This window comes from Ptychodera flava, chromosome 2, assembly GCF_041260155.1.
Source record: "Ptychodera flava strain L36383 chromosome 2, AS_Pfla_20210202, whole genome shotgun sequence".
Lineage (NCBI taxonomy): Eukaryota > Metazoa > Hemichordata > Enteropneusta > Ptychoderidae > Ptychodera > Ptychodera flava.
The window spans coordinates 1,811,056-1,932,951 of record NC_091929.1 but is presented as its reverse complement, the minus strand read 5'-3'; the positions used below and the strand labels follow the sequence as shown (position 1 = coordinate 1,932,951).

The following is a 121,896-nucleotide window of genomic DNA, read 5'->3' as shown; positions in this document are numbered from 1 at the left end:
TACTTTTAGTTAACCTGTAGAAACCTGTACACCAAATATTAAAGCTGTCAGACCTGCTGTTAAGGAGATCTTTGCCCAAAATATCAAAATTAGCCTCAAAAATACCCATATTTCATCATAATTTGAAGAAATCTGATGGAGGTCATCCTTGGGGACCTGTAGGAGTCAGACTGGCCATTTTGAAGCAGAAGCTTGGAATGTAAAAGGCGCCAAATGCCAGATAACAAAGCTAATAAAAACTGAAGATATACACATAGATTTTGGTTCACTGACTTGTGCCAATGTTACCATGGCTGTGTTTACTGTACATTAATGTTTTATACATTTATACATTTACACTTTTATCCATATTTCCAGCAAACATGTTGTAATCAATCAACTACTACCACTATGATGTCAACATAATCTCTGTCTCAATATGCTGTGATTAACACTGGAAAATGACAACATGGAAGAAATGTACTACCGAAGATATTGAAATAAGAGCATAAGATATGAATAGGAGTTTTGGGTATGTTAGACAATTATCTTGATGAATTTCGACTTATGAGTAACTTACAAGTAACTTGTGTGAATGTGTCAACAAGTGCATAACCTACCGACAACTTATGGCCTGTGTGTGCGGGATGTATGAGCCATACGCTGGCAAACATCGAAAAGTTTTGTGCATGCACAAAATTTTTGACAACCTCGCCGTACTGTGACATATACCAGCGTGCTTCAGTGTACTCTTAACTTATACAAAAATTACCCATAAAATATTCGACATATGTCCAGCGTATTTGCCAAATTATTTGTACATTGGCATACACTGGCTAAATCATCAAGGTATGACAGGGCCATTATAGTGAAATCAAGATATGTAGAATCATTAACATGAAAGTCACACAAATCACATGCATTAACCCTTTGCACCCTGGCCCCCTGGTACTCTATGACGTCATCGGACATTTCTGTCCGAGCCGGGTTCAAAGGGTTAACACTTTACCTTCATACACACATTTTTAAAAAGAAACAATAACTTTACCCCATTTGCAGAATATTTCAACATTTATTAAAAATAGTCATTATACAAATTTTCCCTAAATGTGCTAGCAGTATCTGCAAGGTATCACTCATTTCTAATTAATCATGAAATCACAATAACATAACACAAACTCAGACTGGTTACGTTCGGTTAACAAGTTATTGAGTTATGAGCTCCATGAAGTCCATCTATAGTTGGATGAGATGGATTGAGACATCTAAACAGACAAACTGACACACACACACACACACACACACACACACACACACACACAGACAAGGGGATGTTATTAGCCTGCTAGCGCTGGTATGCCTTCAACAAATGGTGGCCAAAACTTTCCAAAAATTCATAAAAGCTTCACAAAACTGCAAGGTTTCATCTTAGATTACTTCTTTATAAAATTGCATAAATATGTTTCATGTTTTGATTTAGATGATTATAAAATGTGTTTGATAGAATTAATGGCTTTGTCACACTGTTATGACTACAATGAGTTGAACTTTGTATATTACATTGCACCTTAATGACCTGTAAATTTAACTGTGCTTTTGTACAAATTGGTATCATTTGATCTGACCAGAAATTCTCATATCATTACAGAGAGTCAGCTACTAATATTTTCAATTATTGGTTAAGTTCAAAATGTCTCTATATCAAAGGTAAGCATATCAATACAGTGTTCTACAATCCCTAAAACCAGGGTCAAAGAAAATCAAGGGATGTGTGGTCTTGTTTAATTCTAGACTATTCATTTCCTACCATACATACACTTGCAGTTACTAGTACCTTTGATTTCTCTGTTTATGGCACAATTTCTGATCAAAAGTCAAAACTGGAGAGTTAAATACAGTAATTTGTCTAATAAATGATAAATCTAAATTAACATATGTAAATGCAAAGATTCAATCCACAGCATAATTATACATACATGCTCTTTTGAATTACAATAATAAATATCACAAAATACTTAATATTCATAAGAAGTACTGCTAACTCAGTGAAAGTGTACTGAAAAGTTGTGAAGAGTGTACTGCTTTGTGCATTGAAAATCTTCAACTGAGTATGAACATTAGGAATAAATAAATTAAGTCCACAGAAGTCAACACCAAAGCTTAACAAAACTTCAGTTGTTACTTCTGTATCTTTTGTTAAACAACTAACTGCTTGACATGTTTTTGATGTATACAGATGATTCCTTTGATTTCTGTTACTGTGTCAAGATTTATAGTCTTTTGGATTTCTACACAGTGATATCAGAACCAAAAGTTCAATATTGTGTCCAATGAAACACCTTGATATCTCACTAAACCTGTTCACCTCTAATTCCCCTTCAGCAGTTTCCGATTACTATTGATGACGATGGGTTTGAGTGAAACAATGGTGGTAAAAGGGTTAAAATAAAGGCAGTAAATCAAAATGTTGCAACATAAGCTTCACTATGACAGAGAGTTCCATCACTACATTCTACAATATCAGTGGCACTTCAAACCAATTCTATTTTAGCATAATTCATTTGATATAAATCACATCCATTTACACTAAAGTCTTTGAATATTAATTGACATAAAACATTAATTTAAGTCAGATTGGAACAAAACAATTTGGAGACCCTGTATGATATTGACAATTATCTAAATACAATAAACATTTCAAAAATGTATGGCTATTTGTCTATGGTAGGCACTTCAAATATCCTTGACATCTGTGATGGCTATAGTAATAAAAGTTAATTCTCTCTTACTAACTTTGATCATTCATAGTTAACAAAGTTACTGCACAGGTTCATGTATAAACATTACCATATTTTACTAATGCTGGGTACATCCACCATACTGGGACAAAATCATGCATATATCATGATATAAATCAGTTAGTTAAGTGTAAAAATTTTATGACAAACCCAGAATATTCTAAAGTTCTATATGGTAAACCTTAACAGACTAAGTTTTAATAAAAAAAAAGTTGTGAGAACAAAAAGCTGGACATGGCAAGTGAACAAGTAGAAACAATAATTTCAAGCTATACATGTTGACTTTTTGTATCAGATATATTTTGTATTCAGTAAAATATAACACTATTGAATTTCAGATACAAACGTTTACCAACATGACTGTGTTTATGATGAAGCTTGACTAGTACAAACAAATGGAATCATCAATATTGATGAGGAAAATATAAAACTGATGTTTCCTCATGTCAAAGAGAATGTGTATCAACAGGATAATATGTATTGTGAGAATTTCTAACTGTGATGTGTACTGGCACTGCTGTACTCTTAGCTCTCTAAATTTGAATGACAAATTCAAGTAAAGAAAGCAAGTTGTATTGACAAACATCCATTATGAAGTTTTGTGCATACACAGACCAGAGTCAAACTTCATACTGATACCGACATATCATGAAACCATATACACATCACAGTATTTCTAGTAACTTCTTTCTTGCCCTGTCAATTGTTATTCTATGTCCAACCCTGGTTACACCAAGTTCAATGTAGTCATCTTTGGTTAATGCTGACAAATGTGCTCCATTGATTTCATTTTCTTCAAATGTACTTTTGTAATCAGTCATATGAATGCTGTCCAGCCAATGTCCAACATCTTGCACTGTCCAATCATCTACAGCTTTCATTTGATAGTCTTGTCTCCCTTGTGTTCTCACATTGGAACCTGCATAAACAGATTAAAATACATGTAAGATATTAGTGGCTTTTGACTTACTTTCCTGGTACAGTATTCCAGGTACTCAGTGTATGGTTAGGCTCCCTATAAAGTACAACTTTAAGGGACAATATCAAACTGTTCAGAAAATTAAATTGATCCATTTATATTAAAAACCCCTCCCCCTCAATAAAGTTCAGTAGGCTGAAGTCTTGATGTCTGATAGACAGCATGTTGAAGTTTCTCAGTTATTGCAACAGTAATCACAATTGTCTAGTTTATTTCCAAATATTCCTCCTTTCTTGATATGAAGGAGTTTTGGGTTTGGTTTATCCTACACCAAATTGTCACAAGAAGATTTTCTTCTTTTGACCCGTATATCAATTACCATTTTCTGCATCTACAAGATTGCTTAGAACACAGCCTTTATTTGAAGTTCCAAGTCCCACGCTGAATATATGAAAAGTAACATTTATTCCTAGGCCTGTGACACATCAATATAATGAAATTACTGTATTGCTGTAATTAGCCACCAAAATTTGCATTTGTGCATTCTATTATTTGAACAAAACAGAACAAGGTAATCTGCGGGAACATACAAACCAAATTTGATTGCTATTGGAAAAGAGTTACAGAGATGAAGACTTTTGAAGAAAATTTACCAAAATATGAGAAAATTATGGTAAAAAATTAACATATGCAAAATACATTTATTTTAACAAAACTTAACGAGGCATCTTGAGAATCAAATTTGAAAGCTGTTAAGACCATTGGTATCAGAGATGATCTTTGACCAAACAAAGATAGGAAAATAAGCCCAAAAAATGTGCACATGCAAATTTCCAGTTATTTCAACCAATCAAGGTTTGGTAATCCAGAATGACTTGTACATGAAACATTTCAGTTTCCTGAATGGATTCAGAGAGTGAATGCACAGTTGATGACAGATTGCAATAGACAATCAACCTTTAATACAAGCTGCGTATCCTACACATCAGAAATAAAATGAGTGATACAATTCCTCACCTGACTTTAAAATTTGACGGTTTTGTCCATCATTGTGGCTACCAGCCTTGTGATTTGTTGTACTGTTTGAACTAGTTCCTGAGGAATCTGCATGCAATATGGCTGTAGGTACAGCAACAGTGTCCTTGATGCTTACACCAGTGTTCAAAGATTCTGTTGTATGTTCATCATCTTCTCTGATTGTAGTATGAATATCATAAGTCTCTGTTGATCTAGCGCTAAGACTAGATAATGTAGATAGAGTTGACACCGATGATACAGTGCTGACATTATCAAAACTACGTTCCCTTTTATGTCCAAAAATCAGAGCTTTATCATCATTATCATCAAATAACACTGGAGGAGGCAGAACAGTTCCAACATCTATTTCACTAGTAGCCATTGTCAAAGGTGTTGACGACTGTGCATTTACACTATTTTCACTCAGACTTCCATTTGTAAATTTCAGTGAACTTTTCAATGGTGGGCCTTTTTTCCCTGCTGATTCATATTTGTTTATTATGTCTTTAAAATTAGATCTTCCATCCGTGATATCAGTAGCGTTATTCAAAAGTTGTAGTTGATTTATTCTGCTTTTCTCTTCCTCTGTAAGATTAACATTTAAATGTGTGTCATCTGAATGCAGTGTCTTGTCAATGTCCATGTCGGCACAGAATTCTATTGGTGGTGGTGGCAGTGAATCCTCCATGATATTATCTACCAACCCTACATCAGTTTGATGTTCTGCTGGTGGTGGTGGTGGTACAAATAATGGTAAATCATTACTAGCTTCTGTGATGGCTTTGGTTTTCCTTCGACTTTCAAGATCAGCTGCTCTCTTTGCTATAACACTTTTCAGGTCATCATTTCCACTGAAAGATTTCTTGGCTTGTATATTACTCTTTAGTCTTGCATTCTGAGTTGCAGTTTTTCTTGTTAATTCTTCACCTGTCTTGCCTCTGTCAGTGCTGGTATTGGTATTAATGATAAACACCTTAGCTGTTTTCTCCTTGTTGCTATCTGTCACCACATCTCTTGACTTTGCTGTTACAGCAGACTCATACTTCTGTCTTGAAGTTAAACTTTCCTGAGTTGTCATGTTGATTGTATTTTTATCAGTCCTGGGTTTTAGATTACTTTGACTAGGTACTCCTTGACTTCTCTCTCTCTTATATTTTTCAATCTTTTTATCCATACTTTCACCATTTACTTGATTATTTTCAATTTCTACTCGTCTTTTCTCAATAGCAATACGCAATGCCATTGTTGGGTCAACACTTTCCACCAACTCTTCTTTACTTGCCTGTTTTAATGTCTTTTCTTTTGCAGCCAAAGCAATTTGTAAGACTGGGGACACCTCTTCTCTCTCTTTGTTAATGACACCCATTGAATTGGTTTCTTTCTTCTGGTCATTCTGATTCCATTTATCTACAGCTTGACTTTCTAATGAAGTGTTTGAAAAGGCATTGTCTTTGACAGGTTTGTCTCCACCGTTGTTAACAACGGTAACTGAAGACATTGGTATGACACAAGACTTTGGTCTTGATGAACTGACACTTTTATTTTCATTGACATGACCAATAAGGTCAGAATCCATGTAATCAGGCTGTGGCAGTATGTGAATGGACTGTCTTGCTGGCATTGGATTTGTGGATTTCTCTGTCCCACTTCTGTTACGTTGATGTTGTTTTAACTTACTACGGATACCTTTTTGGCTGACAGCTGGTGGTAACATGTTAAACTTTGCAGTATGGTCTGGTTTGAAACTTGATGGGAGTTTGTTGATCTCAGTCTGACTAGATGTTGAAGTATCTGATTGTTTTTGATAACTGTCACCGTAACTTGATTGCTGATTTGATTTTCTTGTCAAAGCCTTTCCATCGATATTTGTTGATGTGTCTGAATACTGAAACATTGGCTCAGATGATGATGATGAGGATGGTGACGATGAGTTGTTGGACTCACTCAATTGAGTAAATCTTCTGTAATTATTACTACTTTCTATCTCTGAATGTAAATTGGATGTAAAATGAACCAGCGATGGATGATTAAATTGAGGTCTTTGATAGTAACTGTCTGATTTCACTGAACCTGATGGTGAATTCACTTTCCTTGTGTATACATCTTGTGATGCAGTGGCCAAGTTTGGTGTTGATAATGAACTCTTCAAGTACTGTTGTGGGTGTCTTTGCAAGCAACCTTTTTTGACACCGCTGGGAATAAGAATCCTTGGTTTCTGTAGGTTGCTGGTACTGGTTCCAGTACTGTCATAACCCTCCACTCCTTGACGCACAAACATTTCATGAATTTCAGCTTGACTTAGTCTTTTAGATGTTGGTCTGGCTTTAATAGATGCTACAGAACCTTCAGAAGTACTGGCAATATCATTCACAGAACTGTGTCTCTTGATGGCATTATCAAGTTCCTCTGTTGAAAAATAAGAAAAACACTGTCAACAATGGTGAAATTTCTTCAGTGATACCTACACATTAACTATCATGCATATGTTTGGCAGTATCAAATGTTATACAGTTCACTTGTTCTCAATTTTACCAAGTTTGGTCCCCCAAAGTGTTTTTTAAATGTTTTTGTGACTGGATACACAGAAAAGTGAAAGGTTGATGAAGGACAATGGACAACCAATATACCTCATAAGCTCTGTGACTGGACTGTTTGTTTTTCACTTAAATGTTGCTTTGCCTCAAAGTACTTGAAAAGTGTTTTGAAATGTTTTAGTTGTTCAAAAATTCAAAAGAATTTAAAACAAAAGCATCATTCTATAAATCCTCAGAATTGTTGTGCCTAATATGGCTGTCAATGTCAACCCCTACCCTCCCCATCTCAGGGGCATAGTGGGGGATTTGGAAATTAGTCTTATGAAATTTGTCAAATGCCCCACCCCCTGGGGCAAGACAATCTGGAAAATCCCCACCTAAAACAAGGAAATCCCCTACCCCAATGGGTGGTGCACTATTAATTTTTGTGCTTCTCAGTGAAAGTGATTGGGGGGGATCAATATGAGGCAATTGCCCCATCCCCTCAGGCCTAGTTTCATGGCAAACACAGTCTAATCCCCCACATTTGTCTGGTATTACCCAAGGTGGGCTCCCTCAGAGATTACATTGACTGCTGCATAATAGTGTGGAACCATACACCTAACACTTATGCAATGGAACTTCATGTTACCAAATAAATGTTTCACTGACTTTTAACTAAATTCAACAGTAGCTCTATCTGTCTGTACAGATGTTGTTGGGTAAGCAAAAGACATGTAATACCTAAAGCAGCTATTTCATCTGGTCCAATAGAGGCAGTAGACAATCTAGTACCTGCAGATCTCAGGGGTGGAGCTGGAGCTAAAAGTAAACAAAATTTGGACACAGGATAAGATGACATGCTAGAAATGGACAGAGTTGGTGTGATGCAATGTAGACAATATAGGAAGACATGCTAGAAATGGACAGAGTTGGTGTGATGCAATGTAGACAATATAGGAAGACATGCTAGAAATGGACAGAGTTGGTGTGATGCAATGTAGACAATATAGGAAGACATGCTAGAAATGGACAGAGTTGGTGTGATGCAATGTAGACACTATAGGAAGGCATGCTAGAAATGGACAGAGTTGGTGTGATGCAATGTAGACAATATAGGAAGGCATGCTAGAAATGGACAGAGTTGGTGTAATGCAATGTAGACAATATAGGAAGACATGCTAGAAATGGACAGAGTTGGTGTAATGCAATGTAGACAATATAGGAAGACAAGCTAGAGATAGACAGAGTTGGTGAGATGCATTGTAGACAATATAGGAAGGCATGCTAGAAATGGACAGAGTTGGTGTGATGCAATGTAGACAATATAGAAAGACATGCTAGAAATGGACAGAGTTGGTGTAATGCAATGTAGACAATATAGAAAGACATGCTAGAAATGGACAGAGTTGGTGTGATGCAATGTAGACAATATAGGAAGACAAGCTAGAAATGGACAGAGTTGGTGTAATGCAATGTAGACAATATAGGAAGGCATGCTAGAAATGGACAGAGTTGGTGTGATGCAATGTAGACAATATAAAAAGACATGCTGGAAATGGACAGAGTTGGTGTGATGCAATGTAGACAATATAGGAAGACATGCTAGAAATGGACAGAGTTGGTGTGATGCAATGTAGACAATATAGGAAGACATGCTAGAAATGGACAGAGTTGGTGTGATGCAATGTAGACAATATAGGAAGACATGCTAGAAATGGACAGAGTTGGTGTGATGCAATGTAGACAATATAGGAAGACATGCTAGAAATGGACGGAGTTGGTGTGATGCAATGTAGACAATATAGGAAGACATGCTAGAAATGGACAGAGTTGGTGTGATGCAATGTAGACAATATAGGAAGACATGCTAGAAATGGACAGAGTTGGTGTGATGCAATGTAGACAATATAGGAAGACATGCTAGAAATGGACAGAGTTGGTGTGATGCAATGTAGACAATATAGGAAGACATGCTAGAAATGGACAGAGTTGGTGTGATGCAATGTAGACACTATAGGAAGACATGCTAGAAATGGACAGAGTTGGTGTGATGCAATGTAGACAATATAGGAAGACATGCTAGAAATGGACAGAGTTGGTGTGATGCATTGTAGACAATATAGGAAGGCATGCTAGAAATGGACAGAGTTGGTGTGATGCAATGTAGACAATATAGGAAGGCATGCTAGAAATGGACAGAGTTGGTGTGATGCAATGTAGACAATATAGGAAGACATGCTAGAAATGGACAGAGTTGGTGTGATGCATTGTAGACAATATAGGAAGGCATGCTAGAAATGGACAGAGTTGGTGTGATGCAATGTAGACAATATAGGAAGACATGCTAGAAATGGACGGAGTTGGTGTGATGCATTGTAGACAATATAGGAAGGCATGCTAGAAATGGACAGAGTTGGTGTGATGCAATGTAGACAATATAGGAAGACATGCTAGAAATGGACAGAGTTGGTGTGATGCAATGTAGACAATATAGGAAGACAAGCTAGAAATGGACGGAGTTGGTGTGATGCATATAGACAACTATAGGAAGGCATGCTAGAAATGGACAGAGTTGGTGTGATGCAATGTAGACAATATAGGAAGACATGCTAGAAATGGACAGAGTTGGTGTGATGCAATGTAGACAATATAGGAAGACATGCTAGAAATGGACAGAGTTGGTGTGATGCAATGTAGACAATATAGGAAGACATGCTAGAAATGGACAGAGTTGGTGTGATGCAATGTAGACAATATAGGAAGACAAGCTAGAAATGGACAGAGTTGGTGTGATGCAATGTAGACAATATAGGAAGGCATGCTAGAAATGGACAGAGTTGGTGTGATGCAATGTAGACACTATAGGAAGGCATGCTAGAAATGGACAGAGTTGGTGTGATGCAATGTAGACACTCTAGGAAGGATCCTATTAGTGTATCTTGTTGCATTTTGCAAGTTGAAACTATTCACTTACTATTATCATAATTGTTTGTTCAGTTTATCACCAGTGTTTGGAAAATGTGGTTGTCACACTTTGATAAGCATTTCTACATCACCTTTAATTTCAAACCATCTCATCAAAAAAGTACAGCTTATGGGTCTTTTAGATGTTGATGTAATTGAAATCACACATAAAAATGGATTGTATGAAAACATGGAACATCAGACGGCAAAAGTAGGAATAGAGATAATTTGTGTCTCACATTAACTCTTTTTTTCAGTTGATACACTTTTAGATTGCTAGGGAATAAATTTGAACTTAGTCTAAGATGAAAATATGATGGTTTCATTCGGGTTCCAACTCACAACCCACGGTACCCAATCACCTAGCGGAGAAAGGTACAGATAAAACCACTTGGCTAAATCCCCAATGTCAATAAAGATTGGTTCAATAACTGAGCTAAAATTGTTACAATTCTGACTGCACACTCTCTACTCGCTGTAGAGTTTGCAAAGCATTCACGTTCGCACACACACTATCATAGTGTATATATCATAGTGTATCAAAGTATAGTTCAAACAGAGTAGATTGGACGGAGAGGTTAAATGTTCACAACACAGAGGTACAAAGATCATCATAGTGTTAGATAGCATGGACTTTGCTTTAATAAAATCTTCTGATTAAAATGTTGTGACTTTGACCAAAGCATAATTCTAAACTACCTGTCCCTGTAGAATTATACTGTAGGTTTGACATCTCTTTGTCTGATGACATAAGAAATGTTTACAAAAGCTATTATAGTACATTTTGATTGAGATCCATTACAGGTAAACTCACCTCTAACAGTTTCTACAGAGTTGTTCCTTTCATTCCTGTTGAATGAAGTATAATGCTGTTCAGGAATCAAGGTTGCTACTTTCAATGTCAAGGTGTCACCAGATCTTCTCACCAAATCAACAACATCTTTATGTGTTGAACACTTCACATCTTCTCCATTAATCTAGTATTGCAAAATATACACAGGTTTCAATCCAATCTAACCATATTTACTTCATTCAGAATGCATTTCTTCACATAATTTTTGTCATAGCAATATTGGAAAGGTCAGCTTTTCATTTTCAAATACTGAATGCAGAGAATCAATGCACATTCTCTGCACACAGAACAAAAACACACACACACATAAGGACAGTTTGATGACTGATGCCATATACACTATATAATACTCACATGCTATAAATACATGTACATAGAGCATGTAGGAACTGATTAAATACATGTACATACAGCATGTAGGAACTCATTAAATACATGTACATAGAGCATGTAGGAACTGATTAAAACCAATGTTGGAAAAGTTTGCATTCAATTCATATATGACACTAGTGGCCTAGATTAAAAATGTTGCAATTATTCATGAGTTTTTAGTTTTGTTATTTTGACATGAATGAGCTTATTTTGATTCTGATACATAAGATACATGCATAGATACAGACAGATATCTTGTCACAACACAATAATAACAAAGATACCTCCAGAATGAAGTCACCAGCTTTCACACCTGCTTTGAATGCCACTCCATTCTCCTCAACAGAGTCTACATACTGTAATGCTGGAAAGTTGTCTGAAGGTTGAAAACTCAATTGACTATTAGAAGTCTTGGTCCCACGTAACACAAACCCATATCCCCTTTCCTTCTGTAACTTAAGAGTTCTGATGCAATGCTGGGTAGTTGGCTGGTTTCCTCGCTTTTCTTGATTTCCAATTTTTTCTTTGTCTAAAATTAAGCATTTAGAAAAGAAAAACAAATAAATTTGTTACTTTCCATGTTATGCTATGAACCTGCATCAGATTCCACCCAAGTTGTTTTCACAGAAAACTATTGAAATCATCTTGCTTTTTTGTACTGGGTATAAATGCACCATTTTATGTTTTCAAAGAGAAACAAGTTACCTAGAAGTCAATGAAGCTCTGATGTTATTTTTAACAGAACTGACCTTGAAAATTCTATGATTCCATATTAGTCAATAATTTATAGAACATGTCTCATATTGGCCATTTGAAAGTTCAAGTAGTTTACAGTGATATGTATCTATTTATTATTTCGTTATTTACCTTTTATTTATTTTTTATTCTTTTTATAATTAATTTTTTTATTCATTTATCTTTTACAAAATCACAGGTCAACAAGCATGCAGCAAATCAGGGACTTTGAAGAGCTAAGTAATACTACATAATTAAAGTTGTGAGAAAGACACAACAGACACAACCAAGAAAAAAAACAATTAAATCACAAAACATTTAAGAAACAAACTTTAAGTAAAATCAGTAGACACATTGTACAACAGTTGTGAATATATAAATAAGATTTACAGAAATGCTTTAAAGTTACTCTTCTGAGAAAATATGTCATCTCTTGACCAAAGTCAGAAAATTGGCCTTTAAAATTCTGTCACAACAATTATACAGATGGAATTAAACGCCTGTTTGTTTCCCTCTAAGTCATCCTAGTACGCATCTAACAGAATTTCTCTGAGATTTGATATGCTTTCAGTAATAACTCATACACAAATGGAGGAACAGACGTTATGCTGTTACCTAAATATGATGAGTATGGGTAATGTGGTATACAATCACTTGGTGACAAAAAGTTTGGCAACATGAACACATGACGGTCAGACCTATCTCACACAATATGTTCTAGAGATATTTTTTGACTTACTCACCGGTAATTTTCTTCTCCTCCATTTTTCTTTCTTTAACGCAGTAAGAAGGAAACCATCCAATCACATTATCAACTCTTCCTTCCAAGTAATTATGATCACTGATGCTAAGAACTACAAACAAATTACAAATCAAACTTTTGTTAAAATGCAAACACACAAAATAAATGCCATCAAAGACATACCGCACACATAATAACATTAATAACTGAAAGCAAACAAGTTTTAGTATGTCCTCTTTTCATTACAAAAACAGATTTGCAGATTTGTCTACAACATAGATGCTAGGTCAGGATTACTTCTACTTAAAAATATTCCGAAAGCTGGCAGTATAGTAACTTATTCCAACTGAAATTACTGGTAGAGCAATGTCTGTCTGTGGAAGGTGGCCCATGTGTAATGGGAGAAATGTTCCCAAAAGCATGCATCAATAACTCTGAAAACAAACTTCAGTATTACCCAGGACAACTATGTATCTGAATATCCAACTTTGCAAAAAAATAGTGACAACATCACTGTTCGCTCCCATATAGTTATCAAAACAAGTCAACAATTGTATGAAACATGGACATACATATACAGACAGACTGACATACACAGACTGGCACAGAGTGATGACATTGACCCCAAGTGTGCCTTGGCCCATGGAGAGTGATAAAGATATAACAAACAGCTGAATGTAATGATAAAATAGTTAAGTATAGGCCTATACAGGCACTGAGAGTGAATATGTTACAGCAATTTGATTAGTTTCTTTTCCTTTTCTACTTCTGTGATAATCTTTAAGACAATCAATCTGCAAGGCAGTTTATGTATTGACAAATATGTTATCTTTTACAAGCACACAGTACGGTAAACTGTTCTTGATTTTTCATTTACAATATTTGACATAGACTGAAATACATAACATGCAACCAATGTTTACACTTTGCCCACACACCAGATACATGGAGAAATTTCAACATACAATCATCAACTCAGAAACCCTACAGAAAAAGTAAACATTGTTTTCTTCCAGAACAGCTGGTGCATCCATATCTGGAACAACTTACAAACTTAACCAATTACACAAGGATGATGACACAAGAGATAAAGTTAAACTGTGGTGAACTTGACTATTCCTTTCAAATCCTTACCTAACTTGACATCTTAAACTAAAATACACTGCATGGTTAATTGTGCACAAAAATACATCGGGTGGACCATTTGATAAGGGATGGTGTCTGGAAGATCGATGAGGTACATTATCTTTTTTATCCAACCATTGTACATTCTTTTTTCCCCACTCTCCCACCTTTTCTTTTTGTCAAACCTTCTCTGGCTGAATTTTTATTGGCATTTGTTTGGAATTTTTTCAAATTCTGCCAGGAGTTTTTTACCGCATTTCAACACCAAATACAGGTTACCATATCAAATGCTTACTAAATCACCACATTATATACTCTTAGTTCCAGTAGGTATAAAATTACCAAAAAAAATCTTAAAAATACAAAATGAAAGATATCCCAGTAAAACTGAAAGTTTGCAAAGTTGCCCAAAAAATTCAAAATTCCGGATTTCAACTTAATTTCAATATAAATCTATTAACAAAAACCCTAAGAACCGGTGTACTAAATATCAAAGCAATCAGACTGGTAAATTTTGAGAAACAATTTTTTTGACCAAAAATGAGAAAAATTGCCCCCCAAAATACAACATTGCAGATTTCATCCTAATTTTAAATATATCTAATTAACATAAACCCTAGGAACCTGTACTCTAGATATCAAAGCTACCAGATCAGAAGTTTTAGGAGGAAAATTTTTTGACCAAAAAAGGCAAAAATTGCCCCAAAATGAAAAAAAATTGCCAGTTTCAACATACCTTCAATACATTATATTGAGATTAATCTTAGATACCTGTATACCAAATATCAAAGCTATCAAATCAGTACTTTTTGGATAAAAATTTTTTTTATCAAAAATTGGGAAAATTGCCCCAATATTACAAATATGACAATATCAATACAATTTGTACAAGCATGACTGAGGTCATCCTGAGGAACATGAATATTAAGTTTCATAGCAATCAGACGAGCGATTTCAGAGAACAGGATTTTTGACTAAAAACGGAAAAAATACCCTAAAAATACAAACATGCAAATTTCATCCAAATTTTTGCACACATAATTTAGAATACCTAAAGAAACCTGCATACCAAGTTTCAACCAAATCTGACCAATGCTTACTGAGTTTTAGCCATTTGCAGGATTTTTCCTTTTCCCCCCTCATTTGCATATTTTTGGCACTGACATGTTCATTTGAACAAATTCACATCTCCACCCCTAGGTGCACCTGTACACCAAATACTAAGACAGTAGGTGCTACGGTTTAGGAGTTTTTGATGTGGACGGACTTACAGACATACATACATACTTACATACATACACACAGACGCCATTTTGCCACCTTATACGAATACCTCCCATTTGCATATATACATATGCATATATGGGAGCGTAAAAAATGTGGCAATTATTTGGGGTTATTTCCAAAAAGCATATTCTTCATCGTCATTTAAAATATTCTGATATGTAAGCTTTTTAACATGTAATGTTTTTGAAATGCCTGAAAAAAGTAATCGACAATATTAAAATCATACAAGTAGGATGGTATGAAAATGTACTGGAATCCAACATGATAGAAGAATTGTGCCGGCATGCAAAGATCCAACCCAAATTTGAGAGCGATTGGGCTGGCGGTTTCAGAGAAGAACAATTTTTACTGAAAATGAGAAAAATCACCAAAAAATTCAGCAAAATACAAAATTAAGGATTCTTCAAAATATTCATAAAACTGTATAAGGTTCACCTGAGGTACTTGCACACAAATTTTCAATGCAATCAAAACAGCGGTTGTCCAGGTATAAATTCTTGACCGTTTTCACATTTTGTACGCTCATTTGCATAATTTTGGCAATGCAGACTTCATTTGAACAAAATCCCATCAATAGCCCAGGATGCATCCACACACCAAGTACCAAGCTGAAATGTGCAGCGGTTTGCATGTTTTTGATGTTGATGGACATACTCTACGTACATACATACTTACTTACTTACATACATACATACATACATACACCCATACATACAGACGCCATCGACTTCAGCTTATACGATAAACTCACATTGGTATAACCAAATGTGAGCTAAAAATGTTAGTGGTTGTGTGATTGTATCACACAAAAGAGTACACGCTCATCCTGTCTCCCAAGTAAGGTTTGATCAGGATATTAACAGCTGTTTGAAGGAACCGGTAACATACAGGTTTCAATAATACTCTGATGCACTGCAGATTATTTGAAAATAAGATCTACTTAACTGGCAAAGACACACCTAACAAGTCAACTCACCTTGTACATGGTCACCTTTGCGTAATGTCAATTCACCATATTCCTGTGCAGTATAATTTTGGATTGCTGTGTACATTCTAGGTGGTGTACAGTCATAAAGCTTTTCATGCCTCATTATATTATCAGCAGCACCATATTTACCTGGCAGTGGTATTCAAAGGAAAACAAAGACACCGTTGGTTAAATAACACGGTCAATAAAAATGGCATTCCCTTTAGATCTCTATCAGTTGATGTAGACATAACCTGTACATGTATCAAATACATTCAGTCCTACACACATCAATGCTTTCAACAGAATCTCTACATATATATATATATATATATATATATATATATATATATATTATATATATATATATATATATATATATATATATATATATATATATATATATATATATATATATATATATATATATATATATATATATATACACCTATACATATATATACCTGTACATACATATACCTGTACATATATATATACCTGTACATGCATATACCTGTACATATATATACCTGTACATACATATACCTGTATATATATACCTGTACATATATACCTGTACATACATATACCTGTACATATATATACCTGTAAATACATATACCTGTACATACCATATATATACCTGTACATATATATACCTATACATACATATACCTGTACATATATATACCTGTATATATATACCTGTACATACATATACCTGTACATACATATACCTGTACATACATATACCTTTACATATATATACCTGTAAATACATATACCTGTACATACCATATATATACCTGTACATACATATACCTGTACATACATATACCTGTACTTACATATACCTGTACATATATAATACCTTGTACATACATATATCTGTACATACACATATCTGTACATATATATACCTGTACTTACATATACCTGTACAGTATATATATCTGTACATACATATACCTGTACATATATATATATATATATATATATATATATATATATATATATATATATATATATATATATATTATATATATAATATATATATATATATATATATATATATATATATATATATATATACCTGTACATACATATACCTGTACATAACATAGACCCTCGAGAAAAACGGGACAGGCAACTGCTGTAGTTTCTTTGTGCAATCATAGGGTCTATGGTGCAATCTATCTTGGAATATATTAAGTTTATTTGCCAAGTGGTCCCCGACAACAATACTTTGTACTTTCATTTAACGATCAAACTGACGTTGTGAATATGTACACTTTGCTCTTGCATGGCATGTTCCCTAAAGAAACACCAAATTTCAGATAAGCTACACATGTCTACATCCGCAAAGTACTAGAGAAAACATTTTTAACACTGACTTTCACTGTCAGGCGAAACCTTGCGATAAATCGGGACTCAACAACGGTTGGTGGAGTCAGAAGCGGTAAGGTAGACATGCATTTACACAAAGCTAAACGCTGTCCTCGCAAATTTGGCCGTTCACAGTTTTCAAACAACAACATTTCAGTAGTTAACATACATACTTTACCGAATCATGGAGCACTCCTCGCACAGAAAATATTCCGACGGTTAAAAAACTGCAAAAACGAGGGAAAATTTGGAGATACACGGACGATTGCAGAATGTAAACAACAATGTCTGATGTCAACTGCTGTTAAGTCTGGAACTGCAGTGATATGTGTTTCGGATTTGTATTCGAAACTTTGTCACTTTACAGCAACATACTGACTCCCTGTAGACTTCTATTTGCATCGAATCTCGCTACTAATATGTAAAAAATACTTTAAAACCATTTGACGAATTCTTCTCAAAATATTTGTAACACTTTTCTTTCTAAAAATGGACTTGCGGGTAATCCGAAATAACTTGTAATCCGAAAACATTATTACCGTATACCCGCATGCAGTGTCTATGAACCGGACGTTGTGCAGTTGACCGGGTCCCGCTTCATTCCGTCCCGACCCATTAACAAATCTTAAGTATTCAAAGAAGGATCGTACTCTGCTAATCCGAAGTCCCTTTGATCTTTACCACAGTTGCCTGTCCCGTTTTTCTCGAGGGTCTATGTACATACATATACCTGTACATATATATACCTGTGAGTATGTAAGGGCAGCTCAAACCCCAAACTGAGACCACTAACTGGGACTCCCAGTTGGCTCTAAATGCACTCTAGGACTGGTCCCAGTTGGCCTCGGGGACCAGTCCAGTCAGCTTCCAGGACCAGTCCCAGTTGGCTTCCAGCTGGTTTCCAGCACCAGTCTCAGTTGGCTTCCAGGACCGGTCCCAGTCTGCTTGCAGGACTGATCCCAGTTTAACTCTTGGACTAGCCGCAGAGGTGAAGTTAGTTAACTCAAACCATAATAATGATGGGAAAGAGGTTTCCCACACCACTATAATATGCCTTTGTAGCAATAGTAAGCAATTTATTGTTCATGTTCCCGGTGCTGTTGTGAAAATTGTGTAAATTTGTGTGGAAAAGCTAACATCTCCCAGTTGGCTTCAAAATGCACTCTGGGAACCGGTCCCAGTTGGCCTCTAGGACCGGCTCCAGTTGGCTTTCAGGACCAGTCCCGGTACTCTGGAACTGGTCCTATGTGGCCTCCAAGATCAGTCCCAGTTCACTTCAGAGACATGTGTAATTTGTGAACAGGGACAGTTGGGTGGTCAGTGGTCCCAGTCGGGGATTTAAGCTGCCCTTACATACCTCATATACCTGTACATATATACCTGTACATACATATACCTGTACACATATATACCTGTACATACATATACCTGTACATATATATACCTATACATACATATACCTGTACATATATATACCTGTACATATATATACCTGTACATACATATACCTGTATATATATACCTGTATATATATACCTGTACATACATATACCTGTACATATATATATGTGTAAATACATATACCTGTACATATATATATCTGTAAATACATATACCTGTAGGACAATACATATATATACCCGTACATATTATGCCTGTACATACATATACCTGTAGGACAGTACATATATATACCTGTACATACATATACCTGTACATATATATATGTGTAAATACATATACCTGTACATATATATATCTGTACATACATATACCTGTACATACATACACACATACCTGTACATAAGCACTTACCAACAGAATGTACCATCTTACCAACATTCAACCTAACTAACATGAATATCTACAGATATACCTAGCACCTAACACGAACAAACAAACCATGAGAATTTTGTAAGAATTTCAAAATCAGCTCATATACTTGCTTTTCACATTTTCTTTATCAAGGTTATCTTGTCTGTTGATTGACGAAGTTAGAATACTGGTAGATCTGGGTAAAGTGAAGGCGCTAAATGCTGGAAGACTCCGTAAAGATCCTGTTGTTGCTGCATTTGGATTTGTACTGAGATGTTGTAGATGAGTTTCGCTCCATGTTCTGTATACTGGTAGATGGCTGGATAGGGATCTTCTTCGCATGCTGTACTTTGGCTCTTCTCTGAATGGCACTGAAAAGTATAAAGAGCACTGAGATGTTAATATCAACTGACATTTCATTTTAATGATATTAAACCTTTTTGCTGTGGTTTTACAATTTATCCCGACACCAAACTTGCTAATTACCAAGCAAGATCGCTGATGATATTGAGACTTTGATCGGTAATTACCAAAGCACTTTGGTACATTTAGTCCTTAAATTTATTATGTTTTGATATGCCCATAGACTTGGAGAAGTCTATCCCTGATACTCTTACACTTACATACCCATTAGGCAAACCTGCCGGTCACACCGTTATACGCTATGGTTTAGAATAGGTTTTAAACCAGAATAAAACAGGATCTAATGTGTAATTCACCTCAGACTTGATACTTGATCTGGCTGCATGAACACTCCATGGGGTTCACAATTTTGTATACAAAGTCACTTTAAGTACCATACTAGTGCCATAAACTAATTTTTGACAGGGTTTCACTTTCCACTGGACGGCATTTCTCAGTAAAACCAACAGATGTACATGTGTGCAGTACATCGGTGTATCCTACCCTAGTTAAACTCAACTACGGAGAAGTTAGGAGATGGGTCACACGTTTTCCAGTACACTTATGATCCTATGACCCTCCGTTGCTGTCACCAAAATAGAATAGTCCCACTCTGCACTTCCGCTATTGTTTATTTTCCATTGAAGTCCATGATGATGTAACCTGGTTTTCGTCCTTTAAAACCTTCAATGTCATTCGTTTGAAGCAATTATCCTTTCATCTGTGCAGAGTTTTTACCGGTTACTATTACAACTTTCACTGCTAGTTGATGAAGACCATTTGATACTGGTATGCTGAGTTACTTTTACATGCAGGCAATGCACATGCCAGTTCACACAGTTCACACACTTTGCTGTTGATCGGCAAAATACATGATGTCTTTGTTTCACGTTTACTTTTTATTTTAAGATATGACTCATGCGGAAATTCACCAAAATGTCATTGATCTGGGGATTGTGAAATCAATTTGATTTGAAATAGTGATATAAAATACTGTGTCAGTTTAGCTCGGAATCGTTGCAGAGTTTTGCTGCCTTCCTTTTTTAGCTCCATGGTACAATGTGATGAATGCCAGTTCAAGGAATTTGAGAGATTGTAAATCTTTTCTGCATTTTTTCTTCCTTAACAATTTCTTTGGGTGTAAGTCAATTTAGGTTAGTGATTGAACGTTGGCGTGCACTAATTGTGCTTTAAATCAGCATGAATTGAGCATTTATGGAAAAAGTATCAAGTGGGACTGTTCAATCATGATCAGTGAAGTTACAGGAATCTTTTTGGTGCAGTCAGCAGGTTTTCTGCATTGCAAGTTGTATTTGTCTAGTGCTATTTTTATCACTTTGTTCAGCAATTTTTTGTATGGGTACACTGTCGAAAACTGAGTGCAAACTCATGTCTCAAATTGGATATGCTATCACTGCATGCATGGTAGAGTTGACTTTTCAGATCCTCAGATTCAGATCCTCAGATCTCAGATTTCAGATCCTATAACTTCAGACGCAGATTCAGAATTATAATTTCACAACTTTCAAAGTTTGATGTAATATGCTAATAAATAAAACATAACTTAGATTTAAAAAAGCTTTAGAAATTATTTTATTTCTATCTTGAATCTTGAACTTAAAAACTTCAATCTCAGAATCAGAACGTCATCAGTCGAAGACAGGGTGCCCAATGATTCCACTTATTATGTGATCACATGTGTAGGCAATCAGTCAACGTTCAAATGCAAGGGGTCAGTGCCAATATACGCCATCTATAGTCAATACATAGAGATAAACACACCAGCAATCGAGCAATAAGCCACGATCATGTAAATGCTGGCTATCGACTGTCCACATTTATATCGTTCTTAATATTGATTGCCAGTGGCCCCTGGCTAAATCAGGAATTCAGGGGTTGGAAGAAGCAAGTTAGCTAATCTGTAATTGTAAACCCGTGTTCGTTGATACTTGCTGAGCGAAAACGTTTATGTAGACTTTTTTTTTGTTATCATACCTGCTTTGTACACACATTGTAAAAGGCTTGTAAATTCGAATCTGCGTCTTAAGTTATAGGATTTGAGATCTGAGGATCTGAATCTGAGGATCTGAAAAGTCAACTCTACCCTGCATGCATAGCTGTCTGCATCTGTGATTACACTTTGCCACCCATGGAGTTACTGCAGCCAGATCAAGATTAAGTCTGAGGTGAATTACCAAAGTGCTTTGGTAATTACCGATCACAGTCTCAATATCATCAGCGAACTTGATGGGTGATTAGCAAGTTTGGTCTACGGATAAATCGTAAAACCACAGTAAAGGCTTTCAAAATTCAAATTGATGAAAGCATTGTTGCTTTTAAACAACTTTTTCCAAACTATGCTTTGATGATCTTGTGACATCTGTTGCCATTATGGCATTATGAAGACACTGTCTCAGAGTGCTCTTTCAATCAAAGAACAGATTTCAGTTTGTGAGGATATGTCTAACTTTTGATGGAAAGTGTGCATATTACATCTAGACATATGACTAACATCACATTATTTTGAAATCATGAGTTACAATTCTAAACTACTTAATGGACTGACATTCATCTTCACAACAAAATAGGCATTGGAGGTGGGAGAGTGGGGAAAAAATAAAGAGTGGGAAAAAATGTACAAGGGATCTGGTAAAAAATAATGCTACCTCATCAATCTTCTAGCCCCTACCCCCTCCTGAATATCAAATGTTCCACCCCTTGGTTGACCATGTTTACATAAGACCAGCTGGCAGGAAATGTATTTACAACCTTGGGGATGTGTTAATTAATGCTGTGAGTGCTATTATTCCAATGTAAACAGCACTTTAATCAGTTACAGATAGTGAAATACCTTCCACTGTGGGGGGATTACGACATCTGGAATTATCCTGGATCCAAATTTCTCATCAGTTCTTCTGTGTCTTACATGCAAAAGTTGCAAAAATTGGTTTGCAATGAAAAAATTTACCTCAGCTTTGTTTTCTGGATCAAATTTTACTTCAAATTGATATTAAATATGACAAATTATGTTCACAGGATGGAGTAGGTCATTTAAGGTCACAAACTGAGAAAATTACCTAAAATATAAAAATTTGGGGGTTTCCAGGTATGTAAGGGTAGCTCAAACCCCTAACTGGGACCGCCAAGTGGGACTCCCAGTTGGCTCAAAATGCACTCTGGGACTGGTCCCAGTTGGCCTCCAGGACCAGTCCAAGTTGCCTTCCAGGACCGGTCCCAGTTGGCTTCCAGGACCAGTCCCAGTTAGCTTCCAGGACCGGTCCCAGTTAGCTTCCAGGACAAGTCCCAGTTGGCTTCAAAATTAACTCTGGGACCCGTCCCAGTTGGCCTCCAGGATCAGTCCCAGTTCACTTCAGGGACACGTCCAATTTGTGAACTGGGACCACTATGAAAAGACCCAGTTACTGGTACTTAATACTAACAATCTGTTAATGTTTTCATCTTTTTACTCTGCTATAATTATAGGTATACGCCACATTTAATAGATCCCAACTAAGGCCACAGTAATTTAATTCTTTGTTTTGCATCTGTGTGCACAACACATACTAGGTTTTTTCTACTGCCAAGGGTTTGAATAGGATTTTACCGAGTAGCTTTCCTGCCTACAATTCTTTGTTTACAAAATTTCACATTTAATAGTATAACTTATGATGATCACGATGAAAGGAAGATTCTGATGATTTTTGTAAAGACACTTAATGAAAATAATCAAGAAAATATAACGTGTGTTTTAACTTCCTTGTATGTGTTTTCCTTCCCGCTCATGTTTCAAAACATTTGAGTGGGCGCAAAACAAAGAATTTGATTACTTTGGCCTTACTGTAATGTACTCATTCTTAGCACTAGTACGTCCTGTGCTATGGTGTGTGTTGAAATCTTACTGCACGGATCACGTTGATAGAGAGACGATGAAAAAAGGAGATGAAAATAACTGTGCAATTTAAGATTAGCAACTCATCAAGGCGTTCAAATTTACATTAAAAACAGCAAACAAAACATTTATTTTTTACTGTGATAAATAGAATTGCAATTCATTTGAGTATATGAGTGATATCTTAATTTGGACCTAGTTATATTTCTGAACAGATAGACATAAATAGGAGAGGGGCAACCATTAGTGGTCTACAACAAAAGAAATGCATGTACTGGTACAGCAGAATCATTTCATTGTTATGCGAGGAAAAAATAGATGACAATACTCTGTTTATGTTACTTACTATCCTCTGGTAGCAATGAGAGACAGAAGAAAACAGTTAAATATATGATTAGTGTTGCACCTTTTCATTTACATTTTTGTGTAAAATATTACTGATGTTGATAAGTTATCGACAATGATATCATTCATTCAAGAATACTTTTTTATAAATCAACCATTAAGGTAGTATGCACCTCGAAAGTGAAAGACTTAAACTTTTGCTCTAACTTTCCTAAAGGAATCTTTCAATCATTCTCTTTCAAAATCAAGAATAAAAATAGGAGGTCAACGTGCAAGTTTTGGTACAAGAGAAACAAATTACCCAAGATTTACCGATATTACAAATTCAAAATGGCCGCCATCCCTGTGTTAAGTCTATGGAGAAAAATAAAAATTTTCAAATTTTAAAAAAACTATGCCGCTGAAGTTTTCTTTCACCAAGAGCTTTAAAATGAACCCCCACAAGTGGTAGGTCAGAAAAGAATTGTAAAAGTTTGAGAGTCCGAATGTCTGTCCCCGAGGTGCGTTCTACCTTAAAACAAACACTCTGGTGGCCGTTACAGCTCTGATGTTATTCCTACTGCAAATGATAATGAAAGAAACTGTTCCAACACATCAAATATAAAGACAAGTGGGATAGCATTTCTGATATCTTGTCAAAAATAATTTTAAACAGGAAATGTATGCCAAACATCAATAACAGATGTAAAAACTTAAATGAAGACACCATAAAGATTCAATAGACAAAATTGGTAACAAATAGTTTAGGACAATTTTATCAAATTGACAATATCAGTAAAGAATATATACAAATGATAAGAGATAAACTCCCACATTCATAATCAAGTTTCAGTATTATTTGAACTGAATGAAGTAATTTCTTGGAACTTACAATTATACTTTTTAATAAACAATTTCAGAGAAGAAAATATAGGCAGAAATGTTCAAAACTTTATACGTACAAATTTTAAGTTGATATTCAGAACAGTCAAGAAGGTCATTCCTAAGAAGTTACACACTAAATTTGAAAGCTGTCTACTGTCAGACAAGCCATTTCAGAGAAGATGTTTTGATTAAAAATGAGGAAATTAGCCCCAAAGAGTTGAATTTGCCAATTTCTTATCCAATTCTTAGCCATGTCACCCTGAGTGACTTGTAAGCCAAATGAAATAGTTAAAAGTTGTGACAGACATGGATTCCTCTAACAGAAATGCTACACAGTACTCAAATTGGCCATGGCCTAACTAATTCCAAATCTAACTATGGAAGTATAAGAGCAAAGAACGGACACCACCTGATAGTTCTAAAGCACTAGAATTAAGTAATTCAGTTCAAAACTTAATACAGGTGCCATCTTGTTTCTGATCTTACTCTCAAGTGGGTCAGTACAAACTTGATAAGGTTCCTAAACGCACTGACTGGAACTTCACTGACCAAAATATTCAACATCACCAGCTCTACCTTGTAACTTTTGCATCATTTTTCTTTATTTTTGAACTGTTCAGTTGTAATGCACATCACACAGACTGTTACCAAGAATTTCTCAGTAAATACCATAGACATGACAAATGTTATAAAAAAGCTGTATGGTGGTCATATTGGATTTTGCAGAGTTTCAATGAAAGAAGTTCATTATGGCATGACTTGCGACGGATACTCATGCAAAGATAGCTGGACCAACAGACAAAGGCAGATCTGGAAGTCTCCTGGCATTTGTTTGCTGAGACTAACATAGCATACTAGTATACTCAGTATAGATGTATAACACATATAAGTGAATATATCATGCAAATAAGATTTCAGCAAAAGCTAAAAACCTTTGCTGAAAGTTTTATCAAAGTAACAATGAATGTAAACTCTGAGAAATAAATCGCTACACAAACTGTTGGTATAACAGTAATGTGTAAAGTTTGGATTACTCACCGACATTTTGGTTCCTATGATTTCTAATCATTTCAGCCAATTCGAAATTACAGGCGACAATGGCAACCTTGGATTGCAAAACAAATAAAATACAAATTATGTGAGACCTACTCAAATACAAAAATAAATATTCTTAAAATAGACCCAGTGATTGGTTAATGTCTCTCATGAAAAGTATTCTGAATCCTTTACAAACTACATGAACAGGCTAAATAATGTTCAGCAAATACAAAGTGTACAATTGCTGGACAAAGCAATAAGCTATGTAATTGAGTTGGATCATGACAGCAGCTATACAGTACAGTGATTTTCTATTAAAAAAGATAGTGTCAATGACACTGTGCTCCCATTTTACAGAAATACTAAGTACTAGTATACACATGACATTGCATTCTTACAGGTTGATTACTAAGAAAATTCCATTGTAAGTCCAAATTAATCTTATACCCAGCAATATGAAATGCTCCATCTCATAATGACTTTTACATATCTGACAGAAAACAATCCTAGGATCAAGACTATCATGTTTTAAAGCAATGCAACAAACACGTTGGGAGAAAATGATTTTTTTTACAAAAAATGGGGAAAATTGCCCCAAAAATACAAATATGAAAATTTCACTACAATTTGAACGAATCTGACAAAGGCGACCCTGGGATCATACATACAAGTTTATAAGGCAATGGGATGAGCGCTTTCAGAAAATAAGATTTTTTGACCAAAAACGGGAAAATCGCCCCAAAAATACAACTTTCAACATTTCACCACAATTTGAAGAAATGTAATAAAGTCACTATAAAGAGCCTGCATACCAAGTTTCAACCAAATCTGGTCAGTGGTTACAGAGTTTTAGCAATTTGCAGGATTTTTCCTTTTTTCCCCCACATTTGCATATTTTTGACTTTGGCATATTCATTTGAACAAATTCACATCTCCACCCCTGGGTTCACCTGTCAACCAAATACTAAGATGGTAGGTGCTACAATTTAGGAGTTTTTAATGTGGATGGACATACATCCACACATACATACATACATACATACATACATACATACATACATACATACATACATACATACATACATACATACATACATACATACATACATACATACATACATGCATGCATACATACATACATACATATATACAGACAGACAGAAAGACAGACAGATAGACATGCATACATAAATACATTTATTTTTACAGCTTTTAACCTCCAACAGCCGCCTAACCTATCAATATCAGCTTGTTCAACTTGATACTACTGCTTATAATAATATAAACAAGAGTTAATTACATTCTAATTAAAGTAAACCTGCCTTGCGTATCAAGATTGTCTTAAAAAAAAACCAGCATATCTGTCAGGTTATAAAGAATCTTCAGCTGACCAACGGTCAATATTTGATGTGGCGACTGCGCGCGGATCGTGAGATATTGATAAAAACATGTCCTCAAAAAAGTTAAAATTTGAATTCCGGTGGCCCACCTAAATTCAGCTTCCGAAAATCGAACGTTTGGCACTGGTGCTATTGTCAACTAAGCTAGGGAGTATGAGCCTAGGCTGACGCGTTGGTGATCGATCATGCCCCGTGGGAGTAAGCCGAGTCTTACTGACTCGGCAAAAAAAGGAAAAGAAAGTTTGCTGATTCCACCAGAATTCGAATAGGTGACCAATATAGCCGCTGGGAAAACTATCGGGAGTGCCTCAGCATTCTCTGTCATAGAGAATTTGTTAAGCAGTTACTGGACAGGTGAGTTCTGTGTATCTACCAAATCACGGCATATGAGTTGAATTCGACCACCATTTTTCTATTTTTTAACAGCTCAGATTCTGACCATCATTTTTATCATATTTTTGTCAACATTCATACTTTTTATGGATTGATCGTATTTGTGGCACTCGACTTGGCCCAAGACCAAGAACTGAAACAATTGTGCAAATGTACATCTGTCCCTGTGTGTTGAGAAACTGTGATTCGACCGACCTTGTAATTTGAATATCTCCGCTGGTACATTTGCAAGATTTCCCGTACAACTTATATTTGGCATATAATTCATTGTTTCCCATTTGTATGTTAAAAATTTTACATTTTCACTGATATAAATTCATGTATACAGCCATCCCAAGAACGGGGATGCAGAACAAGTGACTGTGGCGCAGTGTGTTCGCTACTCAGGGGCCCGGGATGGGGATTTCAATGGGTGGACAGGCCGTGCTCGTATTTCTCCAAGATTACTATAACAATTAAGTAATGTTTTGACAATAGATTCCTATGACAGCAATGTTTTGACAATAGATTCCTATGACAGCAAAGCAATGTTTTGACAATAGATTCCTATGACAATTAAGTAATGTTTTGACAATAGATTCCTATGACAGCAAAGCAATGTTTTGACAATAGATTCCTATGACAATTAAGTAATGTTTTGACAATAGATTCCTATGACAGCAAAGCAATGTTTTGACAATAGATTCCTATGACAATTAAGTAATGTTTTGACAATAGATTCCTATAACAATTAAGTAATGTTTTGACAATAGATTCCTATGACAGCAAAGCAATGTTTTGACAATAGATTCCTATGACAGCAAAGCAATGTTTTGACAATAGACTCCTATGACAGCAAAGCAATGTTTTGACAATAGATTCCTATGACAGCAAAGCAATGTTTTGACAATAGACTCCTATGACAGCAAAGCAATGTTTTGACAATAGATTCCTATGACAGCAAAGCAATGTTTTGACAATAGATTCCTATGACAATTAAGTAATGTTTTGACAATAGATTCCTATAACAATTAAGTAATGTTTTGACAATAGATTCCTATGACAGCAAAGCAATGTTTTGACAATAGATTCCTATGACAGCAAAGCAATGTTTTGACAATAGATTCCTATGACAGCAAAGCAATGTTTTGACAATAGATTCCTATGACAGCAAAGCAATGTTTTGACAATAGACTCCTATGACAGCAAAGCAATGTTTTGACAATAGACTCCTATGACAGCAAAGCAATGTTTTGACAATAGACTCCTATGACAGCAAAGCAATGTTTTGACAATAGATTCCTATGACAGCAAAGCAATGTTTTGACAATAGATTCCTTTGACAATTAAGTAATGTTTTGACAATAGATTCCTATGACAGCAAAGCAATGTTTTGACAATAGATTCCTATGACAATTAAGTAATGTTTTGACAATAGATTCCTCTGACAATTAAGTAATGTTTTGACAATAGATTCCTATGACAGCAATGTTTTGACAATAGATTCCTATGACAATTAAGTAATGTTTTGACAATAGATTCCTATGACAGCAGAGCAATGTTTTGATCACTATGACACTAGAAGCAGCACTCACCTGAAACGGCAATTGATTTGCATAGTTCTTGATCTCCTTACTAGCACCACGGAATAACAGAACTCTAGCACAAGATTCTTGGTTGTAAAGAGCACATATATGTAAGGCTGTGTTACCAGCTGTATTCTGTACATTCATGTCAACTCCATAGTATAACAAATGTTCAAGATGTTGCACTTTACCATGGCGACAGGCCTAAGGAGAAATGCACACCATAGTTTATGACAACACATCCTTCTTATACAGATTTCAAAAAGTGGATAAGACAGCCACTATGTATGGTGTGATGTAACTGTAATTATGACTACGTTTTTTTATGTTCATGTTTATTTTCATGTTTAAAATGTGAAGAAGATTATTCCTTGTAACCCACTGAACATGATATGCTTATTTCTGTTGTCACTTGTCACCTGAATTTGAAACACAAAAGACAATCAACGCTTGCTAAGTCAAATGTTTTGATTTTTTAAAGATTGCCTCATTCTAATGTACACGAGTAAAAAATAACCCATATTTCAAACTTTTGAAATCCCCTAACAGTGAAGATAAGATAATGCTTTCATGAATTTGTTTTGAGGAACAGTATTTCAGTTATTGTCCAGGTATAAGACCTTGCCTGTTTTGTGGCTGAGCAGCCATATATCACAGCCTTCCCTATAATGTACCGGTATGGCAAGAATGTCAGTGGTGAAAAGTTATACCATTGACATGATCAGATTGAAGGAGCCAAAGGTCAAACAGCATGATATGTAATCATTTTAATGATGTCTCCTTCAAAGATGGTAGCTAGCAATTAAAGTTTAACACCTGGGACTTGCTGTAGTGTCTGCCAAAGTGTTTGATACCTGGGACTTGCTGTAGTGTCTGCCAAAGTGTTTGATACCTGGGACTTGCTGTAGTGTCTGCCAAAGTGTTTGATACCTGGGACTTGCTGTACTGTCTGCCAAAGTGTTTGATACCTGGGACTTGCTGTAGTGTCTGCCAAAGTGTTTGATATCTGGGACTTGCTGTACTGTCTGCCAAAGTGTTTGATACCTGGGACTTGCTGTAGTGTCTGCCAAAGTGTTTGATATCTGGGATTTGCTGTACTGTCTGCCAAAGTGTTTGATACCTGGGACTTGCTGTAGTGTCTGCCAAAGTGTTTGATATCTGGGACTTGCTGTACTGTCTGCCAAAGTGTTTGATATCTGGGATTTGCTGTAGTGTCTGCCAAAGTGTTGATATCTGGACTTTGTTGTAGTGTCTGCCAAAGTGTTTGATATCTGGGATTTGCTGTACTGTCTGCCAAAGTGTTTGATATCTGGGATTTGCTGTACTGTCTGCCAAAGTGTTTGATATCTGGGATTTGCTGTAGTGTCTGCCAAAGTGTTTGATATCTGGGATTTGCTGTAGTGTCTGCTAACATGTAGCTGCACACTACATCAAACCTGAAAACACTTTGAAACTGATACTCATTGCCTGTCTCATGACCTTTAAATTAAATGAACATTAATTGAGCTGAAATGTAATCTACACAACGGTTTGGGTTTGAATTAATAGGTGTTGTTGGCTTCAAGTCTTGTTGCTTCATTTCTTTGATTTTGCATGCCATGTGAACTTTTTCGTCAACATAACTTAGTAAATACCATACAAAGTTATTCCAATGGATATGAAACAGACAAGAAGTGCTTTGTATCGGCTCTTCAATAACATTGCTACTTACAGGTACACAGAAATGATTTCCTCTTGATGATAAAATAATCATACACTGGGCAAGTAAGAGTTGGCAGTTTTTACTCTTATAAATCAATGAATTATTTGCAAAGGTTGAAAACGGAAATTTTTAAATATTTGTCTCCATCTAACTTTTCTCTAGTCAACATTGTTGACAAGACCAGTTACTGTAAATATCTGTTTATTATTGATGAAATTACTGAGATAGTAATAGACAAGATAAATAAGAATGAAATCCAAGGACAGCATGCCTTATGATCGATTACAGTCATGTTACCATGATAGAACACTAGTTCTGCCAGCATACCTGATGAATTTCTCTCCAGCCTTGGTCATCAGCAATATTGATATCAGATCTTTCATGTAACAATATCTGAATACAGTCTGTACTACCAGTATTAGATACAGCATGGTATAGTGGTGTCAATCCTTTGCTGTCTTTGTAGTTTGGTGATGCACCAAGATCAAGAAAGGTCTGCAAAAAGACATATCTTTGCAATCAATAAACTGTATGTAAAAAAGACATACAGTAATTCTGATAATAACCAATAACTTCTATCAGTGTGTGGTAAACAATCACAAAAATTTGACTTTGTAATGCATCAGTAAAACCAGCAACTTGAAAACAAACTCTTGTACCGTTGCACATCATAAGTGGTATGTGATAACACATACTAGTATGGTCCTATTGCACATCATAAGTGGTATGTGAATGGGCATTGTATTGCTGCAATGCATAACACCAATGGACATTCACAGGTTGGTGACTGCCTTATTGCTGTGATAAAATGCAACACTGAAGTCAAAAGATGCAATAGGACTTGGCAATGGGTATTGCAGTGAAACTGAAATCATTGAAGCAATGGTAAACAATCAGGTAAAGGTATATGCTTGTAATGAGGTAAGATGAGTGATGTGACAGCAAACAAGCACTGTTTATCCCACTGAATTTGACTCAGTCTGTGGATAACTGAATGATGGTAGCCATATACTGTCACTGTGTAATGTGATTGAGTACAGAAATCAAGCGTAGTCGCAAGGTTTCGTGAAGACAAATTTGTCTTCACAAACCTTGCGACTACGCTCTAGCTGTCTGGTAATGATTGCCTAGGCTCGCAGATGCGTTACAGTAATGAGCACATGGCAGAACGAGACAAGGAACACCCGAAAGTGAGGCAAGGACAAGAACATATGGCGGCCAATGAATGAGTTGCATTCGGAACAGTAAATATTAATGAGACTTGAGGACATAAAGGCAGCCAATGAATGAACGCAGATGGGACATAGGGACATAAGACCTACCAATCAACGTGAGCGACGCTGGGGTTTAGGACACAAATTTATGTCCTAAATGATATACGTCTAATATGACACTGATACATGCATAGAACAAGTTACCAGTTAACAGTTTCCAAACAGTTCATTGTTAACATTTCCGAACAACTGTTGACTGGAGAAGTGCCATCTATGCATGTGCATATTCTAGCATGCAAAAATGGCAATGTCATCTGTGACCCAGATAATTGTTGATAGCTGAACTTCTCAAATTTTTTGCGATAAAGTAGGATGAGGTGTGTTAAAAGAGACATATTGAATGGCCATATTCCGGTAGCAGCATACATCTGTGTTTCCTCTGGCTTGAGAGCTGCCCAAAATAGTCAGTTTCTCTCGGCTTTGTGAAACTCACTGTTTTTGGGGTGACGCACAGGCTGTAGGGCAATAGATGTATGCTTTTACACTTGTGACTAGTCAATATGTGAACATTATCCATTTTTCAATTGCACTTTCCACTGTTTGCTACCTTTTCTGAACTCAAGTCTAGAAATAGTTTTATGAACAGTGATGTTACAGTACCTTTAAAACACTGAAATTTGCAGTTCTTGCTGCTTTATGGAGAGGTGTTAGACCATCTGCTGAACGAAAGTCTAGATGGGCACCACCGTTTACCAATGCTAAAACCACTCTTCCACCATTGTGAAGTACTGCAGCTGATGTCAGTGGTGTTTCTATAACACAACAAATAACAAGTTGGTCAGTGTACACATATGGACTGGCCATGTGGGCAACAGCATACGTCTGTACCCCGAGGGACTGTGAGTCACTCCCAAAAACGGACTGTTTCCTGAGGCCAAAGGCCGAGGGAACAGTCTGTTTTTGGGGGTGACTCACAGGCCCGAGGGGTTAAAGACGTATGGTGTTGCCCACATGGCCAGTCAATATGTGTTTTATAACACACCTCATCCGCAGTCATGCATAAAAACGTAAGCTTACAATACACAAAACTTGTCGCATGTAATATGTTGCACTGGTTCAGTAAGAAAAAGATTTTCCCAACATGATCGCAATACTTCTGCAAAACGTTCAATGCACCTTTGATTATACTTTTTATCCGTTTCGAGTCCTTGTTGAAAACCAGAGCATTCAGTTCTTCTTCAGAAAGTAGGATAAGCCTAGAAATTTCTCAACTATCGTTTCGATCGGCCGCACACGACATCCTTGTTTACATTCCGGTCTGCGCATGCGTCAATGTCGTTTTTGACGTCAGCGGGCATCATTTTTCGGAACTGATGCCTGGCAGGCAACAGTTCCAAAAAATACTGTCAACGACAGTGTGCTCACATTCGGTTTGAATTGGTCCATTCGAGAAATATTTAAACCTTTCACCCCCAGTTCCCTGTATACAGGTCCAACTTTACCATAGAAAACAATAGATTTGGGACAAACCATGGTGGTGAAATATTTAAACCAGGAAAAACAAGAATGACAAAAGCAAATAAGGTCTCCAACTTAGGTACTGGAGGTCATCTTTAGGAACATGCATATCAACTTCTATAGCAATGGGACAAGCAGATCCTAAATACACAAGCAAATATCAACAACAAAAAATAGACAGAGAAGGTTTGATAAAAAGAAAAGGTGGGAGTAGGTAAAAAAATGTACAAGGGATCTGGTAAAAAAGTAATGCTACCTCATCAATCTTCTAGACCCTACCCCTCCTGAATATCAACTGTTCCATTCCTTGGTATTACATAACACTAGATAACAGGAAATGTATTTACAACCTTGTGGTTGTAAATACAATGTATTTACAACCTTGTGGTTGTAAATACAATGTATTTACAACCTTGTGGTTGTAAATACATTGTATTTACAACCTTGTGGTTGTAAATACAAAGTGAGTGTTATCATTCTAATGTAAACAGCACTTAAGTTAGTTACAGATGGTGAAATGCCTTCCACTGTGGGCGGTGATTACAACATCTGAAATTATCCTGGATCCAAATTTCTCATCAGTTCTTGTATGTCTTACATAGAAAAGTTGCAAAAATTGGTCCGCAATGAAGAAATTCACCTCAACTTTGTTTTCTGGATCAAATTTCCCAACAAATTGATACCAAATATGACAAAATTATGTTCACAGCCTTCAAAACTGTCTCACAACATATCCTGGGTTGGTGTAGGTCATTTAAGGTCACAAACTGAGAAAATTACGCTTTCCCAACACTTTGAGCAGAAAATTTATCTAATAACATGCCTTGGGACTTTATACCAAATTACAAAGCTATCAAACAAGTAATTTTGAGAACAATTTTTCTTGACCAAAAATGACAATATTGTCTTAAAAATACAAATTTGTATATTTCAGGACAATTTCCACATATCTAACTATTGTCATCTCTGTACGTCTATGTACCAAATATAAAAGCTGTCTGTCCAGGAGTTTTAAAAAGAAAATACTGTTTGAGATTTTTTGACCAAAAATGACAAAATTGCTCCAAAATAGTAATTTTCCCATTTTGTCATAATTTCAACAAATTACAAGAGTAACACCCTCGCAAAGATCACAACCCAAATTTCAAGAGAGCGATTGAGCTGGCAGTTTCAGAGAAGAAGAATTTTTACTGAAAATGAGAAAAATCACCAAAAAATTCATTACAAACACAAAATTAAGGATATCTTCACAATATTCATAAAACTGTATAAGGTTCACTTAAGGTACTTGCACACAAATTTTCAAAGCAATCAAAACAGCGGTTCTCGAGATATTAATTCTTGACAAGTTTCACATTTTGTAAGCTCATTTGCATAATTTTGGCAATGCAGACTTTATTTGAACAAAATCCCATCTATAGCCCAGGATGCATCCACACACCAAATACCAAGCTGAAACGTGCAGCGGTTTGCGTGTTTTTGATGTTGACGGACATACTGTACGTACGTACGTACATACGTACGTACATACATACATACATACATACATACAGATGCCATCGACTTCAGCTTATACGATAAACTCACATTGGTATAACCAAATGTGAGCTAAAAATGATGCCTGATGACGTCGTTTACGTGGATCAGCGCAAAAAGAACGCATCCCACGTGACTATCAATTGGCGAATTAGAATACAGACTGCGGATGAGGTGTGTTATAATATGATATGTCATATTTCAAAATATTTCCAGTAAAAGATGACATCATCTTAGTAGTGATCATAAAAACTAAAATAAAGCATTGTCTTGGGCACATGAAAATCCATTTTGTAGTACAATTATGTTACTTTCTTTCTCTTTAGTCTAACAACTCTATTTGAATGATCTGTTGCTGCATTCTGTTGTGTAAAGTCAAACTTAAATGATGATGTCTGAAGTTTTAATTAACTTAAGTGATAGATTTAGAGCGTAGAAGCCGTTCTATACTAATCCATACAACAGTGGATACAAATAAGGAGAATTGCAATACCAAAGATTAAGAACAAAGAAGAGTATTTACCTCCAGTATTTTCATCATGGTAGTTAGGATCTAAACCTTTTTCTAGCATTTTGTTCACTTTGTCCAGAGATTGGCTTTTCACTACATCCATAAACTTCTTTAAATTAGCTTTTGTATGTAGTTTTCTGATTTGTGCCTTATCCAGCTTTAGTTGTCTGTATACTCTCCTCTTGTACTTGAACTGAAAGGAAATAGCAGATGTATTTCAATGCTACCAAGAACTCTCATATATAAAATCCAATATTAATGAAATGTCTATCAAATGGACACACTCTACATTGTATGTCTACTTTGAATTTTTTATCATCCATCTATTCAATGAAATATGCAATCACTCTCTCTATCCATCCATTCAATGAAATATGCAATCACTCTCTATCCATCCATTCAATGAAATATGCAATCACTCTCTATCCATCCATTCAATGAAATATGCAATCACTCTCTATCCATCCATTCAATGAAATATGCAATCACTCTCTATCCATCCATTCAATGAAATATGCAATCACTCTCTATCCATCCATTCAATGAAATATGCAATCACTCTCTATCCATCCATTCAATGAAATATGCAATCACTCTCTATCCATCCATTCAATGAAATATGCAATCACTCTCTATCCATCCATTCAATGAAATATGCAATCACTCTCTCTATCCATCCATTCAATGAAATATGCAATCACTCTCTCTATCCATCCATTCATATGCAATCTCTCTATCCATCCATTCATATGAAATATGCAGTTTCTCTATCAATCCATTCAATGAAATATGCAATCACTCTATCCATCCATTCAACGAAATACATGCAATCACTCTCTCTATCCATTCATCCATTCAATGAAATAAGTAATTACTCTCTCGATCCATCCATTCAATGACATAATTATATGACCATGTCCTGTCCCTTGCATTTTAATTGGTCGAGCTGAACCATGCGCCTGCCCACAAATACACAGTAATGGTTTATTTTCATGCCTGTGAATATGAATAATATCGTAAACACAGTAACTTTACAGCTAAAATGCAAATTGTGATTTGTACAAAGATAATAATCAACCACAAATTAAAATGGATCATTTGTGGGCCAAGTTTAGACGCTTTTTTGAAAAAATCTATTGATTTTCAAAATTTTTGCAATGCACACACTACTCACTGACAGGTTATGGGGCCCTGTTGTTGTGTGCTCAAGAAATTTTCGTAAATTTTGACGTTTTTGGGGGGTTCGTTGATAATATAATTGAAATAACAGACTCCGTGCTGACCATTAATGTTTATTTATGGGCACACATGAGAGGAAAGCCAAATTAATGGCCTTGGCAAGCCTCGCCCATTAATTTTTGGCTTTCCTCTCGCCCTTGCCCATAAATAAACGTTAATGGTCAGCGCTTCGTCTGTTATTTCTATAGTAATTACTCTCACTATCCATCCATCCATCCATTCAATGAAATCTCTATCTCCTGGAGAGAATTACCTCAAGAAAGGGAATTGTTCCTTGGAGAGGGTATTCTCTGAGTGGTCTTTCTTCCTCCAAAAATTTGCCGGCTTTGCCATTTTCAGGAGGCGAGTAGAAACCATAATTGTTTCCATCATGTAATTCTTTGGCCAAGGTTGTTAACACTTGTTGTTTGGCAGCCCAAACTGTTTTGTCAAGGTGAAAACATACGCATTTCTGGAAAAAATCACATGCATAAATTAACACACTTGCAGAGTAAAACTTTTTGGATCACAATTTTGTGTGGCTACGACAGTCTGCTGTCAACAGTGAATTGAGAATGATAATCTTTATCATGAGTATAAGACAGTACATACCGTAATATTACCAATACAGTACACGTATAAATCACATTTTGAAAAATTGAACAGATAATTCAAAATCAGATATCTTTTATCCTGCAGGCCTTTAACTTCTCTATCTGGGGAGTAAACATGTAAGTAAAAAAATGCCATTGATCCAAAATCTTAAGTATTGGCATACATGTACATTTGTGATATGCTGGGTGAAGTCAGTAAAACTCACGTTTACAATCAGTATGTCTTCTTTCATAGCCTACATATTCCAAAGTATTTGTCAAAATGCATTAAATCAGACACATCATGCCTAACTGGTTTTAAGCAACTAGACCCGATGATGACATAATAAAACTAAAAATACGGTAAAGTATGTACAGAAAGAGTTTGAACAACGCGGAATCACATTTCCTGTGTCTGCATCTACACAAACTTCCTTGGTCATTTGAGGTGATAGCTTCAGTGAAACTGGGAAAGCATCAACCGAACAAACACCACATCAAGCAGCTCAACATAGATTGCTGCCATCGAAATGCCAGTATTATACACCTTATCTATATTATTCGATGCCACCTTCATCACCGTACATCTATTGTAAATGTCCAGATGACTGTTTGACTGACACCTCTACCCCCACCCACCAGCGACTACATGTACTAGGGTTGGGACCCCCCCACCCAGCAGCGACTACTCGTACTAGGGCCGGGACCCCAAACCCACCAGTGACTACTCGTACTGGGGCCGGGTCCGTAGTGTTTTTCTATTGACACTATATGCTTTTAGCGTCAGTTGTTCTTCCTAAAGACAGAAAACTCTTGCTTCAGTTTGTGAGTCGGATAAAACCATCGATACTATTAACATTTAGATTCTTTCATTTTTTTTTTGTTCAAGACATGGATATATTTGTCTTACACATCCATGACGAAATCAACATGTTCAAAAACATAAGTCCTGATAACGCCAGCGCATCTTGAAAAAGATTTCTTGACATTTGCTACATTGTCTTGGTATTTTGTCAGTAAAAAAAAATATGTGGCTGCATTTATTTTGTCACGCGGCACAAGAGAGAGTCCATGCTGACTCCATTTTCGCTGTATCTCAGTCGACAAATTTTCATGAAAGCAAGGCCATGGCATCAGCTATTGATTCTAAAGATGACTACATTCAGGAGATATGAAATAAGTGTAAAATTAACATGCCACTTAATCCAGTTGTACGTTGATTTCATGAAATGATGAGTATATTGGTATGTCAATTTGTTGACTATTCACACATATTTGTTCAGTATTGTGTAGCCATTGCATGGATCCACAGTTGAGACCACATCTTAATTTAAATACCAACTTTCATATACTGTATGTAGATAAATTGTATGAGTGGTGTCATGTGATAATCACATGACACCTGTCTCATCAAACCACCTCTCTATCAGGATATAGGCGTGTCATGAACATAGAATTTATCTCAGGGACAGATATTGGGACTTTAAAACTTTTCAATACCTTTTCTTGTCTACCACTTGAGGGGTCACATTTTGAAATTCAAGAAGTGAATAAATTCAAGAAGTGAATAAAGTAACTTGTGAAGTAAAATAAAATTTTCATGAAAATTTAATTTTCCCCACAGAGTTAACATGAAGGATAACAGCTACTTTGAATTTCAAATATCAGTGAAGTTAAGGTAGTTTGTTTCTCTAATACCAAACTTTGCATGGTGACACCTGTTTTTATTCTTGATATCAAAAGGGAAAGGTTTACAGTTCTCTTACGGGAAGGTTTAGCAACCTTTCAATTTCAAGGCATGAACTTCCTCACAGGACAGCTTTGATTATGAACAGTCTTCTCTGTTACTAAATGTTTACTCAATAGAATTGATATTTGAACATTCCTTCTTGAACAGGAAGTTAACATGCAAACAAGTATTAATATAGAACAATATCAGGTAGCAATGACAATATTTGTTTGTATACTTCCTATATTTTGCTACACTATCAGAGCCTAGAGCTTATCAGTTGACATTTATCAACTCAACACTTCTCTGAAACCTTAGGACTGAAAAGGTTCATGTTTGATCAACAATTCCCTCAGGATGACCTGTTTGAGATTTGTTGAAACATAGATCCTCCATTTGGAAAAGTGTCTATGGTTGAAATAATGACAAAATTTTTGTGGCAACACACAGATTTTGAGTACTGTTCAATTAAGTTTTGGTCCGGTACCAGGCATGCTAATGTAAACATTTTCTTTTCTAGAACTACATGTACTGTACATGTAGCATGGAGTTGATTGACAGTTTCACTTGGTCTTTGTCAGAGGATGATCCAGGTCTTTGGAGAATTCACTTTTGTTTTTTTCTGTAATGTTTCTCTCTTGTTGCTGGTTTTTCTTTCATTCTATATTGATATTAATGAAGTTTAACTGTATTACATTGAATGCAAGGTTCCTCTAATTTAAAGAATGATGAAATTTGGAAATTTGCCAATAAAATATAAATGAAAGATTGACAGTTTCATAGATTATATTCGATTTTGGAAAATTATTTTCTCAATCAATTTTGGTTTGTTCACAGTACAATAAACAGTGAAGCAATAAAGATTATAATTCTCAATTGTAATTTACCAATTGAGAACATGATTAAAGATATCAAATTAATATAGAACAATATCAAATATTATTATTATTATGTGCAAAATGGTTAACAATGTAGATCACCATTTATAAATACTGTTTCACAATTGCTGCTGGATATCATGGACACCTAAAATAATAGGAACTCTAGCAAATTCAATTTTACCGACGATTAAACATGAATAGATGGGAGAGGTGTGTTATTCAAAATTACATGTATACATTATCATATGAATTTAGCAATGTTGAGTGAATGAAGTAAAGCTATCTCTACAATAGTTTGGAATGTGAGCCCCAAAGTCTCATGTCTCTGATCCTTTCATTACGAAAAAAGTGAAGAGGATTTGGATTATTATCCAAATCCTTGGAAAAGTTGGTAATGTTTAAGCTAGGAAAAATATGTTGTAAATTTTTATTTCACTGTAATTTTAATGATGAAGCATTACAGTTAAATTAATACATTTCATTGGGGAAGGTTTGGATACATGGTCTGAAGTTTCTTAGTTAAATAAGGACCTGAACCAATTACCTTGAAATATTAACAAAAATACACTATAAGGGAAAGTAAATTTTCTGTGAAGAATTTTACAACATTGGCATTCATTTGTATTCAACTTTTTTGAAGACCATGTAGCGAATCCCCTGGTGTCAATTTGAACAAAAGGTATTGACCCTAGATAGTAAATTGATCTGGATTGGATTTGATTCTACATCTCCCAAAGGCAAGTGTCATCTCCTGATACCATGTGATCTACAGATGTGAAAACTTTGCAGGTGAAAATGACTAAAAGCAGGATGACTTAGTTTGTTCATGTAATGACCAGAATGTATTATTTTCAACATGTTCAATGTGCACATTAGTCTGGCAATCTGCCTGGACTGATGTAAGAAGGACTGCTGATAGCACTCTGTGAAAGCATGTTGTCCTTGTGGAAAGTTCAAACAGCAAACTGTCCAGATATATCTTAAGAATGGCTCTGATACTTTAAAATATTTCACAGTGGCTAGCTAAAAGGCCAACTGGGGGCCACATTAAATGGTATCAGAAAATAAACAAAGGTGTGATTGTTAGTCATGTTGTAATGTCCTTCCGGTTTTGGCATCTACCATTGAGCTCAGATTCTATCCCTGTGCATACATTCATTCTGTTTGGCAAAAGGGCTTGGAAAGCTTCATCTTCTAACAATAGCATTCACATAAATTAAAACTGACAATCTTCAGATTTACTTCAGTTGGCCAAATAGTGAAAAGGATTTAAATACATTTCACTGATGTTTTTAGAAAGACAAAATGTTAAGATGAAAAGACAGAGAAATCACCCAAAATATGCACTACATGTACCTGTAAGTTCTGTTCAGTTACTGCTACTCTCACATAAACAGTGTCTGTACTTTCTCTTGGCGATTCTGTAGTGGAATGTCCATCTGCCTCTGATGACTTTTGTCCATTGGCCTGCAATGGCACTGCTGTTAGCTTGTATGGCGGCGGAGGTGGTGGCTCTGATGGCGGTGGTGGTGGAATATGATCAGGGGGAGGAGGAATAATGCCACCATTGAATACATCCATATTTCTTCTTCCACAATATTTTATTTACCGAGTGGAGTCACTCACAGGGATGAATAAACAGCTCCATTTTCTTTATGATCAATATTGTCATTTGTCATCCAGCTTTTTAGAGCCATCTTTAAATTTATTTACTTTCCTACAATCACAAAAAGGACAACAAATTAACATTTCCTGAATATTCTCTCTATTACAGTGTTAGCAAATGAGCGATGACTGAATTTTCATATGGCAATGAAAAAAAAAATCATGAATTCTAGAAATGTAACAGAGCACTTTGTCCTCTTTGAAAGACAATATTTCCATCATTTCAGTAATTATAGCAAAGTCACAAAGATAAAATAACAAATGTAACATGCTGATAAACTGGTACTTTTGCAACATGATTTGTCTTTGCCTTACTTCAATGTTTGCTCTGGTTTCATAATGAATACAAGACAGTCTTTACACATTTTATGATGTAAATTCTTCCATTTTCACCCTGTAAACTTAATATGGTGAATATTGGCACAACATTCATTTCAAGCTTTTGACATATAGTCTCCTTTTTACATTACAAGCCATAGCCTACATCTCATTACGTATCACAACAGTATTACCTTGAGATGCACTTTAGATACAGTTGTAAGTCTTCCAATTGCATGCATATTTATTTATTCAAAAATTATTGAAACTTACTTTTCACTGAATAAAGTTAGTTGGGATACGTACATAACCTAACAAAACAGACAACTGTTTTGTTGTTCAGCCAGAGTGAGGAATGTGGACAGGGGAGGAATTGTGGTGGCCATGATAATTTGATAGAATTGACTGAGAAAGTCTCCTAGGAACGTTGTTATACATGTAATTTTATCTCTAGTCCTAACACTCCATAATTGATGCAAAACACTGTGTCAACAACTACAGTATATTAACTCTTGTCGTTGTGTTACATGGTTATTCAATGAGAACTGAGAACTGAAATATATTCCACGTGAGTCATTTCCCTCTACGGCATATTGCATTTATTTTTTATGTTTCATAATTCATAACATACAACTTGCGACAGTAACCAATTTATTGATAATATTACGTAGTTGAAGCCGGTCCTAACCTCAAGCCTGTTGCAAAGACTAAAGGCAGCATAGACCCAGTGGGAGACCCTGTACATTGCTTTTGGAGTCTCGTCGATGGACTACGTAGATTTGGGGCACACCTGTAATATAAACACCGCAGTGGACCACATCGTCCTTTATATTAGTCAACACCTGACTGAGGGTGTCTTCATCAGCGAAATTCAGAATAATACTAACATTTCCCCTATTTAGCTACACTACAGCTTAGCATAGGCCCTAATTTCTTCAATCTTGCCCCTTTTCTCGTACCATCCATTCGTTAATCTAACCAGGGTCACTCCAAACATACCGTACCGATACGGCGATAAGTGACTGAGTTGAGCTTAGCCGCAAATGGTGTATTTTTTGTGCGTGTATATTACTTACAAATGTTCTACTTCATCCAGCGGTAAATCTATCTTCGCTTTCTCGTTTCACTCTATATATGTAGTCTTTGGAGAAATAAAACCATACAAAACTGGAGAAAACGATGAAGTCAGCCTTGATTTGCGATACGTAGTGGGAATGCGGCACGAAAATAGATATCGTCCATCTTTTGTACGGAATTATGGGAAAGATTACGTCACGAGGTCACATCGTGAACTCCAGCTGACCCTGGAATATTCGACCTTGTCGGGCAATGGATGGATAGCGGGAGTACGCGCGTTAGGGAGTCCTGTCATCTGGTTGCAAATATGTCATGTGGTTGCTGGCTATGACACACCCATATTTGGTTATGTTTCGATGTCAAAGGTCAGAGTTGAAAGTCCAAGCATGGGTAATTCCTTGCAATATTCTTGATACCTCGTGCTGCTCTGGTTACGTTTTCAATTGTGTCATTTCGAAGCAAGTGAGTACAAGTATAGTAGTCTGTTCGATTCTTGATCGTAGGCTTGTAACACAAGGATACGATTTCTCATATGTCTCTGGTGTTAGCATGCAGGCGGTTTTAAAATTCAGAGGTCTTTAAAATTCAGAGGTCAGACGAAACCAGGTCAACACGACAGTCCGCCTCTGACTGAGTCTACATACATCAGTCATCATGATCGACCTCGACAAATTCAGCACTTTAGTGTTTGATTGTTATGGTCCAAAGCCGTACAAAGCTACTGTGCTTGCTTTTGTATTCATGGCACTGCTAAATATCAATAGCAAATCTCTTAGCAACATTTTTTATCCATATCGAAACCAATGGAGGTTTGACTTTTTCAATTTAAAAACAAACCAGTTCGAAGGACCATAGGTAAGACAAAATGCCTGATCACTTTAACCTTAGAGGTGTGACACACAGCAGTATACACTCTTCTACAATCGTTAAGAGCAATGATTGTTATCGTACGTGTCTCTTAAATTCGCCAGATGTTTCACAGTTGTGTCAAAAGAGTCAAAGAGATGTCTTGAAACACATCAAAGTCTACTTATTTACAAACATTAAGGTGGTTGGCCTTGTTTTATATTATCACTTTTCTCTTGATAGGAATTAGGATGCATGCTTCAGTAACAACAATCGCAAATGCTCAAAGCATTATAAACTGTGGGAAAGATGAGCTGATGTCATGCAAGCTGTGCCCAGTGAGGATGTTCAGTCCCACAAAATATAAGTGGAGGCAGAAAAGACACATTAAGGCCCACATAAAATCCTCAGTACCTTGTGGAGGCAGGCAGCTAAATATGTTCGTCTTTATTGCCAATGTGTTCTGCTGTATAAGCTTTTATAAATTAATTCATATGTATCCTGTATAATTCCTGTGTATCTATTGGTTTTCAACTTTCTATGCTATCACAAACTGATTTAATTTGTCTAATCAAAACTTTTTGCAGAATCTGCATTTGGAGCATGCTGAGTCACAATGTGTCACCTGGTTGCACGGACACTCTGTTGCATCTCTCTTAGTGAGCTATGGCTGTTACTTCTAAGTTTTCTCATTGGTTTTCATCTTTCTATGCTATCACTAATTGATTTAAGTTGTCTAATCTAAATTTTTTGCAGCAACTGCATTTTTAGCTCCCATATATGCATATGTATATATGCAAATGGGAGGTATTCTTATAAGGTGGAAAAATGTCGTCTGTATGTATGTATGTATGTACGTATGTATGTATGTATGTATGTATGTCCGTCCTCATCAAAAACTCCTAAACCGTAGCACCTACTGACTTAGTATTTGGTGTACAGGTGCACCTAGGGGTGGAGATGTGAATTTGTTCAAATGAACATGTCATTGCCAAAAATATGCAAATGAGGGGGAAAAAAAGGAAAAATCCTGCAAATGGCTAAAACTCAGTAAGCATTGGTCAGATTTGGTTGAAACTTGGTATGCAGATTTCTTTAGGTATTCTTAATTATATGTGCAAAAATTGGGAAGAAATTCGTATGTTTGTATTTTTAGGGTATTTTTTCCGTTTTTAGTCAAAAAATCTTGTTCTCTGAAATCGCTCGTCTGATTGCTATGAAACTTAATACTCATGTTCCTCAGGATGACCTCAGTCATGCTTGTACAAATTGTATTGATATTGTCATATTTGTAATTTTGGGGCAATTTTCCCAATTTTTGATAATTTTTTTTTTATCCAAAAACTACTGATTTGATTACTTTGATATTTGGTATACAGGTATCTAAGATTAATCTCAATATAATGTATTGAAGATATGTTGAAACTGGCAATTTTTTTTTATTTTGGGGGCAATTTTTGCCTTTTTTGGTCAAAAAATTTTTCACCTAAAACTTCTGATATGGTAGCTTTGATATTTAGTGTACAGATTCCTAGGGTTTGTGTTAATTAGATATATTTAAAATTAGGATGAAATCTGCAATTTTGTATTTTGGGGGGGGGGGCAATTTTTCTCATTTTTGGTCAAAAAATCTGTTTCTCAAAATTTACCTGTCTGATTGCTTTGATATTCAGTAAACCGGTTCTTAGGGTTTTTGTTAATAAGATATATTGAAATTAGGTTGAAATCCGGAATTTTGAATTTTTGGGGCAACTTTGAGAAACTGTCAGTCTTACTGGGATATCTTTCATTTTGTATTTTTAGGATTTTTTTGGTAATTTTATACCTACTGGAACTAAGAGTATATAATGTGGTGATTTAGTAAGCATTTGATATGGTAAACTGTATTTGGTGTTGAAATGTGGTAAAAAATCCTGGCAGATTTTGAAAAAATTCCAAACAAATGCCAATAAGAAATACAGCCAGAGAAGGTTTCACAGAAAGAAAAGGTGGGAGAGTGGGGGAAAAAGAATGTACAATGGATCGGATAAAAAAGATAATGTACCTCATTGATCTTCCAGACACCGTCCCTTATCAAATGGTCCACCCCAATGTATTTTTGTGCGCAATTTACCATGCAGTGTATTTTAGTTTAAGATGTCAAGTTAGGTAAGGATTTGAAAGGAATAGTCAAGTTCACCACAGTTTAACTTTATCTCTTGTGTCATCATCCTTGTGTAATTGGTTAAGTTTGTAGGTTGTTCCAGATGTGGATGCACCAGCTGTTCTGGAAGAAAACAATGTTTACTTTTCCCTGTTGGGTTTCTGAGTTGATGATTGTATGTTGAAATTTCTCCATGTATCTGGTGTATGGGCAAAGTGTAAACTTTGGTTGCATGTTATGTATTTCAGTCTATGTCAAATATTGTAAATGAAAAATCAAGAACAGTTTGCTGTGTGCTTGTAAAAGATAACATATTTGTCAATACATAAACTGCCTTGCAGATTGATTGTCTTAAAGATTATCACAGGAGTAGAAAAGGAAAAGAAACTAATCAAATTGCTGTAACATATTCATTCTCAGTGCCTGTATAGGCCTATACTTAACTATTTTATCATTACATTCAGCTGTTTGTTATATCTTTGTCACTCTCCATGGGCCAAGGCACACTTGGGGTCAATGTCATCACTCTGTGCCAGTCTGTGTATGTCAGTCTGTCTGTATATGTATGTCCATGTTTCATACAATTGTTGACTTGTTTTGATAACTATATGGGAGCGAACAGTGATATTGTCACTATTTTTTGTATACTGAGTCACAATGTGTCACCTGGTTGCATGGACACTCCGGCGCATAACTCTTAGTGTGCTATGGCTGTTACTTCTAAGTTTTCTCATTGGTAACATCTTTCTATGCTATCACTAATTGATTTAAGTTGTCTAATGTAAAGTTTTTCAAGGAACTGCATTTTTCGTATGCTGAGTCACAATGTGTCACCTGGTTGCACGGACACTCTGGTGCATCTCTCTTACTGTGCTAAGGCTGTGACTTCTAAGTTTTTTCATTAGTTTTCATCTTTTTATGCTATCACTAACTGATTTAAGTTGTCTAATCAACACTTTTTGCAGAAACTGCATTTTTCATATGCTGAGTCACCAGGTGTCACCTGGTTGCATGGACACTCAGGCGCATCTCTCTCAGTGTGCTATGACTGTGACTTCTAAGTTTTCTCAGTGGTTTTCATCTTTCTATGCTATCGCCAACTTACTTAAGTTGTCTAATCAAATATTTTTGCAGAATCTGCATTTTTCCTATGTTGAGTCACAATGTGTCATCTGGTTGCACGGACACTCTGGTGCATCTCTCTTAGTGTGCTAAGGCTTTGACTTCTAAGTTTTCTCATTTGTTTTGCTCTTTTTATACTATTACAAAGTGATTCAAAATCAAAATTTTATGCAATCGTCTGCTTTAGGAGTATGCTGAGTCACAATGTGTCATCTGGTTGCACGGAGTCATGTGGTACAGCTCTCTTTCCCTTATAAGGCTTTGTCATCTACGTTTCTTTTCTTCTCTTTTTGTGCTATTAAAAAGTGATTCAAGTTTTCAAATCAAAATTTTATGCAGGAATCTGCTGTTAGATCATGCCGAGTCAGTATGTGTCACCTGGTTGCACAGAGACTTTGCAGTGGTATAAAACTTGCTAATTAGGGGGCGCTGCACCCAACACAGGGTATTTTGCACCAAAATCACTTTTTTGTGGACATTCATGTAAATTAATGAAATTGTTAACCCAAGATTAAAATATTATTATTTGGGTTTATCTTCAAGGTTGTCAAGCAGTCGTAGGTTGCTTGATGAAGGAAGAAGTGTTAATTTTTGCTAATGTTTGCAAATCACCCAATTTCCTGGCTTCACTATTCTTCCAATTTCAAGATTTTCAAACAATTTAACTCCATACTGACTGGGTCAAACTTTCTTAAATTTTCACATTACTTTTTTTTAAATGTTGTTAAACAAAACCTTTTTTGATTGGCAATAAAGTTCTTACATTTTGAATAAGATGCATTTAAATTTGTATGAGGATCATGTACTGTAAAATATGTTCAGATGTAACCTGCCAAAAGAAGGAAATGACGACCATGTTAAAAGTGATATTTTATTCAAATCATATGTGTCACTGCCCATGTAGGGCAACTGTTGTCAGCTCCACTTATATACAACCATTGCAAGACTGATATCATTTTTTATATGCAAAGTAAAACATAAACTGTGTCTTTTGAAGGTTTATGGCATGTCTGTTGAAAACAGAGAGTATTAAAAAAAGACTAATTTTTAATATGAAACGTCTGTGAACAGTGTCTATTCATTCTGATATAATAATGGATTTTTGTTTGTTTTGACAGTATCTTTGAATGCTATGACACTGCCTTAACAACAGATGGTAAGAAGTTTGTTTTGGAAGAGGAATGTGAAAGAAACGTCAATGTAAGTAGGGTATTATGTTCATATGTTGCTTCTCACATTGGTGTACCATTTTGTAGTTACAACTTGAGCTGTATCCTGTGAATGGTTTGGGGATAATTGTGTAAGTTATTATACCGGGTATTACAACTCTCAAAAATTTATAGAGGGCCTGTAATGCTTACTTTTGATATTTTTTTCATTATTTATATTTGCCCACTGTAAGTTGTTATTTTACTACAAAAAGATTGCTAAAAATCAATATTTAGCTTTTCAGCATAGCACTTGTATGTGTGATTGCACTGGTATTGGAAAGCAGCCGTAAGGACTTGTTTTAAACATCAGCATCCTGGTGCACAGTATACTGGGTAATCAGACTCAACAAGGAGCCACATGCATAAGCAGTGGAGGTCATCAACACCAGTGCTAAATAAGAGTATTTTAACAAATATTTTTTATTGCACACAGAACTCATATAATTATTGAACTATTACATTCTATTGAATTACATTTCCAATGTTACTGTGCACAAGTTTATGGGCTAGCCCTATCATGATATCATACATTTTATGACATTATCTACCACAGGTTTTCATGGGTGAGAGAAATATACAAAAATGTATTAATAGTATATCTATATTTCTATTTTTCTCACTCAGGTTTGTTGTAGATTACATCACAATTGTGTTGTTGGAGGAGGCTGAAGTTTACCTTATGTCAAGGAAAAGAATGGTATGCTTGAAGAAGCAAATAAACTCTAGTATTGCCACAGAAATCTAAATATACTGTTTTGCAGGGATAACCTTATTGACATTTGTCCATATTGTTATGAAATATTTTAAACTTAAATTTAAGGCAATTATTGTCATATTTAACCAAAAATATCATTCAAAAGTTCTGGTCAGACACATTAATATTGATTATACATGTCCCATAGGATGACAGCAATAAGATTTTGTAAAATCGTGCCAAGATATGCAACTTTGTATTTTTGAGATTATTTTTGTCATTGTAGATCTATTTTTTCTTCAAAACTCCTTGTCAGACTTTTTGATATTTAATGTACAGGTCCTTAGGATGACTTAAGTCAGTTATTTTTATACAGTGAGAAAATGCAAAATTTTGTATTTTGGAGCAATTTTTGTCAATTTTGGTCAAAAAGTGCTTTTGTCTAATTGGTGTTTATCTGATAGCTTTGCATTTTCTTATAAAAATCCCTGGAGACTACCTAAGCCAAATCATTTTTCAAACTGAGGGAACCCATGATTTTTATTTTTGGAGCCAATATATTAGTCTGCAAGCTTGAATGACCTATTCAAACCCTGAATACCTTGTAAATCAATTTTGAAGACACTGAAAATAATGTAGTTTTATTTGGTGCCAATTTGTAGTGAAATATGATCTATATAAAAGTTGTGAGGCTATGTTTATGTAGTGGATCAACTATAGCAAATATTTCATTGAGGAAACCCCATACACCGATAAGGGATTTCTATCCACAAGAAGGCATATGGCAAGATGCACCATACCATTAAAACAGACTCCAGTTTATTTGTATCAGTTCCAATCATTTTGTTACATAAACAAAAAAACCTGTCATGGTATCACTTAATTAAGTAAATCTTCACAAAGATGAAGGCAGCCGAGTGAAATCATGTGTAGTTTGAATAAGATGAGTGATGAATGATAATATCAGGTCACTTCACCACACAAACAGAATAAACAACGATATTAATGTTGACGACCTATCCCTCTGACACCATATTGTTTTGATCAGTACACTGCATATATTTACTCTTTCCAAGGTTCGAATTTATCAGTTATCATCGACCAATTACCAGTGGTTGCCTGCTTTTGATTACAACTTTGAACTTGCAGTAGACAATGTTGACTTACAATATATCTTGCTTGCAGTAATTGTCAAAATATAATTGCTCATTTTTATCTGAAACCGAGAAGTTTTCACATTTAATGTTACACATACTACTCATACAACTAGGAAGTTATTGAAATCTTTCAATTTTTCTCTGACGTCCAACATTTGAAAGTTAATTGAGCTGTTGTAAGTTTCCTTCTCACCAGTTTATCACCAGGTTATTTGGTGTGTATATTGCACATTGTATTCTTGGCTCATCTGTGTATATCTTAACTCTGAGTAAATCTTAACATTTCAAGCAAGGACCATCAAATTTTTACTGTTGATCTACAAAATTGAAAAGTGGGTGTTAAAACGGAATTCTGCCTATGAAAATTGAAAGTTCAAACTCTTTGCAAACACAATAGCATTTTGAGTGAATAAGTGGAAAAAGGAATACCTCTTTTTGTTTGTCAGATAGGAGCAATACTGTGCCCTTGCCTTTAAATGACTTGCAGAAATTGATATTTATTATTATTGTTTATTATTATTGCTTTTATTGCTAATTGTTGTTTGCCTGATTGAGGCACACACCTAGCTATCCTATGGATTATCTTGAATATTATCACAGTACAGCTACATGAGCCACCAGGCCGCTGCTAGTTGAAATGCCTATTCGTAAGGGTTTTAACTGACTGCTAAGCTAGGCGAATTAGTATTGTAGATATTGTGAGTTCAAGCCCCATAAAAATGCATCAGCAAGACTGCATCAAAGTTGACCACTTTTACTGTACATGTTGTTCACAAATTTAGTTCTAAGGCCATCAAGAATATTTTTATGGGTCTTTTAGTGTAATTTAACATAAGGGCCTGAGGGGTCAGAGGAATGTGAGGGTAGTCACTCAAAAAATTGAAAGCTACAAGGGGGTTGTTCAAAATTGGAGAGAAAGAAGGGGGTTGCTCAATTTTTGGTACAAAATGAATTGAAATACCTCTCAGATTGTACCATTTCATCAATTTCTCAAAATTCTTAATGCGACCCCCTGTCACTTCCTCTCCCCCTGGGGTGTTCTAACAGTTTTACTTAGTAAAAACAAATAGAAAACACCTAATATTGCACCAGACTGCATCATTGAACTCATTAATTTCTCAAAATTTCCGACGTGGCAGAGGGGACACGCCTCTCACACTTTTCCCCTGTAGGGTGTTCTAACAGTTTTACACAAATTGATAACATCTCTCATATTGCACCAGACTGCATTATTGTACACATCAATCTCTCAAATTTTCAACACGAGAGGGTACAACTCCTCTGACACTGCCCCCCCCCCCCCCCCCCCCGGCCTCCTGACTGTTCTCCTGTACTTTCAAATTCTGCCCTGTCAGATATCTTAGTGAAAACCTTGTCATGATACCCATCCAAAGTAAACAATACTGTATGGTAAACAATATTATATGGTTGGATAGTGGTTACAGCATGAGCTTTTGTATCTACATTTTATTGTGACTTTGAATTTCCTTTTGCTGGTTTCATCTTTTTCAACTGTCATGAGGTAACCCATGATATTCTAGCAGGATATGAAAGGTCTGTACTATTGCTGTAGTTTTGTAAATGTTACAAATACATGTCTTGGTATTTAACTGGTCTAAGTGGGGGGAGGGGGAGGGAGGGATCAGTCAAAATTTCTGTGTTAGAGACTGGGTTACTCAAATGCATTGGGGTTGGCAGGAGGTTTACTCGAAATTTCAGAATACCATGAAATTCCCCAGACTTCCCCCAGGTCGTAAATAATGACGACTCCCTAAGTAAGATTTTTACCACAGGAAAACGTTAATTTTATTCACTCTTCATCCTTTGTCAACCTTAGAAACTTTGATTATGTAAAATTGTGTTGTTACTTGTTGTAATCTTGAATTGTTGAAATGAATAAAATCTTGGAAAGTAAAACATGATCCTGCCTGTCACTGTTGTTCCTGTTTTGTTTCACCATCAGAGAAAAAAAAGATTCTAATAAATTCACACCCCATTGCTCTACCAAAACAGAAAAATTATTGACATTTTTCAGGCAAAACACGCGACGTCTCACCAGTAATACTTGTAAGTTCAAAGCAACTCTGCATAACATGTTCGGACGAGAGAGTTGACCATAGAGGGCGTACGTCCTACTGGTACTTGTGTGACAGGCTTGCAACCACATGACATACTCCGGGTGCGCGCGTACTGGTGTACAGGATGGATGATGTATGCGATGTGAAGACATCTATTTGAACATCATGGACTACGTCCAAGTCTGTCCTTTAGTCCAGCACACAGTTACGTGTGGTTCTATACAAAGCGGGCTTCAACTTCGTAATATTATCATTAAATTGGTTACTGTCGCAAGTTGTATGTTGTGAAAAATGCAATATGCCGTAGGGGGAAATGACTCACGTGGAATATATTTCAGTTCTCATTGAATAACCGTGTAACACAACGACAGAACGCCTGTGCGTCGGCTGCTATGTATCAAACCACCATAGGGGGTCGCCTACGTGTCGGTCCCCAGGGGTGGGTAGATGTTTGTTGTATTGCTAATAGGCCTAAAGGTTTATTCTACCAAACTTTGGTGTTTGCGGCTTGCACTGCCCTTGACAATCTTGCGTAAAATAAATGTTTTATCAGCATGCTGATTATCTGACTAGTTTGATTGCCTAAATTCGCCAAGCAAGCAAGGTAGTAATTTAGTCTATTAGGCCTATCTGATGAGTTTGAGCATAGACCCTCGGGTAAAAACGTTTTTTCTCGAGGGTCTATTGTTTGAGTGCCTAATTTGCCTAAGTAAGCACGGATAATTACTCTGTGGACGTTGTCACCAGATTATCACCGGATTAACTTTGACGATTAACTTTGACAAAGTCAACGACGAACGCACCAGCAAGGTATAACAGAAGGCTTCAGTTATAACTTGCTGGTGCGCTCATTGTTGACTTTGTCAAAGTTAATCCGGTGATAATCTGGTGACAGTGTCCACAGATTAGTGTTTTACCCTGCTTACTAGGCTCTCAAACTCATCAGATAATAGACTAAATTAATACCTTGCTTGCATGGCGAATTCGGCAATCAAACTGGTCAGATAATAGATGCAGCACGCTGATAAAACGTTTACGCAAGAAGTCAAGGGCAGTGCAATACCCAAACACCAAAGTTTGGTGGAATTCTTGACCGCGGAGTGACATCACTTTCACCTCACGCACGCGAGTAAGGTGAATTGGGATTTGACTATACAGGACAATGAACAATGCAGAAATTACGTGATAAAGGACAGAACTTAGTGTTTATCATTGACATAATGTTGAAACTTTGAATACTGGTGTAAAGGTTGAAAAATCCACTCTTCAATTTTTTGTTCTCACGGCAGTGTGACGCAAAAATGACGTGAAAAACCGCAAGTTTCCGGATGTCCGCGGTCAAGAATAGGCCTAAACCTTTATTAGCAATACAACAAAACACCTACCCACCCCCGGGGACGGACACGTAGGCGACCCCCTATGGAACCACACGTAACTGTGCAACGACTGATGATGATGTGATGTTGATGTATATACACTCAGTGTGACAGTTTTCGGACAGAGTGGTGAATTTCGCCCAGAGCCGCTTCGTAAATGACGAGCACCACAGAATCTTATTATCATATCTTTCGAAACTTTGTGTTTATCCTCTGTGTTTATCCTCAAACTGTTAACACGAAGGAAATGGTATTTAGAGGGCAAAAGTTGTCAAATTTATGACCCCATGATGAGTGCGTAGTAATCGGACCGACTGCTATCGCAGTAATCAGACGTCGTATTTGAAATATGATTGTAGGATTGCAGGGGCTAAATATTGATATTTTGAAGCTTCAAAACCCCGATTTTCAATTTCGATGTGTATAGAAAACTTTTTGTGAAAATATGTAATAAATTAGTTACGTTTAATCCATGGACGACGCAACTATATTTCGATGTGTATGGCGCTTAGATATCGGACAGGGGCTGTCTCTTTTGTTGTGTTCGACACCTTGTATCGTACGGTGTGGCTAACTTCGCCAAGTTTGTAGCGCCAAAAATAGCTTCTACCGAAAATAAAATAATTCCAAAACGGGACAGCAGCGTCACTTGAATTAATATGCTGTCACATGACTTGTAAAAGGCTATCAGTACGGAGCAAATGAGTACAACGAACAGCATGTCATTAAATGTCCGAAAACTCAGGTCGTCCGAAAACTGTCACACTGAGTGTAGTATAGGCCTATACCTACAGTACTTTGTAGAAAACAAACTTTACAAAGAGAACAAATTTAAAAGTTGCTAAAGTATTTAGTAAAATTTGACTCAAGTTTGCCTGTTTAGCAGTTTTATTGGTTTTCGTTTCGATTGATTGGTTTGTTGTCGTTATTGTTTTGGTTGGGTGGGGTTTTTCGTTTGTTCGTTTGTTTGTTTTGAGTCTGTTTTTTGTCGTGCATGGCATCTGGCTTCAGTAACTTTGTACTTCTCAGTCAAACAAGAGACAGATCACCGTCCCTCCGTGGGTGGACGGACGGTGACGGTGGACAGACAATACAATGAGTGTAAGCTTATTTTCAGTACTTTTTTTACCGAACAAGGGTCGAGATGATTATGAGAATTATCAGGGGTAAAACAGGGTTCAATTGAGTCAGCTGAAAGTTCTACGACAGTTCCTCAACACACAATTGTAATGTAAATTGGCCTACATACAGAGTAACTCTGTGAGTGTAGGACAAAAGTGAGTTAGAGCCGTTCAGCCCCTTTATGCAGAGTATTGTGAGAGGAGCTTATAAATTCGTCGCCGGACGTAATCTTTGGAATTTATGCAATTCGGTTTTAGGCGTATAGACGCGAATTTGAAAACTTGATGTCGACCTTCCTGGTGAAGACAGCAACCAGTCGATGTTCCGAGACTCATGGATATTTATGAAAATGGCAAAACATCAAAATAAAACACCTGTTCAGTAAAAATGTACGGTATCGACCAGGTAATACTCTTCTTGATAATTGAAAGTAAGTATGACTAAGGCAGGATTTTTTTATTCATTCACATAGGCCTGTATCGCAGCATACGCTCCGCATCATGCATAAATAGGTTGTATTTTCCGACAGTGACTTTCGTAAAATGAGTTGACTGGAATCAAGCAAACACTGGAATATGCCTGTTCACCTTGTGAAAATATCAAACAACATTGTTTTCTGAAAATGTCAAACTGTATTTGCAAGAAAATCAAAACTACTGTATGCACTTTGGATGTCAAAGATACAAAGTTCAAAGGGGCATGGATAGGCGTACACCAATTTTTTTGGTGTGTGAGTATACCTACGACACGTTGCAAACCTTTGTCTTCTATTGAGTTTAAAAGGATACAGTCGTCGGAACTGCACTCAAAGGTCGTATGGGACCCATACGACCAATGTAAACACTGTATCCAAGGTACGATGGTGATTGATGAAAGTTAAAACATGTCTGTCGTAATCTACATCGTATCATTTAAATGTTGTATCTATGATGATGAGGTGCATCTAGATATCGCGCACGAAATAAATTGTTTGTAAACAAGAAACTTGCACAGGCGCAGTTCCGACGATTGTTTCCCTTTAAATCGTCAATACGTTGAGGTACTCGAGTATAGAGCCGAATTTTGCACGCCTTCGTATTGAACTTAAAAGTTGCATTTTAGTTATTTCGGGTGTACCGGATTGACCGCCAAAGTATGGCAATGTACTCGGTGTCTCCATGGTCCTTGCAGTTAAGTCAATAAATACGATGTTTATTTACCTGTATTTGCAATGACAACAATTGAAACACGAATATGAACAATACCAACCAAAAAGTAGTCTTCGATTTTGTTAGTAAACAGCATTAGCAACAATGACAACAACCAGCTAATACTAAGTTCCCTATATGATAATACATCTCGAATACTAAAATGCTGATGAAAATCATGATCCTTATGTGGAACGTGAGTAAATGTCTTGCATCTAGGCCTAATGGAATAATAAGTGCCACAACAGGACATTTATGATATTCAAAATCGGCAAGAACAAGTCAAGATACCGTGCAGGCCTGAGTTAGCAAGAAGACCTGAGTTAGCAAGAATCGAATCGGCTACTATGCAGATCAAATGTAACGTGAATTTAAATTTAGTGGAAGTGTTCTCTTTAACAGGTTTACAGATTTGCAGTTGTACTGTGGTTATCTCTCAAAAATGTCTTTTCTGAACATCAAAATAATTGTATGAATGTCCAAATCAGTAATTTAATACGAATCATGGTACGATGGAAGGCATACCCTGAGATAGGCACTACGATATGGTAACGTTCATGTAATCGGGAACAGAGTAGCCAAACAGAGCGAAATCCATCTGATAAATTCGATAAAGTTGTATGATTTGATATTTGCTTAGTTTACCAAAGTATTCTATCATTTTGTCAGAGTTAGAACTGTTTGTTGCTGATTGATCACGGCTAGGGTAATCAAGATCTGAGCCAATTGTTTTTATAATGTATTGTGCATCTTCATTAATTGTCTCTAAGTGACCAATTATGTCATAGTCAATGTCGCAAGGCGAACATAGATGATACATTGGCCTATAGTGATTATTCCAAGTCTCTGATTTCTCATCTGTCATGATCAAATACTGTACGAAGTCGTGGAAGTTAATCTCTTGAGCTGTCGATCCTGTAACATTATGAATCTTTTCCATCATCTCTAATAATAGCTGCTGACTAGTTCGATGAACAAACTTATTCAAAAAAGCCGATAGAAGACGAGAAAAGGGATGTCGAACGACCATGAACTTTGTGTAGTTCCCAGGCCTTGTCATTTCTTCAAATTCTTTTCCTCTGTACTGACTTAGTCTTTTGTAATACCGTTCAATATAGGCGACTTCACTCCATGGTATGTATTCTTCTGGTGAATAATCACCAGTCAATTTTAAGAATACACGTAGCCAATTTGAACACCCTACTTTAGGCACTTGGCAGTACATGACCTTGTGACTTCTATCGACTAGTATGCGACCAAAATTTCTCTCCGTCTTGAATGTGTGTCCAAGTTGATGACAAGACCGTTCCACCAAACGTCGCCTGCTCTCGTAAAGCATTTCTCTTTTCTCGATCTGTCGGAAAAATCCAATTCGTATCAGAATTTCTGGTTATTCAACGTTTATTTACATCAACAATGACAAATTTTTAGTTACGCGATATTTGCTGAGGGTACCTCTATTGTTACACATTGTCAAGATTATTCGTCGAAATGAATGTACTCTTTCAACTATCATTGTTGTATTTTCAAGAAAATAAAACGACCAGTAACGTTTCAAACATTCAGACAAATGGAATATACAGTATTGTCATTTTCAATCTTTGCTATTGCCGAGGCCAAGACGTCAGCTGTCATGAAGCCTGAATTTGTCATTTTGCAACAGACAATGGATAAAAAGTCGATTTAATTGACGGAGTAACCCACGGTTCCTTTTGTGGAGGGACTGTGAGTAAATGAAACTATTTCTAGGGCACGCCTAATGTGTTTGGTATCCGGGAAAGTATTTTAGACCTTACTTTTGTTGCCGAAAAAAAACGAACATGAGACCACGCCTCTTTTGTATGTATAACGTCCTTTAACTTTCGTTTGTGTTGACTCTTAGTCGCAATGACGTTCCTTGGTTGAGAGATATTTCAAAGTTTTGTATCAGAAAAACGAGAACGGCAAAATTGGTATGGTCTGTGAGCACATGATACACAATTATGTTACTAGTACAATGTCGAGCGTGTCAACAATTTGAGTTACTTGCATGCTTTGTCGATCTAGGCCACGTTACTCAATGTTAATGTTTGTTATGGGCAGCCTATCGTCTTTGTTCCTTTATTTGAAAGTCAATGTCAATGAAATTGATATGCGTCCTCTGCACTCCCTACATCAAAATTACTTACTTTTTCTTCAACAGCGTGTTTCGTGCTGGATGGTGTTCTCGCTTCTATGGCATTCACACCTGTGACGTTTCTTCCATAGTTTGTTGTACAACAATTAACATCAGTAACCACTATTTTTTCGGTTCTTGGGGAAGAATTATTACCTAGATAGAAGAAGAAAGTGCAATGATGAATTAGCTTGCTATGTTAGCTAGCAGGCAGTGCAGTCGATCTCGAAAAATAAGGGTTTTGGGCAGCTTTGAATAATTGTATGACAGAATTTGATTCAGATTTCAGATTCAGAAAAACTTTATTATCTCCTCTAGAGAAATTTACATGTGGTTCTAACACCAAAATACACAACACACAATACACTTGCACACAAAGGTATAGAACTGAGACTGGACATGGCCGTAATTTGACTTGTTTAAAATTGAAATTGAATTCGGAATAAAACTCAGCTTCGTTCTCACAGCTCTACACTTTGGAAACCGTAAACGATGGCCTGATGGCAGGTTCTCATAAAATCTACTTAAGACGTGATTTTGATCATTTAAAATCTCTTTTGCCTTCTATTTCATGCGTCGGATATATAGGTCATTGAGATTTAACTGTCGCCCATCAACAATCTTGCTAGATATATTCACAATTCTACCTAGAATGCTTTTGCCACACAAACCTAAACCTCCAAACCAGCCTAAAAATGAAAATGTTAACACGTATTCGATAAAACAATGATAAAACTTTTTTAAGATTGCAGAATTGACACTGAGTGATCTGAGCTTCTGAAGGCAATAAATCCTGGACTGACATTTTGAGTTGATGTAATCAATGTGTGCTTTAAAATTGAGCTTATTGTCTAAGATAGTAGGCCTACCTAAATATTTGTATGTAGTAACGAACTCACAATTCCAGAAATAAATGCAAGAATTCCTCACTAATTCGACTTCACATGCATACAGTGACAAACAGCAGTGCACAGTTATTGTAACAACAATAATGTATAGAAACTGTATAGAAACACTTACTTGTATACCGAAGAATGACTATCCCGATATAGACTAAAGCTATAAGCTTGAATATGAATAATATTTTTAGGGCAATCGTGTTTTTCATCATTGATATTTTCGTTAGCCTCTCGTTATTCAACGGGTCTGTTGAAACAAAAATGGTGAAGTATTTTATAAAAGCTCTAGGAAAATGCATGAAATCTGGTATGAAACTTTGTGACACATAAGAAAATAGCTTGACGATGCGAACGACGGCGATTGGGTGCACACTACGTTTGAATTGGTAAGATGTCGATCCTTGAAGGAAAACCGTCGTCGACACTGCGCCGCGCCTCTGCAAGTTTCCTGTTTACAAACAATGTATTTCGTGCACGATATCTAGCTGCACCTCATCGTCATAGCTGCAACATTTAAATTATACGATGGAGATTATGATAGATATGTTTTAACTTTTATCAATCACCATCGTACCGTGGATACAGTGTTGACATTGGTCATATGGGTCCCATACGACCTCTTAGCGCAGCTCCGACGACTGCATTGCTGTAAAATCATATGACACCCTGCACGGTTTCCGACATATCGTTTACGGCAGAAACAGAAAAGGCAACCGCCTTAATGGCCATCTCGGATACGGATATTAGGGAGCAATCATTAATTACGGCCTAGGGGTACGGTTGGAGTAATCTGGGGGTTCACTTCACCCAAAAATTTGAAAGCTAGAAGGGGGGGTTGCTCAAAAAGTTGGAGAAAGAAGGACGCAATATTTTTGGTGCAAAATGAATTGAAACACCTCTCAGATTGCACAATTGCATATAATCAATTTCTCAAAATTTTCAATGCGAGAGCGGGAAACTCCCCCTGGGATGTTTACTTAATAGAAATACAAATTGAAAACACCCCTCAGATTGCATCTAACTATACCATTGCACATATCAATTTCTCAAAATTTTCCAAGCAAGAGAGGGAACAACCCCCACTGACACTTTCTCCCTCGGCCTCCCGCGTGTTCTCCCCCTGTACTTTCAAATTCTGCCCTGTCAGATATCCTAGTGAAAACCCTGTCACGATACCTATCCAAAGTAAACAATACTACATGGTTGCATACTGGTTATAGCGTGAGCTTTTATATCTATATTTTGTTTTGACTCTGAATTTCATTTTGTTGGTTTCACCTTTTTCAACCATCATGAGATAACCGATGATAATCTAGCAGGGTATATCAGGATTGAAAGGTCTTTAGTATTGCTGTATTTTTGTAAATTATACAAATACATGTATTGGTATTTAACTTTCCTAAGTGGATAGGGGGGGTCAGTCAAAATGTCTGAGTTGGAGAGGGGGTTATTAAAATCCATCATGGTCGGCGGGGGGGGGGGGGTGTTACTATACTCGAAATTCCAGAGTTTCCGATGAAATTCCCCTCACCCGGCCCTAAATAATGACGGCTCCCTTACGTCTGTTCAAAGAGCTACTTCATAATTATAATTGTTTCTCTCTCCTAAAGGTGGTGGGTTGATCTGGTTCATGACGAGCTCCTGCCTTACTTTCCTGAGGATACTCCATCCAAACGAGATTCCCATGCTCTTTCCAAGAAAATTTAACATAATCAAATACAGGGACTTGCGGCAGATAAATTCTTCACTCTGTTCCTCGCATTTCAAAGGGCGTATTGGAGCTCGGTTTGGTCCAAAGACGTATACACTGACATGAAATAACTATAGCGTGCAAGATGACCGGCACAATCAAGTAAGCAGGTGCCGATATATGTATTCTCATTTTCTTGGAAAAGAGTGCTTTTCAATTTGTCCAGTCCTTGAAGTCGATCGAAGGAGCGTTTTGTTTTGCAAACGAAGTGTTTCTGGAAGCACGAGGTACCTGTAGCTTTAGAAACGCAGTTGCAATTCAGTAATTATATAACGAATATATTGTGAAGAAGGGTATGTTTTCGGATCTGCTATTTGTCAATATTTTTTACAACGAAGATGCCTTGTTAAAAAAATGAAAGAAAAATGGCATAGGCATTTTTAAAGTACTGACAACAAGCGTGGCTATCGTGTCATGCTGGGAGTGATCAAACATCAAGGGTGCCATCATCAACGAGCTTTGCCTATCTGGACTTTTTATCGATAATCCTACACATAAATTTCTAAGCAATAGACGGTGGTACTACGTTGACACATACATAATCCACCAGAAATGATACACCATGATAGTTTCCATGAGTTAATAAAATCAAAATCCAGTTCTTCTTCCGTTGTTACTTACCACACTTCGTTTGATGCAGTACTAATTCAAGGATAAACCATATAGTGCCAAAATTTTCCAAATCTGAAAGGTTGAGGCTCTCTCAAAGGCGTGTCTGTATGCTAATTAAGGCATCGATTTCTTGTCAGATGACAAGATAACAGCTTTCAGTATGCACAGACCAGATGGCAAACAGACAGCGATGTGGTCGAGTCTCAGTCTGGCATCTCGACTGATTTCGACTTCATCTGTCTGCCTTCGGGGTATGGACGGACGCCAAGAGACGAGGTCGAGATGCTAGACCAGTCCGATCAAGCGTTTGGTGACGAACCTCATTAGGGTATGGCTCTACATATCGACTATATGAATTATATCTACGTCGGTAGGGCACACTGGACACTTCGTGTTGGAAACAAGCAATTAAACAATGTCTTGTAAAAAAGCTAAAGTTCATCAAATGATCAATCACCGACGAATCAGATATAGACTAATTAATTCTACCAATCTGGTATAAAATTGAATTCTTAGAGTTCGATCTATTTTGTGCCGATCGACGGCCATTAGACTGATCATGGATCATTACAACAAACGGCACATAATCAATCAAATTATTGATACATTATCTATTTGATTATTCATTTATATGATTTATGAAATGATTTAAATATTAATTTCAACAGATGCGGATTCTGTTTGAAATCTATCACTTTCAGCTAGCAGGCTTTACATAGTTCGAAATGAATGACTTCAGAGGTTTACAACTCTGACATTGGTCACCTATATAAACCCGTTTGTTAAATTTCAAGATTTGCAGATTTTCAAAGATCGATTTTACCAAAATTGGCAAAAATTGCCCCAAATACAATACCGCTAATTCTGTCTTAATTTCAACAAATTTGACTCACATCAGAAACTTGTAAACCAAATTTAAAAGAAAGTGGACCAGCAAACTCTGAAAAATGTTTTTCTTTACCAAAACTGGCAAAGATGGGCCCGAAAATATATATCCTTATCCGACTAATATCATCCCATTGAATCTGTCTACCATATTTTCAGGCAACGAGCTGATTCTGACCAGATTTCTTTAACCAAACGCAGCAAAATTCTCTAAATATGATGTTGCATACCTCATCACAATTAAAAGTAATCTCACCTACATTATCTACAAGAACCTGTATACTAAATTTCAAAGTAATCTGACTCGGGGTATTTGTAAACTGATTTTTTACTAAACAAAAAACTAAAACTAAAACAGCAAAAGTTGCCAAGAAATATAATAGTGCATATTTCATCACGATTTGAACCAAATTTCTGAAATTTCAATTTGACAGTAGAGCTGAAAGTGGAGTGACAGATTGAAATTCGTGTTAGTGACACTAATATTTTAGACTTGAAGTCTTGACTAAATAAAAAAATATTGCATCTTTAAATTTACAAATTCTGAACAGTAGGCTATGCTTTTCAAAGTAGGACAAATTGTAAAATGATATTTGCACCTCGGTCACTGAAATGACTAGCGACAGCATTCCCGGCTTTGACTTATTACAGTGATTCGTATAAGCTATACTGTATTACTTCATACAATATTTAGACAATTTTGGGACCAATCCTGATGGGTGTAGCATGCATGCTAGCAGGGTATGCTTACCTATTCTAGACACCTGAATCCATGACAAATTGCGTCCACCCCTTCTGATGTCGTGATTCTTGATATATCATATTCTAAAACACTTGTTTTGACATTTTCGATTTGAAATTTCGATGATCGAAGTCATGACAATGTCCCAGTCCTCAAACGTTCACACTGTGAATACACGTAAAACAGAAGGTAGATGAAAGACATCCTTCTTTTCATTTATGTCAATAGAACGGCACCAGACTTTAAATCAAATATTTATTTATTTATTCAGTCATGTACACATACGTGACATTGGCATAAAAAGAAATACAAAGCAAAAGAATTACAAGATCGAAAACACTTCACAAGGGAGAGATGGAAAAGTCATCTCAAAATTACATGTTATAAGCTTTCATCAGGAGAGCGCTACTCAGTGAGCGACCAATACATCATCCCCCATAAGTATCCGCTGACCTCCCTCCGAGCTCAGACATTATCTCCGTTCTGTGACGGAGCAGGTCGTACAATTTGCATAGTTCATTGCGCATGCTGAGTAGACATTGCCAATATAATCTACAAGATTTTTTCGCTTTACCTTGTAAAAGAATCTTGTTTTACGGGGTACCAGTCAACTCGCACTTTTTCCAACCCGCCCAGAACCACCTCGCCCGATTCCAACTCGCCCGATACCAACTCGCCCGACTCCAACTCGCCCGATGCCAACTCGCCCGATACCAACTCGCCCGATATTATTTTGCAATTTTATGAGTATCTGGTACGCTAGCTCTGCATGGCAGGGCTGTGTGTTTACCGGCGTTATACGGAGGCCGTATAACACCGGTAAACACACAGCCCTGCCATGCAGAGCTACTGGTACGCTTGCTGCGAATCCGTAGCCTTTGCCACTCGGGTAGCTTGGTCATTGGAGTGGAAGAACATGTCAAAGAGTGGCAGGGCTCGTTTTCGCAGCAACTGGTACGCATAAAACGTTTTATTTCTAACAACAAATATTTCTAACATAGAGAACCACAGGTGCGGCTTGAAATAAGCTTATGTGCCAACACGGAAAACTTTTTATTTGCGAATTTCACGTTTTGCAAATCTCTTGAAAGAATAAATTTCGTTCGGCTTCTTTACGTATAGGGATAGTTACTGCGTACTGGCTCACTTCTTTAGGAAGAGCAGGACCGTCTTTCACGAGTTACTGGCCTGGCATGACATGAAAATAGCTGGCCTCGGGCCATCGGGTTAGCGTACATGGAATCTACAACACCCTATCTCAAAACAACGGGCGAGTTGGTATCGGGCGAGTTTGAATCGGGCGAGTTGGTTCTGGGCGGGTTGGAAAAAGTGAGAGTTGACTGTAATTCTGTTTTTCTTTACCAACCCTTGGAAGCTGAGGAAAAACCCTGTCGCCAAGTAAAAAACTTTCCCCTGAAAGGAATTTATTTATTTTCCTACAACCAAATACCTAATCAGTGATATTTTAAAAGTTGTACGTTACGGTCAAAAAGCAGAGAGGAAATTCTTCCGTACTGATTTCCTGTATTATTATGATTATTATGATTATGATTATTATTATTATTATTATTTTGTGGTTTCCAAAGCTTACATAAAACGAAAGAGACTAACATTTTGACAGGACAGGAAACGCCTTTCCGCTGCAAAGAGTTTTAATATTTTATTAAAGCTCGGCAGACAGACACTTTATGAAGTTCACAAGCTTAATTTTCAATTTTGATAAGGGGTCAAAATTATCTCCATGGCAATTAAGCAAATATTTACAACGAAAACATCACCAGATTTCTAAAAGTTAACAGTATTTGCGAATAGAGGTCACATTCGCAATTCCGAAGTTATTTTGTGAACACTTGTCAAGGAAGTGTTCGAAGATTAAAGAAAACTCCTCCACGGCTTTCATTTCATTCTCTCCATTGTACAACATACATTGTGACGCAAATAGATACCAACTTTCCGATGCTGCTCGTCGAATTATGAGATAAAAAAGTTGGCACGAGAATACCCTGAAAAGATCACAGTAGCGTGTAGTTATGACACGAAAATAGTTTGCAGCAATCTGTACTATCTGACCGCACCAGCTATGCGTGTAACAAAATTATTTAATTATCTCAGAACTGAGTAACCTGCACTGTAGCGTTAAACTCCTATTTTGTTACGAAACGACGAAATCATCTCAATTCCAAGCATTCTTCAATATGTTCACGGCTAATATTGTCTTCAGTTTCACTTTGCTGCAATCTGCATAGCTGTGATATCGCAGCGGTACTTGTGGCGTGTATCGAACGCGCTCGGGTCATTGAGGTCATCGCCACTGTGGCGATGACCTCAATGACCCGAGCGCGTTCGATACACGCCACAAGTACCGCTGCGATATCACAGCTATACAATCTACAATATCCGACAATCTATGACTCGGCTCCGAGTAACCTTCACTAACGTTAAAACTCCGTCTAGGCTAAAAAAAATTACCAATCCGTCTCAGTCTGCAGCATCCTCCAATACACTCAGGACTCTATGAAAGTCCATACATAAGAAAAGTCAACCACTTTGCAGCAATCTGCAAAGGTACAAAAATTATTAGTCTCAGCTCGGAGCAAACTGCACTGACGTTAAACTCCGTCAAGGATGAGAAAATGTACTGAGAAATTACTGATCTATCTCAGGCCGTAGCATTCTCCAATACACTTAGGACTCTATCAAAGTCCACAGATATGAAAAGTCAATCACTTTGCAGCCATCTGCAATATCTGACAAGCCTTGCATAGTACAAAATAAAATAATGTCTCAGCTCAGAGCAAACTGCACCAAGGTTAAAACTCCGACAATTAAAACAAAATTCAAATCTATCGCAGTCTGTTACATCTACAATAGACTCAAAACTGTATTTACAGTCCATACATACGAAAAGTCAATAGTTTGAAGCCATCTGCAATATCTGAAACGCTATAAAATGTCTCAGCTCGGAGCAAAATGCACCAAGGTAACAATTCCGACCATGTAAAGAAATTTCAAATCTATGTCTGTCCGTTGCATCCACAATAAACTCAGAACTCTATCTACAGTCCATGGATACGAAAAGTCGATAGTTTGCAGCAATCTGCAATATGCAATACGCAGTGTGTATGGAGAAACGGTCAAAATGTCTCAGCTCGGAGCAAATTGCAGTAACGTTAAAGCTCCGTCCAGGCTATGATATTACAATTCTATCTCAGTCTGTAGCATTCTCCAATACACTCAGGACTCTATCAAAGTCCACAGATACGAAAAGTCATTCACTTTGCACCAATCTGCAATATCCGACACACTATGTGTAGGTACGAAAATTAGTAAAGTCTCAGCTCGGAGCAAACTTCACTTACGTTAGAACTGTCCAGATTAGGAAATTCCTAAAATATCTCGGTCCGTAGCATTCTCTAATAAACTCAGGAATCTATTTAATGTGCACCATTAAGATAAATCTTTCACTTTGCAGCAATCTGCAATGTCCGACACACTATGTGTAGGTACAAAAATTAGTAAAGTCTCACCTCGGAGCAAACTTCACTAACGTTAAAACTGTCCAGATTAGGAAATTCCCAAAATATCTCGGTCCGTAGCATTCTCTAATAAACTCAGGAATGTGCACCGTTAAGAAAAATCTTTCACTTTGCAGCAATCTGCAATATCCGACACACTATGTATAGGTACAAAAATTAGTAAAGTCTCAGCTCGGAGCAAACTGCACTGACGTTAAACTCCGTCAAGGCTGAAAAATTACTGATCTATCTCAGTTCATAGCATTCTCCAGTACACTCAGGAATCTATCAAAGTCCACAGATATGAAAAGTCAATCACTTTGCAGCAATCTGAAATATATGTGTAGTACAAAAATTATCAAATGTCTCAGCTCGGAGCAAACTGCACTGACGTTAAACTCCGTCAAGGCTGAGAAATTACTGATCTATCTCAGTTCATAGCATTCTTCAGATACACTCAGGAATCTATCAAAGTCCACAGATATGAAAAGTCAATCACTTTGCAGCAATCTGAAATATATGTGTAGTACAAAAATTATCAAATGTCTCAGCTCGGAGCAAACTGCACTGACGTTAAAACTCTATCCGGGCAAGGACATGACTAATCTATCTCATTTCGTAGCATTCTCCAATAAACTCAAGACTCTATCAAAGTCCACAGATATGAAAAGTCACTCACTTTGCAGCCATCTGCAATATCCGACACACTATGTATAGTACAAAATTATCAATTGTCTCAGCTCGGAGCAAACTGCACTAAGGTAAAAACTCTGACAATGTTAACAAATTTCAAATCAATTTCAGTCCTTTGCATACACAATTAACTCAAAACTCTATCTACAGTCCATGGATACGTAAAGTCAATAGTTTGCAGGAATCTGTAATGTGCAATACGAAATATGTACAAGGAAACGGTCAGAATGTCTCAGCACGGAGCAAATTGCAGACTACGAAATTACCATTCTATCTCAGTCTGCAACATCCTCCAATACACTCAGGACTCTATCAAAATCCACAGATACGAAAAGTCATTCACTTTGCAGTTATCTGCAATATCCGACACATTATGTGTAGGTATAAAATTATCAAAGTCTCAGCTCGGAGCAAACTGCTCTAACATTAAAACTCTGTCCGGGTGAGGAAATTACTAATCTATCCCAGTCCGTAGAATAGACGATTTTCCGCTGATTGCGAGATCTCGCGAGACTTAAATACATGCCCGTAGAAACAGGTTTCCAGCTCAGTAATACAAGTCAAACTTTGTATGGAACTAGAAAAAGTGCAGAACTGAGCAAAGGTTGCAACTTCATATATTTTATGCAGTGTTTAACGTAATTAGCGACTTGTCCTCTTTACGCAGTTTGTCCTGTGTTGCGAGAACGCGTCCACTGCGAACCACATATTCTCGCGATATCTCGGAATGTCACGCGCGGTTCGGAACATGGTCAATTCTCTAATAAACTCAGGACTCTATTATATGTCCACCGTTACGAAAAATCTTTCACTTTGCAGCAATCTGCAATATCCGACACACTATGTATAGGTACAAAAATTATTAAAGTCTCAGCTCGGAGCAAAATGCACTTACGTTAAAACTCTGTCCAGGCTAAGAAATGACCAGTCTATCTCAGTCCGTTGCATCTACAATAAATTCAGGACTCTATCGAAAGTCCACAGATACGAAAAGTCAATTGTTTGCAGTAATCTGCAACATGCAATACGCAGTGTGTATGAGGAACGGTCAAAATGTCTAAGCTCTGGAGCAAAATTGCTGTAACGTTAAAACTCCGTACAGGCTACGAAATTACCATTCTATCTCGGTCTGCAACATCATTTAATAAACTCCGGACTCTATGAAATTCAACGGATACGAAAAAGTCATTCACTTTGCGGCAATCTGCAATATCCGACACGCTATGAATAGTACAGAAACAATAAATTCAGGACTATCTAAAGTCCACGGATACGAAAAGTCCATTATAATTTGCAGTAATGTGCAACAATACGCTATGCATATTACGAAACGGTCAAAATGTCTCATCTCGGAACAAACTGCACAAACGTTAAAACTCCATCCATGTTAAGAAATTACTAATCTATCTCCGAGTCTGTAAGTAGCACCATCCAATATGCTCGGTACCCTATCTATAGTCAACATTTAAGAAAAATGCTAAGTTTCCAACAAACTGCAAAATCCAATACACAGTATAGGCCTAGGACGAGTTTAAATGTCTCAGCTCCGAGTCGGAGCAAACTGCAGATAAAACTACGTCCAGGCTTCGAAATTTAAAATCTATCTCAGTCCGTTATATCCTCCAATAAGCTCACATCTCTCTCTAAAGGCCAGTGATACGAAAAGTCAACCATTATTGCAGCAATGTGCAAGATCCAATACGCTGTATATATGACGAAACGGTTATAATGTCTCAGCTCGGAGCATACTGCACTAACGTTAAAACTGTTAAAACTCCATTCAGGCCAAAAAAATTGACAAATCACTCAATGCACGTTCGGTCGCATCCACAATAATCTCAGGACTATATCTAAAGTCCATGCTTACGAAAAATTTAATCACTTTGCCACAATATCCGACATGCTATGTCTCAGCTCGGAGCAAACTGCACTAATGTAAAACTCCGTCCATGTCAAGAAATTACCAATCAATCTCAGTCCGTCGCATTCTCCAATATGCTCGAGTCGCCGTCTATAATCAACATTTAAGAAAAAACGCCGAGTTCCCAACAAACCCCAATAACCAATACGCTGTGAATATGACGAAACTTTTAAAATGTCTCAGCTCGGAGCAAACTGCACTAACGTTTAAAATATTTCCATGATAAGAAAATTCAAATCTATCTCAGTTCGTAGCATCTTCCATTTTGCTCGACACGCTATCTATAGTCAATATTTTAAAGAAAAAACGCTAAGTTTCTTACAAACTGCAATATCCAATACGCTGTGTAGGCCTATATGACGAGACTTTTAAAATGTCTCAACTCGGAGCAAAATGCAAATGAAACTACATCCAGGCTTCGAAATTTAAAATCTATCTCAGTTCGTTGTATCCTCCAATAAGCTCATAACTCTATCTTAAGGCCATGGATACGAAAAGTCAATCATTGGCACCAATGTGCATGATCCCATACTCTGTGTATATGACGAAACGGTTATAATGTCTCAGCTCAGAGCATACTGCACTAACGTTAAAACTCCGTCCACGCCAAAAAATGACCAATCACTCACGTTTGGTTGCATCCACAATAATATCAGGACTATATCTTGGCCTAAATTTACGGAGCAACTCACAATCTAACCCCTAATTGTGTAGCCAGTATGTTCAATAATTATATCCCTTCCAGATCACTTCGTTCTTCCAATCAGAACCTCCTTGAAGTTCCCAAAGCACGTACACTTCTTTATCAAAACACTTTGTCTGTTGCGGATGTTGATGAATATAACAATCTCCCAAAATCAATCATAGCTTTAAGAAATCTTGTAACAACTTTATGTATTCTATTTACTTGTCTGATGCTTCTTCGTAGTTTTGTTGATATTTGAACTTCTGTGTTTTTCGTGTTTTCAAGTTGGTGCTGTAATATGATTTTCTTTTGTCTATTCGACCTCAATGAAAAGAGGTGTTTCATCTATGGAGTTATCGAGTTTAAATAAAGATTAATAATATTAATAATATCTAAAGTCCATGCTTACGAAAAATGTCATTACTTTGCCGGAATATCCGACACGCTATGTGTCTTAATTATCAAAATGTCTCAGCTCGGAGAAAACTGCAGTAAGATTAAAATTCCGTCCACGTCTTAGCTTAGTCCGTAGTATCGTCCAATATGCTCGAGTCTCCATCTATAGTCAACATTTAAGAAAAAAAACGCTGAGTTTCCAACAAAATGCAATATCTAACACGCTGTGCACATGACGAAACTTTTAAAATGTCCCAGCTCGAAGCAAACAGCACTATCGTTAAAACTATGTCCACGATAAGAAATTTCAAATCTATCTCAGTCCATAGCGTCCTCTATCGGGTGTTGCTAATGACTAGCGACGAGATGGCTTCTGACTTTTTTAGCTTGTTTGGACGGGCAGATTCGACAGTGAATAACATTTATTTGTGTTAGTACAAGAGTCCCCACACAGTTTTAATTGGTTTGTCATATTGCCAAGACTGCGTCTTACATAGATGGTCATATTGCTAATGTCTACCTTGCATGCGCAATGAACTATGCAAATTTTTGACCTGCTCCGCCACAGGACGGAGACAATGTCTGACCTCTGAGGGAGGTCAGCGGACCCTTCTCCATAGTCCACTGTATCCGCATACCAGACTAGAAGACAAGTTTTGAGCCATGCCTCTCCCCGGCGTCAGTGGCCAGTGCAATGTAGCCCTGCCGGTGTGCCGATGCATCTGCCGGGCAGAACTCTGCGCCCCGCTCGTCCACTGCATTGGGACCCCCGACAATAATACAGGTTTTGAGCCATGCCTCTCCCCGGCGCCAGGGGCCAGGGCAATGTAGATCGGCGGGGCCGCCGACGCATCTGCCGGGCAGAGCTCTGTGCCTTTCTAGTCCACCGTATGCGCATCTTCGACTAGAAGACAAGTTTTGAGCCATGCCTCTCCCCGGCGTCAGCGGCCAGGGCAAGCTAGATCGGCGGGGACGCCGATGCATCTGCCGGACAGAGCTCTGTGCCTTTCTAGTCCACCGTATGGGCATCTTCGACTAGAAGACGTTTTGAGCCATGCTTCTCCCCGGCGCCAGCGGCCAGGGCAAGCTAGATCGGCGGGGACGCCGACGCATCTGCCGGGCAGAGCAGTGCGCCCCCTCCTCCACTGTATTAAGACCCCCGACAATAATACAAGTTTTGAGCCATGCCTCTCCCCGGCTCCGTCGGCCAAGTGAAGACCCGGCCAGGCAAAACCGGGGGGCCGCATGAACTGCAAGACCTCGCCACTTTCAAGCAGTTTCCCTTGTCCGCAAATAACCGTCCGTCAATGATGGGGAAGCAGTATATTATTATTTATATATATACATATTATTCGTGGCCCCTTTGAATAGCTCTCCTCTCTCATATCTATTCGCACCTTTGAGGGGGTCACACGAAAAATCACTGGCTTTTCAACGGCCCGTTGGCCCGATACAAGCACAAAAAGACCCGGCCAGGCAAAACCGGGGGGCGGCGTGAACTGCAAGACCTCGCCACTTTCAAGCAGTTTCCATTGTCCGCAAATAACCGTCCGTCAATGATGGGGAAGCAGTATATTTATATTTATATATATCCCTTTTCCTGCCAAGTCGGTGAAAATCCGCTTGAAATTCGGTGTAGCTAGAATCTGAGCAGCCACGGCCGTTATCCTGCCAAGGCGGTGGAAATCGGGCTACTTTTTGGTACCCCCTTTCCTGCCTAGTCGACAGAACTACGTGTAGCAAACCCTTGCTCGCGCTAGGGGTCGTTCGAGGACAGGTTTTGGGCGAGGAACGGCGTTTGCTCTCAAAATGGGTTCACAGAGAGTCCAACGACAGGGAAAGGTGCGGAAGCTACCCAGCCAGTCCCCCACCCGGTGGGGGACTGGTTTTTTTGTGGGGACGAGTAGCGTACTTGGCAGGTTAGCACGTTGACGTATTCTAGCGGAGTTTGGGTTAACTTGGCTCTGAGGCACTACATAGATTGCGGCCGAAATTGACCGTCTCGGCAACGCTAATCTGTAATGCAACCGCCTAAGACCGCCTCAGCTGGCGGTGCAATTTTTTGCCAATGGTGCGAGACGAAAATCACGGACTTGGTCCTGATTGACGGGAAGTGCGGACGGATTTGACGGACTCGGCTTTCTGTAAGGCAACTGCCTAAGACCCGCTCAGCTGGCGGTGCAATTTTTTGCCAATGGTGCGAGACGAAAATCACGGACTTGGTCCTGATTGACTGGAAGTGCGGACGGATTTGACGGACTCGGCTTGATTAGTCCCTGACATGGAACTGATCCGAACGGACTTGAGCGACATTTGTGAAGGGTAACCACCGCTTTTAACCGACTTGTTACCTTCTCGAAAAGACTACCCACTCAGATGTCGGACGTTGTCGGCTGCACTTGGCTCTAGACGTTCAAGCCGTGCAACGAAACACACCGCCTCAGCCTTGCCATTCAGGAACATGGCCTCAAAATTTGATACCATTGTTCACCGACTTGGCGGCTGTGGTTAGGTGCGTGAACCGTTGTTCACCGACTTGTTACGCCTATGTTGTCCCTGTGAAGTTCGGCTAACGGCCGAGTCTAACGGGAGTTGGCAGACCTGTGTTTGGTTTATACCGTAGTATGACCGACTCAGGTAGAGGTACTTGTCGGTATATTCCGAGTTTTACGCACTCGGGCGTCAATGACGGGTCGTCATCACCGCTGATGACGTAGACGTGCTGGCCACGTTATTTGAAGGAGCCATGTTTGCCCAACGGACGAGGCCGAGACAGCTGTTGACAATTTTGGCATCCTTCATCTTTGACCGCCTTAGTTGGGTAAGCCGCTCGGCAGGCGACGGTTATGACCTAAACAAGCCGCTGAAGCACTGTTCGTTGCCGTACAAGAACGAGACGGCCAGTCCATTACTGCTTAATGGGCGATCTGTCGGGTTGGCTTGTCACCGACTTGGATGACAATACGCCCTGCGCAGGCGTACTTAGAAGGGACATGAGGTTAAAGAGACGGGTTTCCCACCCGTACTAAACATGGGCTTGGGCCAACGTCCTTGGGTGGCAGGTGCGCATGCCACGTACCCAGCTGGACGGAATGTCAAGTTGAGATGCTAATGACATTGACTATGTTATGCTAAGTGCTCGAGGGATTTGCATCGCAAATGAGTATTATTAGCATATCAAATGGTGCGGACAGGCAATTTACATGACGGGTAGGAATGTCAGCGCCGGTTGGTGGACTGATTGCCGTAGGTCCATTATAATAACAGGTGGATGCATATATTAACACCCCTGCGTCCAATCATGTCCAGGGCTTTGTTTCCCTGTGGCTTTAAAAGGGAGGGACCTGCTAGTCTGTCGACACTGTTCCAGACATGAGCTTGACGGACCGCAAAAGTTTTCTGAAGGCGAGCAGACGACTGAAGCTCAAAGATGCAGAGTCTCCGGGCGGTAGTGGTAGCGATCGTTGTGATGTCCCTAGTAAACGTTCTAAGAAGTCGGGCAAGAAACGCTCCCGTAAGGCGAAGCCATCTCCGGCTGAAAAACCCAGTGGTAAGCGTAAACGTAAGACCGATCGTTCTGCCGATGAGGATGATGACGGGTCACCGGTTGCCAGTGGTTCTCACCCGGCTGCTCCGGGAGAGACTACTTCACCTGCAGAGACTACATCTGCTCTTGTGGGAGATACTTCACCTGCACAGACTACGTCTGCTGCTGCTAGTGAGACAGTGAGTAACGAGACGGCTGATGCCATTGGTTCTCCCCCGGCTGCTCCGGGAGAGACACCACCTGTTGCTACTATGAGCCCTCATCCTGCGTCAGGAGAGGTTCCTGTGCCCAGTGCGAAAGAGCTTGAGTCCTCGTCATCAGCAGAGGCTGCCCAGCCCGCTCCTGCCATAGTTTCGTGTGCTGCGATGTCCCCGCCGAAAAGATAGTGCGGAGGGTTCGTTATCAGGATAGCCCACCTGATTTTGAGCCAGATATGATCCTTGATGCCGCTACGGGCGAGTTCAGGCCCAGACGCCCAGACGACGGTGATATCACCGCTGAGTCCGACTCGGAGGTTGACGAGGATGCGGCAGAGGACGATGACTTTTATGACAGGCAGTATGTAGGTGAGGCAAGCTCTGACGACGATGATGACGTTGCTGCTGTGTTGGCGGAGGACGACACCCCTCCTGTCTGGCGTATGTCGGAGACTACCGATGCTAATATATTTGAGGAGACCGATTTTGACCATGAGAGAGGACCGACTTTCACCTTGCCCAGCCACTCCCGTGAGCTCGATTACTTTTTTAAGTTTATTCCAGCTACACTGATCAGATTGGCCAAGGACGAGACTAATAAATACGCCAAATTCCACCAGCGACATATCGCTAGGAAAATAGATAAATACTGGCGTAACGCTGACTACCGAGAGGTGCAGGCATTCATTGGCGTCTTAGTCTGTATGGGTATCGACCGTAAATCATCAGTGGAGGATTATTGGTCTAGCGATCCCTTTCTGAGAAACCAGGGTATTTCTACTGTGATTACCCGCAGTCGCTTTCAGCAGCTTATGCGATACTTTCATCTGGCAGACCCAGAGAACGATCCACGTCGTGATCCTGATGAGGCACGCCGCCGACGTCGGTGTCAGGAGGATCCCCTGTATAAAATCAATCCATGGATGGAGCCCATAGTTGACCGGTGCGTAAATAATTATAAGATGGGTAGAGAGATCTCCATCGACAAGGGCATGGTGCGATTTAAGGGCCGTTCTAAATTTAAGCAGAGATTACCGCATAAGCCTGATCGAGACGGTTTCAAGATATGGCAGCTGTGCGACTCCACCCACTGCATACATCGCTAACTTTGCACCGTACCTAGGTGTGAAATATCGGGATCGGACTGATGGGAGACGGCAGGAGCGAGGTGTGGTGAAAAGAATTACGATGGAGCTGGTCCAGCCATTCTGTGGATATAATCACAGCCTATTCTGTGATAGCCTGTTTAGCACGGTCGTTACTGCTAGAGAGCTGATGGAGACCGGGATCTACATGGTCGGGAGTTTTAACCGCCGTAATCGTCGCACCATGCCCCCTCAATTAATTCCGCCGGGTAAGAGGAAGCGCCTTCCTCTGTCTGTTGGGGATATGAAAGCCACGACCAGAACGGACTCTCGTCTTAACATCACTGCTTATCAGGATAGTAACGCTCAGGTGCTGATCTTGAATACGGTCTATCCACCCTTGGAGTGCGTGCCAGTGGGGGGGGAGACAAGCGGCGACAAGTGCCTCTGTCGCTGTATAATTATCGCCGGTACATGGGAGGCGTCGACCGAGCCAACCAGAAGCGCAAGTACTTTCACACTGGGCGCAAGAACCACAGATGGTGGACATATCTGGCATGTTACCTGATTGATGTTGCCCTGGTAAATGCATATATATGCTTCAAGCATGTACACCCTGATAGTAAGCTGACCCATAAGATGTTTCATCTGCGTGTCGGGAAACAACTCATTGGCGGTTATTGTGGGCGATCGCAGCCCAGTGTGAGAGAGGTCGAGGCCACCGTTTCTCTTGCCTCGTACATCAATCCACAAAATCAGCCGATGCACGTTGTCAGCCATTTGGAGGGGCGGCAGAAATGCTGTAAAGTATGCAGCAGAGAGGGTAAGACCACTGCGAGCAGACGACTGTCTGAGACGTCCAAAGGATGTAGTCTGTGCGGGGTTCATCTTCACGAGGGCGAGTGTTTTGCGGCTTTTCATCATCGCATGATGCTACGAGGTAAGAGGAGCATTGGCGTGCAGACCTCTACTCACACAGCCCCGACGACACCCATCAGCAAGAGAACCCGACGTAAATAACGGACAGGGGACAGCTTCGCCTAACAGTGGCTTGACTGTATTCTTAACACGGACCATGATCACATTTTGAGCACGGTTGTGCCGTTTGTTTGTGCTTTACGATCCCGCTGATTGTAAATTGAAACACGGATTATTTTGTACAATCCCCCGATTGTAATCTTTGTAACACGGACCATGCACTCGGCAGTCGAGACAGACTCTGAGATTTATTATTCGGCATAATGTAAATTATTCCCGAATAAAATACTATCTATGGATCGCATATTTTCGTTTGTTTTGTTTAGACGGATTATTTTGTACAATTCCCCCTATTATAATTTTTGAAACACGGATCTGCCACCCCGATTGTAATTTTTGAAACACGGACCATGCACTCGGACGTCGAGACAGACTCCGAGATTTATTGTTCGGCATAATGTAAATTATTCCCGAATAAAATACTATCTATGATCGCATTTTTTCGTTTGTTTTGTTTTTACCCCCACTTTCGTTTTTGGCAGATCCGTAAGGACGCTATAGTAATGGATGAACGTGCGTTGTATCACGTGGGAGGGGCACAGCCCAACGGAGGCTGTGCTCGTGCGACGTAGACGTTGTACCAACCATCTGTCGTTGGGGTTAGTGCATAGAGCAGTTGCACTGTCCAGAGCTAAGGTGGTACAAAACTGCACCTTAGTAACAACTGCACAACTAACGTGTTAGGAAACGGTAACACTAACGAGCTAAGTGTTCACTGAACTGGCCAAACTACGTACACGCCTTCCTTCAATGGCGGAACTATGTCGTTGACACTACGTCAAAGCAGACTGCACTGTGCGACTCTTCCAAGTCGTTCAAAGTACGTGGCCAAGTGACACAACCCGGGGAAACAGGACAGGTTTGAGGGTGCTGCCGCACCCATAGCACTAACCCCTGGGTCTTCTACTAACCCACGAGAGAGGTGACGTTTCCCCGGTGTGGCCGTGCGTGCCGGCGAACGAGCTTTACTTCCGCGAAAGTAAGCTGGAAAAGGGCATAAAAGTGCACGTCCCCCGGGGCAAACAACGCCCAAGACCTCGTCATTTTCTGGACACAACCTCATCAGCGGTTGCCCCTCTATACGGGCATGCAAAAATTTTTGAAGTCTAACACGTATATGGTCGGTAATCGTACCCCGAAAATGCGGTATTTTCCCGCCAAATGCCTGGCAGGAAAGCGTGCAGGAGAGCCTATCTTCTGTAGACACGGAAAAGGGGGCCGGTTTTGACCGACTTGGCAGGATAACGGACAGGGGCGCTCGGCAGGAAAAGGGATATACATATTATTCGTGGCCCCTTTGACTAGCTCCCCTCTCTCATATTTATTCGCACCTTTGAGGGGGGTCACACGAAAAATCAACGACTTTCAACGGCCCGTTGGCCCGATACAAGCGCAAAAAGACCCGGCCAGGCAAAACCGGGGGGTCGCATGAACTGCAAGACTGCCCCACTTTCAAGCAGTTTCCGCACACTCCACGTGGACCAGAGGATCAGGATAGTTCGAAAGGCTTTTGCAGAGTGAACATGCAAAGGCACAGCCTAGAGGCACAATCTACTCTCTCACAACACCTCCCGTCCGCTGCTAGATCGACCGCCGTAGGGGACCGGGCGGTGTAGAGGGTCAAAGTGTGCCTTGTCGGGCAAAGCGAAGCTAAGACCGCCGTACACTACCAATGACCGTACTTTCCAGCAGCTCCTCTTCAACCCTTTTTGGGAAAGGGGAGTCCCCTATATATAGTCTCGGCGTGAACCAGAATGGAGGGCGAAAATATTGCAAGGGTCTACAAAGGAGGAGGGGATGCCGAAATCAGCACACAGGGACCGATCGCCCCGTCCCCGGCAGAGCCAAGATGGCACCCTCTCTTATATATAGCGTCGGCGTGAACCACCACAGTGGGCGAAAACTTTGGCCACCCTTACAAGGTAGCGTCGGGCGCTCGCCGGGCGCCCACGCATCTCTCCCGCCGAGCCTACGAGGAGCAACGCACTCGAGACCGGCCTGGACCTGCTTCAAAAAGGGTACAAGTTCTTGGCCAACACGCCTCCGCAGCCGAGCAAGTGCGTTCCCCGTACACACCTACATAGCAGACCTACCTCTAATATATAGTCTCGGCGTGAACCACAATGCACGGCAACGTCAGGCGCTCGGCCGGCGCCCTTGCATCTATCCCGCCCAACCTACGACGAGGACCGCGCTCCGGGCCAGCCTCAGGCATCGCCACCCCTTCCAGGTTTCCGCGTTTGACCTTTATTGATTTCCATAGCTGTGTTGCCGGTAACATGCTCTGAAAGTTTGGCCCTGCTAAGGCGTCGCAAAGAACGAGAAATCTACTTGCGACTTCAACTCAGCGCAGGTCGCAGCACACAAAAAGAGGCAACTTCGGTCTCTATTTTTCAGCGGTCAGACGTCGCCGCCTACCGCCGGCGTTCGGCCTGGCCTGGTCTCAGCGGTGAGCTTTCCGCGTCGGACTTTTATTGATTTCCATGGCAGTTATAGCGGTAAGAAGCTCTGAAAGTTTGGCCGTGCTAGCGCGTCTCTAAGAAGGAGAAATCTACTTGCGACTTCAACGCCGCGCCGCACAGGTCGCAGCCCACAAACAGAGGCAACATGGGTCTCTATTCTTCAGCGATCCGACACCGCCACTACCGCCGGCGTTCGGGATGGCCTGGCTTCAGCGTCGAGCTTTCCGCGTCGGACTTTTATTGATTTCCATGGCAGTTATAGCGGTAAGATGCTCTGAAAGTTTGGCCGTGCTAGCGCGTCGCCAAGAAGGAGAAATCTACTTGCAACTACAACGCCGCGCAGGTCGCCTCCCACAAACAGAGGAAACATTGGTCACGATTTTCCTGGGGGCAGACAGCGCCGCCTACCGTTGGCGTTCGGCCTCGCATGGGCTTCAGCGTCGAGCTTTCCGCATCATACACTCAGTGTGACAGTTTTCGGACGACCTCAGTTTTCGGACATTTAGTGACATGCTGTTAGTTACACTCACTTCGCTCCGTATCGATAGCGTTTTACAGGTCATGTGACCTCATATTAAATCAGGTGACACTGTTGTCCCGTTTTCGATAGTTTTTTTTGTAGAAGCTATTGAGTTCACTACGAGCGGCGGTCACAAATTGTCGTCTGACACCGCGTCAGTGATACTGTCAACAAACTGCCGTCAGGTCAAAGTAACTGAAATTTTGACTAAAGTCCTGATTTAGCATTGAATTTCGAATGTTGGGGAGAATAATGATTTTGAAAATATTCTTTCCATTGTTCGCTACGATTGCATGTAGTTTTAACGAAAACTGCGCAGTTGTTTCTAGAAAAAAAGTACATTTAATGAACGTAAGAAGTGTACAAGTATTCGGACAGAAAATATTTAGCATAATCGTGTGAACGTAGTAAGTGACTTACCGCGTAAAAACTTGACACGTAAATAATTCCATACAATGAAATATACTCGCTATTTTTATTAAATAATGCCTGTGCGATTCTAATACAAACAAAATATCCAATGGAAACAATTATAAGTAATACTCGCTGAACAAACTTAGCGAAGTTAGCCACACCGTACGATACAAGGTGCCGAAAGCAACACACAGAGAGACAGCCCGTGTCCGATATCTAAGCGCTATACACGTCGAAATATAGTTGAGTCGTCCATGGATTAAACATAACTAATTATCATGAAATATTCTTATATACAGTTTTCTAAACACATCGAAATTAATAATTGGTGGTTTGAAGTTTCAAATTATCAATACTTAGCTCCTAATCACATTCCAAACACGACGTCCGATTTCTGGGATTGCAGTCCGATTACTACGCCATCGACATGGGGTCAAAACTTTGGCCTCTTTGACCCCGAAATACGATTCCCGTCGTGACAACTGAGTTTGAGGATAACCACAATAAAGTTTCGAAAGGTATGGTAATAAGATTTCGTATTGCTGGTCATTTATGAAACGACTTTAGGCGAAATTCAGTACCCTGTCCGAAAAATGTCACACTGAGTGTACTTTTATTGATTTCCATGGCAGTTATGCCGGTAACATGCTCTGAAAGTTTGGCCCTGCTAAGGCGTCGCAAAGAACGAGAAATCTACTTGCGACTTCAACTCAGCGCAGGTCGCAGCACACAAAAAGAGGCAACTTCGGTCTCTATTTTTCAGCGGTCAGGCTTCGCCGCCTACCGCCGGCGTTCGGCCTGGCCTGGTCTCAGCGGTGAGCTTTCCGCGTCGGACTTTTATTGATTTCCATGGCAGTAATAGCGGTAAGATGCTCTGAAAGTTTGGCCGTGCAAGCACGTCGCCAAGAGGGAGAAATCTACTTGCGACTTCGACGCAGCGCAGGTCGCCGCCCACAAACAGAGGCAACATCGGTCACTATTTTCCTGGGGTCCGACACCGCCGCCTGCCGCCGGCGTTCGGCCTGGCCTGGCTTCAGCGTCGAGTTTTCGGCGTCGGACTTTTATTGATTTCCATGGCAGTTATAGCGGTAAGAAGCTCTGAAAGTTTGGCCGTGCTAGCGCGTCACCAAGTAATGGTGAGTTCCATATATCGGCTGTGTCATGGCTGTGTGTACTAGTATGGCGCTTTGCTTGCGGGGTTTGTTAGTTTGACTCAAATTACTGGCAGTGGATCGGCGGAGATTGTCAAATATGATAAATTTAGCGAGAAAAGGAGAAAAAATGGGAAAGGATTTAAGAGAGAGGAGAGGAAAATCACAAAGTAACTGACAGAAAATAAAAAGGGAGAAAAAAATCTAGAAGTAGCGCCCGAGACTCGAACACACGTTGACTGGGGCGAGGCTTCCCTCATAAGAGCGCGGCGTTCACCATGCGCCACCGAGCGGCACGTTCGTAAGTGGAATTAAGCAATATAAATAAAAAAAAATATTGTTGTCTCTTTGAAGCCGCGATTTTGTTTGTTATGTTCTATAATTCAATTTTTGGCAGTTTGAGCCTCGAAAACGTGACATATTGTGATTGCGAACACCAGGATTTCATTGGTGGTTTACAAGCAATTGGATTTCAGCAAGCGATGCATGACAGTCAATTGAACATGTGGTCCGCCTATGGAGAACGCACTTTTTGTCAAACGAGGAATAAACTGTATTTCAACTCGAAAGCCGTACATTTGAGACCACTTCATAAAGCAAAATGTTGACATAAGTGTACAATTACATTTAATCGCAAGTTTTCATGATAAAACGAGTAGGCCTATGATGGTGAGTTCCATACATCGGCTTAGTGCTGCGTAGTATGGTACGCCTAGCTTGCGGGGGTGTTAGCAGTGGATCGGCGGAGAATGTCAAATGCAATGAATTTAGCGAGAAAAAGAGAAAAAATGGGGAAAGAGAGTAGAAGAGAGATAAGGGGAAAATTACAAAGAAACTGACAGGAAATAAAAAGGGGGGGGGAAAACTAGGGATAGCGCCCGAGATGCGAACGTGCGATGTTTGGAATGAGAATACTTCGGTCGGTGAGAGTATTCGACATTCAGCATGTGCCACTACGTTATCGATGTCCATGAGGGAGAAAATAAACGCTATATTTATAAATAAAAGAAGTATTGTTGTGTCTTTCAAGCTGCGATTTTGTTTGTTATGCCCTCTAATTCAATTTTTTGGCAGTTTGAGCCTCAAAAACGCGAAATATTGAGATCGCGAACAGGATTTTATGGGTGGTTTATTATAAAACGGGCGAGTGGATTTTAGCAAGCGATGTCAGCAATATTGTCAATTGAACACGTTGGCCTAAAGGCTAAATTATGGAGAACACACTTTTTGTCACACGAGGAAACTTTCTTTTAACTCGAAAGCCGTACATTTGAGACCACTTGATGAAGCAAAATGGTGACATAAGTGTACAATTTGTATTTGATCGCAAGTTATCATGATCGTGTCGCTAAGTTGCTTTTTATTCTTGCTTACCGACACGATCATCGTCTCGATAGCCACAACGCACAAAAAGAGGTAACTTCGGTCTCTATTTTTCAGCGGGCAGGCGTCGCCGCCTACCGCCGGCGTTCGGCCTGGCCTGGTCTCAGCGGTGAGCTTTCCGCGTCGGACATTTATTGATTTCCATGGCAGTAATAGCCGTAAGATGCTCTGAAAGTTTGGCCGTGCTAGCGCGTCGCTACTCCACTGTATTAAGACCCACGACAATAATACAAGTTTTGAGCCATGCCTCTCCCCGGCTCCGTCGGCCAAGTGAAACCCGGCCAGGCAAAACCGGGGGGCCGCATGAACTGCAAGACCTCGCCACTTTCAAGCAGTTTCCCTTGTCCGCAAATAACCGTCCGTCAATGATGGGGAAGCAGTATATTATTATTTATATATATACCATATTATTCGTGGCCCCTTTGAATAGCTCTCCTCTCTCATATCTATTCGCACCTTTGAGGGGGTCACACGAAAAATCACTGGCTTTTCAACGGCCCGTTGGCCCGATACAAGCGCAAAAAGACCCGGCCAGGCAAAACCGGGGGGCGGCGTGAACTGCAAGACCTCGCCACTTTCAAGCAGTTTCCATTGTCCGCAAATAACCGTCCGTCAATGATGGGGAAGCAGTATATTTATATTTATATATATACCATATTATTCGTGGCCCCTTTGACTAGCTCTCCTCTCTCATATCTATTCGCACCTTTGAGGGGGTCACACGAAAAATCACTGGCTTTTCAACGGCCCGTTGGCCCGATACAAGCGCAAAAAGACCCGGCCAGGCAAAACAGGGGGGTCGCATGAACTGCAAAGACTGCCCCACTTTCAAGCAGTTTCCGCACACTCCACGTGGACCAGAGGATCAGGATAGTTCGAAAGGCTTTTGCAGAGTGAACATGCAAAGGCACAGCCTAGAGGCACAATCTACTCTCTCACAACACCTCCCGTCCGCTGCTAGATCGACCGCCGTAGGGGACCGGGCGGTGTAGAGGGTCAAAGTGTGCCTTGTCGGGCAAAGCGAAGCTAAGACCGCCGTACACTACCAATGACCGTACTTTCCAGCAGCTCCTCTTCAACCCTTTTTGGGAAAGGGGAGTCCCCTATATATAGTCTCGGCGTGAACCAGAATGGAGGGCGAAAATATTGCAAGGGTCTACAAAGGAGGAGGGGATGCCGAAATCAGCACACAGGGACCGATCGCCCCGTCCCCGGCAGAGCCAAGATGGCACCCTCTCTTATATATAGCGTCGGCGTGAACCACCACGGTGGGCGAAAACTTTGGCCACCCTTACAAGGCCGCGTCGGGCGCTCGCCGGGCGCCCACGCATCTCTCCCGCAAAGCCTACGACAAGCACCGCACTCCAGCACAGCCCCGACCATCTGCTCAAAAAGAGGAACAAGTTCTTGAACACGACTCTCCCCAGCAGCCAACCGGGGCCCAACACGCCTCTGCCGCCGAGCAAGTGCGTTGCCCATACGGCCATGCAAGCGGACCTCCCTCTTATATATAGTCTCGGCGTGAACCAGCATGGAGGGCGAAAGTGTTCACCACCCTTACACGGCCACGTCGGGCGCTCGCCGGCCGCCCACGCATCTCTCCCGCCGAGCCTACGAGGAGCAACGCACTCGAGACCGGCCTGGACCTGCTTCAAAAAGGGTACAAGTTCTTGGCCACGACTCTCCCCTGGCAGCCAACGGGGGCCCAACACGCCTCCGCAGCCGAGCAAGTGCGTTCCCCGTACACACCTACATAGCAGACCTACCTCTAATATATAGTCTCGGCGTGAACCACAATGCACGGCAACGTCAGGCGCTCGGCGGGCGCCCTTGCATCTATCCCGCCCAACCTACGACGAGGACCGCGCTCCGGGCCAGCCTCAGGCATTGCCACCCCTTCCAGGTTTCCTGCGTCTGACCTTTATTGATTTCCATGGCTGTGTTGCCGGTAACATGCTCTGAAAGTTTGGCCCTGCTAAGGCGTCGCAAAGAACGGCAAATCTACTTGCGACTTCAACGACGCGCAGGTCGCAGCCCTCAAAAGAGGCAACTTCGGTCTCTATTTTTCACCGGTCAGTCTTCGCCGCCTACCGCCGGCGTTCGGCCTGGCCTGGTCTCAGCGGTGAGCTTTCCGCGTCGGACTTTTATTGATTTCCATGGCAGTAATAGCGGTAAGATGCCCTGAAAGTTTGGCCGTGCAAGCACGTCGCCAAGAGGGAGAAATCTACTTGCGACTTTGACGCAGCGCAGGTCCCCGCCCACAAAGAGAGGCAACATCGGTCACTATTTTCCTGGGGTCCGACACCACCGCCTACCGTTGGCGTTCGGCCTAGCATGGGCTTCAGCGTCGAGCTTTCCGCGTCATACTTTTATTGATTTCCATGGCAGTTATGCCGGTAACATGCTCTGAAGGTTTGGCCGTGCTAAGGCGTCGCAAAGAACGAGAAATCTACTTGCGACTTCAAAGACGCGCAGATCGCAGCCCACAAAAAGAGGTAACTTCGGTCTCTATTTTTCAGCGGTCAGGCGTCGCCGCCTACCGCCGGCGTTCGGCCTGGCCTGGTCTCAGCGGTGAGCTTTCCGCGTCGGACTTTTATTGATTTCCATGGCAGTTATAGCGGTAAGAAGCTCTGAAAGTTTGGCCGTGCTAGCGCGTCGCCAAGAAAGAGAAATCTACTTGCGACTTCAACGCAGCGCAGGTCCCCGCCCACAAACAGAGGCAACATCGGTCACTATTTTCCTGGGGTCCGACACCGCCGCCTGCCGCCGGCGTTCGGCCTGGCCTGGCTTCAGCGTCGAGTTTTCGGCGTCGGACTTTTATTGATTTCCATGGCAGTTATGCCGGTAAGATGCTCTGAAAGTTTGGCCCTGCTAAGGCGTCGCAAAGAACGAGAAATCTACTTGCGACTTTGAACAACGCCGCACAGGTCGCCGCCCACAAACAGAGGCAACATCGGTCACTATTTTCCTGGGGTCAGACAGCGCCGCCTACCGTTGGCGTTCGGCCTAGCATGGGCTTCAGCGCGGAGCTTTCTGCATCGGACTTTTATTGATTCCCAAAGCAATCATTGCGACAACATGCTCTGAAAGTTTGGAAGTCCTAGCATTTCGGCAAGGTTGAAAAATCTACTTGCACGCCATGCCTTTACCACCGCCCAAGATAAGGCCGACTTTTGTTTTCAGCGGCTTCGGGAATCCCCACAATAATACAAGTTTTGAGTTATGCCTCTCCCCATCGCCAGCGGACAGGGCGACCTAGCCCGGCGGGGGCGCCGATGCATCTGCCGGGCAGAACTCTGCGCCCCGCTCGTCCACTGCATTTGGACCCCCCACAATAATACAGGTTTTGAGCCATGCCTCTCCTCGGCGCCATCGGCCAGGGCAATGTAGCTCGGCGGGCTGCCGACGCATCTGCCGGGCAGAGCTCTGTGCCCCGATAGTCCACTGTATCCGCATACCAGACTAGAAGACAAGTTTTGAGCCAGGCCTCTCCCTGGCGTCAGTGGCCAGTGCAATGTAGCCCTGCCGGTGTGCCGATGCATCTGCCGGGCAGAACTCTGCGCCCCGCTCGTCCACTGCATTGGGACCCCCGACAATAATAAAGGTTTTGAGCCATGCCTCTCCCCGGCGCCAGGGGCCAGGGCAATGTAGATCGGCGGGGCCGCCGACGCATCTGCCAGGCAGAGCTCTGTGCCTTTTTAGTCCACCATATGCGCATCTTCGACTAGAAGACAAGTTTTGAGCCATGCCTCTCCCCGGCGTCCGCGGCCAGGGCAAGCTAGATCGTCGGGGACGCCGACGCATCTGCCGGGCAGAGCACTGCGCCCCGTTCGTCCACTGCATTGGGACCCCCGACAATAATACAAGTTTTGAGCCATGCCTCTCCCCGGCTCCGTCGGCCAAGTGAAGACCCGGCCAGGCAAAACCGGGGGGCCGGATGAACTGCAAGACCTCGCAACTTTCAAACAGTTTCCCTTGTCCGCAATAACCGTCCGTCAATGATGGGGAAGCAGTATATTTATATATTATATATGTATACATGTTACTCGTGGCCCCTTTGAATAGTTCCCCTCTGTCATATCTTTTCGTGCCTCTGAGGGGTACACGAAGAATCACTTGCTTTCCAACGGCCCGTTGGCCCGATACAAGCGCAAAAAGACCCGGCCAGGCAAAACCGGGGGGCCGCATGAACTGCAAGACCTCGCCACTTTCAAGCAGTTTTCGTTGTCCGCAAATAACCGTCCGTCAATGATGGGGAAGCCATATATATTATATATATATATATATATATATATATATATATATATACTATATACTTATAAACTAAACAGAGCACAAATTGATTTGAAAAACAGAGCTATGAAGGCATGTTTTAATTGAGACAGTTACTCTTTGCAGAGTCAAATATTCCAATTAAGGTCCATTTACAAATGTTTGATGCCATGATAAAACCTATTCTGCTATACTGTACAGAAGTATGGACTGCAGACATATGCACAAATGCAAAACCATACTCACAAACTTAACAAACACAATTGAAAAGTTGCACATTAAATTTTGCAAGCACATACTTAAAGTGAGTAACAAAGCATCCAACATAGCATGTTTAATGGAACTGGGTAGATATCCTCTAATTGTTTCAAGCATAACACAAATGGTCAAATATTGGTTAAAAATAAGTAAGAAAGCAGATACAACACTGACTCGTGAGGCTTATGATCTGGGTTGTCAACTGGACAATGCACATACAGATAATTGGGTGTCAGGAATTAAACAATCGTTGCTGCTCGTAAATATTGGAGATGCCATGAATGTAAAGATAGAAAATGACAAACAGTTTAAAACTAATTTTAATGTAAAAGTTAAACAGCTATTTGAAAAATGTGCATTTGAATTGATTCATGATGATACCAGACAAGGGCACCATAAAAATAAACTTCGCACATACAGAGAGTTGAAAAAAGATTTCTCTCTCGAAAGCTACCTTCATATTATAAAAAACCCAGATCACAGGTCAGCCCTGTGCAAGTTACGCATTAGTGCACACATACTACACATAGAAACAGGTAGATATAGAAACCTTAATGTCATAGACAGAGCATGCCCAATTTGCCAAAACAAACAAGTAGAAGATGAGATACATTTTCTTTTTCATTGCAAAGGATACACAGACATTAGGCATGATTTTTTCAGTAAACTAAACATTTGTAAAAACGCATTCAGAGGCACACAAGACCTTGTAAGCATCTTTTCAAGGACAGATAAAGCATCACTATGTGAATTGGGAAAATACATACATACATGTTTTAAACTCAGACAAGACAAAATGAAAAAGACAAAGTAAACTATTTATGAACCTTTAATATGTTGATCTCATGTATAGATATTTATATTTATATATATATTATATATACTCTTTCATTGTTGTTTTTTGCAAAACCTTTATTGTACTTTATGATCAAGATCCCAACTGGGATACGATTTCAATAAAGGCTTACTTTACTTTACATATTATTCTTTTCCCCTTTGAATAGTTCCCCTCTCTCATATCTGTTCGCACCTCTGAGGGGTACATGAAAAGTCACTGGCTTTTCAACAGCCCGTTGGCCCGATACAAGCGCAAAAAGACCCGGCCAGGCAAAACTGGGGGGCCGCATGAACTGCAAGACCTCGCCACTTTCAAGCAGTTTCCCTTGTCTGCAAATAACCGTCTGTCAATGAGAGGGAAGCAGTATATTTATTTAATTCCATATATATATATCATTCGTGGCCCCCTTGACTAGTTCCCCTCTCTCATATCTGTTCGCACCTTTGAGGGGGCACATGAAAAATCACCGGCTTTCCAACAGCTCGTTGGCCCGATACAAGCGCAAAAAGACCCGGCCAGGCAAAACCGGGGGGCCGCATGAACTGCAAGACTGCCCCACTTTCAAGCAGTTTCCGCACACTCCACGTGGATCAGAGGATCAGGATAGTTCGAAAGGCTTTTGCAGAGTGAACATACAAAGGCACAGCCTAGAGGCACAGTCTACTCTCTCACAACACCTCCGGTCCGCTGCTTGATCGACCGCCGTAGGGGACCGGGCGGTGTAGAGGGTCAAAGTGTGCCTTGTCGGGCAAAGTGAAGCTAAGGCCGCCGTACGCTACCAATGACCGTACTTTCCAACTGTGGTTACCTAAATGGTTACCATGGCATTGTAACTGGGATTACATTTAATGGAATTTGGAAAAAAATTGAAATTTTAAAATGCAAATAGGTTACTATGGAAACAGGGCAGTTAAAATGGATATCATGCTATGTCTTTGTAACCCAAAATAAAACCCATTGGTATAATATTTCTGTTGATTACTGGATTTTTACACTGGATATTTGGTCTTTCTAACCCAAAATATCCCTTTGATATAACATATGCTGTTGGTTACTGGATTTTAGGTTGAATCTTTGAAACACTGGTAATTTTTACTCGTTAATGGTTGCCATGGAAACCTCTCATATTAAAATGAGTTTGATTTTGTTTGTTGTGCTAACGAGGAACACCCTTATTATCAATTTTTTTACATGAATCAATAGTTCTTTAATATGAATTAGGGAAAAAGTAACATTTTCAATCCCAAAATAGTTACCATGGCAACTCGAAACATTAAAATAAGTCTGGTTATTGTGTTCTCTGACCCGAACCTCCCCATTAGGTAATTTTCTTATCAATCAAAGTAACTTTTCATGGGATATTAGAAAAAATGAAATTTTCAACCCCTAAAATGGTTACCATGGAAACATGGGGCAGTAAAATCGATATCATATTTGGTCTTTTCGACTTAAAATACCCTTATGGTGAAATTTTCATGGAAATTGAACCTATTATTATTCGTGTTATTATTTCTATATAATACTTATATTATATTATATTAATTATTATTATTATTTTGTGGTTTCCAAAGCCTACATAAAACGAAAAAAACTAACATTTTAATAGGACAGGAAATGTCACCTGAAAACCATATTAGAGGTGTTGCTAAACACATATTTTCCGCTGCAAAAAGTTTTAATATTTTATTAAAGCTCGGCAGACAGACACATTATGAAGTTCACAAGCTTAATTTTCAATTTTGATAAGAGGGTCAAAATTATCTCCATGGCAATTTAGCAAATATTTACAACGAAAACATCATGATATTTCTTAAAGTTAAGAGTATTTGCGAATAGAGGTCACTTTCGCAATTTCCGAAGTTATTTTATGAACACTTGTCAAGGAAGTGTTCGAAGATTAAAGAAAACTCCACGGCTTTTATTTCATTCTCTCCATGTACAACATACATTGTGATGCAAATAGATACCAACTTTCCGATGCTGCTCGTCGAATTATGAGATAAAAAAGTTACACAAGAATACCCTCCATGAATTGAAAAGATTACAGTAGCCTGTAGTTGTGACATGAAAATAGTTTGCAGCAATCTGTACTATCTGACCGCACCAGCTATGCGTGTAACAAAATTATTTAATTGTCTCAGAACTGAGTAACCTGCACTATAGCGTTAAACTCCTATTTTGTTAAGAAACGACGAAATCATCTCAATTCCAAGCATTCTTCAATATGCTCACGGCTATCTATTGTGTTCAGTTTCACTTTGCTGCAATCTGCAATATCCAACAATCTATGACTCGGCTCCGAGTAACCTTCTCTAACGTTAAAACTCCGTCTAGGCTAAAAACAAAATTACCAATCCGTCTCAGTCTGCAGCATCCTCTAATACACTCAGGACTCTATGAAAGTCCACACATTAGAAAAGCCAATCACTTTGCAGCAATCTGCAATATCCAACATGTTAAGTGTAGGTACAAAAATTAGTAAAGTCTCAGCTTGGAGCAAACTGCACTGACATTAATGTCCGTCAATGCTGAGAAATTACTGATCTATCTCAGGCCGTAGCATTCTCCAATACACTTAGGACTCTATCAAAGTCCACAGATATGAAAAGTCAACCACTTTGCAGCCATCTGCAATATCAGACAAGCTATGCATAGTACAAAATGAAATAATGTCTCAGCTCAGAGCAAACTGCACCAAGGTTAAAACTCCGACAATGAAAACAAATTTCAAATCTATCGTAGTCTGTTTCATCTACAGTCCATACATACGAAAAGTCAATAGTTTGCAGCCATCTGCAGTGTCTGACACGCTATGTATAGTACAGAAATTATAAAATGTCTCAGCTCGGAGCAAACTGCACCAAGGTAACAATTCCGACCATGTAAAGAAATTTCAAATCTATGTCAGTCCGTTGCATCCACAATAAACTAAGAACTCTATCTACAGTCCATGGATACGAAAAGTCAATAGTTTGCAGCAATCTGCAATATGCAATACGCAGTGTGTATGGAGAAACGGTCAAAATGTCTCAGCTCGGAGCAAATTGCAGTAACGTTAAAACTCCATCCAGGCTACGATATTACAATTCTATCTCAGTCCGTAGCATTCTCCAATACACTCAGGACTCTATCAAAGTCCACAGATACGAAAAGTCATTCACTTTGCATCAATCTGCAATATCCGATACACTATGTGTAGGTACGAAAATTAGTAAAGTCTCAGCTCGGAGCAAACTTCACTAACGTTAAAACTGTCCAGATTAGGAAATTCCTAAAATATCTCGGTCCGTAGCATTCTCTAATAAACTCAGGAATCTATTTAATATGCACCGTTAAGAAAAATCTTCCACTTTGCAGCAATCTGCAATATCCGACACACTATGTATAGGTACAAAAATTAGTAAAGTCTCAGCTCGGAGCAAACTGCACTGACGTTAAACTCCGTCAAGGTTAAGAAATTACTGATCTATCTCAGTCCGTAGCATTCTAAGGCCAAAAAAAAATATTGTGTGTTTCCGGTAACCCGACCTACCCTAGTTCAAACCCCCCGACCCTAAACATTTTTTTGGACCTTGAAAACAAATCCCGCGAGATTGGCTGGGAAAAGTTTTAAATCACGCGTGATTTCATGACGTCATTAAACAACCATAGCGACTGCTTGTGCAAGCGTGTTTTCCGTAACAATAACATGTGAGAAATGCGATCACGTTCAAGGAAAAATGTAAAGTGTGGGAGGCTCCCCACCTAACTATCCAAAATGTTTTTGTGTCGAGTTTGTGTTTAATTCGTTTCAAAAATGTGTTCCTATATTCTTATCCGATTTTTTGTGTTAATAATAATAATAATAATAATGTTTATTGCGCAACAACACACTTAAGAAGTGTGGTAAGGCAAAAATACCTGTACAGTTAAACGAAATGTGGTAAGGCAAAAATACCTTTACAGTTCAACGTTACAAGGATTAACAAACACTGGTTGTAGCTGCTGCTGGGGGAGAAAGTAAGGTACTTGAAATATACTTAACAAGGGGTAATTTATCTGACTGACTAAAGATGTAAATGAACTTCTCTTTCTGGTCTAAGTCAACGAAACCAGGACTGCACATACTTATTGAGGAAAATAACATCTCTCTGTAAGTGCTATATTTTGGACAGATCATTACATAATGGAATTCATCCTCTACTGAAGATTTACAATACTTACAAAATCTCTCATTTGCAGGGACTTTTGGGATTGATCTCCGACCTAATTCAATTTGTAAGTTGTGATCAGAGATTCGAAGTTTTGTAAGCCACTTCCTATAAGTAAAATATCTTATATCCAATAAATAATTTTCAAAGTGAAAAGAAGTTTTAAATTCTCTATATGTTCTGAGTTTATTTTTTCCTGAACCCGGGTTTCGTGAACCATTATGCAAATTTCTGAGCTAAGTCTGATGATAACTCTTACATAAATTATCAACAACAACACTTACTGTGGAATTGATATTACATACAGAAGTCCATACATTACTTTCACTGTAAGAATTCAAAATGTTATACACAAAATCAGACCATTTTGAATTAAACCTCGATGATATGTATGCAGACTTAAGTAAAATGTCATCGGTCAAACCAGTCTATGCCAGTACTTGAGCATGTGTTTTATATCTGTAAACCGAATTGGATATCTACCAAGCTCTCCAATAACACCAGCATTTGAGGCATGTTTAGAAACTCCTAGAATGAATTTATAGAAAGAGATACTGACATCATCAAGAAAATTAACTTTGTCATTAATTTCATGCCCCATATTTCACTGCCATAAGTCATAATAGGTACAATTAATGTATCAAAAAGTGCTAATGCTACTTTTACAGAGAGTGAACTATTCTGAAATAGACCCTTACGAAGGCTAAAAAGTGCTTTCATTGCCTTCAATTTAAGATTACGAAAATTACCTTTGAATTTACCATTTGGAGTAAAGACAAAACCAAGATAACAGTACTCTTTCACTAAGTCAAGCGCTATTCCATTGTAAGTAAGGGTAACTCCTTTTACAAGATGATTACTTTTGTTAAATACAATTACTTTTGTCTTCTTTATGTTAATAGATAATTTCCAATTACAGCAAAAATCACGCAGCTTATCAAGACATCTTTGCAAGCCAGCTCTAGTTTCTGACATCAACAGGAGATCATCAGCATACATCAGACAATTTATATGGAGTGAATTCAAATTAATAGGACAGTCCTCATCATCACCAAAAATGCAAGGAAGATCATTTACAAAAACATCAAATAAAGTTGGACTTAAATTACAACCTTGCTTGACACCTATTTTGGACTCAAAATCACCAGCAAGACAATTATTGCTTTTCACACAATATTGAACATTACTATACATTGACTTGATAATGTTATAAAAATTGCCATGTTTGTTTCGCCTCGGATATTTGTAGGGAAGTTTGGATTAGTGTGTACGGCAATGTTTTGTATGTGTGGGGAAAGCGTATGGCGATTGTAAAAAGTGTGAAAGAGGCTCCCAGCCTAGCTATCCAAAATGTTTTTGTGTCGAGTTTGTGTTTGATTCGTTTCAAAAATGTGTTCCTACATTTTTATCCGATTTTTTGTGTTAATGAAAATGTTTGTTTCGCCTCGGACATTTTTGTAGGGAAGTTTGGATTAGTGTGTACGGTAATGTTTTGTGTGTGGGGGGAAAGCATACGGCGAGACGCAGCCGGACCTATGGTGTTACAAAGTTGATGAGTGGCCCTTTGACGCTTGCGTTTCGAAACCCGAGTGTGGTTTCTCATCAGTCGCTATGTAGATTCATTCGTTAGTTTGTGTTTGTGAAAATTTATTTTAATGTATTTTAGCGGTCTTGCTCTTCGAATAGCGAGGCAAGAATATCAATGTTTGGGTCTCGTAGTGAGTCCGTTTGGTGGTCTGGTTTGTTTGTTTTTTGTTTCTTTACTTCCGTAAATTTTGTTTTGACAAGTGTGTCTTTTAGGTTTTTGTTTCTCTTGTAAGCAATGATTGGTGATTCTGGAAATAGATTCCTTAGTTTTGAGTCCTTCTCCAGTTCAGCCAAATGTTTCAAAAGACTTCCCTTAAGATCTTTTGTTTTTTATGTAAGGGCTGTATGTTGTACTGAAGATGAGTTTGTTTGTTGCTTCTTTACGTGTACTTGTACAGTTTGTTAGTGTATTACGAATACTGTGGGTTATTTTTTCTGTTATATTCGTGATTTCATTGTTTTTGTTTTCTCTGTCGAGTAGTTTGTTTCTAAAGAAAGCGACGTTTTTAGTAAAGTCGTCTTTGTTGTTTCAAGTGCGAGCGTATCTAAGGATTTCACCTTTGATAAAGCCATTAAATGTTGCTGTCGGGTGACACGATTCTCTATGTAGAAATTGGAATGTGTCTGTTGGTTTTGTATGTGTTTTGATGTCGAGGATATTTTCTTTGTGGTATCTTGCACCCTTGAAAACTACTACATCTAGGAATGTAATTTCTTGTGTTGAGTTTTCGTATGAAAACTTAAACGTTGGGTGCATTGTGGGGATTTTTTGAATGAAGTTAGTGAGTTCGGTTTGTGTTCCCAGAAAATTGCAAAGACATCATCTCTAAATCTTTTCCAGAAGTGAATGTTGTTGTGGGTGTTTACTATTATTTTCTTTTCAAGTTCATGAAAAGCAATGTCTGCTATCTCTGGCGAGGCATTCGATCCCATGCAGCAGCCGCGGGTTTGGCGGAAATATTGCTTGTTAAATTCAAAACTGTTGTGTTTTAGAATTAGTGAAAGCATTTCTATTAAGTCTACCGTGGGTGGTTTTTTGATGCCGTAATTCGTTTGAAGCGAGGTTTGTGAGTTAAATGTTTCACTGACTAGCCGAATCGCTTCGTCGTGAATTGTGTTTGTGTCCATCGACACCACGTCGAGTGTTACAAGAAATGCATGTCGGGGGAAATTTGTTTTTTCTATTTCTTGTATGAAGTTTGCTGTGTCTTTTATATTTGACGGTTGTTGCTGGACCAGTGGTTTTATGAAGTAATCCAGGAATTCTGAAATTCTGTCGGTGGGACTGGAGCAGCCACTATATATTGGTCTCCCTGCAAACGTTGAGTTTTCAGGCGGCGGTTTGTGAATTTTAGGCAATAAGTACCAGTGCGGGGTACGTATTTTTATGTTTTTTGGATCGAGATACTTATAAGTATCATGGTCGATGTGTTTGTTCTCGTACATTTTGTTTAATAGTTCGTGTACTTTGTTTACTGTTTGTTCTGTGTCGTTACTGTCTAGTTGTGTATAATACTGAGTGTTGCGTAATTGTCTTTTGCATTCGTGTATGTAATCTTTTGTGTTGACAATGACGATGCCTTGACCCTTGTCGAAGGGTATTAAAATTTTCACATTTTCTTTTTTGCAGAGAAAAAAAAAATTACCCAAAAAAAATTTTTTTCCTACCTACCTACCCTATTTCTGAAGAGCATGTTACAGGAAACACACAATTTTTTTTTCTCCAAATGTTAATGCCTCATCGGGCCAGCAAATGTATTTTGTCAATGTGTATCGGCTCAATTGTTGTCCTTACAGCCTAAGGCAAGGTGATTTGTAATTTTAAAGTTGTGAATCTCCATCAAAGGCCATCATGGGTTTACTTTCCTACTAATTTAGGGTATGAAGATTGAGTTTATGAAATATCATTGGTTTGCGTCATTAAAATGAAATAAATATTCTGCCCTGTTAATGTTCATATATGATTGAAGTTGCAACTAAGTAAGTCTTTGCCTAACAAGTTATCGACTGTAACAAAAATTTATACATAAATAGTTATCATTTTATTTTATTTACGCTCTATCTAAGAAGGGTAATTTGATTAACAAACTAATTTTCATCAGAGTCCTAAAAGTATGCATCATCAATAGAAAATCGTCTGAGCAAAAATGTCCAGAACTTACCAGAAGAAGGCAAAACACACCATTGACCTAGGTAGACGTGATGTCCCAAAATGTATTCAAAGCGAAGACAATTCCCAACCTTTCAAATCGTTTCGCAAGTTTTGTTTAAATAAAAATTGCAGGGAACATTATAAGGGGGGAGGCGGCCGCGCCCAAACATAAGCTTTCACAAGCCACAACACACTGGCAGCCCTTCGGCCTTGGCAGTGGATCGGCGGAGAAAGTCAAATGCAATGAATTTAGCGAGAAAAGAGAAAAAATGGGAAAGGATAGTAAAAGAGAGAGAAGGGAAAAATTACAAAGTGACTGACAGAAAATAAAAAGGAACAAAAAAGTACCAAGCTACGACCGGGATTCGAATATGCATCTTTTGGAGTGAGGCATACCTCATTCAGTGAGACCGCTCTGCTTACACAACGTGCCACCGGGATATCGATACTAATGTTGGAGAAAATAAACAATATAAATAAAAAAAGTATTGTCGTCTCTTTCAAGCTTCGATTTTGTCTGTTATGCTCTCTAATTCAATTTTTTGGCAGTTTGAGCCTCGAAAACGCGAAATATTGAGATCGCGAACAAGATTTCATTGGTGGTTTATTATAAAACGGGCGATTGGATTTTAGCAAGCCATGTCATTGTCAGCAACATGAACACGTGGGCCTATACTTTTTGTCACACGAGGAATAACCTTTATTTCAACTCGAAAGCCATACATTTGAGACCACTTGATGACAAAAATGGTGACATAAGTGTACAATTTACATTTAATCGAATCATGATAAAACGAGTGATGGTGAGTTCCATACATCGGCTGTGCGTAGTATTAATGGCGCTTAGCTTTCGGGGCGTTAGATTGACCCAAATTACTGGCAGTGGATCGGCGGAGATTGTCAAATGCAATGAATTTAGCGAGAAAAATAGAAAAAATGGGAAAGGAGAGTAAAAGAGAGAGAAGGGAAAAATTACAAAGTAACTGACAGCAAATAACCAGATATGAACTGAAAATGCTCATCCGTTTCATTATACATTATGATCAACATAATGAACAATAATCACCGCCGATTAATTCTAAAAGGTCATGAAGTATACAAATATGTAATTAGCTGAAACAAAAATATTAAAGTTATTTGACTGCATGCTCTTATTGTATCACCACTTTATCTAGCAAGTGTAATTACCATTTGCCAAGTCCTTCAAGCCATATATGCCGAGCTGTGAAAGATATGCAAATTATAAATTAGCTGACATGAAAATGTGAAATGACTTTCGATATTGTTTTGACCTAGTACCTTGTATAATCATCAATGTACATAGCATGTTTTGCCAACTTTGATCAAGTAAATCCCGGTATATATCCCTAATAAGCAAAGTTCATTAAATATGTAAATTAGGAATTGACTTAAGTAAAAATGCTTAATGATTGACAATAATGTTGTATCATGGTATCTGCAATATGTGTAGCAAATTTTGTCAACTTTGGTCAAGTCAATTCAGACATATGTCTCTAATTAGGAAAGATCATTAAATATGCAAATTAGGAATTTGCTGAAGAGAAAATGCTTAATGACTTTCAATAACATTGTATTATAGAGTCTTTAATGTACATAGTAAGTTTCATCAATTGTGATCAAGTCAATTCAGATAAATATCCCTAATTATGAAATTCATTTAATATTAAAATTAGATTTTGGCTGAAGTAAAAATGTCAATTCAATAATGTTATATCATAGTATCTTAGATGTATATAATAAGTTTCAACAACTACAATCACACTACAACCACACCCACCAAAAACTAATCAGTTCTTGCCATTTGCTAACTGAATATATGTAGGCCTACCAGATTTGATTCCGATCTTATAAGCCGTTTTTGAGATATCGGACCAACAGACAGACAGACAGACAGACAGACACACAGACGGACAGACAGACAGACAGATAGACAGACAGACATCGCTGCGACATATGCTCACGTGTGTAAACACGTGAGCAAAAAAGGGAAAAAAAGACCAGGCTCCGACCAGGATTCGAGTGTGCATCTTCTGGAGCGAGGCATCCCTCATTCTTTGAGACCGCTCTTGGAAGATTGGTGGAGAGCCATTATTTTTTCCCCACCTGCTTCACTGTGAATTATTTTTTTGTACAGGGCATATGCTGGCAACTTTTTTTTTCACTTTCCTTCTTCGATATATATTTTTTTTTTACCAAATTTCGGTGCAATGTTTGTTTGCTTGGTTTTTCACACCCAGTAACAAGATGCTGTTCTATCGCACACAGACTATATTCAAGAAACTAAATAAAGATATGTAAATACATATACATTTTTTATTCACTTTACAAAAATATCAGTTTATAGATCTTATTTATACCATGGGTAACACACTGAAAATACAAATCAAACAACCTGATTACTGAGTTCTACATTAAGCATTAACAAACTTACAGTGAAAACTTTTCTGAGAACATCACTGGTGTCATCAGAAGAGATGATGGTATCCTACATATATTTGTAAAATCATGCACATTTATGGCATTTACTTGTGCTTGAAAAAAATATGTCATTGTCTGACAAGTGTCCTGGTTTGAGTGATATTAGCAAGTTGAACAGTCCACTTGACTGACTGAGTCCACTTGACCCAGTCCATGGCAGGCTGTCTCTCTTCTTGTGGTATTTTGACAAAATCCATACATTCAGATTTACACATTTCTGGAAAACACTGGTGAGCAACTTCAATTTCAGCATACTTCCTCTAATCAGAAGGTCATGTATACTGTACAATTGTTCATATTCAGTGATTTAGAATATAAAGGAGATGACTGAGAGAAAAGCCGTCTGAAATAGTGTGAAAATCTTCCTCAATGAGACCACTTCAGACGAGTTCTTGTTTTCAGTTGCTGAAAGCTACAGTGATAGTAGCTGTAACTTTTGACAATTTTTCAGTGTTTTTGTTTGTGTATTTATTTCAGTTCCTCGTTTAATAAATGCTAAGTTATTGTTCCTCAAGCTTGAAATGGTTTATGCTTTAGGGACTGGTCAGTTTCTTCGGCCTGGGGGGGGGGGGGCGGTGGATTATTTTTTGCCGTCGTCAAAAAGTGGTTGACCCCCCTATTCCAAATTTTGAAAACAGGTTGACCCCCCCCATTCCAAATTTTGAAAACAGGGTGACCCCCCCGGCGCGCGACATAGGTAAAACAAAAGGTGGACATAAATTTATATATATATATATATATATATATATATATATATATATATATATATATATATATATATATATATATATATATATTATATTTTACATTTTACATATTTTTATTTTAAATAGTCATTCTATGTTTTAATGAAATTGTTGACATGTCAGTTGTAAGATAGGAATTTCAAAGTGTCAATCTTAAAGTTTGAATACAGTATATTTTGAATGAGCTGTATTTGAATGAGCTGTGAATGTATTTCACACTTTCTATGCTTAACCAGATGTCCTGAACTGTTGTACAGAAATGGATGTCAATCATTAATATCAAAGAGGAAAAAGCAGTGAATCAAAAACTTTGATAGGTGTTAAGGCTTGCCAACCATCCAATAAATCTCCTGAGGAGCCATAGAGAGCTTTTTTAGCCAAATCTGATGTGTACAGTGTCTGAGAAGACCTTTTCTTGTAACATTGAAACCATAAAAGCACAGCTAATAATGACAAAAACTGCCTTTTTTAACTGTTATTTTGTTCATAAAAAGCATCTTTCTTCAGAAAACCTGTGACAGAAAGGAAAATAATTGCCTCAATGAGAAGGAAAGATATCTTGTCATTTTTCTATCTCTAAAATAAGTCACTGTATCAAATATATATTTTGAAATATTTGTGCATGTTGCTTTCTCATACTGAATTCTCATAGAGAGAACAGAAAAGTATCAGGAATTTGTCATCCTTTTCATATGAAATGCAGATTTCATAATGGTACACTTTCACTTAGCAAACATTAAGATATCTCTGATTTATTATAGCATGGCGCCCGAAGGGCGCGCCGAAAAATATGAAACATCCTGATATCTCTGATATATATGCCTTGTATATTAAAGTCATGCACCTGAAGGGCATGCTAAAAAATGTCTGATATATTAGAAGTAGTGAGCTTGAAGAGCACACTGAAAAATATTGAACATACAGATATCTCTGATGTAAGTATGCTTGATATGTTAAAGTTGGGGGTGCTGAAAAATATGACTGATTATTAAAGTTACGCGCCCGAAGGATGCGCCGAAAAATACAACTGAATGATGAAATTTGTGGCTTAAACTAGCATTTTAGGCAATAATGAGCCTGTGTCAAAATTCAAAAACACACTGACCTCCCATTGGGCATTTCAAGAACATGGTGACCCCCCTATAACCAAAGTCAAAAACAGGGTGACCCCCCATGAATCCACCGCCCCCCCCCCCGGCTGAAGAAACTGACCAGTCCCTATAAAACTCCAGAGCTACTGCTTGATTTTTATTGATGCCGCAGTGTGCATCGAACAATTGCCAAGATTTTTTTTCCGAGTCGCAATGGTCCATAATTATTTTTCCATCAGCCACTTAAAGCCAGATATTTTTTTTTTCGAGCAACTCCACCTGGCATCTTTTTTCCCCCCAAATATTCCAAGCCCCCCCGGATATCAAATGGTTCAACCCCAATATAAATAAAAGAAGTATTGTTGTCTCTTTCAAGCTGCGATTTTGTCTGTTATGCTCTCTAATTCAATTTTTTGGCAGTTTGAGCCTCGAAAACGCAAAATATTAAGATCACGAACAAGATTTCATTGGTGGTTTATTATAAAACCGGCGATTGGATTTTAGCAAGCGATATCAGCAATTTCATTGAACACGTGGGCCTAAGTGATGTCAGAAATTCAATTGAACACGTGGGCCTAAGGCTAAATTATGGAAACACACTTTTTGTCACACAAGGAAACTTTAATTCAACTCGAAAGCCGTACATTTGACACCACTTGATAAAGCAAAATGGTGACATAGTAGTAGTAGTAGTAGTAATTTATTATAGTGACTAGTGATAAACACCAAGCCACAACGGGCTTATTAGTCACTTTAAAATAAAGTTAAATACATGTGAGGAAAGCTGTTCCTAGAAAATCTAAATACAAACAATTACATTTTCACAGTACAAATCAGGTAAGTCATTTGAAAACCAAGATCAACGGCTGAAAATTAACGCGTTATATATGTTAGCGATTGTCGTCTTTTGTAAGCTTTACAAATGAATTTGATTGTACGCCCACTGGCGTTATTAATTAAAAAATCGAGTTTCTGAACATCTGAGTAATCTTCAAAGTTTCTACAAATATTATAAACAGCATCAAATAAAGTTGTCCGGTAATCATTGTACAAAGAACAATGTAATAAAAAATGCATTTCATCCTCCAGGGCGTTATCGTTACAATAAATACATTTTCTATCTTGTACAATTTCTCCTCTATATCTACCAGTTTCCACACGAAGTGGTAATATCCCAAATCTAAACTGAGCATAAAGTGAGCGGGTACTTCTCTCTAAATTATATAACAAATAGTTTTCCCTTTGAAAGGCCCTTTTAAAAATCTTATAGGTACGTAGTTTGGGTTGGTTGTTTACTTTTTCAGACCATTGAATTACTCTGTCTGCTTCAACTTTTTCTTTAACTTTTACCAGATCACAACAACCTCCATTTTCCAAAACATCTATATCTAAATAGTCAAAAATTTCATGCAATTCATAACTAAAATTATTAATACATAAAGAGTTGTCCCACAAGAATATCCGTTTACACAATCGGTTATGATCCATATTCACCAGTCTATTCCAGTATCTGACCATGTTGGTCCAGTGTCTAGTTTTTGATGAAATCCAACAAGTATCACCTTCAATGGCTGAAGTGGGAGCAAATTTATGAACTCCTAGAAAAAAACGAAGAGCTCTATTTTGGATATTGTCACACTTTACATGAGATGCAAATCCCCAGATAGCAGAACAATAGTCCATAATAGGTACTACACAGACATAAGTGTACAATTTTGCATTTGATCACAAGTTATCATGATCGTGTCGATAAAAGTTGCTTTTTATTCGTGCTTACCGACACGATCATCGTGTCGATAGCCAGAACGTTCACTTTGATCAGCACTATGAATCAGTCTGTGGATCGTACGTCCCAGCCTGATCGGTCTCTCGGTCTCTCGCCAATTTTTCAAACGTGGTAAATAAGTTCTTCGCAGGCAGATATAGTATTGTATTCTCCATTATGTAAAGATGAATGTCTCATTCACATTTTTATTTAGACGAATATATCAACTTCTTGGTGTTTGGAAATAAGCGTGTTTCAATAATTTCCATCGGGGACTAACATGATGAATTCACTCAGCCGTTCGCTCATGATACACAGCACTGTACTTTCATTGAGATCGTATCGCTGTTTTAGCAGTGACTTTGATCGTAAGTTTTCGTTCGACCAAGGTGATGAAATAAATGCTGACAGGCACTACGTTTCAACAGACTGAGTTCACTTCACATCCTCCCTATCGCTCGCACTTTCAAAGTGAGCACGTACTCTTCAAGCCCTCACATTCGCTCTCCGTTCTTTGGCCCCGCACTTGTCGATTCAGGTATCCTTATATACCGTACCGTCAGGAAGTCAGTCGCAAAAACGCTCGCATTTGCTTAAATGAGAGTCTCAGACCCAGTCTCAAATTCACTTAGTCTAGTTCCAGACCCATTTTCCCCGGTAGAGGGCGTGGGGAAAAAAGGCCCTCTACCGGGGAAAATGGGTCAGGGAACCGGACTAAAATTCACTCGCAAATATATAAACCAGATATGAACTGAAAGTGCTAACGTGTTTGATTATATATTGCAGTTGTGTAAAATTGAACCTTTGCCACATGTTTGCAACTTCATTGAAAGTATTATGGTCAACATAATGAACAATAATCACCGCCGATTAGGTCATGAAGTATACAAATATGTAATAAGCTGAAATAAAAATATTAAAGTTCTTTGACTGCTTTCATTGTATCACCACTTTATATAGCAAGTGTAATTACCATTGGCCAAGTCCTTCAAGCCATATATGCCGAGCTATGAAAGCTCATTAGACATGCAAATTATAAATTAGCTGACATGAAAATGTGAAATGACTTTTGATATCGTTTTAACCTGGTATAATCATCAATGTACATAGCATGTTTTGCCAACTTTGATCAAGTAAATCTCGGTATATATCCCTAATAAGCAAAGTTCATTAAATATGTAAATTAGGAATTGGCTTAAGTAAAAATGCTTAATGATTTTCAATAATGTTGTATCATGGTATCTGCAATAAAAGTAGCAAGTTTTGTCAACTTTGGTCAAGTCGATTCAGATATATATACCTAATTAGGAAAGTTCATTAAATATGCAAATTAGGAATTGGCTGAAGAGAAAATGCTTAATGACTTTCAAAAATATTATATTATAGTGTCTTTAATGTACATAGCAAGTTTCATCAATTTTGATCGAGTCAATTCAGATAAATATCTCAAATTATGAAAATTCATTTAATATACAAATTAGGAATTGGCTGAAGTAAAAATATGTCTGTTGACTTTCAATAATGTTATATCACAGTATCTTTTGTGTATATAGCAAGTTTCAACAACTACAATCAATTTAACTCAGATGTATATCCCTAATTGGGAAGGTTTATTAAATATGCAAATATGGAATTGGCTTAAGGAAAAATGCTTAATGACTTTCAAAAAAATGTTGTATCATAGTAGCTTCAATACATGTAGAAAGATTCATAAACTTTGGTCCAGTCAATTCAAATATATATCCCTAATTAGCAAAGTTCATTAAATATGTAAATTAGGAATTGGCTGTGGTTAAAACGCTTAATGACTTTCAATAATGTTAAATCATAGTATCTTTAATATACATACCAAGTTTGGTCGATTTTGATCAAGTAAAATCAGGCATATATCCCTAATTAGGAAAATTCATTTAATATGCAAATTGGCAACTATCTTTCATGTCATCCCTTAATGGTTCCCACTGCTGATATATCTTGGTGTGATCAACATTTGTAGCAAATCTCATCAAATTGTGTGTAGTCGTTTTTAATGTATATCCGTTTTTTCTAAAATCATTAATTATGCAAATGAGCAAAAAGTATGCAAGCCGCACCCACAAAAACTAATCAGTTCTTGCTGTTTGCTAACTGAATCTATGCACCAGATTTGATTCTGATCTGATGAGCCGTTTTTGAGATATCGGACTAACAGACAGACAGACAGACAGACATCGCTGTGATGCCCACGTGAGCAAATCACAAAGCGACAGGGGAGCTAGTCTCACTTTCAGTCGCAAACATGATCGCACTTTGACTCTTCTATGAACTGAGAGTCTCAGAATCAGTCGCATTCCTTATCATTCATGAGTCGTCATGAGTTGGAAGTACCAATTATTGGACGATTCAAAGGTCGCAGAATTAGAGCAAGAATTACGGTCCACGAGGTTCCGATCAAACAAGTATGGAGTGTCTGATTTATGGCTGCACCACCTATTCAGACACTGAGAGAGGACACTCTCGCCACATATTGAAGAGTTAACCAACAAAACGCATAATGGCAGAGATACTTGGCCATCGAAATAGTTTGAGAGTGTTAACTTCAGCATCTTTTTTAACTGTGACTTCAAGAATTTATCCACAAGGTTCGGGTAGAAACTACAGACAGGTCGCATAATACGATTTACGATGCAAATGGCACTCGACTGGCCAAGTTACCTTCCCTCTCGCCGAAGTGATGTTATCATACTTCACATACGTGTCGGAAAAAATACTCCCATCGTCCGCATTTTACTGACACATTTCACCATATTCCCCATGAAAAACATGAGTATTTCTTTGAAATCGCTTGACTAAACCAAAATAGACTATTAGTAGCGTGCTCGACATTGAAACTTCGCAATGGCGCACAGTAAGGGGGCAGTTTTGGGCAGCGCAATATACCAGCGCAAAATGGGGGCGCACTTTGAAATGCGCCGGCGCAGTTTACCAGCGCACTTTGGTGATTTCAGACCGCTTACACAGCTCAAATAACTGATGAACACTTATGGAGCTTTTGATGATGTTCATTCTTTGCTACATGATAATTGTTATAAACTTATCCTGCTGATGTCGTATCTTCATCATTCATCTGACACCATCTTAGAGAACACATCATGATCCACTCTTTGCATTTGCATGACGTAACTATACACCATTGCTGTATTATTTCTATCTGAGTGAATTTAAACTGTGTGACTACTTCTGAATATATATATATATATATATATATATATATATATATATATATATATATATATATATATTCAGAAGTCACAGATTAAATTCATATATATATATATATATATATATATATATATATATATATATATATATATATATATATATATATATATATAACGACATACACTATTTACCCTAAATGAGTAACTTCCATAGCCATAATTACATATGGTAAAATGGAAGCAAAAAAGTCAATGAACATCAAGAGAGATAAAGCGAACTATGAAAGAATTTTCAGAAATCCTTTATTAATATCACTTCATAGATGGTTTCAATGATACAAATGTATCTGAATAAAGCAGGCAATAAAGTTGACTATAGTCTTAAAATGTCTCATGATTAAAATGTAAGCTGTTATGGCAATATGACTTAAAAATGTCATTTATTACACTGTGGTGCAAATGCTATCATAAACTTTTGAAATTTAATGCATAATCACAAATGACATAAAAACTCTATTTTGTAAATTTAAAATATAAAATTAATCTAAACTCTTTCCACTATAGTTTTGAAAGTCGGTTACCAGATGTCATTCATTTTGCATACTGTGAAATTTACAAAAGAAAGTGTCAACAACACTGTGCTATCATTTAACAGAAATACTAAGTATTAGTACACATATGATATTGCATTCGTAAAGAATGATTACTAAGAAAATTCCACTGCAACTCAATCTTATACCCTAGCAATATGAAATGCTCCACCTTATAATGACCTTTGCAACTACTTTGAAAATGATCAGATAGACAGAGTTTCAGAAGAAGAGTTTTTGACCAAAAAGGGCAAAAATTGTCCAATTATTATTAATCAATTTATACCCCTTTTGGTCATGTATTTCAACATGATTTCAGTGGATCCTATTTTCGTCATCCTTAGGAACCAGTAAACCAATTTTAAAGCAAAAGGACCATCAGTTTTAGATAATTTTTGGACAAAAATGGAAAAATAGCATCAAGTGACACTGTGCTCACATTTGGTTACACGTGGCAAGCCTGAGTGAGTGTATGCACAATATTTAATAGGTTTTATGGACTTTGAGCTAGTGATATTCATAGTCAAGTGCATTTGAAAAATTTTTGATGCACTGTCCATTGAAGTATGGAAAGGTTGACAACTGTTGCAACCGTTGATCACACACACTTATACAATACCATGCTACCTAGTATATCATAATTAGTGATACAACCTGCAATATTAAAGTAGAGGTGTCCTCTTAGAGTTAATGTAGACAATATTTGGTTTCTCTAAGGTCTATGGTTGCACAATCAGAGACTATTAAAGGTAACATGTAAGAATGGGCATTCTTCAGAGCTTCCACTGGTAGTGATGCTGCCATGCCTACATGATAATGGTATATCCCAAACTGCCACCAAGTTAAACAAGTATTGCAGTATCATAGACAAATGGGGAAACTTCCAGACACAAACCTATCAGGGAGCCTGTGGCATCACATATGTACATCTGTTTTAAAGCCCAGGTCCAACCAAATATAAAAGCATCAAACCAGGAATTTGTAAAGAAGCCATTACTGGACTTACACAGACAAACAATTCTATAAATAAACAACATGACTATGGAAAGAAACAGAAACCTTTCAAATCAAATTTTCAAGCATTTTTTCATACAAAATTGTCATATTTACATCTACAGATGTAAGAATTTGTGACTTTTGTTGGATTAAGCAGCAAAGTTTACTGTCTATACAGATGACTTCATCTCGCCTCCTAGTGTGTCTTGGCCCATGGGCAGTAATGAAGATATAACAAACAGCTGGTATACAGGCACTCAGGGTGAATATATTACATCAATTTGTTTAGTTTCTTGTCCTCTTTCCACTAATATGTGATAATTTTAAGACCTGTGCGGCAGTTTATATGCATTGACCGATATTTCATCTTTTACAGGCACATAGCAAACTTTTCTTTATTTCTCATGAACAATATTTGACATAGACTGAAATACATAACATTCAACCAATGTTTACATTTTGCCCATACACCAGATACATGAAGAACGGAAGGCCGCAACATTTAAAATAAGCAACCTAGCAGGTGAAAGTGCTCCTTTGTGTTATGTAGAGAATAACTTTTTTGTGACACTAGTTGTTGATAGAGGAAAAAATCTTTGATAGCCACCTTCAGGTCGGCCTAATCAAAATAGTAAAAATAACTGCAAAAACACATACGGTAATTAAAGATTTTATCATAATTTGAACATATTTAATTTAAAATCATCTGCAGGAACATATAGACCAAATATCAAATCTATCAGACAAGAGGTTTTTGAGAAACAAATTTTTGACCAAAAATGGCAAAAATTGCCCCAAATACAAAATTACTGATTTCAACCTAATTTTAATATATCATATTTACATAAACCCTTGAAACCTGTACATTAAATATCAAAGCTATCAGATCAGTAGTTTTTACATGTAGAGAAAAAAAATGACCAAAAACAGCAGAAAATTGCCCAAAAAATACAAAATTGCCGTCCCCATCCCCATTTGTACACACCTACTATAGAATACCTCAAGGAACCTGCATACCAAGTTTCAACCTGATCTGATCAATGCTAACAGAGGTTTAGCAATTTGCAGGATTTTTCCTTTTTTCCACTCATTTGCATATTTTTGACACTGAAAAGTTCATTTGAACAAATTCACATCTGCATCCCCAGGTGCACCTGTACAACAAATACTCAGACAGTAGGTATTGCGATTTAGGAGTTTTTGACATGGACGGACATACATACGGACATGCAAATGGATGCAAAGGAACTGATTGACCTTATACGATAACGTCTCTTTGGTTTATATACATATACCAAATGAGGGTTAAAAAACAGAGTGAAAGAATCATTAATGAGCGACCTAGCGGCCAAAAAGCTCTGCCGTGTTATGTAGAGAATAACTCTTTTTGACACGTGTAGATGAAGAAGGTGGAAATCTTTGAAAGCTCAATTCAGTAGCCAGACAAAAAATGGCAATAGCTGCATAAATACACAATTGAAGATTTCATTATAATTTGAATATCTCAAATTAAGATCATCTCTAAGAACATGTCACCCAAAGCTATCTGAAGGGTAGTTTTTTGTGCATCAAATTTTCTGACCAAAAATGGCAAAAATTGCCCCAAAAACTAAAATTGCAGATTTCATCATAATTTCAATATATCATATTAAAAACCCTTGTAAGCTGTTTACCAAATATCAAAGGTAAATATCAAAGCAAACATGTGCAGTGGTTCTGGAATTTTTGATAGGAACAGACAGACATCTCACATACAGATTTTTTCAACCATATAACCTCCCAGTTTTCATATATGTATGGCAAATGGGAGCTAAAAATGATAAATTTTGACTTTTGAAGATTAAATATTCATGCAATCATATGATAGTCATGCCTTTAAGAATGATGACACTATATTATTGATTACATTTATATTTTGCAGTTATTGTAGTGAAGATTTTGTACAAGTCTTCAATACTGTCAACTGCTTCTGCAATGTTATTGTACGTATAACATATCTGAATTAAGATAGAATGACACTAAAAACTGAAAAATACCATCAAGGACAGTGTACTCATATTTGGTTTGAATTGGTCCATCAAGAAATATTTAAACCAGAAAAACAAGAATGACAAAAGTAACTAGGGTCTGAAACTTTAGGTACTGTAGGTCAACTTTAGGAACAGGCTTAGCAGAGGAATGTTTCAACAAAGTCCTTCATGGTTTCAGCAGGTCTGCCAATATGTATCAGTTCATGAACAATGACAGGAAATGACTCAAGGTCAGTTGAGTAGCCTGTTTCAGTCACTGGCATGCCACCACTACTGCACATTTGCAGGATTTCCCCTTTTTCTTACCTCATTTGCATATTGTTGACACTGACATGTTCATTTAAACAACGTCACATCTCAACCCCTGGGTCTACCTGTACACTAAATACTGTGATGGTAGGTGTGGCGGTTTGGGAGCTTTTGCGTGTGACGGACATACATCCGCACATACATACATACATACATGCATATGCCACCGACTCACCATATAAGCTCTTTTGTGGTATTTATATACATACCAAATATGAGCTAAAAACTTAAATTTAATTATTAAAGTGAATATTTTACCTTTACTTGGATTTGAGGAGTGAAAATTTAGCTTTAGTACTACCACTTGTCACAAAGAGTAAGCTTAGTGCAGTGTATGGCTGTTGTCCCTGAGTCAACTGGATGTGAATTACCGGTAAGAGCATGATGTCATATACAGACAGATAACAAGTAGCAACTGCACACAACAATTGTTCATGATCTCCTGTATAAAAGGAAAAAGACTCATAGTCTTTTTACAAAATTTACTTTGTGCCAATACTCAAAATGTTGGCTAAGTCACGTCTTCAGTATGACAATAGATATTTAAATACAAGAAAATGTATGATAGACATTGCATTTAATCATTACATTCACGACAGTACAATTTGATCTGATGGAAAATATCCCCATATAATATTTGTTAAGAATTTTATTAGGGCATTCAATCTGCCAAGTTAGATTACACTGCAACTCATCGATTTTATTTCTAAATCAGCAGTTGGATGTAAACAACATACATCTCAAGAATGCTATCTATTTTGGCACTTTCTGTAAAATATTGGAATATGCTATAATAACAATAATGGATTCTTCTATAGTGTACATATCCACAATAACATGTGCTCAGGCGCTTTACAATTATTATTACCCCTAGTCACTGGACCTAATATGATACCACTCAACTCCCTGGAGAACAAACAACAGCTCACATATATAGCCAACAAGTGCAGCAGAGCTAAACGTACAAGTTACAACATCTGTCCTACCAGGTACCTGTCACTCCTGGGTGGGAAGAAGCAATAGGAATAAAGTGCCTTGCCCATGGACACAACAAGGTAGCCATGCTGGGGCTTGAACTTACCATACTGTAATCGTGCATCCACTGCTCTAGCCACTGGCCCATGATGCGTTCAATATTGCTATTCAACATAATTCTGTGGGACATCATGTTTGTACTTGATAACCACACAACACATGATAAGACACGCCAATTTATACCAGAAGGACACGGAGGACTAGATCTACGGCTTAACAGGTGATCCTTTTTACCTTCTCATTTTGAAAGAAAATCCAGTTATGACATGCCAGAGTTTGCTAGCATGCCAGGCTACGGACTGAAGAAACTAAATGACTATCTTCTGACAATTTCGGAATGGTACAGAAAGAAAGGAGTGGAAAATAGTTAATACAGCTGTGTGTACCTAGTAATTAAATCCAGTTAAATAATTCTGGGTGCAACAAAACCCATCAAAAGAGTTGTCTACCAATTGTTTTTGATTGTTATGATGTGTATCTGAGAGTCAGTGTTGTCCTCGTGTTGACTTTGAAATAATTCTGACATATCGGCAAAAATGTCTAAACAATGACAGGACCATTGACAGGACTAGTGCAGTGAGACAATCCAAATATATCCAACCCCAAACTTTTTTCAAACTTAAAAAACTAAATATACCAACAAGACACCCACATACAAGTAATTGAGTATCAGCCAGATTGTAGTTTGTCCTTTTTAACATGGTTACTCCACCCAACAATCATGTTGTTTCTGTTGTTGTCTGAAACTTCAATTGAAGAACACTTCTCAGCCTCTTCTGTAGCGTTTTTTCATGTATGCACTGAATGACAAATGACGACAGCAACAAAGTCTTCACTTTAAAAATATATGAAAACAAAGAAACCAAATGAAGGAAGAACAGACACTGTTCTTCAGTACATCAAAGTCATACATAAATGTAAATAGAATCCGTATAAAACTCACATAATGAATACCTCAGTATAACCATTTTGCTCAAAAGAGGTAGCTACAACAGTTACTGATATCCCTGAATGAAACTTGATGGATACGATAAAAACTTTTGATGTTGCTGAAAAATTCAAATATAGTATTGACAAACTTTGAAGAACATGCAGTTGTTTGAAATGGGAGTACATTGCTGATGTTTCAACAATCTACAAAGATAGAACCACCTTATATGTATCAGAATCATGTCGATACCGGTACACTTCAATTTCAAAAGTTTTGTTTGTTCTCTACATTATCAAATTAACGATCTTACAGAACTGCCTAGCAACAACAATTATAATTGATAAGCTTGGTGTCCATTGCAGAAAATGAAATTCTATCAATTGTCTGATTCCTCCTCAATTGGTGGCATCACAGGAAATGACTGGCTTCTTTTAGGAGGACTCGTATATTGCTGACTAGCTGCTGATTGCAAATCAGGGTAGGATAACCGTTTATATCCACGTGGAGGAGTTGGGCAAAACACAGAGCTGAAATTCTGAAAAGTAAGACATTTAAATAGGAAACAGTTATGTGAAAAGGTGAGATATTACTTGGCTTGCTTTGCAGAGAGTGAGAGAGGTATATGTCTGAGATTAAACTAAGTACTACTATATGTGTACTATATACTTTTATGGTACCCTTTTATTATAGCTGTGATGATGAGAAAATTTGAAACTGTACACTTACTCCATTGATTGAATCACTGAAAGCATCATGTAATTCATCCTCTTCTGCTTTGTCTGGTGCATGGAAGACTATTAACATGGCCCAGATTGGAAGCATCACTTTGAAAATCTGTAATTCATTAAAAAATACTGTCAATGACACAGGGCTCACATTTGTTTTGATGTGGCAGGCCAGAGTGAGCATACTTAACTAAGTTTACTCCTGTGAAGATGCATACCAAGTTTCAAAGCAATTGGAGGAGCGATTTCAGAGAAAATGATTTTTTGACCAAAAATGGGGAAAATTGCCCCAACAATACAAATATGAAAATTTTACCACAATTTGAAGACACTCAACTAAGTATGCTTCCAGGTACATGCATACCAAGTTTCAATGCAATAAGAATAGCTAATTTTGGGAAAATGATTTTTTGACCAAAAATGCAAAACATTGCCTCAAAAAATTAAATACAGAATTTTCACCACAATTTTCTTCCATCTGACAGAAGACAACCCTTGGATTAAGCGTATCAAGTTTCAAAGCAATCCAACAAACAGTTTGGGAAAAAATGATTTTTGACCAAAAATGGAAAAAATGCCCCAAAAATACAAATATGAAAATTTCACCAAATTTGAAAAAATCTGACAGAAGCATACCCTAGGATCATGCATACCAAATTTCAAGACAATGGGATGAGCGCTTTTAGACAAGATTTTTTGACCAAAATCAGGAAAAATTGCCCCAAAAATACAACTTTCAAAATCTCACCACAATTTGAACAAATGTAGCTGAGGTAACCAAAAGAACCTGCATACCAAGTTTCAACCAAATCTGGCCTGTAGTTACAGAGTTTTAGCAATTTGCGGGATTTTCCCTTTTTTAATACCACATTTGCATATTTTTGACACTGACATGTTCATTTGAAAAAATTCACATTTTGACCCCTAGGTGCACCTGTACACCAAATACTAAGATGGTAAGTGCTGCAGTTTGGGAGTTTTTGATGTGGACACACATACATCTGCACATACTAACATACATGCATACATACATACATACATACAGACGCCATCAACCTACCATATAAGCTCTCTTTGGTATACATACCCATAGCAAATGTGAGCTAAAAGCAAATTTTACATTACGGGAAGGCTCCATTAACTTAGGAATACCCTACTTCCCTGGAGGATCAATTTCGCAGACCTGCCTTTCCTACAATGGCACTACAATAGCACCAGCTTGATTAGGTAAACATAACAATGGAACATTCACACCTTGGGGATTAAAAGTCTTCTGTTTGTCACCCGAGTTGCTCAGGCAAGGACTCGGGTTTCAGGTACCATGCAAGTTAATGCAGTCGTCCCCTAATGTATCAAACACTGCAAAATCATAATCACCAGTTATCTTAAAGGGACAAAGTCGCCCATTTTTCATGAATTTTGTTTTACACGAGATACTACTAATTTTTTTTTACATGTTGAAAGATAATGAATGGGTGACCGTACCATACATATATTCAACCCCTGTTTTAGACAAGATACATGAAACCATCACAAAAATGAATTAATGGTCATAACTATTAATTCATTTTCGCGATGATTTCATTTACTTTGTGTAAAACATGGTTGAATATGTGCATGGTCACTCATTTATTCAGTATCTTTCAACATGTCAAACAATATAAGTAGTATCTTGCATCAAACAAAATTCATGAAAAATGGGCGACTTTGTCTCTTTAAAACTTGGGAGTTGAAACGTTGCACCAAAATTACTGGTGAAAGTAGAATTAAAATAGCATAAATGACATTTGCTCACATTTGGTTACACTTGGCAAGCCAGAATGAGTGTATACCTGGATGATATTTAACAGCTTCTGTGTACCTTATCTTGTGATATTCATTATAGTCAAGTGCGTTTGAACAAATTTTGATGCACAGTCCACTGAAGTATAAAATGGTAGGCAACTTGCAACTGTTAATCACACACACTTACACAATACGATGCAGCCTAGTACATCATAACTAGTGACGAAACAACCATACCAAACTAAAAGGTGTCTCTTATAATATTGTTATGCATAAAATTATTTTAGACAATATTTGGTCTCTCTACGGTCTATGGTGGCACAATCAAAAAGACAAAAATCTAAGAGACATCAGAAAGTGAAAAGTAGCCATCTTGACTGTGACAGTGCATGTCTGAAATCTCAGATAACAAGTTCTCATTGTTGAATGTTAATTGTACGGTACCTATATATTTATTGCATGAACATTGGTACTTTTTGTTTGATGTGGATGGATATAAAAATCATAGTTGGGGATTGCAAAAATATTCTCGGGATCTGGGTTTTATTTCCCAGGTTTCTTTTATTTAATGAGTAAAACGGCCAATTGCCCTGGAGATATGCAAATGTTTACTTGGTACTTTCATTTATAAATCCAACCAAGTTGAAATTTTGATACACTGAATGCCATCTTAACCAATCAGACATACGATTTCAGTCACATGAACTTGTCGATCATTATCTTGCGCTGTCCCTGCCATCAGCTGGCACTACTACCACTAGCACCTAGCAGCTATAGTGCTGTAACCAGAGTTATTTAGAATATATTTCTGAAGAGACAACAAGAACAAAATTGAAACAGTAGTTCTTATTCTAGTACGTGTCATAGCTTTAAAAATATCGCGAGCTTACGATCTTGCAAAGCCCAAAAAGTTCAGTTCAATGGCACCCACTGTGACTCAGATTAGGTACGTGGCCAAAACAGGCCACAACAGGCCACCACCTCCGGTCTCCGCTGGTGTCAACTCGTCAATCCTGGCTGTCAATGTTTTTGTCTTACGAACTTTGACGTTTGCAGTGACATATATCTCCCCCTGGTACCTCCAAATTATGATACTCGATGGAAACTGTTCTGTTGTCCAAGTCAATTCATAATACATCCAAAGTGCTGCACTGCAGAGTTAAAGCTACAGCAATAGCTGACACTTCAGCACTATACTGCAGTGTAGGTTCAATTCCGATCGAAAAATTTATAGAATTTTTATGTGAAGGAATTTTATGTCAAATGATCTGATGTTTTGTCCCTTTCATGTCACTTTCCGAAGATAAAACAGTACTTATTTCTTCAGTTAAATTGGTGTTGAGGTGTAGATTCAGGCTTATCGCCATGTTCAATGTCCATGTTGAGCCATCATTTGTACCCCTAGTCTGGAGTACTGTGGCAGCATCCCCATCCTATTTTTTGGAATACCTACAAAAGCTTTTGCGACTCGATATTTTGTTGGACATATGCCTTTCATGTTTCCATGTCTATATTTATCGCATTACCTTTTCATAAAAATGTCATGAGAGCATGGCATTGATCGTGACAGATCGGTCTGTGTACAAAAGCATCATGGTGAAGTGCAGGAAAAAAGTTCTGGTTGGATGATGTAGAACAGGGGTAATTTGGATTTCTCATCTGTCCTGTTCTACGTCACAGAGGTGGCGATTTGGGCCAGTTCATGTGATAATACATATAAAACCTATAATCAGGCACTGCTACTAAATATGGTATTTTAATCAGATTTGAACTCATAACATGTGGTATCTAGTTACCTAGCAACATGTGGCATCTAGTTACCTAGCAACATGTGGTATCTAGTTACCTAGCAGAGAAGTAACAGACAGAAAACTAAGAAATACTCACATTGAGAAATGCATATACAGTGGTGTAGATAGATTGCATATGGAGCTACAAAAGAGAAAAGTAAAGAAAATTAAGTAAAAAATAAAGTAAATAACATAAATAACATACCAATTGTGTAATTATTGCTCACTTATCAAAGTAAACTTAAGTAGGCCAGTGCTTCACTGTTATTTTAAGAGGTAAATGGGAAACCAGTGAGAGCATTTTGTAATCAGTGACTATCAATGTCATGATAATGATATTGAAAATATTGTAATATTCATACAGAAGTCATGAAAGCCGTCTCAGGGTGATACTTGTTTGATGAAGAGTAATCCTTCATTTTGAAAAGTATTTAATAACATTTTCTTATCAAAGCATTCCTAATTTGACCATACAAGTTGGGTACACCAAGTGAATTTGCATTGCTTAACAGCGTAAGTTGATAAATCAGTTAGGTTATGAAGGGAAAGATTTCTATAAAAGAAGTCATCATTGATGACACAGTCCCCACTTGTTAATGGGTACTTTAATTACAAGTCCTCAGAGAGGAAAGAGTCCTCTTCATTAATTAGGTCTGTGACTAAACAAGTCATCGTTGATGACACAGTCCCCACTTGTTAATGGGTGCTTTCGATTACAGGTCCTCAGAGAGGATAGAGTCCTCTTCATTAGGTCTGTGATAAAAATACTTGAATAAATTCGCTTGATACATGTCTGAGTTGTAGTTCAGGACATGAAAAAATCGTAATAAAATGGCCACATGGTGGCCATATTGGATCGAATCACAAAACAAATCAATGTGCATATGTATGACATAGGTCAATGTCCTTGTACCAACTTTGATTAAAATCGGTTGAAATATGCCTGAGTTATGGCTTTGTACATGAAAAAATCATAACAAAATGGCCGCACAGCAGCTATATTGGATCGTATCACAAAACAAATTAACATGCATATGTATGACATTGGTCAATCTCCTTGTACCAACTTTGAATAAATTTGCTTGATACATGTCTGAGTTATGTTCTGGACATGAAAAATCGTAATAAAATGGCCACACGGCGGCCATATTGGATCGTATCACAAAACAAGTCAATGTGCATGTGTATGACATAGGTCGATGTCCTTGTACCAAGTTTGAATAAAATTGGTTGAGATATGCCTGAGTTATGGCTCTGTACATGAAAAAATCGTAACAAAATGGCTGCACGGCTGCCATATTGGATCGTATCACAAAACAAATTGATGTGCATAGCTATGACATTGGTCAATGTCCTTGTACCAACTTTGAATAAAATCTGTAGAAACATGCCTGAGTAATGGCTCTGTACATGAAAAAATCGTAATAAAATGGCCGCCTGGCGGCCATATTGGATCGTATCACAAAACAAATTGACGTGCATATGTATGACATAGGTCAATGTCCTTGTACCAACTTTGAATAAAATCGGTTTAGATATGCCTGAGTTATGGCTCTGTACATGAAAAAATCGTAACAAAATGGCCGCACAGCGGCCATATTGGATCGTATCACAAAAAAAATTGACGTGCATATCTATGACATTGGTCAATGTCCTTGTACCAACTTTGAATAAAATCAGTTGAAACATGCCTGAATTATGGCTCTGTACATGAAAAAATCGTAATAAAATGGCCGCCTGGCAGCCATATTGGATCGTATCACAAAACAAATCAACGTGCATCTGTATGACATATGAAGTAATCCTTGTACCAAGTTTGAATGAAATCGCTTCAGGCATCTCTGAGATATCTGCGTGAACGGACGGACGGACGGACGCACAGACGCACGCACGCACGCACGCACGCACGCACGCACACACGCACGGACATGACCAAACCTATAAGTCCCCCCGGACGGTGTCCGTGGGGACTAAAAAATACTGCGATACAGATGGGGCCTTATGGCGGAGAATGAGTTCCATGGTGGTGAAAACATAAAACCCATGTAGGCCGCCATCCTAATTACAAAAGTCATTAAATGGGTCAATTAATAATTAATCGACAGGATGTTGCCAAACATTTTTGCATACTATCACAACACTGACAAATTATCGCCGGTACCATATTTCATAAAGTTTGATGCAGTGCTTCTGGAAATTCACCCTACAAACAAAAATTCATCATGTAAATGCAAATTAGCAATTCATTTAAATGATACTGCTAAGTGTCATTGAATTGTATGTACAACACTATGAAATCAACATCTGCACCAGGTTTCATCAAATTTGATGCTGTATATGTGGACATATCACTCTTATTAGGAAAGTTCATTACATATGCAATTACAAATTAATTAAAATGACACAGATAAATGTCTATATTCACTGTTAAAGCAACATGAGCTCAACATCTGTACCAAGTTTCATGAAATTTGATGCAGTGTTTCTTGACATATCAACCTAATTACGAAAATTCAATAATTGACATGACACTGCCACATGTTGTGAAACAAATTGATGTGCATATGTATGATGTAGGTAAATGTCCTTGTACTAAACTTTGAACGATATTGGTGGAAATATGTCTGAGTTATGGCTCTGTACATGAAAAGAACAACTAAATGGCCACCAGGCAGCCAGATTGCATCAACTTGTGAAACCAATTGACATGCATATCTATTACATTATATGAAAATATATCCTTGTACCAACTTTGAACAAAATCAGTTGAGACATGCCTGAGTTATGGCTCTTGACATGAAAAAATTGTAACATATTGGCTCCAATGTGGCCATATTAGATCATATCGTGAAACAAATCGACCTACATATGCATGACATAAGTTAATGTCCTTGTACTAACTTTAAATAAAATCGGTTGATACATGTCTGAGTTGTGGCTCTGTACATGAAAAAAAAATAACTAAATGGCCACCAGGCAGCCATATTTGATCATAAAAAAACCAAATTGACGTGCATATGTATGACATAAGCAGTAAACCTTGTACCAAGTTTGAATGGAATCGCTGCAGCATCTTTGAGATATCTGTGTGCACAGATGCACACATGGATGCACGGATGCACGGATATGACCAAACCTATAAGTCCCCATACAGTGTCCGTGGGGACTAAAAACTTGTGTCAGTCATACTTAATTTCTCATGAATAAAAGTTTTCAAGTGTGGATTTTCAATTTTGATGCGTGAACTTGACGACCTTGAAGTTTGAACACTTGAGATACAGATATCTCAGTGATCAACTATGTGAATGAAGTGGTGGTGGAAATCTGGCTTACCCTAATGTACAAGATTCTACAAAATCAATGAATTTGATAACAGTTTCAAACATTTGACTATGGAGAATGACAAGACATATTAGTTTGACAAAGAGCATCAGACTCTGTGAATATCTGAGAAATATGAAAAACATCTCACTTAGTTAACTGTTAGTTACCAAAAGATGAACTATAAAGATTCATTAAAATCTGGTCCTATCCATAAAAACTCTACTTACAAAAATTCCACTGCAGCCATTCTCTTCAGTTCCCACTGAAAGGCAGTATTTGTAGAATGAGATGAAATCACTGACTTTGCAAGATTAATACATATTATAACAGACTTGTCACAATGATATGGACACAGGCAAACAAACTGATGACATAAAGAAATGCACTAAGTGGTTGATACATGGCATCTCATGACAAACTTTGTAACAGAAAGCAAACTCAACTTTGTACATATGAACATAGTATTAAACAAAATATGGCATATGACTCTGATATGTGTAATGTATTCAATTTTCATAAGTTTGCAACTATATCCATAAAACAACAACATAGAGTTCCCCTTGGACTTTCTTTGTGCTCACTGCAGAGGACCGTATAGAGTTCCCCTTTGACATTGTCTGTACTCATTATCAACCATACAGCCCCTCCTTGGACCTTGTCTGTCACAGTCCCCCTTGGACCTTGTCTGTCACAGTCCCCTTTGGACCTTGTCTGTCACAGTCCCCCTTTGATCTTGTCTGTCACAGTCCCCCTTGGCTCTTGTCTGTCACAGTCCCCCTTTGACCATGTCTGTCACAGTCCCCCTTGGATCTTGCCTGTCACAGTCCCCCTTTGACCTTGTCTGTCACAGTTCCCCTTTGACCATATCTGTCACAGTCCCCCTTGGCTCTTGTCTGTCACAGTTCCCCTTTGACCATGTCTGTCAGAGTCCCCCTTGGATCTTGTCTGTCACAGTCCCCCTTTGACCTTGTCTGTCACAGTTCCCCTTTGACCATGTCTGTCACAGTCCCCCTTTGACCTTGCCTGTCACAGTCTCCTTGGATCTTGTCTGTCACAGTCCCCCTTGAACCTTGTCTGTCACAGTCTCCCTTGGACCTTGTCTGTCACAGTCCCCCTTTGATCTTGTCTGTCACAGTCCCCCTTGGCTCTTGTCTGTCACAGTCCCCCTTTGACCATGTCTGTCACAGTCCCCCTTGGATCTTGCCTGTCACAGTCCCCCTTTGACCTTGTCTGTCACAGTTCCCCTTTGACCATATCTGTCACAGTCCCCCTTGGATCTTGTCTGTCACAGTTCCCCTTGGATCTTGTCTGTCACAGTCCCCCTTTGACCTTGTCTGTCACAGTCCCCTTGGATCTTGTCTGTCACAGTCCCCCTTGAACCTTGTGTGTCACAGTCCCCTTGGATCTTGTCTGTCACAGTCCCCCTTGAACCTTGTCTGTCACAGTCTCCCTTGGACCTTGTCTGTACTCATTGTCAACCATACAGTCCCCTGGGCTTTGTGTGTCACAGTTCCCCTGGGCCTTATCCGTCACAGTCCCCCTTGGACCTTGTCTGTACTCATTGTCAACCATACAGTCCCCCTGGACTTTGTGTGTCACAGTCCCCCTGGGCCTTATCTGTCACAGTCCACCTTGAACCTTGTCTGTCACAATCTCCCTTTTGGCCTTGTCTGTACTCATTGTCAACAATACACCTGAGGTTTGTGTGTCACAGTCCCCCTTGAACCTTGTCTATCACAGTCCCCCTTTGACCTTGTCTGCTAAAGTCCTCCTTGGACCTTGTATGTCACAGTCCACCTTGTCTGTAACAGCCCCCTTACACCTTGTTTGTCACAGTCCCCTTTGGACCTTGTATGTCACAGTCCACCTTGTCTGTAACAGTCCCCTTACACCTTGTCTGTCACAGCCCCCCTTGTCAGTCACAGTCCCCTTTGACCTTGTCAGTCACAGTCCCCTAGGACCTTGTCTTTCACAGTCCCCTTAGACCTTGTCTGTCACAGCCCCCCCCCCTGTTTGTCACAGTTCCCCTTGGACCCTATCAGTCACTGTCCGCCTTAGACCTTGTCTTTCACAATCCCCCTTGGACCTAGTCTGTACTCCTTGTCAAGATTCAAAATGTAGATTAAATGTGTTTTTTTCAAATTTTAACTTGTTTCAAGGTTAAGTGGTATGATATTTGTGAGATTACAGGAAATTACAGCAATAAATGAATTGTTTTGAGAGAACAATTGATATCTTTAGACATCTTCCAAACTGTTTTCAGATGTGATGTGGTCAACTTTAATTATGTAAAACACTCACTGCTTTAATAAACAGAAGCCAGTAAATAGCTGAAAAAAGGCAAACAGGGGTTTTAGTGTTTGTAATAACGTTGTTTTTCCATGATGGTATTTAACTTAACTTTGCTTTCTCATGGTACATGATCAGTTGAAGAATTTGAAATTGGCGAGATAACGGATAGTATTAAAAGTCACTGATACTCACAAGATTTCACTATTATATCATAAACCAATGTCACAGTCGCAGAGAGCTCAAATACAATGACAAGCCTGAGGAAAAACAACATTAAAGGGACATAAGCTGTAACTTGTGGCAAGTTTTTCAGTATTCTACTTCTGTATATCAACTACTGTGTCTGACCCTAATCCGTTTGTCATGCTGAAATTTCGAGTATTCTTTTTGTCAACACAGCTTGTATGTGTGTAGTGATCATTGTTTATTGTTTATAAATGAATTCTAGTCTGGACTTGTATGCAAATTGCAACAATAACAATAGAGATTATTCTCATATAGGTTGTGTTGATATGCTAAATACTTGGCATTAAATTACAGTTTAGGGATTCAATGCAGAAAGTTTAGGGAAATCACAAAACAAAAGTTCTGAAAAAATAGCCAAAAGATACAGCTTAAGGAGCTTTAATAAACCATTATTGTATGGCAATACATATACCGTACTCGTCCGAGTATAAGCCCCTGCTCGTGTTTAAGCCCCCCTACTGATTTCATAGGATTTTAGAAAATGCATTACATCTGTGTATAAGCCCCTACCCTAGTGTAACTCAAATACAGAAAGGTTAGGAGAGTATATTTGGTCATTTAACTTGGTAAAATTACTTTTAGATAATAAAGAAACTATTAAAAGATGTTAAAACAATGGGAAACTGGAGTTCCCTTGACAGCATCGTAAGGAAAATGACACGCTTTCCCAGTACTATCTTGATTCTTTGACCCTGCTCACCCTCGTCGCCTAAATAGAATAGTCTCACTCACGTCCGCCATTGTTTATTTTCCATTCACGGCCACGATGTTTTCATGCTTGAAACATGCAGTTTCTTTTGTTTGAAGCAATTATCCTTCATTTGTGAAGACTTTTCCTGGTGACTATTACAATTTTCACTGCTATGTTGTTGTTTTCACAAGATGTAGACAGTTTGATACTGGAATATTGATTTGCCTTTCCGTGT

The 121,896-nt window shown here is 38.4% G+C and overlaps 3 protein-coding genes and 1 long non-coding RNA gene across 5 annotated transcripts in view; 1 reads left to right on the top strand and 3 right to left on the bottom strand.

The window, feature by feature from the left end:
* Positions 1-1,031: 1,031 nt before the first annotated feature.
* Positions 1,032-43,527, bottom strand: LOC139151060 (SH3 and multiple ankyrin repeat domains protein 2-like). Its single transcript, XM_070723589.1, has 16 exons — positions 43,333-43,527; positions 41,630-41,990; positions 37,345-37,542; positions 35,865-36,045; positions 32,948-33,099; positions 31,401-31,568; positions 29,381-29,575; positions 26,014-26,080; positions 19,607-19,846; positions 16,284-16,424; positions 12,897-13,007; positions 11,703-11,947; positions 11,008-11,170; positions 7,971-8,048; positions 4,714-7,119; positions 1,032-3,696 (listed from the first exon to the last, which is right to left on the bottom strand). The coding sequence occupies exons 2-16, from the start codon at positions 41,852-41,854 to the stop codon at positions 3,443-3,445; spliced, it is 4,824 nt and encodes a 1,607-aa protein (XP_070579690.1). The 5' UTR covers positions 41,855-41,990; positions 43,333-43,527; the 3' UTR covers positions 1,032-3,442.
* A 36-nt stretch (positions 43,528-43,563) lies between these two features.
* On the top strand, positions 43,564-51,252 carry LOC139151295 (uncharacterized). Of its 2 annotated transcripts, XR_011556392.1 has the most exons (4): positions 43,659-43,795; positions 44,423-44,602; positions 48,563-48,644; positions 49,280-51,252. It is a non-coding gene; the product is annotated as an uncharacterized lncRNA (long non-coding RNA). The 2 variants fall into 2 exon arrangements; XR_011556399.1 differs by lacking the exon at positions 44,423-44,602 and having other exon boundaries at positions 43,564-43,795.
* Positions 51,253-56,252: 5,000 nt separating this feature from the next.
* On the bottom strand, positions 56,253-61,834 carry LOC139146704 (carbohydrate sulfotransferase 11-like). The gene is made up of 4 exons (XM_070717776.1): positions 61,695-61,834; positions 59,445-59,570; positions 58,438-58,580; positions 56,253-57,623 (listed from the first exon to the last, which is right to left on the bottom strand). Exons 2-4 carry the CDS (start codon positions 59,533-59,535, stop codon positions 56,808-56,810), a joined length of 1,050 nt encoding a protein of 349 aa, XP_070573877.1. The 5' UTR covers positions 59,536-59,570; positions 61,695-61,834; the 3' UTR covers positions 56,253-56,807.
* A 43,369-nt stretch (positions 61,835-105,203) lies between these two features.
* The window catches only part of LOC139151274 (uncharacterized), a 102,384-nt gene continuing 85,691 nt past the window's right edge, over positions 105,204-121,896 (bottom strand). The window contains exons 8-12 of the mRNA XM_070723953.1: positions 120,917-120,981; positions 118,660-118,694; positions 115,206-115,250; positions 111,535-111,642; positions 105,204-111,343 (exon numbers count right to left, since the gene is read on the bottom strand). Coding sequence (XP_070580054.1) covers positions 111,185-111,343; positions 111,535-111,642; positions 115,206-115,250; positions 118,660-118,694; positions 120,917-120,981 — 412 coding nt within the window. The 3' untranslated portion in view covers positions 105,204-111,184. The remainder of the gene's footprint in view (positions 111,344-111,534; positions 111,643-115,205; positions 115,251-118,659; positions 118,695-120,916; positions 120,982-121,896) is intronic.

Coding starts and splice junctions, on each gene's coding strand:
- LOC139151060 (XM_070723589.1), bottom strand. CDS start 41,854: ATGGATGTATTCAATGGTGGCATTATTCCTCCTCCCCCTGATCATATT. Junction 33,100..35,864: donor CCATGATGAAAATACTGGAG/GTAAATACTCTT, acceptor GTTGTGTTATAG/AAACACCACTGACATCAGCT. Junction 8,049..11,007: donor CTCTGTAGAAACTGTTAGAG/GTGAGTTTACCT, acceptor GTTTACTTTTAG/CTCCAGCTCCACCCCTGAGA.
- LOC139146704 (XM_070717776.1), bottom strand. CDS start 59,535: ATGATGAAAAACACGATTGCCCTAAAAATATTATTCATATTCAAGCTT. Junction 58,581..59,444: donor AGTCATTCTTCGGTATACAA/GTAAGTGTTTCT, acceptor TCTTCTATCTAG/GTAATAATTCTTCCCCAAGA. Junction 57,624..58,437: donor AACACGCTGTTGAAGAAAAA/GTAAGTAATTTT, acceptor TTTTTCCGACAG/ATCGAGAAAAGAGAAATGCT.